Below are 121896 nucleotides of genomic sequence, written 5' to 3'. Positions count from 1 at the left end.
AACGGACAGGTGAGCGGCGCCTGGGTCCTCTGTGACCAGCTGGGCACTGTAAGCTGACCGCTGCTGTTGTGTGTGGTCTGAATGGAGCTGAGAGACGATGGGGTTGAGGTCGGGCATGGAGAACCCCAGAGGAACCCCTCTCTCTCCCAGGACTCAGGTGCATATCTTACACTCCATCTGTTTGTCTTTTATGAAGGGGCAAGTCAGGGACACTTCACCTGAGCTGCTGGGAAGAAGAACATGGCTGGGGTCGAATAGTCTTTTTTTTTTGCTCAGGAAGGTTCCTAACTGAGTGAAATTACCTGGAACTATCTAAGCGGCAGCCATGATAAAAATCTGGTAGAATTCTCTAAATCATCCTTCGCTAAAGGAAAGGAGATAATGCTGTCCCACAACTCCTTGCAGCAGCAACATTCAAAGCGATGTACCATTTAACATCTGTGCAAGTGCAGTCAGACCACTACAATTTTCTTTTCCTAAGTCCTCCTTAACATCTTTCCTTGAACTCGTGAAGTTTAACATCAAGGTCAAGGAAAAGGGTTCAAGAAAAGAGTGAATATTTTTGGAGTATTTGACCGCAGCCAAAGTAAATCAAATAAAGTCTAGAAATAAAGTGTATGTTAGAAGGTAAAAATGGTCGCTTTCTCCTCACCCCTCCATCCCACCATCACCCCTCTCTTTTTCCCAAATTTCATTTCCCTTCTTCCTGCTCACTCATAGCTTGTCACGGATCCCTCTGAGGACCTGAGGTCTTTGACAACTGAGGCATGTCCACTGCTCAAGCATTCATTGTCACAGGCAAGTCGAGAGTTTCGACTAGACAGCTACCAGAAAATCACTTTTCTACAAAAACCCGATGCTATCTTGTTACACCGTAAGAATGAATCATTGTCCAGCCACACAGTATGAATCATAGTTAACAAATATAGCTGCCAGCAGTCTTGGGGGCTCATGTGCAGAAAGTCGGTCACAGTGATCAGGCAAGCATTGCATCTGCGCTGATTTGTGGGAGATTAACTGGTTCCTTTGACAAACAGCTCAGGTTTAGCAACTGTTGAGTGAGGAGATTATCAGTGCTCTTTGGGCTAAAGCTTTTTCCTGGATGTTTACCAAGTACCAGTGCATTGTAAAAACTAAGCTCACTGTGCTGTGCGCCAGTTTGCAGATCATTTTAGATGAATTGCTGCAGATGGTGTCATCTAGTGGTGCTCTAAAACCATCAGTTTGCACCATTCTGAATCGTGCAACGCATGTAAAAGATGTAAAAATGCTTTGCACCTTCCTACTGTCCAAACCTATGCTTGAAAAAAGGTCGCTGTAGTGCTCCGGCCTCTGTCACAGTACCCTCTTTGCTTGGCTTCGTCCAACGTAAGAGCCTTGGTAGCAGGTTGGATGTTGGAGGAATGCCTTCCATATCGGATGACCCATTGCCCCACGGCCTTTGCTCCTTGCCTAGCTCGCAGCGAGGGAGTGCTCCTGGCGGGCGCTGTATCCCGTGTCACAAAAGCACCTTTCTACACAACAGGGGTACAGAGAATGGTCCACAGCACAGTGGTTCTCCTTGGGTCGGCTCCAGCCCGCCGTAGTTGGATTTCAGACCTGCCCCCGTGCTTCCAGCAAACACCCTCATTGGTGGGGATGTTCTTTCGCTTAAGCCTGGCAAAGATATGAGAGAGACCTGGAGCCCTTGGTGCTGCCTCCAAGTTACTTCTAGAAAGGATAAATGACCATACCACTTATGCATAACTGGGTGAGTCTTACCAATTTTGTTAAAATTATACATTTTGTTCAAAAAGTTGAATGTCAGAATGACAGGTAACCTATTCAAATTATTAGTTTAATTTAATTTTAATTTTGAAAGAGTGGCATGTCTAAGTTGAGGAGCATCATGGATATTAAAAATGTGGCAACATTTACCCAAGATGATGCAGGCTTTCATTGCAGTTAATCACTGTAGCAGCTGAATTTACTGATAAACAAGGATAAAATCAGCTTTGACTGGTCAAACTGCAGAGTTATTGAGTGGCCCATGGCTGAGAGACAATGTAGCCCCAACCTGAAATAAGCAATATGTAGCAGGAAACAGAATCAAAAAAATCATAATGTTAAAAGCAATATTGAAAATGTTAGTAGATGAGGGATGGGTAGCATCAATGGGTACTACTGAATGATTTGCTGCATTGAGCTGCTCATCAGGATGTGTAATTTTGTAATCTAGTATACTATGCAGGATTTTTCTAAAAACAATGCATAGACTGGTACAAAAGTAATCCCTCTCTGCGATGGTGTATCTATTAGCAGAGGCTCTGCCCTTTGCCTGTATTTCTTATTTTGCTGTGGTTCGGATGTTTCTGGGGCTGCAACCTTTGGGCAGTGGGTGTGAAGCCCCAAGCCAAAAATAGCATGCAGGTGAGTTTGGGACTTAACAGAGGTAGCAACCAGGTGCCAAACTGTGAGCAGCACACAAAAATGATGAAAAACGATTTGTTTACAAACAGTAACAGACAATTCCTGCATAGTATACCTTAAACCTAAAGTAGATGGAAAAGGAAACCAGTGCGGACAAGCAGAAGAAAAGTGTGATGTATGAACTCATCTGTTCTCAGATCCCAGTCAACCATGAGGATTATCTCCTGTCAGTCGACCCTTGTGGCTGTAGTTGTGGTAACACTCACTGTGGTGTCCTGCATTGAAGCTAAGACTACACAGAAGCCGAAGTACCAGTACACCAAGAAACCCATCCCTCAGATCACCGTTCACAGCCCTGTGACCACCAGCATGCCTAAGACTCAAAAGATATTGCCAAGTGCAAAACCTGTGGTGCACCAGCCGCCGCCCACCACAGACAGGACCACCTATCCCAGCCAAGTCTTTCCAAAGTACTACACAGAGAACACTGAGGCCCCTGGTGTTGGCCCTGAGAACTACACCCTTGACTACAATGAGTGTTACTTCAACTTCTGTGAGTGCTGTCCACCTGAGAGAGGCCCCAGGGGGCCAAAAGGAGACAGGGGCCTGGCAGGTATTAGACTCACTGATGACGTGCAATCAAGACAAATACTTTTGATATAATCAGTTAATTTGTTTGTTTGTTTGCTTTCAGCAGTTTGAACTTTACGTACTGTTGCTTATCTAGGGCCGCCAGGAGAAACAGGTCTTACAGGAGCAACTGGCTCTCCAGGACCACCTGGAGTGAGTGGTCCTATGGGGTTAAAAGGAGATAAAGGTGAATATAATGTGGTTCACTACCCATTTAAAAGTGTATTAACAAGGTATTTTATCATCATATATTGCAAGAATGCAGAATATAGCTATGGTGTTTGTATTACAAGTACGTATCATGAGAAAATGGGACCCTGTTCGCATAAGCATGTTTACCTGTTAAATATATTGTTCCTCACCTGGCACTACCCAAAAAAGAGATGTTCATATTGCTCATGCTGGATATTGTCTGCTGAATATTAGCTTTATTATGTTAATTTCTTAGCGGAAAAAGGTGACAGAGGAAGCAGTGGGACCGCTGGACCACCAGGAGTCCCAGGAAAACCAGGCCAAAAAGGTGCAGACTTATTCAGGTGATTGTTGAATTATTTTATATTGTTGCCAGATTTCAGTAGTTCTGACAGTCTCCCTTATCTTACAGGTGATGTGGGCTCAAAAGGTGAGAAAGGTGAAATAGGGTTGCAAGGTATCAGAGGTGGTACTGGGGAGAAAGGGGAACCTGGCCAGAATGGGACTGCTGGTGAGAAAGGAGAACCAGGAAAAGAGGGGCCAGCTGGACCTCCAGGAGTGGCTGTTGAATCAGGTCCAAAGGGAGACAAGGGGGATAAGGGGGAGTGTGGCACATTTGGGGAGAGAGGACCAAAAGGTGAGCGAGGGGATTCTGGGCCTCCTGGTATCCCAGGGGTGATGGGCATTCCAGGAATAAATGGCAAGCATGGTTCTCCAGGTCCTGTAGGTGTCCGAGGGGACCCGGGACCTCCTGGCGCACAAGGAGAACCAGGAGTTAGAGGAGCTCAGGGACCACAAGGCATAAGAGGCATGCCTGGGCCAAAAGGGGACAGAGGTTACCCTGGGATGAGAGGTGAGCGGGGCTTTCGTGGATTCAAGGGAGCGAAGGGATCAGGGATTCCTCAAAAACGCTCAGCCTTCAGTGTAGGTATCTCTCCAAGAAAGTCCTTCCCTCCCTCTGGCTTCCCGATCCGCTTCGACAAAGTCTTCTACAATGAGGAGAACCACTTCAACGTCACTTCAAACAGCTTCACATGCGTCCATGCCGGGGTTTACGTCTTCTCCTTCCACATCACCGTACGCAATCAACCACTGCGAGCCACACTGGTGGTGAACGGGTCACGGCGGGTAAGGACACGGGACTCTCTGTATGGTCAAGACATCGACCAGGCGTCCACTCTGGTGGTGCTGCGGTTGGCGGTGGGTGATCAGGTGTGGATGGAGACGTTTAGAGACTGGAACGGGGCGTACGCCAGCAGTGAAGATGACAGCATCTTCTCTGGATTCCTGCTTTACTCAGACAAGGCCTGATAAACGATCTTTAAACGTGACCATATCCATGAAAAGGCCAAAGACTGGCGGTGCTACATTATATTCATCACTTAAGAACTGCTCAAAAGCTGTACTGCACACTAGTCTGAAAATGTAAGGACTGGCAAGATCAAGCTCATGTTTATTGTGTTATCACCATACTAGTATCTTCTTATTTTACCTGTTGTCTTCTGAATAAAAGCGGAAGAAACTCACACACTCTGCCTTGTTTATTGCTGGTATATTTAATTACATTTAGATCTACAGGACCTTCATCAGGTGTATGAACATGCATCACAACAGTCCCACATAGATACAGGATAAATTATACAGTAGACAAAAATGAGGTCAATTGGTAGGTAATTAAGGGAAGAAGGCATTTAAACAAATAAAAAGATTAGAAAACTGACTACTGTATATAAGAGAAAATTGCCAATATTAATCATAGAAATCTTAGAATGTCATAATACATAGAGAACTACAACATCCATAAGCAAACCCAAACTATCCAATGGTCGAAGAATAAAGAAAGAAATAGAGAAAACAATAGTGATATGTGTATGATGATAAATAGAAGCTTTAAATAAGATGTTACCTGACATAAATGTTGCCATGCTTGTCCATACGCTTGAAGACTGAAACGTTGTTCATAAATACACCAGCAGTAAGCGAGACGGTGTGCAGGAGTTTTCATTGTTTTGATTCAAGTTTTCCACCAATCACACATTCAGGTGTGCAGAGATTCTTTCAGTGTCTTGAGGACACCCGTTACCCTCTCCAAGCCCTGCCTGAAGTATTTATTGATGGTCTACCTGCAGCTTTCCCCTTAGTTAAACGCCAAGAGCCCCATGTCACCCTCCTCCTGTCTTCCTCCTCGTTGTGTACTGTCTCTGCTTCCTGTCCATCTACACTATCACTGATAACCATTGCTATCTATATCTGATTGCAAAAAATGACACATAGAAATATATGATGTGTTTAGTATACAGCGAATATCATTGTGACCTATAACTGTATTGTAACTGTATGTACTTTTCTTATTGTAAATCCACTATCCATGTCATTATACCAATACTTGTAATATGTAAGCAGTATTGATGTACAATAGGGTTGTAAAAAGAGGTGTCCTTTGAAATAAAATCCAATAGTACATAATGATTTATGGAATGCTTTATTTGCTTAAACCACTATGGCATTAGTTAATATCACCAACACTACTGATCCAGTTAGTTTGTACTGATGAGATGATGAAGTTGACACTTGGTAATCTGTAACATGAATATTACACAGTTAATCATACAAAAAGTGTGCACAGGCAGCACAATGTACGCGTGATTGATATGAGCTACCTATAGATGTGACAGCCGCATGTGATTCCTCTGTTTTAGGATGGTTAGTCTGTACTGCATGCTAACTTGTCAAGATGGGACAGTGTGTGGAGAGTCTGGAGACATGTCACCAGATACCTCGGGCACGTCACCAGATTCCTCGGGCATGTCACCAGATTCTCCAGACATATCACCAGATTCCTCAGGTCGGTTGGCTGTTTCTGTGACAGCAGACCGGACTGTAGATAGGAGAGTGCCTGGTGCTGGCTGCGAAGGCTTCGGCAGAGGACCTGAGGACTTCGTGCTCACTTCAGTTGACTGAATGAAAGCAGGAGTTGCGGTGGATCGTTGAGTGGAGGGCCGGTGTGCTGTTGGCTCAGCTGCAGGAGGGAGGGAGAGCTCTGGGGGTGAGATTGGCTTTGAAGGCCATGGGGCTCTGTGAGGAGGAACTGGAGGCATCATCATCTGTGGCCCTATTAGTCAGAGACAAGTTGACCTCAGAAGAAAATGTTCCACAATTTTGACAATTCAGGAAGAGGATTAGGGTTTAAAACTTTAGTCTAGGACACACAGCCGGTTAAATTTACTTCTAAGTACCTGTCACTTGTCCAAAGCTTTTTGGCTCACTCCACCTGGAGAGGCCCAACTCAGGCACTCTGGCCTTGCAGCTGTACTGGCCTGGAGTCCGTTTAACTAGATCATGGTTCTCAGAGGTTGCTACTCCCAGTCGGTTGTTATTCTTGTAGAAATAGTAGTGCAGTGGAGGGGCTGGAGGTGGGGCGTTGTATTGGAGGTGGCAGATGAGCTTAATCATTTTGGCTGGAATCAAGTCATTGTCTGCAACAATCTCCAAAACTGGCTGCGACAGAAGCTCTGAAACAGAAAAGCATGAGAGCAAACATTACCAACATATGGGAATAATGTATGTACAGCATGTGGGTCTATTTCTTGGCTAGAAGCAGTGATTTCCCAAAGTCTGACAACAAGACCCCACCAAGTAACCAAATAATTGCACACCAAATAGCCCCACCCATAACACTCTGCAGCCACAAATTGTTTTTGTACTACAGTTTATACAGATTATTAAAAAAAAAGATATAACATGTTCATTAGTGAGCTTTAGAGGTGCTGGTATGCTTATTTTGTTACCCCCCCCCCCCCAGCACAGGCAGCACATCAGACTCAGCACAGGCAACCCAGTATAAGTCTATAAACTCACCTAAGACCTGCACTGGAGTGTTGACTGACATTACAGAGTGCGTACGTCTGTTTGCGTCCCAGGAAGCCCTACAAGAATACATTCCCGTGTCCTCCATGGTCAAGTTGGTCAGGTAGAAATGCGGACTGAGGCCCTCTTGTCTCATAACTTCAACGCCATCTTTGTACAGAATCAACTCGTGAAGTCTGGGTGATCCTCGGACATGACACGTGACCATCAAGGTGCCTCCAACAAGTCCGGGATGAGGTGGGGCTCGCAGGATAGCAAACCCTCCTAAACAAAAGATCATAGGAAAGAAAGTTACTAATGGCAATGTTTGACATTTGTCGTGAGACTAAACAATTTGTCAGGTTATGTAAAACAGGAAGGAAGAGCAGCAAGAGCTCAGTTATTCTCAATTATCAGTGTTGAGAGGAGTAGCAGAAGTAGGAAAAAGGGTTCCTGACATGTGAATCAAGGAGATTTCTAATGATACTAATAAACAAGATCTTACCATCGACGTTGATCTCTATAGGCAGACTTTGGAGGGTGTGTATATTTCCCACCACTGTGTCCCTCACACCCTGGCAGTAAAATTTCCCACTCTCTTTAACATGGGCTTTCCACAGGAGGAAGTACTCCCCCGACTGGGGGAGCTGCTCGGATCCCCTGAACCACTGGTAACCCCAGGTGGACTTGTGGCTATCGGGAATGCTGCATTTCAGCCGGACACTCTGCCCAGAGAAGATCCTTGATTCCCCTGACACCATCTCAATTACAGCTCTGAATGAGGTCACAGAGGGGGCTATGGAGGCAAATACATACGGTTAGCTCGGGAGGAGTATTCAATTGTTAAGTGGTTCCGTTTTTAAAATTTAATTATAAGGAAATGTGGTACATACCCTGAGGTGCTACAAGCTGTGTGAGTGCTGAAAGAACTGAAAAAGCAAAGTAATCAAGAATGAGGCAAATTAAATAACAATATTTTCAACACACTGTCAGATTTGGGAGATATTGTGAATGAACTGAAGAAAACTCACCAAGGAGGGAAATGACCTTGTCCATGTTGGTAGATCTGTTTGTGAGAGAGAGACTGATGGATATTCTTTTATTTCTATGGAGGAGGGAAGTGAAAACGAACTTGAACACGCCCCGCAGGATATCCCCTTTTTCAGAAATAAAACTTTCATTTCTGACATAAACTGTAAGCAATAAACTAGAAAACCGAGGGAGATTTATGTTTTTAGAAACAACAAAATTAACAAGGATGGGTGAGTTACAGTACAAGGGACCTTGTGTTACATACAAGTGAATGGAAATGATGATACATTTTCAACCATTTTATGTTACAGCAGTATTGGTCTGCCAACCCAAAAAAACCTGCTTTTTTTATTTTTTCACATATTATATCCTTCTCAGTTGTATTTCTTATTTTCTACTAAAGTTTCTTGACCCAACTGAGGTGTATCTCAATCCTGGAAAATTTACAACCAGTGAAAAAACAAAGGGAAGTGAAAGAATTAGATGATTTTTCAGAATTATCAGTTTCAGTTAAATGTGCTAAAGTCCATTGAGACTAATATAGTATAGTAATCATGGAAAAAACAATGAAACAAATGCAAATTTGTGTCATTATTTCATTATAATGCAGAATGATGCACAATAGATATATTTCTGTATAGATGGTTAGAATAAAAACATACTTTACATATCTACATTTACATAATTACAGAAATGTTATGTTTTGTTAAACTTACTATTCTTTTAATTTCTGACCTGACATTCTCATGACTGTATAAATAGCTAAATTCTCAGTGCGTCAACTTTTTTATTCAATCCCGTCTTGCAAAATCATGTCATGTGAAACAACATGAACAGGAAGTGCACAAAAGTGCGTGTGCATTTTCAATTTTTATTAATCATCATCACACACCCATAGATGCAAATAAACCAATACTGTCCAAATAAGTTACATTTAAATAAAAGTACAGTATTGAGTTAAATTGTCCCAAATTATACAATAACAAACCTATAAGGTTACAAAGATGATGTTTTAAACTTCTTTAAAATACCTGATAAATGGCTTCTGCATACAGTGCAACATGAAATAGTTCAAGCTATTGTTTAAGTTTGCTTTAAGAGTCCTTTCTCAAACTAAAGCTGGACAGCAACTGCACACTGACTATACTTCTGCAAATAAAAAAAATTTAAATCTGCAACACAAGGAAATATTAGCTCTTGAGCAAAAGAAAACAAACATACGACTCTCCCAAACATTTGTTCCACGACATCAAATACAGAGACAGTTGAAAAACGTCTCTGTGGCAACAGCCCATAACACTGTTTTCATCAATTATTCTTCCTTCATAAAAATGCACTTCTGTATTCAGAGCTTTAAAATCAAACAAAGAAAAAAGTGCTTCAAAAGAAATGAATAGGTTGTGTTATGTGGAGTCTTCTGCACTAGTAAAGCAGCTGGCCTAAGGAGTGATTCTTTTGTCTTGTGTTTACGTGATAACAGCATCTTTGTCTTTTTTTTTACCTACTTTAATCCAACAGAGAGAGAGAGAAAAAAAAAAAAACATCTACAAACACATTTTCTTTTTTGATGGGACATACTTATGACACCCTCTCGAGACGATAAATTAACAAATGCATGTAATTTTGACTATTCAATCATTAGAATTTGTGTAACATGTCTTCAAGCAATATTCTTTACTACTGTAAATATTACAGGATTAATATCTCCTATTGCATCCAAAAGAATTGATACCTGCCACTCTATAGAAAAATAAAATCACTTCTGTACATCCAGCTTATGACTGGAGAGAGACGTCTGGCATGAAAACGAGACTACAACATCCACACACACACAACTGGAGGACTTATGACTCATCGACATTAACGGAACATGTCCATGCAACACACCCTCACATTCAGATGCACTTGTCTGCATGCAGAACCGCAACACACGCACATCGCTTTCTTTCCAGATGTTTCTCAGCAGGACAGTGAAATACACAGTAAATACGGCACAAATCATGAGCATGAGCTGCAGGGTTATTTTAGTGTGAGGAAGTTAAGTTTCCATTATTCAGATTTCTCAATTTCCTTTCCCCAGATTTTTTTTTTTTTAACTAAGAATGCTAGTTCTTTATTTTATACTTGGGGCATTAAAGTCCTGCATGTCAAGCTGAGGTTCCACTAGTAAATTTACACCTGGAGTCATTACGATATAGTAACAAAATCCTTGTCTGAAAAGATGTGAGGAACATGTTTAAAAATCACCATTTATCCCATCTGCAGAAATCTAACAACGGTAACAAGGACGAAGAAGGATTGAGGTACTGAAGATGCCATCGTGGGTGACCAACAGATGTGTTTGGGAAGAACTTGGAGTGGAGTCAGTCTGCTCTTTAGCATTAAAGGAGCCAGTTGAGGTGGTCTGGGCATCATATCAGGACGCCTCCTGGACGCCACTCAGTGGAAGGTTTCCCGGCACATCTCGCTTGGAGGACGCAATAGTCAGAGCACGCTGGGGTTGGGCGCGATTCCCAAATAGCCTTGGAAAAAAGATATGGCTGGGTCAACGGCACCAATCTGCCTATCCCGAACCTACACTGAAACTGTTACAGCAGAATGTGAGAGCAGATGTTGCACTTTTGTTGGCCTCTGTTAACCTCTCTGGGAAACACACTTATTTGCTTTCTTGCTGAGTCACATGAGATGATAGATGGCACTCACAGGGATGTCCGTTAAATATGCAGCGGAAGGCAGGAGAAGTTTATCTTATCTTAGCTTAGCATAAAGACGGAAAGCAGGGGGAAAACAGCCAGCCTGCCTGTGTCCACAGGCACAAAATTTAACTACGAGCACCTCTAAAACTCAGAAAGTGACAAGTAGCTCATCGTTTTCATGCTTCAGTTGTTGCATGTAATAAACATACACGATATTATTTCTTCAGTTGTGAGCTTTGGACAGAGCAAGGCTGACTGCTTCATGCCTTAATGCTAAACTAAGCTAACTGGCTGCATCTTTGGATTTATTAAACAGAGATGAGAGTTGTTACTAATCTTCTCACCTAACTCTCTACAAGAAAGTGAATACATGTGCTTCCCAAACTACCAAACCTTTCCTTTAATTCTGTATTGGTGTTACTGTTCAGTGTAGTTTCAGGGTCTCTAGGACAATGGATGGAGTGGAAATGATCCATATCAGATGGCTGCTGTGTATGCATACAGACAGCAAAGTTTAACAGCAGGGGAGAGAAGGAGTGTGGAGTAAAGCCTCTGGAGGATTTTTGTTTAGAGCAGAACTCTTCCCATCAACCAGCAAACACTTGCGGCTGCAGTGGCGGGGGCAGGAGCTCATTCTCAACGTTATCAGCGTCGATTGCTGATGATGCTGCGGATGTTGTCCCACTAGCTGTGGTTGCAGTGGGGTTTTGGGTCTCTGGTGGAAAGCTCTCCAGAGCACTCTGCACCTTCTGCTCCACTTCGTCCGTCCAGTCGATGAGGTCGCTCTCCAGCTGCCGGGCCTTCTCCATGACCCGCTCCTGCCTTTCCCCAAGCCCTGTTAGCAGGTCCAGCCGTTTGTGGACCTGATTGAGAGCTGCGCTGCCTGGGGAGCAGGAGGAAGCTTCAGTGGCCTGTGGCCAGTGGGGGGATGCCTGGCCTGACATGTAGAGCTCAAACTCCTCAGAGCTTAGGTTCAGAGACTGGCCGTCCAGCTTCTCGATGAAGGCCACCGCACAGCACTGGGGAGAGGAGATTAAAATAAAGTTTCACCTATGGATGTCGTCAGTCGGTCACATCGGTTTCACTTTAGACAGACAGGAAGCCAAGGGAGAGAGAGGGAGTATGATATGTCCTTGCAGGATAGCCCACATAATGACTTTTTAATGTCAACTGGAGTGGTGAACATGAGGCACCTATACTTGTCCGGCAGGAGACCTTTCCTAACTCTCTCCCTTCACTCTCCTCTCTGTAACAAACGCATAAAATGAACTGCTTCAAGAAAAGACGGCCACTATATTCAAGGCCACTTAAAGCCTTGAGAGTTTCAGAGATTGTAAGACTTTAACATTCAGTGAATGCCAGGAGGTAATTTGTGACGAAGGGTTGACAAACTTCTTTTTCTCAATCTGTCTTTTCCCACTTTGCACAGGAGTGAACAACAGTAGTGAAGCACATGGTTTCCACATTCAAGCACATTCAGAAAATGTTGACATGTTCTGTGGCTTCATTACATCACGGTCTATTGGGAGTACTGTCTGACTTTTAACTCAGCTGCTTCTAACATGAACTTCTATACAAAACTGATTTCTAGGTGAGATGGACTGAAACCAAAATCTGACATCTACTGATTATGTCATTTACACTCAGCTAACATATTATTAGGTACACCTGGCTAAACACTGCACAGTCTAATACAACTGTCCTGCAATAAATCCCATCTTCATGAAGGTTTTAATGTTTAGTTTTTGTTGAACCTATTTTAGAGAGCCGTTGATTCCACTTTATGGGTATTTATCATAATATACATATATATGTTATTCAGACAACCCTCTGATTAAAAATAGGATGGATAAAATAATAAGAACACATGCAACACAATATAATTTAACAGTTTCACAACTTCTTCAAAAATTTGGAAATATGGTGTCTCAGAGACATTTATTGATCAACTACATACATGCAAGCAAGCATGTACTGATCTTCTCACCAGATTAGTGAAGTAGTAACCATCCTCTCCAGTCATGAGTCTGCTGGGGTTGCAGAAGCGGGTGATATATTGGATGTTGGACTGCAGTCTCGGAGGGTTTGCTTTCAGCACAATGTAGATGAGCGTGGGGAGGAAGTCATCCGCAGACGCAGCCTCTTTCTTGCTGATTTTGATGGCGTTGAAGATGTGCTTGCTGCAGCGAGTGATGCACGCCAGCTTGTCCTTAGGCACGCGCTTCGAATCCATTTCAATCACATCTGAAATGATGCAGAGATTTGCGAACATAAAGTGTTTGCCTGAGGTGATGTCCTGCCAGGGAGTTCTTAAAAATAATGAGACCTACCTGTGATAGCTTTGACTACACTATCAGACACCTCAGGGATCTCCTCATCTACAGGAACACACAGCATCTCAATGGTGACCCAATGCAAGGCTCTGTAACAGAAAGCAATAAGTAACTCTCAGATGTAGTCATTTTACCTACAATTGTGTTTCCTTGTGCTCAAAGGAAATGCAGAGACATGAATGACTACCATAGTAGCAAATTTGAGCATTACAACTTTGTTTTGCTAACCTGATTCTCTTCTGAATGGCCAGGTCTTTCTTCTCGTCATCTGTGGTCTCAGGACAGAAGACTTCCTTGTAGAGACGAGTCATCATGTACTTCTCTACTTCATCCATAACGCTCTCCACATGATCTGACGAACCTAGCAACAGAAGAACAAAGACATTCACAGTAGAGACATTATACACTGTATAACATTGGTGATATTCACAGTTTATAGCTGATTCTTCTTGTACGTAAGTGTTAAGAAGCACCTTTGAACTGGGTCTGGAGGCGGTCTGAGAGGTTCTGGTAAAAGTCCTGCACACACTCTGACAGCTCATCAGCACCCATGTCCTGAACAAGGAACTCAGATCAGATTCAACTGAATTTAAGATTAAAAACACACTAATGATACAAGGACAGATGACAAAATCAAACTCAAACATGACAGATTTAGATTTTGATATTTGATGCTGGCAGTTACGCAACAATTTAAAATTTCTAAATAATATCTAACAAACTGAATTCAGAAAAACATCTGCAGTGGCTTCAGGCAACAATGTGCGAAAGTCAGCATCTCACAAGGAAGCATTCAAGGTTTCACTAGCTGTACAACAAACATTTTGCAAGGCAATGCTTTGGAGTCTTTAGCATGTGAGACGTAGCAATTTCAGCTCATGTCATTCAAAAACAGGTGTTTAGTAATTAATCAGATCAAGTGGTAATGAAACATTGACAGACTTAACACTGGTGGAAAGTAGACACATGGTGAAACAAATTGAAAACAATCTGACTTTAAGTACAAACACAATCCTAAACCAAAAATGAACTTAGGCAAAGACAATTTGTTATCAGCTTGTCCAGACTTGCACAATTATTCATGCATAGGACTGAATGGCTCCTACAAGGTCAACTCATCCACAAACACACAAAAACATGATGAAAAATGAGCTCACCCGCTTGTAGACCATGCTCTCTGTGAAGGCCCGGCACTGTTTGAAGATCTCCCTGCCAGACTTCAGTGGCTTGAGAAAATCAATGAACTCTCGCGTTGCATGGTCACTGTCCACAGAGGAATGCCGGCTTGCAGAGGAGCTGGGGCTTGGGCTGGACTGTGCATCAAAAGGAGAAGCATCTGAGGAAAGACACCAAAAGTTACCTTAATCAACAAGGAAACATTTGTTGCATTTTCTCCTAATATCCTTTGGAGGGGGAGGGGCACGTGAAGGAGTTGTGGTTGAACTTAAAAGGAAAAAAAAATGATTATTGAGCAAAAGCGTCAGTGACCACAGTCTGGTTTTGTTTCTTAATATTTTTCCAATAAAACAAGTCACCAGAACCAGTTCCGCAAAAACGGAGGCAGAGAAAAAAATTTACTGAAACAAGCCTAGAGTGACTAAAACTAATAAAAACAACACAGTTACAGCTCAACAATGGTAACTCAACAGCAGCAATAACAACTGTAAAAAAATAAAATTAGATAAATGATGACTATCTCTTTCAGTTGAGTATGTGCAATTCCATGTACCTTTTTTTGGTGGTGTTTTAGTGGAAGGAGTAAAAAACTTTGTGACTGTGTGGACCTTGCTGGACTTTTCCTTAGTTTTTCTTTCCTCAAACTTGCTGAAGGGTGTGATGGTAGACTGTGATTGGGCCTTCTGATGTCTGCTTGCATATGCTTCCTCTTCCTCTCTCTGCAGCCTGGAAGGGAAAAAACAGCACAACTGTAACAGTTGTCAGATGGGTAGGTGGACGCGAGAGGAAGCCAACAAAATGAGGAGGTAATGTAACAACAGATGCAGTATTTGCCTTTTGAGAATAATCTTACACTGGACACAGAGAGACAGACAAACCTCTCAGCGAGTGCCCAGTCTTCTTGAATCTGTTTTTGCTTTTCTCGCTGATTTTCCTCTCGCCAGCACTTCGAGCACAGGCCCTGCCAAGCATTGTTGCCATAAAAACCACATCCTTTCTTGCAAAGCAGCTCTGATTGGTCCAGATGGATCCCACGCCGCTGGCTCATCATCCTTCACCAAAGTTAAGGAGACTGCTCAGGGAACCAGAAAACAGAAAACTTTAGCAGTGAGTACGACCTGCAACGCGGTGACCAAAACGATCCACAGTCGAGTTTTTAAAAAGTCCGTCTGCACATTCATCCATTAAATTGATCATTCAAGTTTGCTTACAGCTCTCTGCGTTGACTCGTACATTAATTCAAGTCAAAAATCTCACCGGACGTCGCCCAGCTAAAGTTTATTTGCCTTAACAGTAGAGCAGCATGGTCCAAAATGCTTAACGTTAACTGAATTTCTTTCTGTAGGGCAAAACATCTGGTAAAACGGAATGTCTCTTGCTTTGACCTATTTGTTAGCATTAGCTAATAGCCAGCAGCTGAGTCTCACAGCACTACACTGACAGCGCAGTAGCGTTAGCTCCAACACAGAATATACTCTCAACAGTTGCTTTCAATCACATTGAAACATGGTTTCAGATTCATAAGTCCAAAAACGAAATTAACAAACTCATCTGACATTACAGCTAGCTACCAGTGTTTACCTCGGTTAATTGCAGAGCTAACCTAGCTAGCCAAGGTAACTAGCTAAATTAACGTTATATAAATGAAGATGCTCCAGGTTGGCTACGCGAGTTTTGTGTAACATACACTCTCATTCACAGTGTGAAAAAAGATGTCGGGAAACCTTATCGTTGCTCCAGCTCCAGGTTCCTGTTGGTGGATGTTTACACTAGCCAGGCAGTTAGCTTCGTCTCACTGCCATTTTGTCTCAGCTGCTTCTTCTTCTCTGATTAATTTTTAGAAAGTTACAAAATAGCTTAAATGGTTTATCGCCGCCTGGCGTTAACACCTTGCAATGGCTCATATCATTCCTCACCCCTTGTGTAGTAATTGCATTGTTAATCTCTTTAATTTGCTCCAAACCATAACATTAACACTTACCTCTTTCAGTTGAACATATACGCAATCCTATAACACAAGACCATCAAAAATAGCCCTTTTATAAACATAGATGCCCAATTTCAGTAAACCGAGCCCTGTCTTTGAATTCTGCTTTGTTTGCCCAAATTACAACAAGGTCATGAGGATTTATCCTCTGAGGACCACCAATGTCTGAACAAAATTTCATGTCAATCGATGACATATTTGCAGGGATATTTCACTGTGGACAGAGCCATGTAATTCCACAAACCACATCTAGCAATGCATTTTAAAGTTGGAGCTGGTGCTGTTCAGCCAGTTAATGTACAGTTATGCATCATATTTATGATCTTGTCTTTTGTTTTGTATCTGAAATCCTAATCTGCAAAATAACAAGTAACAATAGCGATCAGAAAAATGTAGTGGAGTAAAAAGAACAGTGTTAGTGGAGTATAAGCATAACGTAGCAGAGAATAAAAATAACGCTGAATTACAGTGTTTGAGTGCAGGTATGAAGGGCTTTGTCTGTGGTGAGGAGGCGATGCAGGAGAAGCAGAGACCCTTGACTCCAACCTTACCTCTCGCCAACATCTGGATACGCGAGCCAGATGTTTCCGCGTTGTCTGGAGGAGCCTTTCACAATGATTCAAAATGCTGTATCATGCTCTGTTACCAACTAGTTACTTTAATTAGATTACCTGTAAACCTCTCCAGGTGAAGCTTCGCGCGCTCGACCGCGCCCACGCGCGGAGAAAAGTTTAGACGCGAACCCGCTCGACTCGTTCGAGTTCGGTGACGCGAGGAGCGTGAGAGATGGCAGGTAAGAAGATGTGTGGTCTAAAATTCATGCTGAAAGCCACGGTGCAGGCATAACTAAGGCCGTGATAAAACAGTGGCCATTAGCTTTACGCGGCGAGGAACGGATTAAACAACGCATGTGCGATGTGTTACATGATTGAACTGTTTTATCCACACTGATGCATTAATAATGGCGAACCTGCAAATTATAATATGACACTGTGACAAAGGTTGTCCTGCACAGTGCATTACTTGTGGCATATTTAACTTATATTTGACAGGATTTTGGTTTGTAATGGAGTATTTTTCCAGGATGGTATTGCAACCAGTATACATGAGTATCTTCCAGCACTGACCCATTTTTTTTTTTTTTTTTTTTTTTTGTCACAGTGTAACCAACCATCCAACCAAATGGAAACATATTTTTCCATCCCATATTCATTGCGTGAGATTTTATAATTTTGCACTGTAGACCTTCAGACACTGTTTGTAAATATTTTCAATGTCTTATTCATCTGTAGAACCTTAAAGCAACTCAAGGGGTCGAGTTGTGTGTTTGTTTTATTTTAAATCGTTTTGGCTTCCTGTGGGTAAAGAGTTCGCTGGTAATTTGTCTCGTTCATGTTTTCTCTCTCTTGAATAACCAACTTGAAAAGTATAATTTCCATCGTTCATATTCTGCCTTTCAGATAAGGAGCTCGCCAGGGCGAGGAGCTCATTTGTGGAAAAGGTGTCCAAAGAACTGATCAGTCAGCTCCTGGACGACCTTTTGGACGACGGCGTGGTGAACGATGGGGAGAAAGACTAGGAGCAGGGTGGACAAGGCCTGAGCTCTCATTGACACGGTGAAGAGAAAAAGGGACGAAGCCAGCAGGAAGATGATGGCTCGCCTTCAAAGCAGAGACCCTACGCCTTACTCCGCCTTGGGTCGGCCCTGTGGTCAACCTTTTGACCAGGTGAGCTGGCTTTCTTCAGTGGAGCTGGTCAAAGCTAATGAGCTAGAGAGATTGAAGTTGTACCTCGACACTGTCATGAAATCATGTATATCTGCAACAGCAGTCTGAAAGCAGTGTTGCTGTGTATTGCTGTTTCCAGCCACAGAGTCTCAAGAGGAGCAGAACCAGCCATTGACACTCAGCCCTGCTGCAGATGTATTGTGGATGGAGAAAATGAAGAACGTTCATCATTCATTATCACAAAGCTATATCAGATAGCTCATTCGGTATCCGTCTGTATAATGTCAAAAATCTAAAGTTTTGCTGCAAAAGAGTTCCGTTACAGTGGCTCTTGTCCACGCAAGGTGCTTTCTTAAACCTAAAATCACTTGATGTCTTAAATTCAATATCCTTGCAATAATAATAATACACTTGAATACACTTTCAACTAATGTTTTAAGTAAATGTGTGATTTTTTTCTAGCTTCAGAGTTCAGAGAGTAGAGCGAGAAGTCACGAGTGTTTATTAGTATCTTTTTTTTTTTTTGCTGTTTTTAGAACAGGGAAACTCTTGTTTTACATTACATTCCACAGTAATCGATGTTTCCGTTGCAGATTACTGTTGTAGTCGGTGTTCTGTGCTGCAGAAATTGTCTTTTATTGACCAAAGGGATCTTCGAAACACCCCCGTTTCATTAATCACGGAAGGATGTGGGGTTGGTGTCAGAGTTTGGACGACATCCGCATGCACAGAACGCAGCTTCTTTTGACGCTGTGGTTCAGTTTTAACGCGCCGCTTTGTTAGAAATGTGATATGCTCTGGGAGTGTAAACTAGTTTCAACTTTGCGCAAAGCAGGAAACAGCTCCGCGGCGCGCATTACGCAGCGTCCGCGCACACAGCTGCTGGTCGCTGGAGGGGTTTCAGTGTAACCTGCCGGTGCCTGAATCGGCTGTTCTGTGATACGAGATTTGAGAAGGGTCAGGTAAGATATCAGAGTCGAAATGCATTTGGAAAGTTAACGTTGGCGTTGGCGGCAGCACGCAGGCGATCAGCCAGCAAACGTAACTCTACGTTAACTGTACTTGCAGTCCCGTGAGTGGTCTCTGCACTTAATGTGATTTCTTTCTTTCTTTTATAGTCTGTGAAAGAAAGGTGTTCGATAGGTCTGCGTTTCGTTGTGCCACGCGTTACTTTCACTTTGCTGCCCGCGCATGCCCGCCATTTATTCATAAGAAAAGGGGGAAAAAAGGCAGAGAAAATAATAAGATGCAGCTTTGTTATGATTGCAAAATAGCGATAAGCTTTGTTGAGATGATAATTGTGATGTGTTTAATACTGTATTAACACAGGGCTCAGTGTGTGCTATTTAGTGCTTGGTGGTGTTGGTTGACGAAGCTGAAATGTGCAAAGTCTGCAGTCAGGCCCTGAAGGTTTTCCGTTGATCTGACTTCTGACTGTGCACCACACAAAACTTAAGTACACGCATGGTCTAATAATTCACACTGTGATATGAAATCATTCCAAACATATTTACGCTTTCAGCTTCTTCAAGTGGAAGCTGGTGTAGCTGGAGGTCGGCTTCTTCTCTCCACTGGGTGAAGAGGAAGAGCACAAACCAGAGTCAGCCCTCCTACCAAAGCTCACCAGAAGCAGTGGCGGACTCAGGCCTTATGAGAGGCAGACATGAAAAGGGCACCAGCATGCAGGAAGTCATGATGCTTTTATGGTGCAACGGTTCCTCGCCCTGGTTAAGATTAGAATCGTTTCATTATGTCACTTTAAATTACAGCTGCTACACCTCTGTCATAAAAATACACGGAACTATTTGGCCAAATAATTTTCTAGCATGTATAGCTCAGCCTGTATGGCTCTCCACGGGAGGGGTCGTACAGGTCGTTTTCTTTCACGCTGGGCCGCCATGTATCATTCATAATGATATCGGTCTGATTTTTGATATGATGAAAAAGGACTCACATTGTAATAACTGTCTAATAATCATTGTAACATTGTAACAAACACACAATGATGCCTGCACATTAGACTGCTAATTAGAAAGTTGTCTAACCGTATTTATCTGCAGGAAAAACAGGACCAGTTTTCTTCGCTTGGCATTTTTGGGATACGTGTTTTTCGCAGGACTGCAATGTTGTGTAAATTTCCCAAATGTCTTATTATGTTGGTAAATCTGTTTAAAGCAATTTCAAAATGTGTAATTTTTTTCCTCTCCCCATCTCCTTTCCAGATATGGACCTCAACAAGGTGAGGCGAGAGTTTGTGGAAAGGGTGTCAAGAGAAGTGATCTGTCAGCTTCTGGACGACCTTTTGGACGACGGCGTGGTGAACGATGGGGAGAAAGAGTCGATCCTCGAGGACAACAGGATCAGAGGTGACAGGGCCCGAGCTCTCATTGACACGGTGAAGAGAAAAGGGGACGAAGCCAGCAGGAAGTTTATGGCTCACCTTCAAGGCAGAGACCCTACGCTTTACTTTGCCCTGTGCCTGATCTGTGGTCAGCCTGCTGGTGAGTGAGAGACCTTCATCCAACCGGTGTTACACTTGCCATGAATGCGGGTGTTTATGCAAAAAGAAGCGCGTCATTTTGAACAGAAATGTTCTGCTGTTCCCCGCCGCAGAGACCCAGGCGGAGCCGGAATGGTCGACCAGCCTCATCCCCGCCACAGTCGAGTTCTGGAGGAAGACACAGAATGACAAACAGGTTAGTCACACATGCTGTATCAAACATCTCACGTGGTGTTAAGTGATAGATTTATACATAATGTAAATATATCCTGGGAATGATGATGTTGAGACACAGTGAATTTTTGTTTAACTTCCCTCCTTTGAATTTGTTTTTCAGGTTTACCCTGTGCCCCGAAATTCCATGAGGAATCGTGTGGCCCTGCTGATCACCAATATTGAGTTTACTAATGAGCAGTTCAACAGAAATGGGGCCGAGAAAGACGAGGAGAACATGGTGAAGCTGCTCACATCTCTGAGTTACGAGGTCGTGAAACACACAAACCTCACAGGAAAGGTACTTTCTGAGGAGGGTAAATTAAAAAAAAAAGTTGATGTAGTGATACAGTAACTGATATCTGTTCTCACAGGCAATCGACGCGGCTATGATCGAGTTCTCCAAACACCCAAAACTCAAAGAGACAGACAGCGTGCTGGTGGTCATCATGTCTCACGGCAAACTGGGAGCCGTCCTTGGCGTCGACTTCAAAAATGAGACATCAGGTGACGAGGAACCAGATGAGTTCCCCATCAACAACATTTACAAACACCTGGGCTCAGAGAAATGTCCGGCACTGCTGAACAAACCCAAGATCATCATCATCCAGGCCTGCAGAGGAGGTGAGTCTCGTCTGCGCTCACAGATCCACCGAACTTCACTCTTGAGTCACAGAGGAGTCTGCTAACGTCCCCGTTTGTTGTCTTCAAGTGAGCGGGGCTCATACTAACAGCGTGCCACATGTGTTCCAGTGGAGCGAGGATCAGTACTTGTTTGCGACGATGCAAACTCAGCTGTGCTCTGCGATGTCGTGGAGCAGTCATCCCCGTCCACTGGCGGAGAAGATATAGAGGACGATACCCTGAAATGTGTCCACAAAGAAAAAGACTTCCTTTCTCTTCTTTCCTGCACCCCCGGTGAGTTCACTGAAATATGATCACATCTTCTTCTATGGCGCACAACATGATAAATAAGAACATTAATAATAGCTACTTTATGTGACAAAAAAGTCACTATATTTTCTTTTTCTGCATGTTTCTCCTCCAGATACTGTCTCATACAGACAAAGAGATCGTGGGTCTTTTCTCATCCAGTATATTGTCGAGGTATTTAACACCTTCGCACATAAGGATGACATTGAAGAACTTTTCAGAAAAGTAAGTTTTGCAGTGTGCAAACTGTCACTCGCTGATGTTCCTTTAGTCTCGGCTTTGCGTAATTTCATCCGCTTTGTTTTCGATCACACAGGTCATGCAGCGCTTTGAGGACTTCGCCATCCAGAACAGACGACAGATGCCGACCAAAGAGAGATGCACTCTAACAAAGCGCTTCTTCTTCTTTCCAGGCATCTGAGACAGGATTCGCTGTTGTGTAGCTACATTCCAGATTATGCTTTAATGCTTTCTGAGGTGTTTGTTGGTGGACTGATAAAAGTAATGGCCCTGACAGTCAGGGGACCCCTGTGTTATGGTTCTGGTGGTCAGTTTTGTTTTTTCCTGTCTTATGTTGAAAGTGTCATCTTTTGCCTTACTTCCTGTGTTTTGTAGTTGTTGATTCGTTTCTCCTGTCCCTCATTAGTCCTCCCTCCCCAGTGTATTTAAGCCAGTGTTTTCTCAGTGCCTTCTTCACCATTCCCGTGTGCCTTTTGTTTTTTTGCCTTTCCTGTTAATAACTTGTTTTGAACTGCGCCTGCTTCAACCCCTCACTTCCTTGTTTTCCCCATCTGCAAAATGGTGACAACCTGGGCCAGAGCAAAGAGATGCAACACACGACCTCGTCAATTGTAGTCATTTTATGTCTTTGGTGTTTTGCTCCTTTGTAGAGGAGGGGTGGGGGTCCTTTTATATGTGTATGTCCAGTGACAAATTGTTTTATAAGCCGTCCATAATCAAAATGAACTTTGTTTTATATGTACTTAAATCATTGCATTTATACTTTTATACATAACTGACAGTGTGTAAGGCTTTGACTTAATGGAGCACTTTTATATTATATTTTATATTCAAATATTATTGATATTAAATGATTCTGTGCATCAGGCTCGTGGTTCTTCGACCAAATTTTAAAACACATCTGCCTGCAAATTTCTGAAACCATTCGATTCTCTACAGCCTCTGCAGCCAAGGTAACGTGTAACATTTATTATCTGTCGTAAAACTTTTTAAACCTGAGAAGACCCCAGATAACACCGTCAGGAACCGTCGTAGCTGCATGCACATGTAGCCAAAAGCACTGCAACTAGCTTAATAAACAAAGTACAGACTGAAAGTGAAATCTTCACTCAAACTAAATAAATGTAGCCAGTGTTTGTGAAGATGACGTACCATGAGCTCAGTTGATACTTCAGCCTCTTACAGCACGAGAAACTCTAAAGAAAACACTCTTACAGGAAATATCCCCATGTCATAAAAGACATTAATCAGAGCGACCATGTTAACAAGAGCATTCACAGCTGTGGAAAACGTGGAAATATCTTTCAGACTTTGCCAAGAAACGTAACAGTACCCATGAGATGAGCATAATGGAGGTTAGAAGAAAAGCAGAAGCACACAATGCAGTTCAGAAAAAGACATTTTGATTGTATCTGATGTTGCAATGGTCTGACAGCTTTTAGTTGCTATTCCTCTGACACGGTTCAGCATTGAAACGGTGCTACTTGTAGTATTCTGTCTCAAAAAGACTGAAAATTTGGAAGATAACGCAGATGATTTGTCTAATTCAGACTGCTGAGGCCTGCTTTAAGCTTTGGCTGAACACTGGAATGTATTTTGGCACAGAAGACTGAATTTCAGCGGTCATAACCACTTATCTGCAGTTTTGTGCTCTTTCAGAAACACAAGCAGCGCTCTTCAACACACGCATGGGACAAAAAGGATGTAAGCCATAGCACACAAAGCACAAACGACAGATTTCTTCAAGGTGCAAGACTAGATTTTTAAAAAAAGCATATTTTAAAAGTTAGATGTGAGAGCACAGATTACTGCTGGGATGTTTCTCCTCACACATCAAGATGAACAGCAGGTGAGAGGAATCCCTTTTCATGTGTTTCAATGATTTTTCATCTTTATATTGCACCCCGAAGCTTCTTCTGATGAGTCTGCAGTGACTGATGTCTGACTTTTTGTGTTCTCACAGGAGATTGACAGTGTTCCAGTTAATGTTCTACAGCACAGTTTGTACAGTTGTGTTTGTGGCTATCAGACGTCGCTGGAAATGGGAAGCTGTTCTCTGTGTCAACATTTACAAACCCTTGGCCGCCGAGACATGTCCGCCACTGTTGGACAAACCCAAGATCACCATCGTCCAGGCCTGCAGAGGAGGTGATCCTCATTCCTCAGTCTTTCTCAGACACAAGCAGCATCAACACAGTTGCATTTTGGACCTGAAGTGTATTAAAAGATTGTCGTACATGTTGCAGGCTCTGCTTGAGAAGAAACATTTGGGTGATGCTTTGTGACGTGCACACAAAGACTTCATCTTCTTTCCTGCACCCCTGGCCAGTTTGTCTGTGGCATTATCTCATCCTATCTCACACCTTATGACATAGTGAAGATAAGCATGAGTAATCTTCATCAATAACAGCTAAGTTATAAAAACGTAATAAAAACTAAACTGTTTTGTTTTCCTGCAGATACTGTCTCACATAGACAAACAGTGGCTCCATGTAATTGCCATTCGCTTCTACCTGAAAGTATGGAGCCTGTAGTTACAGCAGAGGGTTACAGACTTAAAGTATGCACATGCAAAGTATTAGTGGCCTTTGTGTTGTAAAATTGGAGATCAGAAAATAGCAGATAGTACGTTTGGTCTGGTCTGCTAGCATGCTCTTAATTTCTAGTGTAAATGCAACAACATAAAGCCCAGCAGAGTCAGCCCATCTGCAGGCTCGTGTGAAGAGGAGCAGGAGCCATGTTTGTTTTTGTAGGTGTGGTAGTACAAGGACGAGTATGATGATTGTACAGCTGAAACAATTAGTCAATAAATCACCAGTCAACAGAAAATGAATTGGATACTTTTTAAGGAAAGACTCATTCTGTGCTTCCTGCCTCTCCATTATGAACATTTTCAGCTATTATAGCGTAGCTGTTTGTTCATATAGACAAACAATGCCAGGTAGTCAGGTACACTGCTCTAAATAAATAAATAAATAATAGTGTTTATTTGAAACAAATGTAATATTAAATCTCAGTGGGTTTCAGAGGAAGAGGACGTAAATGTTCTGTGACAAAAGGGGAACTGTTGAAAAAAGAAAAGTGCCAAGAGGACATAGCTGCCCTGCAGAAAAAGGAAGTAAATCCTTACAATAAAAGAAAAAAAACATTTGATTAAAGATAGACTCAGAATTTAGAGAAATAGAATTCCAACTCACTCAAAACTCACGAACCAAAGCAAAGAAACCGGCATAACTTCTCTCTCTTGAGTGAGAGAAACAGCCTTCAAAATGAAATAAAGACAGTCAGCTACAGTTACTGAAGTGCTGTTGAAGCTGCTGCACCACGGTGTCATCGTTGATACGATGGTATCCTGTGTGCAAACAGGCAGCTGAGCCATATTGTTATTGCAAAGTATCACAGAAAATCTCATGGGTCACATTAGATTGATTCGAGTGGGCTAGAACATAAAAACGAGGCAGACTTACCTGAGGCCGGCTAGAGAGCTTTTTTACCCAGCCATTCAGTCTGCAGGTCTTCAAAGAGCATCAGGTCATCCCTGTCTTGTTTTCTCTGTAGATGGTGGCCAAGAACTTTGACCTGTGTTGTATATAGAAGAGGGAAGCCCAGCAGGTCTGGACAGAACCCCCGACGATGATCCATGACACAGACACAAAGTCATGTTCTGTACATACTTATGATCCTGAAGGGCTCCTTGTTGCCAGAGTGAGTCGCCAATGATGGTGTTGTATTATTATTTAGTACAAACTACTTTAGTACATTTCATTAAACAAATATGGTTACTAGTTACTTTGACTCGGGATGCCCCTTTCACACCCAATCATGATACTATTACCTGTTACCAATCAACCTGTTTACCTGTGGAATGATCCAAACAGATGTTTTTGGAACATTCCACACTTCTCCAGTCTTTTGTTGCTCCTGTCCCAACTTGTTTGAAACATGTTGCTGCATCAAATTCAGAATAAGCAGATATTTACAAAAATCAATGAAGTCAGTGAGGTCAAACATTAAATATATTGTCTTTGTGCTGTTTTGGAATATGTCAAAAAGGATTCCAAATGATCGCATTCTGTTTATTTATGTCTTATACAGCTTCCCAACTTTTTTGGAATCTGGTTTGTGTATAAAATTTCATGCTCTGCATAACCTATAAGAACCCTGACCCATTTCTGCTTTTAGGAAAATTATGGGGGACATAAGACAGACTAAATAGACCACATAGAACACATTTCTGACATTTTTTTTCAAAACACCACCCCCTACTGTCCAAGATCTCAAATGTTGCATATGTGTCACTTTGGGCAATGAGAACACATTGGACGTGTGACACCTGTGTCACCGTGGGTTCTTATGGGATAAAAACACTTTAACTTCTGGAATTTTAAGTATATTTATCTCACAATATGTTTTTACATTTACTTAAGTCAGATTTTAAATGCAGGGCTTGTTTTTCACTACTTCCCTCGATATAAATTGTTGCCGCTGAACCTTCACAGCAGCACTGGCAAGCATAACAGTTATAATGACAAAAAGAAATAATCGTGAGAATCAGACCTGGGTTGAAAAATACCAGGACTTTTAATTAAGACAGACAGAAACATCCTGTCTGTGTGAACGCACTTCTGCAAAGCAACGCACAAACTCTGAATGTGATTTTTCAGACAAACTTTACTTGAAAAACCAAAACCAACTCAAATGAAACAAACAAAAACCATGTCATCACAACACAACACAAAGGCAACAAGTTGAGTAGGCAACATGGTAACACGGTTGCAGTCTGTGCATGTCGGATGTGTCGCCAGAAAACCGATCTGAGAGTCTTTTACAAGTCATACTTTGAGTTCATGCCGACACTTTCACTAACTCATCAAATTCACTCGCAAAAATAAAGAGAGAAGTAGCCTGACGGAAGGATATACTCTTTTTAAAGCTCAGGGGTTTATAAAAAGACATAAAACAACAAGAGGTCAGACCAGAATTATCAATCCAACCCGACTAGACTCCATTTTAACATCTTATTTGAACATACTGGCAGTGTTAGAGAGCTTTATATCAGTTTATACTTTATACAAAACAAAGACACAGGTGGCTAGTTAACAAGCACTTGTGTTCTTATCCCATGACTGGCACTCGGCACGTTCAAACATAGCTACAAATGAACACGCACATACGCTCTTTCACATGCATGCATGCACGCACTCAAACCAACACTGGAGCAACGGTCAGAAATGCTGCACAACTGGTAAGGTCAGATGAAGTGAAGTACAGTAGCGTTGCTTTCGTAAAACCACAAGAGATGACATTAAAAAAAAAGTTTGGCAGTGCGACGACTCTACGAGCTAAATATCCAACGCGTCTCCTTTTCCCTTTGCAATAGAAACCAAACACCACTTTACAATGAGCTAAACCATGCAGGGCTTTTGAAGGGAGGTAGAGGACGTCAGAGAAAGTCAAAAGACTATAAAAGATAAATTTGATAAACATAACCAGAGGCCTATAGATAATGCGGCTTGGAAAACGCCGCATATTAGTGGCCCGTCACTTTGCCTGTACCACACAAAATAGACATTACAACTGAATAAGTGTCATATTTGGAAGTCGGAATGTATTAGTATAGTGTTACACGTCATTTTCATTCAAGAATTCACTTTTGGAAACATCATATCGTTGACGACACTCAACACTCAGATAGACAGTTTGCAGCACCACACGTTTACAAAATAGCAACTCATGCGAGAACACCTCTGGCCCTGTACACTGCGTGTAAAATGTGTCATACAGTATGCGGCGCACCTTGCGCCGGACGTAATCGATTGCATTCATGAAAACGGGAAACTGAAGATGTGAATCTGCTCTGTTTTTGCTCTGTTGTGTCTGCATGTGTGTGTGTGTGTTTGCGACTGTGTGCTTGTGTGTGACTGCAGTTGAGATTTAGGTCAGTGTTCCCCCAACAATGGAAGCAATGACAATTCCCAGAATCACACAGCATATTATAATCATAATTTTCTTCTGTGTAATGATAACAACAACAGATAAACAGTCATCCAAGGCAGCAAATGGGGAGCAACGGAAAACAGGTTAGAAATATCACTTGTACTTTAACACATGTTGTAATATTTCATCATCATCAGAGCAAAATGCAGTTTAGAGGAAAAGCAGGAGGACGCGATGCAGTTTGAAAAGAGGCTGTTTTTAATTTTTTAAGTATCAGATGATGTTTTTGGAGTGTTACTGTGGTTTAGAAGCATTTCCACATCCTCTGCTTTTAACACCATAAATCTCTGGTGCCTGCATTTTGTTCATGTCACATTAAACAACATACAGTACATTCACACATGCCTCAAACATGAATATTTAAAGCCACTATGTGTGGAATAGGGGAATGCTCAACTTTGGCGCCATCTGCTGGTAGCATCAAAGAGGTTAGCGTGGCTGTCGTCTTCCGACTTGCAATGGACTGCAGCATACGCTCAAAGTAATGTACACTAAGCTGGTTTCCCTTTTCTGTAAAAATCCACACAGTGACTTTAAAGCAAAGCTGAATTGTACACATCTTTTTAGCATGCATTCCTCCACATGAGTTCATGACCAGCCAATGTCAAACATTTAAACCCTGTGCAATCAAGTCTCCACTAATTAAAGGAACAGTTCAACACTTTTTGACTTTCAGCTGACAGTTACATGACCGTCTCGATACCGCTTTTGTCTATTTCGGTGTATAAGAGGCCGGAACAGCCACCAAAAGCTGGTGAGCTTAGCGTAAAGACAGTAGGAACAAGCAGTTAGCAGTAGCAGTTCATCTGAAATGACTACATTCTGTTTTTATTTATGTTTTACACAGCGCCTAAACGTTTTTGGAATCGGGTTTGTAATATATTTGTGGGGTTTACGTTCTGGACCATTTCTTGGCCGGGTGCAGTGACTTTCTGACTATCGTCGACGAGAGGTTGCCGTGCAACCAGCACTGACTCCAAAAAGTCACTGCACCAAACCAAGAAATAGTCCAGCACATGACCCCCTTCATACTTTTACTCGGTTTCTATTGTCCTTTCATCTAACTCTTAGCAACAAAGTATTCCTTTAATGCTACAAACAAGGCAAAGTTTCTTTTTTTTAAAAAACGGTGATCATGGACACATAAAACTTTTGTCAGTGTTGAACACAGCTGTAAATCTCTGAGCAGCTCACTGTTCATGAACTCGCTGTGTGCGGAGGTATGTGTGCTTTTGCAGTTCAGTCTTTGAAATTCAACACACACTTATTCGGATTATTACGAACATATCCACACATCTGCATCTGCAGAACATGCAAATATGCACACGACAACGGTACATGACTCAAGACACACAAAGCACAAGTTAGTCAAGTGTTTAGTTCAAAAAAAGTATATATTAAAAATAATTAAAAGTTAAAATATTCGAGTGCACAGAGGCATTCTGGACTGCCTTCAGAACAGTAACGTAAACCAACCTCCTACTTCACAAGCAGCTACTGACTGCACATATAGTACATTTTAACTGCTGAACATATGGCCCTGAGAAGGAGGCATCACCTCCCGTCCTGCCTGCTCTGTAGGGATTTCTTAACTGAGTCCAACTGCGAGGGAAATAATGAGGACGGTCAGACATGCTGCAACACAACCTCCTATCAGGATCACCTTCTGGATGAGGGGAAACAAGGAGGCAAAGTGTCAGATTTAGTGGATGTGGACGAGAACGACTGAGAAACAGAGCGAGAGAGAAAGGAAAAGAAAGAAAGACACTTGCGCAGTCTGTGATTACAAGTGGGGAAATAATTATGCAGATGACCCTTGTAATGAATTGGGGTCATGTGATGAAATTTCTCTATCTTTGAGTGTTGTCATAGATCTTAATCAAGAGGTGGCAGAGTTGCTCCACTGTGGTGAAAGCTGTTAAATGAAGGAAGGACAATCAAGTAACCCAGTGAATAACCCTCTTTATAAACTGCAGACTAGTTGTTCCCTGTTGTGTTTGTCTGCCCTACGTCTTACATTTTTTTCATGCAAGACGTAGGATTATTAAAGTTTGCCATTATACCTTCACCACTTGGAGGGGCATATGTTGTGGAATCATCTCAGGTCAGGAGCCAGCAACCAGTTAGCCTAGCTTAGCATAAAGACTTGAAATAGGGGGAAACAGCTAGCCTGGCTCTGTGCACAGGTAACAAAATCCACCCACCAGCACCTCTAAAGCGCACTAATTATCGACAGGATGAACGATATGCAAAAAATAATCATCTTTGATTATTTTGACAAACAGTGCAAATAATTTTTGCATTTTCACTGAAAAAAATACAAAAAGGATGATGATGATGTGTTTTTTTGCAGGGCTCTGTAAAAAACATGTATGTTTTCTTACATCTAGAGAATGGGAGTTGAAGGCTGGCGCATCTCTGTAGCACCACAAAGCTTCATTTATAATGTATGCTGTGACACATTTTACTGTTATCAAAAAACTGCAGCTCCTGCCATTCAGATATTGTACTTGGTGACATTGTGATTTTGATAATATTTTGTTTAGTTGCTCAGCCCTGGTATACAAACACAGTTTTGTGTGTTTACAAGGGTTTATCATGGATGTATTAAGAGAGTTGCAGTTTGCATTTGTACTACACACGGCAGACATTTCAATAATCTATCCTTTACTTTTAGCGACCTATGTTGGGTTCTCTGCTTGCTCGCTTACCAGATTTCACCAACTCTCAGCAGCAGGTAGTGTTTAGATGTTGCAGCAGTGTCCTGTGAAGTCTAGCTGGCAGTTGATTGGTTATTGCGACAATTTATAATTCTATTTGTGTTTATTTTCCTCCTAAATACAATTATATAGCAAATACACTCACGACATACATGCTCCACATGCAGAATACATGACAGGTGAGCATGCACACACACTGACAGTAACAGTTACATAGTACAATATATACATGCAATGCTTCTACAGTTATCCATCGCTTCTTCATGTAATAGCTTGCTTGTGCACATGCGCTGTTTGTTGCATACGTGACTCACCCTCCGGGCTTTACTCTGGTATTTAACTGCCTTCTTTGTGTCAGATACTGCCCTCTCGACATAGTCTACTGAGTGCTCCACATTGTACTCTATGCGGTCTATCATTTCCCCCTAGGAGAGGTTAGTTACAGAGGAGGTATGCAAGACATGCGAACAGGAGGAAAAAAGAGGGAGCCAGGTGTGGAGGCAGGAGGAGGAGTGGACACAGATGGGGAGGAGGCGAGGGAAAAGGGAGGAATAATGGGTGAATGTGAAGGAGAGAGAATGGGAAGCAGAAAGGCAGAGAGGAAAGAGGAACAAAAAAAAAAGAGAAATAATGAGTCATTTTGGAGAATGTGTTCATCTTGCATCTCACCCGCCTGCCGGTCTTTTTGAACTTTTTGCATTTTGGGATGCTCTCCTTGGCCTGCTCCACATATTCCTGAGCCTCCAGCACCCTACGCTCAATGTTGTCCACCAGTTCGCCCTGCACAAAAATAAGAGATGGGAGGGGGGGTTTACTGTCATCGTGGTAGGAGAGAAAACTGCCTGAACTCACATTCAGTACCATCTGTAACCATATCAAGAAATAGATTTCATCGATGTGTTTTAATTAATAATTAGAAGACCAATCTGATGAATGTTTAATGATTGTTTCATACTCATACTAAATGAGCACCTTAAACCAGATTTTCATGCATGCCCTGCAACAATGATTTCAGTATTAAAAATAGTAAAAAAGAGGAATCACAGGTAAATTACCTTGCTGTAATGGAAGGAGAGCGCTGTTCTCTGCTCTCGAGAGCTTAGAGTCATTGTGGTAGTGACAGTGACAAAGAAAGAAGAGGGGAAAAGGGTGCAAAGCTGAGAAAGGCAAAATTAACAAACAGACGTATCATCTTAAATGATGTGGCACAGTTAATAAAGGGAGGGTTAGTGAACTGAATTATTTACATTCATATGTGTGACAGGAGAATAAAAGACAAGCACACAAAAATCATTAGACACTTAAAACAAATATCACTCCCACACTAAAGTCATGAGGGGAAGCCTGCTACTCCACTGGGCTCTCATTGACATTCATATCACTTACATGCAAGAATTTACTTTCATATTAGTCATTCAGCATATTTTCCTTTTCATTCTCTCAGATCCCTGTTTGCATAATTCAGACTGAGTATTTCTGATGGGGGAAATATTTAATCTCTGTGGGTTCAGCCCACACACTCATGCAGTCACACATACAGGCCTAATGATTCACCTGAAGCCCAACAGAAGGGAAAAGGCAACTCTTACAGCTGAAGATGATCTATGTGTGCAGCTTTGTTCCCCTGTACAATGTGCACTTTACTACATCAGAATAAAATCTCTACCACACGGAAATGACAAAAACTAATGATGATGAAAACCAGTGAATAATAATTCAAGTCAAAACCTGTGTAAAAATTTGTTTTTAATTAAATGCTCTTACAAAACAACAAATTAATGCAACGCTGTTTAATTGCCAATTCAAAAGTCCCCAGTGTCAGATTTTCCTTGCAGCTTATGAATGTAGCATGATAATTATCCATAAAAAATGGCCTAATGGCAGAAATCCCAAATACAAATAATCACCAAATTCTAATCAACTGAACCCTGAGCCAGTAATTATCTGTGCCCCAAATTCTGTCTAAATTTACTGAGATATTTTGCAAACAGAAAACCAGATGGAGCTGAAAACATAACCTCCATCCAACTCTGCTGGCACAGACAGGCTGCACGCTACAACTTGTGTGTAAATTAAAAGACTGCCAGTTGCCGTCTGTCTGAAACGGAGTTTTTTTTCACGATTGGGAGAAGCAGCATGCTCAGCCGCTTAATGATTTTACCATTGTGAACACAGTGTGCTACTAAACTTCTGCATGAGCCAGGGCACCCTCTCAAACTGCTGAGAAATTCTGAATGTAGAAACGGGAATTGTAGCTCGTCATTATATCATCCGTGTTGGCAGGTGAATGAATGAATTATGAATGAATTAAGCATCTGCGGGTTTGTTTTCACGTGCATTTGGCTGAGCCCCAAACCACACAGCTGTAGTTACTGAGGGAATCAGTGTTTTCACCTGGCTCTCCACCAGCATGGCCATGTCCATGAACATGTCGTGAAGCTCTCTGATGCTGTTTTCCAGCTTGATGATCTCATTGTGCCGCGTCTCGATCTCATTCATAGCTTGCTCGGTGATGTTGTCCATGATGATCTGAGATTGTGTAACGGAAGGACGAGTTAGAGAGGAGCGCAGTCAGATTAAAAAAAAATGCTTTGTGTGCATTCGTTGTATCACTCACCCCCGAGGTAAAGATAGCTGGGTTGTCACTCTCCAACATGCTCTCCAGTTCCTCATTTGTTGTGTTTCTCCCAGCTAAAAAGGGCAAACACACACCCATAAACATCCGTAACAGCAATCCTGTTTGTAGGCGTTGAAGAGATTTAGTGTTTGACTATTGCAGTAAATTTAAACCCAGGAATTAAGAAGTGTAGGTGCAAGGCTACTGGATTAAAGGGTTCTCCAATCTACAATTGATGAAGGCCACATTTGGATGCACTAATAAAACTCCCCACCTCCTTCATGTCTGTCTGAGGATTAATTAAAACAAGAGCTCTGTGCCTCTCCTTTAGATATGCTCATTTTCGCTGTCTACTTCATTTCTTCTCTCAATAGGAGTGGATGTAATGTCAAAACCCTGCACGCCATAATTTAGGCTGAGCGTCCATTACAAGAGGCAAAAACAGATGCAGCCATACAAAAACAGCTGCTGCAGAGGGTGTCAGTCTTTATCATCATTAGGGCTGGGTATTGTTTAAAAAATGATGATACCAGTATCAATACCAGTACCCTTAAAGTGACATTCATCATGTCAATGGAAGCATTCACTTGCATAAAATACAACCGGCACTCATCAACACCTCAACACCATCCACAGAATCTTTACACTAAAACATTTTAAAGTTTACTTATTATTACAATAATTATGAAATAACTAAACAACACCACGGTCGAGCACACCACACCACAGACTGCTTGAGTCGAAGCTGCTGTGGCGGTGCTGCATTAAATTGAAGGTCACTTGCAGCGATTGGCTGCGAGCAAAACCACACAAAGAGTCATTTTTTTCTAGATTTGGGTGCAAAGAGTATGTTTACCTTGTATGTTCTGTATTCTGCTCCTATCTCTGTTGCTCCAGTTTTTAAAACCTACATGTTTGATTTTGTTTTGCCTTTAAACAAGATGTGACTGGTAAAATATGAAGGTATACTGCTGCATTTAAAGGTCCAGTATTGTAAGATTTAGGAGGATCTGTTGGCTAAAATGGAATAATAATAATCATGTCTTCATTAGTGGATAATCACCTGAAAATAAGAATTATTGCCTTTTCGTTGCCATAGAATGAGCCTTTTATATCTTTAGAGGGAGCGGGCCCTCTTTTGTCAGAGTTTGCCATGCGTACCGGAACAGTAGACCTGAATGGACGAACCAAACACTGGCTTAAGAGAGGGCCTTTTGAGTTTTTCACGTTTTTAGTAGAAGAGCGGTGAGGCGAGGTTATTCAGTTGGTTGCAATCTACAACCTCACCTGTAGATGGCACTAAATCCCACACACTGGTCCTTTAAAAAGGCCACATTGAGTCAGAAAAATGTCTGATAGTATCAGTACAGGCCGAGCCAGTCTGCACATCATTTGAAGAGGTTAAGGTTGAATCTAATAGTTGCAGGTAATCTTTTGACCTTCCCCCTCCAATTGTCAGGAGAGGTGAAACACAGGGGTCGTAATCCTGTTTGTAGCTACTTTATGTGTAGCGAGTAAAGGAAAGTTAGGGACATCACCCACTTACTCAGCACCTTATGAAGTTTGCCTCAACACTCCGTGGACAAACTTTCAATCTCTTTATCTACTGATGCTGCCGGTACGACAGCACATCCTACTGCTTCTTCCTGCTGACGTCCTTGCTCCTCATCCATCTTTATTTTCCCCGACAGGGTTGTCCCACTTCATAAACATTCCTCTACACCTCTTTGCTACACCTACATTAATATTCTTGTGAAGGAGCGCTGACTTCGCCTGCAGAGCCGCTTCTCGTGGGCTCCATTTCTGGTCCACTGACGCTGTAAGTCACAGTCAGCATCATCTCCAATCTTTCCTTTGCACATTTTAAATCCCCTGTGAGGATTGATGCAGTATAAACAGCACAGAACACACAAACAATTACCCGGTATACAGTACATGTCTCAGCTGTTATGGCTATGTTATATTGATTATGCTAATGTTATGCTGGCATACTGTATAAATAGTCAACAAGACCAACACAAAGACTTCTGGCTTAAAATGAAGCGATGCCTCGTATGACCCCACATCACAGGTTATGTGAACAGCAAGAGTTATGTTAAAGTGTTAAACTCCAGAGTTATTTCCCCCTCTGAGATTGTTGCATTTGAAGGGTTTTTGTGGGCCTAAAAAGGTTAAGAGAGAAAACATTTAAAAACACCTGTAGCCAGCGATAGCAGCTTTGCTAAATTAGCTTGCTTATGAGTTACAGCTTGTGAAATCTAGTAAAATGAGTCAAGACCGCTCAAGCTACAACTCCTCAAGGAGAGACAACTTGTTACGTCGCAGTGGCTATAGTTTGACAATTTGGGGAATCTGCTTATTTGCAGAGCGCAAGTGCAAACAGCTAGCTGGCTAAGCTAAGATAAGTGCTATTGGCAGCTGCTTCGTATTTACTGTACATAAAAGAAAGTGGCATCAATCTTCTCATCTCGCTCTTGGCAAAAAAATGACTAAGAAATAGAAGCAAAAAAAGTGTGTTTCCTAAAATGTCAAATGCCAAAACATGCTAGAAAATCTTTTTACCAATAATAAAACTGAAAGGACCTACGCAGCCAGTTTTGTCAGATATAGCTCTCCAGCCTCCCAGGAGTTTTTGGACGAAACTACCGTCCAAAACCTCTATTCATGACCTAATCAGAGTGTATGTGAGTATATGTGTGCGTGTGTTGTGTTTATATACGTGATGAAGACTGGTGGTTAGTGTGGGGGGCCGCAGCGGCAGAGCAGGTAGGCTGATGGTGAGTGATGATGGTCGGGAGTCAGAGCCAATGATTGCCTTCATGAACAGAATACTGATGAAGCTGCTCTCTAAACATTTCCCTCTGGATGAAGGTGCACCCATGTGTGTTTCAACGTGCACTTTTGTTCATTTCGCTTCTCATATACTGGGCGTATCATGTCTAATCCAAATGTCATATCCATATCAAACCAATGAATTTCATTTAGTCGTGGTGAAGTGGTCCTGCTGTTTGATTACCCATGCTTAAGAATCTACTCATGTTCAGCAATGACATTTTGCACTTTGACAAATGAGACGAAGAAGAGCAAGAGAGAGGCCGCGTTCACCACATCACTGCGATCAATTCCCTATTCTCCAGGCCTCTCTGTTAATAGAATAATTTCTCTATCATTAAGCCTAAAACTACAACATTAAAGAGGGTCAGAATTGAAGGACAGAGAGGAGCGACAATGAGTCATGGATAATTCTGAAAAAAAAAACCCAACAAAAAACGGAGGGACTCTGGTGCTACCCTACCCTATTTATCTCACTTCCTACACACACACACAAACACACACACACGCGCATACACGCGAACACACACACACGCACACACACACTCCACAATGGTTTTTTTTAAAGCCCTGACAGGCTCCGTGGGAGGCTCTTATTTGTTACCATGGAGACCCAAACCCTGAGAAGCCTAATATGAAGCCAAGAAGTCTCACATCACTCGTAGCATTTATGGTCTATTAAATCATTCATACTATGTTGCTACCAGTAACAGCATTATTTCATTTCCATTGTTATGTAACACAAATGAAGCGAGGCCCCTGAGGAACGGCATGAAGCTGCAAACCACAAGCACGCAATCCGAGGGGTTTTTATACTTCTGCTCGCTGCCATTTTACCTGCGGAGCAACGGGAAAAGCCACGTGTAGCTCACATGAACACATGCAAGTCAATCTGTTTGTAATGCAGGAAGAATGTGCTAGTGCAGGCTACATCTCTGTCTTCTTCCCCGGCATTGTGAGCGAGGGGGGTGTCCGCGGGGAAATAAAACATAACGATCAAATGTCAAAGAGGCCCTGCGATGCCTGCGACCAACATGCCCTCCGTCCTGCTGGGCCTGCCTGGCTGCTCATGGAAGCAAACGGATGCAAGATGTCCTGCATTCTCAATCAGTGATGATAGAATAAAATAAAATGCGACAGGACTGCCATTGCTTTGGCTTGAAATATGACAGGAGTGTCTCAGTCGCAGGTGGCAATACAGAAATATTCACACAGATGTGTTGCTGTAGTTCAGCTCCAATAAATTACTTTAAGAACATGGAAGATATGTCCCTGTATAGTAATGGTTTGACATCCGCTTGTTTGCTGTCTTGCAGAGAGAAGACTGATACATGTCTGTCAGTTAAAGATGAAGCTGGAGCCAGCAGCCGGTTAGCTTAGCTTAGCACACAGTCAGTCTGACTCAATCCAAAGGTTAAAAAAATGTCAGCTTAACAGGACCTCTAAAGCTCACTAATTAACATGTTGTCTCTTGTTTGTTTTTTGAAAGCCGAAGTGTGAAAACGTCATGTGGTTTTAACGGAGGACACGCATTGGACTGTTTCTCCCTTGCCCATAAAACCACAACATGACATTTGTACGCTCTGGTTTTTGTACGAACAAACAAGATGTTTGTGTGTTAGTTAGGGAGTTTTTGAGGAGCGGGTCGGCTGATTACCTTTGGAGAGAGCCAGGCTAGCTGTTTGCCCCACTTTCCAGCCTTTATGCTAAGCTAAAAGAACCAGCTTTACAAACATGAGTGTGGTATCAACCCTCTCATCTATTTCTTGGCAAAAAAGCAAAAACAGTGTATTTCTCAAAATGACAGAGGTACCAGCTGTCTGTATGTTTTGCAGCTGGGTGCAATGCGTACAACTTTATCTATACAGAAGAAACTAAAAAAAATGTACAAGTGAGGTTGATGCAAATATGTTCGGACTTGTGTTTACTGGCGCTGTTCGCTGTGCAAATAGGGGCAAAAAATGCTGCTGTTGATGACAATTCCATGTTTACAGTGTGTCAAGGCCTTGCTTTCCTGTGTCTTTTTATCTCTGTATCCAGAGGCGAGCAGGAAAGGAGAGAAGTAGCAGAGGAAACATCAATACTCTGTCTGACAGACCAGGCTGGGTTTCCCTCTGTGCGTGACACACTCTTATTGATTCACACACAAACAAGTCAAAGGGGTTGGCACAACAGAAACACAGCCCCCTTGCCAGAGTACCCAAAAGGAATTAAACTGCGTTACATCAAAATCAAGACCAAATGTAATCTGAAGCTTTAGTGGAGACTTGGGATCTTGCTTCCTTCAAACCAAAACCTGCATTTCTTTCTTTGCCTCACACTCAAAATTTCCCCTTTCCTCTCTGCTCTCATTCTATCTCCGCACTCTCCCTGCATGTCTAATCCCTTCCTTGACGACAGGTGATATCAGCTCGGGCCTCCTGTGACTCCACCAGCTGACAAAATCAAATCCGAATGGACCCGGAGGAGCTCAAGGAAAAAGTGAGTCAGGTGTGTGTTTGTATTCCATGAGGAGAGTTTGTCCTTCGATTAGCCCCAGAAAAGCGCGGCGTGTTGTCGCTGCTGTTCTTTTGACTGGACCACATTTAGCGTGAACTGGGCAGCGCTCACACATACAGACCTGCTGGATGTGTCCATTCTAAACTGACAGATGGCCACAGGAAATTACATCTATGCCAAGTGCCGTGCAACATAACTGCCCCTGCTCTCCTCTGCTATTACCACTAAATGAGTCATAGTGCTCTTCTCTGCATGCTTGTGTCTCTCTCTGTGTGTATGTGTGTATGTGTGTGTGTGTGTGTGTGTGTGTGGGCCTTGTATATAAAGGTGACTGTATCACGACGGCTGTTAGGGGCAGCTGGCACAGTGCAGCCTGCCAGGATGCCGTTGCAGAGGCCATGTCGGTGTCTGGTCCAGGAGCCCCGGGGCCCTGCAGCTAATACCTGTCAAATCAAATCACGCGAACAGAGTGCACGAATGAGAGGAGCTCAAATCTGAGCAGCGACGACCTGGCACGTGCGTGAATATGGGTGTGGGTGTTGGTGACGTATGTGTTTTGGAAAGTGTGAGGGCGGTTGTTTTGGTACACTGCAAGAGACAAATTCAAAATAAAAATATTGGATGGAATAAACAGAAAATTCCCTGTATACAAAATGAATAAAGGACAGTTATTATGTACTCATTCCTCCACAAGTGCCATGGGTGAGGTGATTGGGTGGGATGATGATGGTTGAATGTACTGCCTGTTCTGCCTTTGGGTACAATAAGTTTCATTTTAGCTGAGCTCAAAAACCACCCAAGTTAAAGCTTCTTTTTTCATTAACAATAAATGTTGAATGTTGCAATCTGCAACCTCACCACTAGATGCCACTAAATCCCACACACTGGCCCTTAAGCTTTCTCCTGCCAAAACTCACAAAGGCTTCAAAAAAATAAAGCTGAGTGAACAGCCTGCTTTGGCAATCATGACACACTTCTCACCACATGAATCTCACTGATTATCACCATAGATGTGTAGCAGTTTTGGCACATCTTCACATCACATCTTCACACTTTTGTACATACTTGAGTATGTAGACGTCGTAATGCGATTCTGATACTATGCAGGTGTAGAATGATTTGGACACTCACAAAGTGATGGAGAATCAGGCTGCAGGTTATATTTTTAGCCCAATTAACATGAAAGTAATAGGGACTGCCAATTGTTCAGAAAGCCCACTATTCCAAAACCCCAGTAGTCTAAAAAATGTCCCACTGCAGCAAAAGCCAATTTGTTCAACAGCTCGCTATCCTGAAAATAAGAGCCCACTGCTATGAAGGCCAGTTGTCTGAAAAAATACACTCTCCCTGGAGTTTTTTGACCTTAATATTAGTGTGAGGGTATGTTGTTTGTTGCAAGGCCATAGGTCATATGTCCACCTGAAAGGTGGGATCAGACTGAAGGATATTTAACTGATCTAACACACCTGATGGATCAAAAATGTAAAAATGAGCATCGAGAACGTCAGGCAGTCGTTTTATCCCCTGTAGTGTGAGTTAGTGAAAGAAACCAGAAACACACCAACACAAAGATTAGGATGGAAGAATTATTTTCTGCCATTGTTCTCCAAGTGTGATCGTAATCCCTCTTTCTCAACTCTGCTAATTCCTCTCCCAGCTCCTTCTGCACCTCCATATAAAACAGGGCTAAACGTGTGCCGTGTGTCCTCTCAAGTGACCAAGACATGTCCAGAGGTGATCGTCTAGTCTGACTTACACTAAGCACTTTTATCTTTACCTGCTTACTTTTCATTCATTTTGAGCTTCCTGTTTAGAAACATTTTTTAAATGTAAAGCACTTTGAGCTGCATTGGTATGAAAGGTGCTATATAAATTAAGTTTATGAATATTATTGTCATTATTATCATTAAGTGAGCTCACTAAATTGGCACAGGTGTTCACACGAGCCTCTAATGCAAGACCAGTTGAACACTTGAAAACTGCACAATAACCAAACAGTGAGAGTGGGAAGAGGTGCAGACGTCTCACTGCAGGTCGCGCAGTGTTAACATGTGTATGGAGGGCTTAGTCTCCCAGATCTACTCACTGATCTCCAGCTGTCTCTGAATGCGTCCCTTGCAGCGCTCCCTGTAGTCCGACTGGGTGGTGTTGTATTCTGACATCACCTCGACAAACTTGCGGGACAGTGTGGAGTGCTGGAGACGCGGTGAGACACAACAAAGCATCTGACTTAAACCTGCTCAATGCCAGCAGTAGGCACCAACTTAATATGAAATTTAAATGGTAAATGAGCAGGTGCAACCATTCATTCACACTTCTGCTGTGTATCGTTTCCATTCTGCATACAAACGCAGGGCAAGTTTTAAGCATGGACTGTGTTCACACTGAAAAAGTGACAAAAAGACATTTTGCTTGTTCTCTGTGAAGTCAGGCAGTCTGACTGGTGCACGTATTGTATTATTTCCTGTTAGTACACACTAATAAAGTATGTTTGAAACTACCTGCAAAAACTGTACACTACGACAATTACTATAACACATATTGTGTACAAGTAGCATGCAGTATGCAAGTGGGATTCTGATGCTCTCTGTCCTGAGCTCTACCTGTGTCTTGCGTATCCTCAGGTCAGCTGATGACCTGTTCTGGCCTTCCTCTTGCTCGATGGTCTGCTGGATACCTGAGAAGATACACAAAAAAACATACATTCAGCAGGGCGAGTGCTCTTTTTGCAAACCAGCACCAAGAAAAACAAAAGCAAAGACCACGGTGCAGCTGGCTGCCTCTAGAGGTTCGTTACACCACACAAACTCAAAGTGCTGGATCAAACAACTGGTGTTTTTGCGTTTTAGCAGTAAAAGCAAACTAAAGAGTGAATCTGAGTGTGGCACACTTGCACCAAAAATTCTTAAACAATGAAGAATTGGATTGATGAGAGCAGAAATGTTCTTGAAAACCTTGTGGCAATCCGCCAAATAAATACAGAGAGAGAGAGAAAGACATACAGAGCTTTGCTGACTTTTTGACCTGAGGGCGGTGTAAGAAGACAGATCAGGGGGTCATCAGAAAATCACAAAATCAAGAGTAGTTTCATAGAAATGCGGCCATTTGTTTTTGAGCCACCTCATCACGTATTGGTCAAGGGAAAGACTGAACGGATGGTTGCACGAGAGAAGCTGCTCAGGGTTAAAATCATCACCAAAAATCCTCCATTAATTTTCACACTAAAACTGAGCAGTAGTCTGGTCAGCATCTTTCTCTGAACCGAAGTGTTGGACGCACTGAGAGACAGATCGTCCACCTAAAACGTGAAACTGAAGCAAAAACAGCTTACAGCCAGATGGGGTTATTACATTGCAGTATGATAATATGATGTTATACTGAGAGTGCGTTATGTGTGAGAGCTGCAGTGTGACACAAATGTTAACTAATCACACATCAAATCAGTCACTCTGATGGACAGAGAATAACTGGAAGTGAGGCAGAAGCCTGACTATTAAGAAATTTATCAAGGTGTAAATTACTGGGATGACTTTGCTCTTTTCTTTATTCTTCAGAGGATTTTTTTTTTTGCCCGTAAGAAGCACTTTTCCTTACTGCTCCCTCACACTCTAACCTCAGGGAGTCATTGTAAAGGAGCCGCTGCATAACGAGCATGATAACGTGAATTAAAGAGACTGTCGGCGTGAGGACATGTGAGGTACTCAATCAATTACTGGCTCATACAGAGATGTAAGAGCCTGCTCATCTACATTTTTCCAATTTTTCTGTCATTCAAACGGAGATGAGACCAGCACATTCAGGGACATTTTCTGAGATGTCTACACCTGCGGCTGCTTTCGCTGGACTGCACACGTCCCTGTTTACGCAAACAGCTCGAGCCAACAGGGTGAACAGCTTATCTTACCGTACAGCAGAACATAACAGTGAATAAGGCATGTAAGGCAAGCAATTTCACATTTATGAATATGGCAGTTCTGATACATTTCTCTGAAAAATCTGATACTTATAGATTAAAATCAATTTATTGATCCATCCTGATTGATCCAGCCATTGTGTTGCTGTCTTGGCACATATCCGTTTAGACCCCTAGCACCATGTTGTCCACTGTTTGAATGTCATAGACAAATCCAGGAAGTCTTTCTTGCTCGATAATAACCCTTGTCTCGAAGCACACATTGTACTAAAATTGTTCCTGCACAATAACAACAGCTTTAATCTACTTCAATGTGATTTTAGTACCAAGAGATAATGTGGAGTGGGATTTGTGGTATCAATACAACAACAAAACCTTTGTGGGAATAAATAAATTGACTACTTTAACTCATTAAATCTGTGTCTTCACTGATTCAGGCAGTTTTCACCTGGAACTCTACAAAGTGTGTGAGCGCTTAGTAAGTTAAGAAGTTTATTGTGTAGAAAATTGTCTTTGGCTTCAGATCATATTTGCCTAAAAATGGGCTCTGGCACCCTATAATAGGCTTTTGGGTGCAGGTTCTTGGAGAAGCAAGTACATCAAGTACTCTGCACTGTAATATACTGTGATATACCTCATGCAAGAACCACCTGACCATGTGGAGTTGTTCTTAAGTGGTACATACAGGTTACTAAAGAGTGCTTGTTGCATTCACCAGTTCTTTAAATCTTCCCTTAAGTGTGAAGAAAATTCACAAGTGGTCCAAACCTTCCGTAGGTGTCACAGTCAGATCTGTCTCCTGCTTTTCTCCACTGGTTAAAAACACTTGTTTGGCTTAATTGACATTTTTGTGACTTTAAACTCCCACAAATGGAGCAGAACAGCTCACCTTACATGGTGATTTCAGGTGCTGATTACATCTGTAATCATGAACAGGAGGACTTCAGCAAGTTCAAAAAAGCGATTTACAAAATGTAATAAAAGAAGAAAAATATTCTGGCACGAGGCAGTGCACTAACCATCTGAACCACCTGTCTTCTGCTTCCGAAGAAACTTACTGACTGAATCCATTAGATTGACTGAGAATCGCAAAGCAACACATACAGTAAATGACGTCATTCCTTCCTGAGGATTGATTCCAGGGTTGACAAGGATGAGGTCACCTACTCACACATACACACACACACAAAATTATGCAAAGGTATCCTGTGGCAACAACTGATGTGAACAGGAGTGACACAGTTAGAGGCCTGTGATGCAGAGCCTGTTCTGCCTGATAGCGCTTGTGACAAGTATGTGTATCAGTGTCCATACATGTGCATGCAACACTGTGTGTGTACTATGTGTGTGCGTGTATCTGTAGGCTGTGGGATGAGGGATAGGGGCTATTATCTTCTAGCTCTCTGTACTGAAGTTGTGTTCTACTTTCCCAAAAGATACAGTCAATAGATATTTTTTCTTTGACCCCTATTTTTCAACACCTGAGTCCTGCAGGGAATAACAGCAGAGTGTTTTATATAGGAGAAAATTAGTTATATGGGGGGCACAGAAGTTTTCATGCCACAGGATTTCAGAGGGGGCCACTAATCTTCATATAGCAGGCCAGAAAAAGGAGAAAGAGGGGGATGAGAAGCGAGCAAAATGAAACGAAAGATTAAGAGTAGGTAATGTGTACAAGCACGGCAGGAGGGGGCCAGAAAAATTTGAGAATAACAAGATTACAGGCCTCACACACACGCACACACATGCACACACACACACACACACACACACACACACATATATATAAACACACAGGGATACATATTAAGCGTGTCCTTGCACATATCGGGGCTGTGATCCAGGACCAGCTACGTCTCCTGCACACAGTATGTTACTGTAACATGAGTCAGTCCGTGTGCATGAAGCGTGAAAAACACTCGTATGTGCTCGTGCATATGAATCGCAGCCACTGCTGAGCGACACCAATCACTCTGCCCACTGCAGTGCAGAAACTACCAGCGCAAACTGAGTTGTCTGTTTGCTGCCAGGTGCTATACAGTTCACTGTCTCTTCACGTCTCGCTTGTTCCTGAAGCACCGGGGCCATCACACCATGTAAAAGCTAAGCAGCTACAGGCACTGGTTCTGGATATTCATAATACTTTCTTGATTGTTGGTCTGTTAAACCTCAGAAAATAGTGAAAGATGCAAGATTACAATTCCTAGATCCCAATTGGACGTCTTCAATACTCTAAAATATTTATTTTACTATGACGTAAAACAAGGAAAAGCAGCAGACACTCACATTTTACATTTCTATCATTGTTGCATGAAGAGGGATGAACATAGTTAAGTTTCTGTCAGTTGACTAATCGATTAATTAAGAAATTGTTTCAGCTCTAACAGACTTACTAAGAAAATCACTCATACCGGAGCCAGAAGAGGACAAAATGATTAATTGTATAACAGTCAATTATTATATAAAACATTTTCTAGCTGCAGCTTCTAACACAAAGATAAACTTGTTTTTCTTGTTTCTTATCATAATGCACTTATTGGAGAATTTGTCAATACTGGAAATTTTGTGTACTAAATGTAATCATTTGAACACAAACAAGCAAAAGGTTTGATTGATGACTGATACAGAACAGAACGATTAGTTGTAGCAGGAGAAAATGGCAAAATCGTACTCACTCTTTAACTTGGAGCGTATTTTGTTGGCCAACTTCTTGATGTCTGCCATGAGATCCTCCAGCTCAGCCTTAGTTTCTGAGGAGGGGAGAGAAAAGGCGAGAAGAGATTAGTGGATACAGGCTTCATACGAACTCACCCACTTACACAAACCTGTGTGCCAACCAGATTCAGAGAGACAGAATCGATACTGACACACAAGAAGTGACTCTAAATGTATCCCAACAGGGACAAACAATTCACCAGCTTCAGCCCACAGCGTCACATCTTGTCCTGCTTCATGCTTTCTCTTTTGTGTAGAGCGACCACCCTCAAACATGCACACTGCGCTGTATATAGAGACATGACGGTAGACCAGAACAAGTGGAATCATGATCGATCGCAGCACAGTCAGGATGAATGCATTGTCACCAGCAGGAATATGCTTTCCGAGAGTGGAGCTTGGCACATTTGAATTATGACTAATCAAATCAGCAAACTCTCCTCCAGCATGACATGCTGACAGTTTTCTAAATGGAAACTGTTCTTTTCCAGGGGGCACCAACGCACAAGAGAGTCTCAAAGCACAACTATGCAGTCTGCTGAATAAAGCAGCCAAAATAAATGAAGGAAAAAAGGGTCTTTCATGGAGGTCAGGCCACATCCTGAGGAGCAGTCAAAAGGCAGAAAAACTAAATACGCAGAAAAATGCACTTTAATATTAAGGCCAGGGCATGCCTGCAACACACCTGTTCACACAGTATGTTGTTCAAACACATCTGAAAGCAAAAGTCACACTTTAATGCAGTGACTAATCAGTAAAGCAATCAACACGATAGTAATCAGCAACTATTTTGAAAATTAAGCATTTTAGCCTTCATGGTGTTTCACTCATTTGTATAGAAAAGCAGAAACTGTCAAACACAGACCCTCCAACTCTGACATCGAACAGATGGGACAAGCACCTAGTGTGAAGCATTCTGATCCCTTTATGTAAAAGGGATCCTCAAAGAAAAATGTAAATGCCTGGGCATGTGGCTGCCGCAGGGTTTTTTGGGATGGGTCACTGATCGACAAACTTGCATCTTCCATCTTTGTGCATGTGTAGGAACAGCTCTTGTCATCAGCGTAATCTTGAAAAGGTAGCAGCACTGCGGGCGGCTGGAGTGACTGTCACATCACGTTGCTTTAGATCAACTGAAGAACCGACCGTCTTTAACTTTTAATCTTTTCTCCCTTCTGTCGCTCATTACAGTGACTGTCAAACCAAAAAGTTTCACAATCAGATTTCAGACGCACTTCCAATTATGACACATGGGAGACTGCACTGAAAACACATTCACCTAGCATTGCACAGCAGGTCAGGCTAATTAGCTTAAAAACCCTCAGATCAGGCATGTCCAAAATATTCCATAAAGGGCCGTGTGGCTGCAGGTTTTCGTTCCAACCAAGGAGAAGCACACCAGGCTGGACACATTTAAGCAGCTGATCTCAGTCTTCAGCTGATAACTCAGTGATCCCTTGATGTTGATTGGTTGGCCTGGTGTGCTCCTCCTTGGTTGGAAAGAAAACCTGCAGCCACACGGCCCTTTATGGAATAGTTTGGACATGCCTGCCTCAGATCAATCGACACTTGTCTCAGACGTCAGTAACAGATGCTGTGATTATTCTGTCATTTCAAAGAAGTCGTCTTTGAAAGTCGTCCGATTACAACAGAGCAAATGAACTGAAACAAAATATTCCTATCTTCTCTGGTTCAGATGCACTTGAATGGTTCACTTGATTAATCTTGTCTAATGAACTTCTTTTGTAATTGCATAGAAAATTGGAATAGAGGAAAATTGATTATTCTTAATTTTCCAATGTGCAATCCTCACTACAAACTACTGCAAACCACCATCTACAAAACAGGTAGTGAGTCCTATTTGATGCTACAAGCTATTTCACTTAATTACAGCGACTGCAGATGTACAGTTTGCAGCAATTATCAGCCATGTATCAGTAGAGAGCTACAGGTCCGTGCAATCACATCCAAATTACATTAACAAATTATATTAAGATCTAATCTCAACAAAGTTAACAATGTATATTCGGTAACACTTTTCAGACAAGAGGAAACTGTATTAATTCACAAATGACACAATAAGTGTTCAGCTTTTACAGGATTAGTTTGTTGGTTTAGTAGGTTTCATTTTGGCAGCATCTAGAAACATTTTGCTATAACTTCCCCGATTTTGCATTCATAAGCACTGCATCAACATTAAAGAAATGGTTAATGACACACTGTAATGTAATCCTGAGCACATATCAACAATTTTAACTTCTCCTTTGAAGACATATTTATCTTTGCCAAGGAGGTTAGAAAGCAGTTGATATGGAGCAGTCGTAAACAGCGGTCTTATTGGACTAACTGTGGTGTGGCTATGGAAACGTAATAAGATTGATGTGAAGTAATTGTCTTAACAGTGAGCATACAGTTTTTCATAACAACTGTTTTTGATTATAAGCTGCCGTGCTCATGATGTTATTTCAGTCTAAGCATTTGATATGTGCATAATGCATTAACAAACACTTATATTTACTTACGGCGACATTAAAGTGTGCTGTAAACCATTTATTACTGCTTATTCATGCTAAACAGAGTGTTTATTGACTAGTTTTTGCTACAGCGTGATTAGATAAAAAGTCTGGATGAAAAGAACAAGAAGGATAGAAAAAAAAACTAGTGGCTTTCTCACTGTTTCTCTCTCTCTCTCTCTCTCTCTCTCTCACACACACACACACACACACACACACACATTTTACCCTGGAGCATTAATTGCCATTTTTAGCACATTGCAAAGAAGTGAGAAAGTCATTTTTCATCTGAATGCCATAAGAGAACCGAATCTCCATATGTTAACAAGCCCCAGGAATCCTGCAGACATAAAAAATGGTCTTTAAAAGTTGCTCGAGTCAAACTATTCAATCAAACCGAACTGCCTGCAGAGCTTCTTTGTAATGAGTTTGTTTCTGCATGTTACCTGTTTCTTTGCAAGCAGCATAAATGACAAAGATGAATATGAAGGGGGAGTAGCACTACTAAACTGAAAGCAACCACTCTGCAATTCCAGACAGAGCCTCAATGGATAATTTGATTTCACAGTAATAGGAAGACTTCAATCGCTATATTGCTATTAGATGTTCAAACATTAAAACATTTGCACATATTACGTTTTAGGGAAGAGGCTTAAACATTATGAGATAATCATATTGTAGTGCACAGCTGCACTACAAATCCACCTTATATGGATGCTCTTCACACCAGCACACAGAGCTGAAAACTCATAAACACAAACAAACAATACAAAGCCGAGGATCCACTATTATAATAAGGCACCAGTCATATGAATCCTAATCAGCAGCTAAGTCCTCCTATGACCAGCTCGCATGATAACATAAAACTATCACAGCTCAGTGGAGATAGTGAACGTATTACAGACTGATCAGCAAAGCACGACAAGCGTTTAATCTGCTTACCAGACATATCAGTGAACATCAGCCTGTGGTACACAGAGCTCAGCGGGACAAAGCGGTGGTTGTAGAGCGCTAACTGGTACACAGAAGATCAGCTTATATCCTGCTGCAAAACACGGGTTCATTTGAATGCAAAATGACTGGAACATAGGCAGGTGTTTTTGTTTCTCTCCTTTTTTTGATAGTAGAGAGATGACAGGAAATGAAGTGAGAGAAAGGAGGGATGATACACAACAAAAGTGGCTGACCCAACTCAGACCAGAGAAGTGTGACTTACATGGCCAGCATCTTAAATCCCGGGAGCAAAGGAGCCAGGCAACACCTGATGCTTCTTAAAGATATACTATGGAGTTTTTGACCACTAGTAGCTGCCATGTTTTGTTTTATCATGTGCACATGCATGCAGGTGATTCCTGCAGGTAGTGTGATTATACACTATTGCGCTGTTAGACAGTTGGCAGCAGCAGAGTGCAAAGAAGCCACGCGATGCAGCGACAAAAGCAGAGAAGCTTGCAAACATGGACGGAGACGACGCACAATTTAAAATACTCAGCAAAAACTGGCTTTGCAAATGTTTTACAGCATGAGGATGGAAATGCATTCAACACATTTGTTGCTGAATGTATTCTTTGTTTCCATGAGAACATCACAGGATGCCTTTAAGTATTTCAGCCATGTAATATGCCGTTTCACATGGAAAAGAAAGGTAACCGATAACAAGCAAGTGTGCAGCACTTAAAAATAGAATTAAAATACTTTAGTCCAATAATAATCCAATCTGATAACTGCATAGGAAACGGACAATAATCAAATCAGGTATTTGAAACATGGGATATCAAATTCTAAAGAAAATATGAAAAAAAAAATCTGCTAGTAATTCTAAAACAAACACTTGCAGCATTACCATATCCTTGGTATACATTTGAATAAAATTGTGTTTCCTGTCAATAATCTTGCAGCCAATGGCAAAATGTATGCAGCATACAGTGAGTTTGTCAGGGTCAGAGACTGCTCTGAAGTGGTGGGCTGAGGCCCTCAGGACGAAATGAACAAGCAGTGCTTTGGTCGTGTTTGTGTGTGTGTGTGTGTAGAGCACAAGTTGCTTCACAAGTGCAGTCATTTACACAGATGACCTGTTTACAGCTGTAATCTGTTTAATTTTAGTCTGAATGTATTGCATCATTTAAATGAGGGTTGCTTCATTGTGGCTTTGACTGTGGCTGTGACAGGTGGAGCGGCCGTCCACCTGTCAGAAGGTGGTTCGATCCGTGGCCTCGGCGGCCCACATGTCGACGTGTTCTTGGGCAAGATAATGAACCCCAAATTACTCTCGAGTGTGTTAATGCTCGTAATGAGCAGGTGGCCTAGCTACCATTGTGTGAATGGGCGCATGCAGGCTTGTGTTGTGAAAGCGCTTTGAGTGGTCGACTAAAGAAGCGCTATATAAATACAGTCAATTTTACCATTCATTGTAAATAAAGGAAGGTACTTTTTCATTTCTGAATTTTTCCTTCACACTGTTTCATACGTCCATCTTTGTGTCCACTTGTGCCTGGTTGCACAACTCCAGAAACACAAAGAGGTGTCAGATTATAAAAAACTATCTCATCAAAATGCCGACATCACAGACATAATGACGTAAAAACTGAGCTTAGTTTTGGGCCGTGTGTTGACTGTGTGTGTGTGTGTGTGTGGTATGTACGTGTGTTAAGGGGTTAGATTAGATTTCCCTTTCGTGGTTACCAAACAGAGGAGGCCAACCTGCTCGATCAAGTGTCTATTCAGCCTCATTATTGGCTGCCTGAAAAGAGGAAGAGTGCAGGCACTGATGAATAAGTCGAGGAGAAGGGAGAGGGAAGCAAATTAGAGGGCAAAACTGAGGAGTCAATTGAGCTGTGGCTTCACACCCCATCCCTCTCCCAGACGAAATGAAATCTTCAGGTCACGCTTGTTGCCATCATTAAGGCTGTGTTGCTATGGCGATGTGTGCAGTCGGTCCTCTCACCAGCTTCAGATTGTTTCAAAGTGGCGGAGGGAAAAAGGGAGCGAGAGAGATGCTACGAGGCAGGAAAGAATGGAGGAAGTGAGGAAGAAGTGCAGAGAGAAGATAAAATAAATGGTGTTCCAGGATATTTATTACAAGGTAACAAATGATTTTTTAAGGATAATTTCTATGGATCTATGACCTGTTGTTACCTTCACTTGAGAAGTAGAAGTAAAGACAACAAGATAAGGTGTCTGTCTGTTTTTTATTACCTGGCTTTCTTTTTTCTTTTTTTAAAGAAACAATATCTTTGGGGCCAATTTTTTAGGTTTATGTCTTCTGTATCAACCAAATGAGAGATGGGCTGATTCAGTGTTTGCTGTGGCCCGTTCATTAGATTTTTTTAGAATATGAAAACTATAGAAAAACACCAGAATTATCCTTTAAATGCAACTAGAAAGGCCCTCAAAAGGACTCCAAACGAGGGCATTGTAGTCACACGCATACACTGCATGCATAGAGCACCTGGACGATTTTGATTAGAACTGTTCCCACAGTTGGCAGTTTACTGGGAACAATTTGGCATGTTTGCCCAGACAAAATTAAACCAGAATGACTCAAACAATGCAGAGAAACAAAGCAGACCAGATCGGCACAGGCTCATTCAACACTTCCCAATTCCAGCAGACACTTCATTTAAGATGCTGACCACTGACAGAGGATGGTTACATGCTTCGATTTTGTGGAAAAGGCAAATCTGCCCTTTACAAACCCATACATGATATCTTTGTTAAATCAACAACATTAAAAACTTTGCACATGAGGAGAAAGGTGTGTGAGCTCTGGCAAACGGTGTCAGCATAAAGCATCAACAGAATAATAGTGAGAAGTGAGAGGTTATAATTATTGTGCGCCACACCTGTACGAACATGATTGGATGTAACAAGTCAGCAGGTAGCCAAGCAGCTGATAAATGATCCAATGACTGTAAAGCATGAATGAAGCAGTTATGCATATCAGACTAATGCAAGTCCAACTTCAGTGCTCTGCCTGAACCAATGTTACGCTCCATATACTGTGTGTCACCTGCAACAAATGTCACGTGACCATGCAGTTGCACTTGTTACACATGCCCAAACACAAACATTTCTGAATTTTGGTCCAAGCTGAACCATCTCCAACTTATTCGCTTTGCTGCCACTAGATCGCCAGTGTTCTGTGCAGGAATATTTAGTCTGTAAAATGGCTATTTGTCATTTTTACAGTTTGGTTCCTGTATGAATTAAACCATTGATCCCCAACCCGGGGGCCGCGGCCTAGTGGGCCGTGGGTCATTTGGTACTGGGCTGCACAGAAAGAAAAAATAATTTCCATTATTTTGTTTTTTCACATAATTTGAAAAACAGGTGGTGCCTGACAGTGCCAGTCTGCAGCCAGGTCCTCTTGACATGGTTTAAAAAATGGATTTACGTTCATTATTATTGTTATTATTATCATTAAAGAGAAAATACCACAGTTTTTAATGCCGATCTTATCATTTTATTTTGTTTTTATCTGGTACACCTTTAGACTGGGCCGTGAAAATATTGTCCGACATTAAACTGGGCCATGGTACAGAAAAGGTTGGGGACCACTGAATTAAACAAACGAGATACAACATCTTAATTAGTGAGTGTTAGAGGTGCTGGTAGGTGGAATTTGCTACCTTTGGACGGAGCCAGGCTACTTGTTTCCCACTGTTTCCAGTTTTTCTGCTAAGCTAAGTTAGCTAGCTGCTGGCCATAGCTTCATATTTAGCACACAAACATGAGAGCAGTAACTGAAACTGGTCTAACGCTGCACCTGTAGCTCAATATTATCAGACGTGGAGGACCATTAACCAAAAAGACCACAACTTAATTGTTTGCAACATCATATATAAAATCTTTTGATAGCATATGCTAACATACCAGATCTGATTTCATTTGCACTATTGTGCCAGCTTTCATGTCTACGAATCGAGATGTTACCAACATCATTGAGCATATTACTCTGATTTAATAAAAGACAAACGTCCTGGAAGTCCTGTTCTCTACATTAAGCTTCAACCCACGTCCATCTTTGGTTCTACAGCAGCAGCATTTATCCACTCACATAAGAACATGATCCAGATCTCTTCTTCACTGTCACATACAGGGGTCCATCTTTGACCCCGATAAAACAGGTACTATTATTATTATATCGACACAGCAGGAGAGTATCAATCTGATGTCAGGGTACCATGACACTGACAAGACACCGCCAAACTGTTTCCTCCACTTTAACTCAGGGTCAATTGCTTCCATTCAACTCTCGATCCTGCAGCCATTTAACTCTTCCTACATCTCACACTATCTCTGTCTCCCTCTGTTCACTCTGTAAATATATTACCAGTCCTTTGTGTGTTTGCTCTGCTTATTGATCGTCCTGAGTCCAGTTGTCTGATGACTCAGAGACAGAATATGAGCTCATCCCTCAAACATTGCTGATATTTGCCTGAATGGGGTAATGACAAACTGACAGCACAGATAACGTTTAACTACTAAACTGTACGAGAGTGAAGACAGACAACGCACTTGCTCATCCCTCCATTTCCATTCTGACAGTTGTTGCACAGATTTGCTACAGTCATCCATAAGCTTTGCTATCTGAAGTCCTTGTTGTAGACTTTTAGACTTATTCCATGATGACCCTTGAACGCAATATATGGAAAGAGTTAGACATGAAACAAGAAATAAAGTGGATAGCAACACTTGTTGCCCAGTAACAGACAACTACAATATAATTAAGACAAACAACTACTGGTAAATAAGCAAATATATAAATAAGCAAACAAGCAGACTCCGGAAAATATTTCCTAGTTACTTAAAAGAATCATTTATTATTACTATTGTTTAACAAATTTGCAGATTTGCTTTTTGATGTCCTAGATCATGAGTTAGATCACATTTTGGTTAGTCGTGCTTGCTGCACAAACAGAAAAAAAAAGACATTTTCCAAAAGGGGAAGTGCGCCGATTTCACACATCAAAGTCTGCTCTTGGTGGGTGCTGCTGCATATGTGAAAACAGTTGTATAATTCATTTTGTGGCTCCAGAGAGCTGCATCAAATCTGACAAATGCACTTAAGACCACTTGAGTCGCTGTCGGTTTGGTGTAAAGATTACAAGTTTGAAAATGAAAAACAAATCGCATGTGACCACTCCTCATCTTTGCTTGAGGCTTGCAGTTTGAGGTAACATTAGCATACATTAGCATTACTAGCATATGACACCCTGACCTCTGATCGACCTGTTGGAGGTTGAATTGCACTGTGGGTAATATAAGCGTCAAGTTTTGGCAAAGAAGAACTCATGGTTCTGCTGCATCGAGTCCGACAGTGTTATTTATCAAAGTGAAGGTTAATTCTAATCTGATCATGCCAATGCTGAAAATTTCTTTGAACCTGAGATTTATCTGAAATCAAATGTATCTTGAATGAATATCTCCACAAGCATGCCATGAAAATGATAAACCATGTTCATTAAGAATGTTTTTAACTTAGAAATCCATTTAGAACGATACTTAGCATTTCTGCAGCCAGTAAATCACAGTATGTGATATCTTCTTTTGGACACCACTCAAGAGCAGATGTGGGTGTTGTACCTGATTAAGTCTCAGCTAACAACCACCTTCTTCTCACTAACAACCACTTTTTCTACTGCAACATCTTCAAACACAGTAAAGCAGGGTTAGTGTGAGTGCTACTGTCACTTTGAGACCTCCCCTCGCCTCCCTACCCTTTCAATCTAGATCAGACCATTGACACCACACAGCTCTCGCCGACCGCTGGTTCAAGGGTGAAGAGGACAGAGGGCAGTTAAACTGATTTATCCCTATGTGAATGAGTTATCTTGCTAATTTTGACCTTCATCGTGTGCGTCCTTTGCCTTGGCTTTGACAGTCCACGCTGTGTTGACCTCACTTTAAGAGGGATATCATTATTCCAGCCATGTCTTCAATGGACATAACACTACATCAGCTTGGACACTGAGAGGGAGATGTGAGAGACGAGGGATTTGCGAGAGACAAAGGAGGAAAGGGAAGGACAAGGAAAAAGATGGTTGAAGAAAAACAAAGGGAATACAGAAAGCTAGGAGAACCTACACAACACTTTCAAATTTTGGTTGAGGGTGGAGGAGCTTTGGCAAACAGCACTTTGAGGGAGGGAACACACTCAGCCAAAAACCAACACTAGAAATAGTAACACTCACAGGCTGCAATTAAAACAAGCATCTCCAGAGCTGAGGACTTTCAGGAGTCAGAGGAAAGATGCTCTTTAGAAACTGGAGGCTGAGAAGTCAGAGGGAGCAAACACTAAGTGGTTGGAAAAACAGATGGAGAAATGTTGCTAAATAAACTCTCAAGTATCTGTGTTAAAGGGCAGATCCTCTGCATTTAATTAAACCAGATGTCTCGGCGCACACTGCAGCAGCATGGTGGACACTCAGCAAGCTTCAAGCTGTGGATTTTGTACTTGATTTTGTAGTAATTGTGAGGTGTAGAATTACATCTGCACCACCCATGTCATCAGGCATCTCAAACCAAGTCACAAAAGAGGTCTCTGAAAAATGAGTGATAGACAAACAAAAGGACGCCAACATTTAATCTCTGTTCTGCACGTGTGACAAGCCCTGATTGAGTACTTGGCTCACATGAATTTGTGAATTAATCTTCTAGCAGACAGGAGCCGGAGGTTGACGTTACAATTGATCCAAAACTCTGCAGCCAGAAGTGCTGAGAGAAAACACAAATGTTAAGTCCCTCCACTGGTTTTCTGGTTTCGAGATTTGCATTGATTTTCGCATTGTCTAAGTAGTACAGACAGCACTACAAGGTATTACTCCAGGCTGCTTGTCTCAAGTGGTTTTAATGTACAAACCAGGGGGGCACATTAAGTGCGCTGGGATTAATCTCTCATGATCCCAGCGCTGCTCAGGTTTCCTCCGACAGACACACAGGTCAGGCTAATTAGAGACTCTAAAATTGCCCGTAGGTGTGATTGTAACCTGTTGTTTCAGATGTCATGCATGGACGAATTATCTTGTTTAATGTTATTAATTTAATTCTATTTTTGATGCTGGACATGCAGCAATACAGTAATTGTTAAGAAGTAGCTTCAACCACTTCAATTTAAGCTTAAGCTTTGCTGAGCAAAAATGCACTTGGACAACTATAGAGGACTGTGACGAGGAGCAAAAACTGGTCTAATGTTTAGATAAACTGAATCAAGTAGTAGAGTATTTCTATTCAAGTGCCATACACCCAGCCTACATGGGCTTACAGGCCACTGCTTACATGTCAAAACACCAGATATAAACTTAACAAATTACACATACAATGCTCTCAAGTCAAGTCAGACGCCTTGTATGTAAATATGTCCTGTAGTCTACATTCATCCAACATGCCAAATACATTCGGATGTCCAGTAGGTCTTTTTAACAAAGGCTCGACTTGAAGCTCTTCATAAAATGGACAGTGGAATATGACCTCCTCCACATCACAAAGGTGTCACATTCTGTCGTCCTTTGGGGCTGACTGCAAGTGCCCTGTTTCCATAGCTGGAGGTGATACAGTGCTACAAAACCGACTCAACTACACTTTCCTCCAGCGAGGACCATGATGATAGGTATCTAACCTGCAACTAAAGAGAGGGGGTATGACAGTTTGAAAGAGATTAGCCACGCCTCGTTATCAAACTACAGAAAGAGTCACTGTGAGAAAATTCACCATCTACTGTGGACCGTCCTTATCTCCGGAAACTGCTATCTGGCACAACATATCAGCCGCTGTGGGAAAGAGGGGAGAATGTGATAAAAAAAAAAAAAAAATGTGCTAAGTTTAACCCAGTCCTTGCTGGTGTCCTGCTCACTGTTTAAGTGAGGCTTCTGACCGATTGGTCTATCTCACTGTCAATCAACATATCAATAGCCCTGGTCCTTATAAGCAAAATGAGCTATTGAGCTTGCTTGTGACCGCTCTTTGAGTGCTATTATGGCAATCACATTGATACATGAGCGTCAGAGTTTGAGTGTGTCCTATTCTATTTAATGGGGAAAAGGCTGGAGAGACTTCAATGAATACTTGCCTCCGTTAGTAATTGAATATGATGCTTCTGTAGATACTTCACATTCTTGTAGATGACCCTTAATGAAGTCAGAATGGTTAGCAACATGGTTTGATTTGAGTAGAACCTGAGTAAAAGATTAAATCTCACTGGAGATTTTTGGCATACTGCAGATTTTGCTTATGTTTGCATACTGCATATTCATGCTACAGTTTGGCCAAATCAGCACGTCTCCAACGCAATATGTCATATGCTATATATTTTTGCTTTATTTTTGTATATTGTATATATACAGTCAATGGTTTCACTTTATACCAACCTCATACACTCCTGGGAAAAGCTCAAAATAACGAGAAGCGGCACAAGGCCGATGAACAACACTAGAAAACAAAACAAATAATGCAATTATTTAATGGACAATGTGAATTCAATCATGCTTCTAAATATAAAATGCATTTGTGTCTTCCCTTCCTGCATTAGAGGAATCTGCTCATGAGGAAACACAGGTTCAATACCCATTATGACCCGATGGCTATTATCTAATCTATCATCATTATTGAACCTACTACTGCATACCGCTACTGAGCACAGCCCACACAAACACACAAATCCTTGACACCAACCAAGCAAAAACAAGCGCGCGCACACACAGACACACACACACACACACACACAAATTGTGTATTGCAATTCCCTGGGGGGAAATTTGCTACACTTGATTTAGGGGGGTGGGTAAACTGTTACACAGAATCATGTGTAATGCAGGGGCGAAACAATATTACAGAGGCTGCATGTGTGTCAGTATGTGCGTGTGTGTATTTACACTGACTCTGCAAGTGGAACAGTCAGCGAACATAAAAGCTCCCCCAGCAGAAGGGGAGGAAGAGGAGGAGGAAGAGAAAGGCGGGGAGGTTGGGGTCGTGAAGCCGGCCAGGTGGGTGGTGGCTGGGGAGATGTGATGTGATTATGAAACTAATAAACCGTGACAGAAACAGAAGGTTTACCATCTCACAATGTTACGCTGAGTTGTGAAAGACCTTTACTAAAAAGAAAAAAAAATCACTGAGAGAGTGTGTGTGTGTGTGTGTGTGTGTGTGTCCATGTACTTACCTTGCTACGTAGTGAGGACCATAGTGGGGACATCTTTGGAAAGTGAGGACATTTTAGTGGGTCCTCACAACTTCAAAGAGCTGTTTGGAGGTTAAGACTTGGTTTTAAAGGTGCTGCTCCCTATAGTCTTTGCTGTAGCTATTGTTGGCTGTAACTACTAGCTGCTGTTAGCTAATTAGTTCAGTTAGCTGTGCAGCTAGTGGCCCTATAAGCTGACTGAGCCTGCCAAGACTGAAAGCTGGGAACCAGGCTCAGCAGCCTTTCAGTGAACATGGCTGGGTCGAGACTGAACACAGCCTCTGGGAGGCCAGTTTGACGCCAAGTACCGAGGTGATTTACAGGGACTGAACAGGACGCTACCTCCAGGGACAATGAACACACGGTAGGCAGAGAGAGGTGAGCCATGAAGCAGGAAGGTCGATCATCACCAGAGTGGAAAAGCAGCATCTAGAGCTGGAATATTTTCACATGTAACTCGAAGAACCAAACCAGAGTGGGTCATTGTTGTAAAAGTAGAAAGTCAGGATGGTTTTCGTGAGTTTTATTTTGTTTCTTTGAGTGAAGTATGTTTTATGATGAGTTATCAAGGTTTCCTTAGTTTGGCAAAAGAGCAAAACTTGAATTCAGAGCATGTACAGTTTTATTTTTTTGTTTAATAAGGAAAATATTTATAAGAATATCAAGTTCTTTTGTTTATTTTTAAAGTAAAAAAGCCAAGAAAGCTTGTGAGACAAAGCAAAATTGCATACATCTTCCAGCTGAGAGTACGGGTGCTGCACTATTGGACTATTGCCTCTTGAGGTACAAAGTGGTATTACAGGACAGAGTGGGCTGCAGCTAGCTGGTTAGCATGCTAACCTCAGTAGATGTCTCTGCAACACAAAACATAATCGTCTTTGACATACCATCAGAACAGAAGGGTTAGGTTTGAATTGGTTTTAGGTTGGGTTTAGGGTTAGTGTTAAGGTGGGGCATTTAGTTGTGATGGTAACGGTGACGGTAAGGGGCTAGGGAAAGCATTATGTCCATGTAGGCCCTCCCTCCCACACACACACACACACACACACACACACAGTGTAAGAAGTACAAGACCGTGTGTGTGTGCGTATCTGTGCAAGACTCTCTGCTACTCCTTCATTGTCCTTTTTTATCAGCAGACTGGAGAGAAAACAAATGACACTGTGATCACCCTCACTCTCAATATCGCACACTCAAAATTCATGATATCTGTTTTTATGCCAGAGCGTGAACGAGGAAACTACTGTGAGAACAATACTTGTGCTAGATGAGGAAAAGTGGAGGGAAGACATGAAGTTTGATTTGTTAGGAGAAACAAGCTCTGAAGTAATTGCATAAACAGAACATGGCTCCTCTTACCACAGCGATGCAAATAAAAAAAAATACTAGAAAATAACTATACCAATGACTGAAAGGCAAAGACAAACAGAATATGGGGAAGGAGAAATGGTAAGACATGGTAAGCATTGCCCCTGCTTGACTTCAGCATGTTAGCATTGTCAGATGTTTAGCAGGTATAATATTTAGCATTGCTTAGTTTAGCATGTTAGCATGCTAATATTCGCTAACCAGTACAGCCGAGGCTGACAGGAATGTCAATAGTTTTGCAGCGTTTTGTCATGAAGCATTTTACAAATTGAAATTGTGAACTGAGGATGATGCTAGGTAAAAAGTCAGTGGATCACGAAAAGGATTACAGTTCATCCTGAGGGGAGCTTGAACCTCTGAGCTTGAACTAAATGCATTAGTTGATGCAAATGAGTTGCATATGAATTTAAATTCAGGAGACAGAGGAGCTTCCTCGATCAGGCCATTCAGATAATTCTAGTCTCTGTCAGCGGCCACAACACAACAGGTGGCAGACAGCGAAGAACATAATGACCTTCGTGTAATGAACGACCCTGGCATTTTCATCAGCTGCTGACTGATGTGCATTTATCAGACACGCACACACACGCACACGCACACACACACACACACACACACAGAGAGACACACATCGAGCATTGATTTCAGTCACAAAGGAGACGACTTGTGGAAGAATTCATATCTTAAATGCAGCACCTGGCCTCATTGCTGCTCAGCTGCGTCATTTGGCCCCGCTCATCTGATGCCTGCCGCTGCAAGCAGATCGATGCTTTTTCAGGTAGGTGGAAGGCAGGGAATCCGGAGTGATTTGGGTGGCTACTAGTGTGAGTAAAACCCCCCTCGTGAGAGCAGAGAGCAGGGGTCTAGATCAATGCCCTGACATATTAGAGAGGAAGAGGGGTGAGAGAACAGAGATGGGGGATAGAACGAGAGGAGAAAAAATGGATTGCAGAAACCAGCACAGACTGAACAGAAATGAAGAGGCGAGTGGTTGAAATGGACAAAGGGAGGAGAGAGAAGCTACTAAATATGGCAGGTGTTAACAGCAGGTGAAGAGGTAAAGATGAGTCTAACAGAGAGGTGGCAGAAAAGTGAAGAAAAATGGACAAACAAGTGTGCGAGAGAATAAACGCTGAAAAGGAGAGGGAGGACTGACTGGCTCTCAAGGTCCTCTGACTTCTATGACAGTCTCCATGAACAGGCCGGCTTTTTGCTTTTCTGAAGAAAAAGTACTTTATTGCCGCAATTTCTCATTAGGAATGGAGTCACTTTTCTTTCTTTTGTTGGATGAAATCTGCCACTATTATCAGGCTTTTTGCTGCCATTGCACAATAGACGGCATATAAGATGGTGACTTTTGGCTTGATTCTCTTTCTTCTTTCCATTAAGAGCTTTTCTGACTCATTACTGAGTCACTGCAGCGTTAAATATTAATGGGATCATTAAAGAGCGTGTGTGCAAAAGGGTCAGTCATGGCTTGGTTGAATCAGTAAATTAAGTCACGATGAGTCACACCTGAGTTTGAAGAAAAACAGTCATAAAAGTCATAATCCTTAAGATTTCAGTTCTGGTTGATTTGGTGATACCTGCAGTGACTGGCTGAAAAGAGAGGTGACTAATGAGTGTAAAGACATAAAGCTTAAGACATGTTTCCTGAAGGGTTTTGGGCCACAATGAGGTGCTAGAACATCTTCTGCTCTTTGACATTGAGCCCAAAAGTCTCTGAATTCAATTAGAGGAAAGACAACTTCTCTGCCTGATGTTCCCTCACTGTTGTTTGGATGGTGGTGGTGGAGAGCGCTGTCTAACATGCTGCTCTAACTCTACAGAACAGCCTAAAATATTTTTCTGGCCCGTGGTGAATGTGAAGGCCGTTTAGAGTTACATCATTCTCATGCTCATCAAAACACTCAGTGGCCCCTTGTTCCATGTAGAGAGGCATCTGCATTCATTATGTTTCTCCATTTAAGCCATTTCCAATCAAACACTTACAGGAACCATGAAACTAGACAGAACTTAGCAAGTAAGCTGAAGCCAATTTAATGCATTCCTGTTCACATTTGCACCACATCTGAAACCTGTGAATATTAGGCAAATTAGACAGATTTGTTGATTGTTCTTTGTATTTACTGTTGCATGACTACGTTTCACTGGATGTAATGAATTATTAAAAAGAGAAATGGCACAAAAGCGGGACTCCATACTGCCTGTTTGCAAAGTAGACGATCTGTTCAGTGTTTTATTGCTATATATTTCTGCTTTAGTACGTGATTACAGCTTTTTATAGTGATTAAACTGTCAGCTAATAATGTTTTCTTTCTCTTGTTCACTCGCTTTTATTCTCTCATGGCAGCTCTCTCCTTGATACTAGAGTCAGCAGCCCCCAGTAGTTCGAGTCCAGGGTAGGTTAAGTTTCTAAGCTCCTCAAAAGGAAAGTTTATGCCTTGGAAATTCTCTAATTTATTCAGATTTCTCCTTTAATGTCACCCATCAAAGTAAACCCGAACAAAAACTCCTCTTGGACTCCTGAGGTACTAAAGCACAATCATAATCAAAACACAGTATTTTTGGAGAGCCAAGAGTTGTGAAGGCCCCTGTGTGATGGGCTTGTTACCCTGAGAAAATTACACGAATTAAATAAGAGGACACAGAAAAGACAAACAGCCTTACTCTCATCGGGGTTAGGCGAGGCGAGGATGGCGCTGTGCTTCCTCTTCACCTCCTCAACTTTCTCTGCCAGAGACTCGATAAAACCCCGGATCTCCTCCACCTGCCAAGAGAGAGAGACCAAAAGGCACTTAAGATCTCCTCGTTGCTGAGGCAGGAAGCACCAGTGATTAGCCTGAGTGATGTTGATAGAAACTGAATTGAAGATGTCATTATCATATTAGAGGAAGAATGAAAGCAGAGAGGTTTAAGTGACAGAAAACACACACACACACACACACACACGCACACGTATGTATAAAGGTTTTTCACATTTATCCGGGCTCAATCATCTTTTCTCTGTGCCTTTAGTTTCTTATGGTAGAAAACACCTAACAGCAGAAAACACACATCTGGATCTCCATAAAAATCTGTGTTTCTTGGCTTGTTGCCCCCTTTTAAACAAATGTCAGGCATTATTACTGCAAGATGACAAATGAACCAACAAACTAATGAGGTTAAATAAAATAACCTCATGGAAGATAGTAAACAAAATAAAAATAGCACATTTACAGTTTGTGTCTCTTGCTCTCTCTCGCTGACAGATGCCCAAACGGTTTTTGTACAGATTAAACAAATGAGTGAGCTGGTAGTCTGAACAGAGCTAGGCTAGCTTTTACCCCCTGTTCCCAGTCTTTGTGCTATGCTAAGCTGAAGCTTTATATTTAGCGTACAAAAAATGTTGAACTATTCCTTTAAGTACATAATCAAATGCATTAAAGAAAACTGACCCTTGAACTGCATCACATTCATATCCTCCTTTGAACTCTGCATCATCTGCCACCAGGATCCAGGTTTGACATTCTAACCAATCACCTCCCTCCCCCTCCCTGCCGGCTCGCCACCAGCGCCGCTGCCTCTGGCTCAGGCAACAGCTGGACGAGCAGCAGGTCACATCTGTCCGTGACTTCATCAATTTCTACTTTCATCTCAGTCTGTCATCCACCCCCGATCCCTATCTCCTCCTCTACACCTGCAGCGTAGCAGGTTGGCCTGTTCTCCTGTCATTCTTCTCTGAGACACATCCGATTATTACTCCGTGCACGCCTCAGGTTTGACGTTTCCATTTGTGGTCCACCTCTCACAGCTCTGCACTCCCTCCTTCTTTGTATCCATACATTCTTGAGTCTGCCAGCCTCGGTCATTACTCTTCCATTATCTCTTTAATTAGCTGTTGATTGGATCTGTTTTTAATAACAACATAATTGGCTGTGGAAGACCACTGGGGAGAGACATGGCACTTCAGAAGACACACTGGGGTGCGAGTTAAATAAGGCAAGAAAGACAGCTGCAGAGAGATCACAAAGTTAAAAAGCAAGCATGAGACAGGATTACGAGGGGGAGGAAGTAAAGAGACGGCAAGTGAGCAGAAGATGAAACCACTTTAACCTGTCTGGGTTTGGAGACCACGCGATTCACGGTGCGTCTCTCAGGACTCATAAGACATCAGGCAAATTTTATTGGTGAGGTAGAAAAAACAATTTCAAAAGCTCACTTACATGCAGAAAGAAATAAAGAGACACACAGAGACTCACAGGACGATTTCATAACTTTTCTTTAAGAAGTGGACATGCTCGCATATACGACGACATTCTTCCGTAGCTTGTAAAAACGCCCTGTTAACCAGCCAAATCCCAGACATTTGAAGAATGGCATTTTCTCATCATCTAATTTTAGTTGTACCGAAGTAAAGGTCTAATTTTTGTCTGGTAAAGAGGGAGTAAAAAGGCTTTCGGCCACAGTGAGGCTGTCTTGCTGTTGCTCACTTCATCCTTGCATCATCCGGAGAAGGATTTTGGGGGTGCGATACAAGCCTTGAAGGAAGAGCACTGACAAATGTAACGGTGCTTGTATGCATCTCATTGTAGAACAAATACATAAAGCTAAGGCTGAAAATCCATTCATAATGACTTTTATTAGGGCTTTTTATACTGTGCAGATCTATTTTCTGTCTTTGACATCTTGAGGGTTGCTGTCGGTCTTTAAAGTCCTTATTACAATCATCAAATCTTTAAAGGACAAATTCATAATTTCCTTTTACCACAAACTTCTTCCAAGTTACAGCTTAGTTCATGACCGCATATGGTTAAAGCCTCATCTTAGCATCACATATTGTAGACACATTCGTGCACAGACTTCGATCAAAGGTGTGAAGTCAACGCACAACATATGGTACAGAATCGCTCTTACACCCAGACTGGAGGCCTCCTTAAGCATGGAGGCAAACAGCCTCAGATGTTGTACCTGCTGTCGAACACACAGCAGAGGCTAAAGACTTCATTACAGCTCCTGTCTGCAGCGATTTTTTAAAAGACTCCAGAAAACAAACTTCAACTCCAACATTTCTTTGTCAAACTCAGTCACAGTCCAGGGTGTGTTTGTACACGGCTTTGCTGGTTTTATGAGCTGAGAGGAATAAACTTCACTGGCCACGCTCATTATGAAGGAATGGTGTATCACCCGTGTGTGGCAGCGAAGCTCTTCTATGTGTTTTAATCAGCACGTCCACAGGAGAAGCCAAATCCATGCAGGTGAGCAGGTGAGCGCACACACACACACACACACACACACACACACACACACACACACACACACACACACACACTCATACATAGATAGACATGCTGCACAGTGTAGTACACAGAACACACTATGAAATCAATATCCTAGGGGTATGTTTATAGTGTGGGTGATGGACAGAGGTCTGCACCGGCCTCTCCACCGTCTGCTGGCCCTCCAGATCACCACTGAAAGCTTAATTAATGCACCCAGTCAGAGTGAGAGCCTGATTACTCCTTCTCCCCCTCTGCTCCTTTAATCTGCTCCCCTTACTGTCTCCGTCTCCCTCTGCCACACGCTTCTACCCGTTCCTCCTCTCTGGTCTTGCTGTCTAACTCATCAACATCACTCACATCAACTCACCATCGTCTCCAGCTTCTAGCTCGCTTTCAGACTGTCCTCTGTTGTTCCCCCCTGTCTCCACGTTTCACTCAACCTCCTCTTTCTTCACTTTCTCACTTCAGACAAATGTGAGAGACAGAAATTCCAGACAGAACTGAAACTCAGTGGATTTAGTCCTGGGTGCAGACGTTAATAAAAAAAATCACTTAAAAGACTAAAAAGACACTAAAAAAATAAAAATACAAATCTGAGTTTTATAGACCTGGACTTGTGTTTCCAGAATACGCAGTAGGTGGGATGCTGGGAGACATTCATTGCTAATACACTCAAAGTAAGATCTTTGTTTGGATTTTCAGCATGAAGTCAGGGATATACGATGTGGGCACTGAACCAGACAAAGATGTACTTCATCATCTCCCTCTCGGTATTAATAGACAGGATATGAAGGCGCAGCTGAGGTCTGGAGAATTTCCGGTTCGGTGATATTAAGGTTGCATCTCCTCTATTTGCAGATGATGTTGTCCTGTTGGTTTATTGGACTTTGATGTCTGATGTACTATGAAACAGTTTGCAGCTCAGTGTGATGCTGTCAAGGTGAAGATGAGAAGCTTTAAGTCTGACAACATGCTTCTCTTTAGATAAATGGTGGATTCTTTAACCCCTTCAATGCATACCTCGGGTCTTTAGTGACCTGGGACTATACTACACCCCGATTCATTCACTTCATTCAATAAGCAATGCTCTGGCATCAAAAAATACTGCTTTTCTTATGTTTTTCTCCAAAGGGTTGTTAGAAACCTGAGGTATGTAAGGGAGCTAACTTTCCTTTTCATGCTATGCTTGGTGGAAATGATAGCAGGTAATGTGGTGTTTTCCTGTTTGGCCTCATGTTGGCATTGTTGCCTCACTGTTACTATGAATAAATACAAACACAATAATACAAAAGTTGGTTTATATTAGCTTACGGTCAAAGCAACTTGATGGTAGCCTGGCTTGCACATGGCTGTCAGGTTGGAGTCGCTCCTATGCTCCCAAGGTCCAATGTTCCCATGGTTAGTTAGTTAAAGCTATCTCGATGAAGCCCCCTGCCTCATTCATCGACTCGGCAGTCGAAAAATGTTTCTACCACCACCATGATCTGGATAAGTAACTTGCAAATGGATGGATCAGTAGGTAAGACACCATCTAAAACTCTTCTGTAAGGTTAGGCTGCAGGAGAGTTCAGTCAAGCCACTTGTTCTATGTGACATATATTTGTTATAATAATGGCGCACGCAGCAACCATTCTGCAAAATGCCATACATGCTCGCCTCTAAGCTCACAAACACGGGATACAGTGGGAGAAACTGTACATACCACTTAAATTTCCATGAACTCAGCCTGAATGGAGAAATCTAAATGCTAATGCAGGATGAAGCGGGGGCGGTGGAGGGAGTTTAACTGCTGAGAAGCAGGCGGCGGTTATGGCTGCATGGAGCAGAGTGAATGAGCACAAAATCTATTCACGTGCCGCCCAGCTGCTTGAATGAATGATTGTGGTCATATACGGAATGATTGGAGATATATGGAACACGTGAATCTGAGATGACGGCTATGCCTGCCTGAACTAACACGTGGCTCCATTTGGCAGTAACTGTCCAAGCCCTACATTTTATACAGTGTATCCATCATGCACCTGTTGGTTAATTACAATATGTGACAGCTGTTGCTCATTGTAGACGCCGTTTGTCCGTATCTTCACTCGTGATTTTTGAGACCGTTCTCCTTCATATATTAAATATCTATACGGGGTTTTTGATTGATGTACCTGCGGCTCAAGCACAGACGATCTGGCCTCTTGTGCTCGTCGTCTCATGTTGCTTTGCAAACTCACATATCAAAGTGCTGATTGTCAGAGCTCTTTCATTACTCACAAATGCTGCTGAATGGCATTCAACCTCACATGACCTATCTGGGCAGCAGCATTTGCAATGGTGATTTAAATACTTCAAAGTCAACACATCCATGTGCATAAATTGCCACGCAGACTTTTAAAACCTGCCTGATGAAATACAAGAAAAACAGCAGTGACGAAGGATGAAATACACGATGATAAATATGGATCATATAAAAGATGAAAAATCTTCCTCAGCCTTCTTTTTTATTTAAGCTGAGTTATTCTGTTTTTTACTTCCAAACCAATCGCTGTGGGAGATGCACACAGCAGCCCCGCCACTCCGAGAGCCATTACAATGTTCAGTTTGTGCTCCCAGCTTGTGTGCACAGCATGTACAGGGAAATGCACTCCCAAATGCATGCATAGATGCAGTTTTACACAGGCTTGCTGCATACAGTATCTGTCATGCACAAGAGGAAAGGCTGCGAGGAAATGATCGAACGTGCCGCTGTTGTTGTTCAGAGCTGGACAAGAAGAGCATTGTTGTGTTGTTGAATCAATGAGGGCCATTCAAAATGAAATAAAACACATAATGATCCATGCCACACCAGCAACAGCATCAATAGCTATAAATCATATGAATGCTCCCCAGAGAGGAGGCTGGGATTGATTACAGAGCTCTGAAAAACCAACACAATTAGATTCAATATCAGGAGACCAATGATACCCAGGAAGATTTGTAGTGTAGCAAATGCCCTGGACTTTCATTTGAGATGGCAAGCTATTAGCCTACTATCAAGCCGTTAGATGTGTGAATTGGAATAATAGTGACAGACAAAGTGAGAGAGAGGAAGGGAAGATCAGGAGAGAGAAACAAACCTGCTCAAAGAATTCGTCCATAAAACCTTTCTCCATCCCCACAGCGACTTCATCCTCCTCCTCTGTCGTCTCCTTCCCCTGGACACACAGACAATAAGGAATTATGTGAGACAGAAAAAAATCTAAAATAATGATGTTCAAGGAAATAATACTTGTGTAAGACAATATATCATATAATGCATAATTCAAGGTTGACTACAACAGTGTCAACACTCTCCCCACCTCTCGACTGATTAGAAACAAGGAGCACTTAATGACACTTGTAATTACAAACACAGGTTGAGTGATTAGCAAGTTATTATTAAATCAGGACCCGAGGGGAGAGAAAACCTTGACTTGTACACACTCCGGCCTGCACACTCATTCACCAGCATAAACATAGAAACATTTCAGCTAGAGGGAATAGTTCAGTATTTTGGGAAACATGCTTACTTGTTATTTGGTAGATGAAAAGATGAACACCACTCTCATGTCTGTTCGTTAAATCTGAAGCTACAGCTAAAAGACAGTTAGCTTAGCTCAGCATAAAGACTTGAAACAGGTGGAAACATCTAGCCTGGCAGGAATTGAACTGTTAAAAAGACATGCATTGGTTGGAAACAAAAATCTTTTCCATTTCTAACTCAAACTGGAACAAAACTGAACTCAAGTTACATGTCACAAAAATACCTAATTGGCCCTTTAAAGCCTGTTTGATGCACAACATTCAAAAATTAAATAGTTGATTTGTTTTTAAATATTAATTCCTCATCACATATCAGCCATTACACTACATTAGCAGGGATTTCATGCAGCTTCATCTCATTCATCTGAAATCAGTCAAATTAATTCAGTTCTCCATTAGCGTTCTATGAGATCCATTTGCTTATCAATGCTGCATGAAGGAAGTGTAGTTTTCATCTTCCTCTGTCTGAAACAACTAATTATTCTCATCCTAAAACATACCAAACAGCCAGGAAAGAATACTTGAGTTTAAGCTGACATATAGCTATATAGCTATGATTTTTTTTGGACCACACTGGACAATTGATTGATAAGGGGTCATTTTCAAGCAAAAATGCCTTTCACTGGTTCCACTCTCTCAAATGCCAAATTCCTACAGTACATGATAGTAAACTGAACATCACTGAATTGGGCTTCTGAATATAATTTGAATATGTCAAATGGGAATTTTTAATGGCAATTTTTCTTTACACTTTCTACACTGCATTCATTTCAAAGACATTTCATAGATTTTAAACAATTTCTTGATTAATTGAGAATGTGGATGCTGTGGATCCAAGGATCAGTGTTGGGTTTTGGTGTGATATTGGAGCGGCAGTCACTGTCGAAAGCTGCAGTTTCCATACATTGCCTTTGCTGTTGGAACAGCTGAAAAACTAAGTAAACGATTTCCTGAGCGTTCCCCAACACACACACGCCCATGCACACACACATGTAAAACCAAATCATTAAACCATTTCGTCAGCCGTTTCATGCCATCCACGAATGGAGGCAGGCGGCCAGGTGCGCTGAGACAAAGACGTTAATGTGAATGCATTACAGGCAGGAAGCAGGAGAAACTTAAATCATTTAAACTGGTGGAGCAATTTTCAATAGAAGGAATGGGATGCCGTGGAGGTATAAACGCGTGATTCCTCTTTAACTGTTCAACACATCCATCAGTACTGATGTATAATACTGTATACTCCTAATTACAGCTAATTGATATCTGTGCCGGTCTCATGACTGTACATTAACACTGTAAGTGAGTCTGTGTGGTTCTGCTGAGGCTCTGTGGAGCGTTTGAATATTGTTTTACGTTTTATACGGTATAATCAAATCAACTAACAGAGCAAAGTCTGCTGAGACCTAAATAATCACAAGCAAAGCAGCACTAAAAACTAAAAAAGAAATAAGGGAGAAGCAAAATCACATTACAAGTTATTAAAACAAACGTTTATTCACAAGTATGTTTCCATTCATGCACCCATTTTTGGAAACAGGGTTGACTGCTGCTGTTTTCTACTGTTTGAGAAATCAGTTTCTCATCATCAAATCTATCAGAGCATCCAAAAATAACCATGTCTGTGTGAGGAAGTGTGATTTTTCATATACAGCAGAGCAAAGCAAAATATTTCCCCTAAATTAATCTAACGTTTAAAAAAATCCCTAAATAAATGTGAAAGAGTTCCTGCTTCAATTTCGCATGAATCACTGAATTAAGACACTGAAGGATTAAGAGTTTTGAGTCATCGATCCTGTGACTAACTTTAAACAGTTTCTGCATTGGTCTAGTTTTACTGTTACATTTAATCATACTAGATAGAAGCTCAAATGCAAGTCCATTCTGTGCAGAGTTTAAAACATGATGTGCTGACATAGGCGGGGAAAACAGGGAAGAAATGGAGGGAAATGGGGAGAAGAACCAGTTCTTGAGAAAATTTGTCTGAGAGGACAGACTTCAGCAAGAGATGGTGAGGCGTAAAACTAAGTGAGACGAATGCAGATCCACTGTGATCACGCTAACTTTATCTAAACCCACTCAAGCTATATTTAATCTGACAAATTTGATCCAAAAACACAACACTTGGAAACTAAAAGGATTGAGAGTTTGCCTTTAATGTGCTCAACTGTCATGACAACAGTCAATATGATGGGTGTCATTTTCTTGACTCGTTTTGAAGCAAAACTGTTCACACAGTACTAATGAATAAAGGTTTGGTGTTGGTATGGCAATGAGGTGCATTTGAGGAACTGCAGACTATTCAAGGCAGAGAGAAAAGAGGCAGCAGCAGCAGCAGGAGGCAGGGGAGGAGGAGGAGGACAAGCAGGGAATCAGAATAAGCTCTGAGAGCATCAGTAGTTAGTGCTGCCTCCACAGAGAGATGCTGCATCTCCTGCAGAGAGAGGAGGCTTTACTTTGAGTGGTCAGGAGGGGAGGAAGGCTGAGCGGTCCACCCCAAACCTGCAACTCCCACCCACATGTGAAGCTTCCTGCTGAGCCACAAAGAGGCTGAGAAGAGGACTTCAATGCTGCACTCCTGACTCAGCCTACAGACTTGGACTTGTCCACACACAGCAGATGCTCTGAGCCAGACACGCAAACATACATGCACACTACAGCTGACACGCTGATAAATATACAACAGACGGTTAACACACAGAGAGAAGGAGGCTGATACAAGCCGGTCCCCATTAGGTCATAACCCTTGAATGCACTCGGCCTCTAGGGCTCACAGTCAGGTGAAACACCCCGGTAGGAGCAGTGGCCTCATTCTGCTGTTTATTAGATTAGAGAGTTGTTCTAGGCACCGTGCCAGCAGGGAGTCACTCCAGGAAGACAAAAGACAGTGGCTGCACATCCAGTGTAAACAGGAGGAGGAGGAAATATAGTCCACGAGTGAGGGAGCGAGAGATAAAACAGACATCTTGTGAGCAGCAGCTGCAAGAATCACGGCTGATGTCAGCACAGAAAATAAAAGAGGACGAGGAGCAGAGCAACAACAACAATTATTCAAAGCTGTGAAAGTGTAACTGTATGTGCAGTCAGAGGACACAGAAAGGCAGATTGTGTGTTGATGTGGAAGTCGTCAGGTTAAATGAAGAGGGAGGGAATGAAGTGACTGTAAGAGCGAATGCATTCAGACCCTTTTCCTGGTTTTAATTAAGAATAAGAGAGCAGTGAGAGACAGTTGAAAAGAAGACGGATGCCCATGTGGGCAGTACTTTATTGTCTTTTTGTGTTTCAATATTAAAGCAGACCTGTTTCCTGCATCTTTGTATTACAGCCAATTCAAGCAGCTTCCTGCATTCCCATTAGAAATGACTCATAAAAATCTGTGTCAACTGCACAGAGGAATACTGAGAGCATAACCAGATTTATTACCATAATACAGCGAGGTAACATTCATTATGGATGTGAGCTGCCGCACACACACACGCACACACACACACATGCACACTCACGCACGTTTCCATCAGTTTTGGGGACATTACATAGACTTACATTCATTTCCTGTTGACTTACTCTAATGATTACCTTAACCATAACCCAACTCTTCAACCTAAACTTCAATGAGTTACCTTATGGACTTGGGACTATGGCACTTGCGTTTGGTCCACACACACACACACACACACTTGAACATTTGGTTCATTCATGCTTCCTACTATAGACAAATCCAGAGATATAACCAATAAAAACTGGATCGTTGGCTCTGTTTGCAAAGCCTTGCTGCTCGCACAGTATTAAACTCTGCATATAGTTCAGGCAGAAGAGACATGAAGAGGACAAGCGATGTTTCATGTCATACAGGCTCACTTCTCTCTCTCTCACACACACACACATTTATTATTCTGCTGTATAGTTGTGTGAACCCTCACTAACACAAGACAGCATTCCTTAGCTCCTAAACTTCGCCTTATGTCATGTTCATCTTTCCGTAATTTCCAGTTTCCCACTGGAAACAGCATTCACGTCAATGTCAAAGTCGTATGACTCGGAAAACTCTGATTTTTCTGAAATCTCTGATATATCCAGGTTAATATCACAGGTGTGCTCGAAGTCAATGAAAAAAATGTTTCGTGTCAACCAAAGTGTCATTTACAGACAAAGTGTAACTGATGTAGAGCTGGTATGTCAGTGCACACTACCTTCATGCAACCATTTGGAATTTTCAGATGTGAACTCTCTCAGGTTAAGGGAACTGCCCCATCTCTACTATCCAACTCATATAACGTAAATGTGGCATTTGCCTAAACCTAATTCGAACTGTTAAGGGTCAGTTCACCAAAATTACAAAACATGTATTTTCTCACTTACCTGTGGCAGTATTCAATGCAATTATTATTGATGCTTTGAGCAGGACAAACTAATTTCCATTCACCTCCACTGTAGTGATGTGGTGACAGAGCTCTCACCGCAAAATTTGGGCAATTAAGACCAAAACTAGAGGTTTGTGAGAAACAATGTTTTGTAATTTGAGTGGGTGAAAAACTGGCCAGTGTCCTCACTTTCCGAAACTGTCGATGGTTAAAACTCAAACCGGTCCTCACTTAGACATTCAACAGCACGTATATACACACATAGCCACTTTTAAAAATAGCCAAGGCCATGTCTTCACCTGCTCCCATGTTGAAACCCTCAGGACACCTATACAGGCTGAGAGATTTACAGTCTAAATGCATGCAGGAACAGCAGGCAGTAAGAATTAAGTTACTCTTACATTTTAAGTACGAAGCTGATGCCCGTATCCTGAGTGATTTTAATGAGTGCTGGAGGGGAGTCAAATTTATAAGTCGATAAATTGAATTAAAGCAAAATTAAATGCTTGAATTTAAGCAAGTCGAAGGATTCAGTTTATCTGATGCTGACACAGCAAAACCACAAATCAACACACCCATCTCATGACTGACTGACTGTCAAGGCAAATGACCGGCTGATGGAAGAGGAGGACACAGTGCACGGCTATCGAGACAGAATAATCACACAGCCAGGGAGCAGCGTGGGTGACGGGTGGACACGGGAAGTGATAGATTGAGCCAGCAAAATGTAAAATTCAGTCAGTTCCTTTCACATTACCGTGCTGCCGCCTCACTGACAACAGGAGCAGGAGCAATCAACAAGTCTACATCTGTGATCCAGAGCATATCTGATAACTGATGTGAAGTTTTGCAGATGTACTCGTCTGGGGGAAAAAAGTGGAATGTTTTTCCATCCATATAATGAGTGATCAATGCACTCCTGCTGATATATTACAAAAAAATATAGATCAATACTGTTTAAGATATGCATGTGTTGCAGTACTCACAGAAAAGCTCCACTGTACACACTGTTGCCCTGGGGTGCAAATTGTGGGAGAAACCACAGAGAAGAAAATCTATTCTTTTGTTCTGCTGAAATATTTGAGTTTGAATCTAGTACAGCTACAGCTCTAAGTAAATCGTTTAGTCAACGATCGGCAGACTTGGCACCATTTACAATCAGGAACAGACATAATTTCCAACCTGCCTTAACTGATCTGTGGGTGACCTGCAGACACAACAACCTAATTAAGTTGCCAAGTGCATGTGCAAGTGCATTTGCGCATCCAGCAGATACACAGTAAAAGAATCATCCATCTGGAGTTTCTGTATACGTGCCGATTATAAGTCCAACATTCACTCTCCTTTTATCTCTGTTTTTGGTCTCCACCAACTTCTGAGTGAAATACCAGTCTGTGTCAGCTGTTTGTACAGAGGGTTTTTCCAGATATTCTGCTGAAAACGGCATGAACGAATTCTAAGACGAGAGGCACAATGCTAATTTAGTCTGATTATCAGGCTGACAATTTATCGGTGGTCCTAGAATAGAATCTTGAATTCAGTCCCTCAAGTTTTGTAAACTTTTCCTCAACGATCTTTAAAAAGCATTTGCAGAAATTCCTCATTGCTAACTGCCGACACATCTGTTGTAACTGCATGTTGTGTTCTAATTTTCCTGGGACTTGTTATGCGGGGGTTTCGATTTGTTCAAGCGAATTTACATCTAGTTTTTCAAGCACAGACGCTTTGAACTCCAGTGAAACTCAGATCTGGCCTAGGTTAACGAGAGGAACTCATCATCCGCGCCCGCAGGGAGCAGAGTTCAGGAGATGCAAAAAGAAGAATAATGTGGGTGGGAGACGAGGTGAAGCGCTGCTACCGCAGCAGCAGCACAGAGTCAAAGTGTGTGCATGTGCAGCAATTTCCTTTTCCTAACAATCCTCCTTGGTGTCCTCCCCCTTTAATCATCACATTCTCGCCTCCTTCTCTCTCGCTCTCCTCCAGACTTCAGCTTCACTCCAGCAGCTGGCCCACCCCACGTGGACTCAGTTACCTTTGTCTCGCTCTCCTCCTCACGCCTTCACTTTGTCTTTTCTTCTTTACATCCCACCATGCTTCCTCAAGACCACTTCAGCATTCATTTATCCAACCAAACTAGATCATTTTTATGTTGCATCTTATTTCCTGGTCCTGAGAGAAACATCTTCTTCTGCTCAACTTAAACTTCTTTATCGTCCTCATGCCATCTCTTCCTCCTCAGTGAATCTCATCCTAGATATTATTTCTCTTTCCTCTCATTTTCCTCTCTGTCTTTCATCCCTCTCTCCGCCCTCTGCCTCCCTCACATCTTTCTGACCTTTAACAGTGTAATCATCAAAGTGATGCCAAGTGACGCCTAAACACAAATTTACAAACTGCCACACTATAAAAGGTTAAATCAAGACTTAGAGCGCGTTAATGGCGCGTCTTTTCACAAATCAATGATAATCAATTACAGGCCAGAATTCAAATGTCTGCACCTGCCAATTCTGACAGAGATAACTCTTTCTGCCACAGGGACTCAGGAACGACCTTTCAGACCAAATAGTGGATGCTTACTTCCATTTGGGCTTATTAGCACAGAACTGACCGATGGTTATGGATATGAATACATAAATTACATGCTGTTGAGGGTGTTTGTACACAAACTTGTCTGCCCCGGGCATGAGTGTAGGCAGCTGTGGGTAGTCGGTCAGTGTTCAGCTTTGCAGAAGTGGGTGAGAGAAAATGTCATAAAGCTTCAACTGAACTTTAATGACAGATATCAGGCAGGGAAAAGAGATGTGCTGTCACCACTTATACCATGGCCTCTGCAGCCCCAGTCCCTTTTCCTTATTGCCCTGTGGAATCTATTCAGAGCGCCCCAGTCTGCAACTCCCTGACCATGAAGGATTGTGACAGCACCAATGCGCCTCTAACAAAATTATGTATATTGTGGAAACAGGGGAAATGTAACAGAGACTGATAGGGATGCCATGGATTGGCAGGAGGTGTAGAAAGAAGTCATGGCAGCAAAATGGAGAGGTGAAATAGCTTTAGGACAAGTAGCCGAGAGTACATATCAAAAAACAGAGAAGGAAAGTGATAAATCTACACGTATAGGGGTTCAAATTTAAGATTACTTTCATTAATAAATGAACTGCTATATAATAACAGAATAACATATTGTTTTTTTGACTAACTGACTAACTGTCTTTCCTCAAAATGTCAGAAATAAAAAAACATCCATCACAATTTCCTAAGGCCAGAGGTGATATTGTCAAATTTCTTATGTTGTCTGATCATTTATTTGAAGATGCTGAGCAGTTATGTTTAAAAAATGCCTTAAATAATTTATCAATTATCAAAAATTGCTGCTAATGAATGAACCAACTAATCAATTGATTCAACACATCCTTCTAACTAAATGACTGAATCAGTCAATTGCCAATAACAAAACACCAAAACGAGGACCAAGCCGGAAAGTCAGTACTTTCTTGCTCTTTATACTCCGACCACAAGAGGTCGCTGAATGCTGAACTTACATTCTCCAAGTGGCTACAAACATGCCTTCAAATACCTGCTAACATTGCTCCATATCTGCTGGATGCATATATGATATTTGCTAAAAAGTTTATAGAATCAACTTAATATCACAGCTTCCACTGCCCCCTGGGGGGCAAAAAGTTATTGCAAGGAGTAAATTCAACCCAAACCATTGTCTCTCACAAACCCTAACAGTCAGTCATTGTTGTGCCTAAACTTAACCAAACCTTAATCATAGAATGTGTTAAAACGTTTGCAGCAGTGGTTGGTAACGGTTTTGGTGGACATGATCAGAAAATGCTGATATACAGTAAATGTCATTCTGGAGGGCAATTGATTGCAATAATGAATTTTGCTGTTTGCTTTGGAGGACTTTTAGTTGAAAGTGCCTCTTGTGAGTCACACAATGGTGAGGTTCACATTATTATTATGATGATGACTATTATGAAAGATTATCACCCAACAAAGACAGACAGAGCTACTGACGACCTAATGAGGCCAATACTGTATCTGTGATATAAGGCGTTATCTGCACTGGTAAAAACACTGGGCTGTCATTGATTATACAAGATGATGCGAGAGGGGAGGTAGACACATTATAAATTAAATTTCAGCAGCGGCAACAAAGATGACCCGAAGCTAATTCTCCCACAACAGATGGGGAAGGTTTGATTACAGAATCATCTATATTTATTCTTAGGATCCCATTAGCCGACGCCTCTGGAGCTGCTACTCTTTATGAGAAGCACAAGAACAAGCAACAGGATTTCAGCACAGTCGACACCACAAAAGCCATCAGCAGACACATCACACTGAGGTAGAAGACAGCTCAAACAAATCATAGCGCAAGCTCTTATTTCATGCTTTGCTGGTGTGGATAAGGATGGCGTAGTGCACGACGATTCAGCGGACCATCCATTCACACGTTTCAAAAATGCCTATTAGAGCCAACAGATATCGGATATCATTGCAACTGTCACCTCATTTGCAAAGACAGACAAGTCCCTGGTGAAATGCCAGATCGGTCACACTCATTTCATGGCTCATGAATGCAATTATACAGCCTCTATGTGGTGATGAATAATGTGCTTGTGAGTGTGTGTACGCTTTTCTCGTGGTTAATAGTGACATTATAGGAAGGTGACAGTGCATTTGGCTGCTACTTTATTCCCTCCACTACTGAGTTTAAGGATAAGCACAACCAGAGAGCTCCTGGTTTCACCACCACAGAGCTGAGCGTTTACAGAGGCTCAAGGCTTTGAACGAGGACAAATAAAACCTCTGACCCTCAACGATCAGTGTTCAGTTCAGCAGTGAGCAATGTGGCTTTTTTTTCCTTCGCTGTTGTTTGTGTCGCTGAAGTGTCAACAGCCACGATCAGGTCAAGGACAGAAGAAAGAGAGGTAAGGACATGGGACAAAGAGGGATAAAAGGGAGATGGATGTGAGTAGAGAAAAAAGAGAAGGGATAATGAAAAGAAACAAGAGTCAAAGACGCACAAAGCCTCTGAATCGGTCCTCCACATCCATCCTATTAGTTAATGTGTCACTCTAACGCCACACAGGCAGTGACAGCGAGTAGACCAGCCATACACACTCACGAAGAGCTGCCTGAACCAATACTAACACTGACTAACAAAGCTGCACAGAGAAGACAGGAGGGAGAAAGCAAAGGAAAAATGTAGGGGAGGAGAGGAAGCCATCTGATAAATCACTGATAGGGAAAGAGCAGAGAGCCATGATGGAGGAACTCACCATTACCAAGAGGATGAAAGAAGAAAGAGGGTTTATTATTAAAAAGAGATGGAGATGGGAAAAGAGGCGGCACGGTCAATCAAACACAGAGACAGGAAAAAAGACAAAAAGATGGAGCTGATAAAACATCAGGAAAAAACGAGGAGTTAAACATTCACGTTAGATTGATAACAGTCGCTGTGGTGTATGAAATCTGTAATAACCTCATCAGCGTGGTTCCCCCTGTAGGTTTCAGAGCTGGAGGAAGGCTGACAAACGCATCTTATCTGCGCCATCTGTCACTAAATCGCCGCGTGGCCAACTGGGAGCGACGGGACGAGGTGAGGCCGTAAGACCATTTCAGTCATTGAGACTGGCAGTTTTTAGGCAGCGAGCTAATGAGCTGCAGGAAGAGCGGAGTCGTAGGCAGGTGTTGAGCTCATAAAGTAGCTTTATGTGCATATGGGCAGTGTTGGAGCAGAACCTGCACCCTCACACACATATGAGCAAAACTCAATTTCCTGCCAAAATGACACACAAGCACATGGGTGAGTAAACCTGCAGTGTGACTCTACAAAAACACGCAGAAGCAACGAAAACAAGCAAAGCTCCGTTCTCTTCTTTCTGCTGCTCGCATGCTCATGTGTGAAAATCAACGATTATGTGATATCTTTGTAATAAGTTACTTGAAGTTAATTATTTCACCCATTTAAGAAGTTGGCAAAACGTAGCGCATAACAAATATTTTCACACTACAAGATAAAAAGTCCCAAAAAATAAAGACATAACATTTAACTGAGAGGAAAAAGTCCTTCTAAATCAAAAATATCAACAAATCCAAATTCAACAATTGCAAATTTGAAAAAAAAAACAAAAAACTGAGGGGCAGCAGTCCAATACGCTGATCAGTATCAGCACCAATTTCCACTATCAATTACATTCAAGAAGTGACAGCAGGCTGCAGGGAACAGGGCTCAATACCAGCAGACGCCCTGAGTTGAGGTATTCAGATCAGTATCAGGAGAGGAAAAGCTGGATCGCTGCATTTTTATTCAAAATCTAACTTGGTGCTGGATTTATATTTAGGTAAATAATGCCATGTAAATTTCAGCCTGCCTTTATGTACAATAAATGCAAAAAAGTCTAACCCCAGTCCACATTATCCACCTGTTTAGTGCTGCAGACTGGAGTCTAGATGCAGCTTACTGAGAGCTGGAAAGTTAATTTCATACGTGAGCACTCTGATTTTGTTAAAGCCCCCCGGCACAATCCCCCAAATCCTCCAATTTTCTTTCCAGTTCATTGGGAGATATTTAAGGACCGTTGTGCAGCCTTCCTCAACCAGAATACAACTTTCAGGGATCAGTTTTTCAACTAGCTTTGATTGTGTGCAGCACAGTCAAACTGACTAGACGGGCGACATTTAGTTGTTTAGCTGTGATGTGACTCAACTTTCTCTATCTCCATCTATCAGTTGTTGTCCACTTATGTAGGTCTGGGTTGTGGTGGCAGCATCATGAGGGACCTCAAAGCATCCCTCAGGCATTCTGCATGCTGAGCCCACCTGGCCCCTGGATACAGACTGAGCCACCATGCGCTCACCTGCATGGTCTCCCTCCAAGCCTAGCTCCATGAGGGGCCCCTGGTTTCCCTTTTCCAGGTGACGTTGCTCTTTGAACTGCTTTAACGTTCACCTTGGGAGACATTCCCCGGGTGATGGGACACCTAAATCCTGTACCACAATAAGGTGACGATTCTTGGAGGGACTCCAAACTCCCAAATCTGCTTAAAAACAATTAAAGCTATACAATGGAGAATTAACAAGTCTGTAACCGCACGCCTATTTTCTTTCCAGTAATTTAGTCAAAAACTAAATGTTTGTGCAATTGTTTTGATATGACAATAATTCCAGAAATCCACCATGTTTTTATGTTTTCTAGGGTTCGAGATCAGTGAAGGAGAAAACTGTCAATCATCTCGACATCTCGTTTGAAAAGTATTTATCCAAACTGAAACTGGAGCTCAAAAGCTTTTGGTTCTTTGTATAGCTGAAACAATTAATGAATTAATCAATCATTTGTCAAGCAAATCTGACAAAATCTGGTGGTTCCGGCCTCTCAGATGTGAACATTTGCTACTTTTCTTTGTGTTGCACCATAAATTAAAAACCTTTGGATTTGTATTGGATGTGATCTTGGGTCGGGGTGCTGGGAAATTACTCTCTGATACAGTTAATCTAAAAAATGATAGATGAATCAAGTTTGAAAAAAGTTATTTTCAATGACTTTATTTGCTGCAGCTCTGTAGCCCACAGACCACTATTCACAGCTTTTATACAACCACACATGTAGCATATCCTCCACTGTGCTGTGTAGACCCACTGGGGCATCTACATGAGATTGGAGAAGCTGTGTTAACTTGAGGCTGTAAATGGAAAACAACATTAATCTAGAAATGATGGGAAATAGTCTGTGACTTGCAATTTACTTCAATTTTTTTTGGTCTGTACTGCCTGAAATTGGTCTGGCTGGAGCTGCCCCAGCAGCCATTTCTCAGTCATGAAAGATGTGATCAAAAATAATAAAAGAAAATATAATCAGCAGCTGACAGACAATTTCTGACGAGAGTGAACGGTTTGACTGAGTCTCTCAGAAGCTGGTGAGGAAGATTTAGGCGATTTCTCTGCCTCTCTCCATTGTACAAGTGCATGCCTCCAGCAACAAACACAAACACACACACACACACACACACACACACACGCTCAAAGGCAGCATTCCCATGGATGATAATCAGCCGTGCATACCCTCTGGATCTCAATTTATTTCCAAATTCAACAACAAATGGCTTTTAGCAACAATAAGCAATAGTACAATAAAATTGTGCTAAAAACTATATATGGAGATATATATGTGTCAGGAGATAAAACGCGGAATTCATACATTTGAAAGCTTTATTTTAAGTATTACAGATGTAAGATTGAGAAAACATTGTGCTCGTTGTGGGTGGGTTTTTGTTTTTTTGTTGTTTTTTTTTTTTAGATAGACCGCCTGTAAGGCGTAGAGGGCGGACATTTAACAGGTGAAATGGGCGAGCTGGGACCAATTTCCTATTTCAGTCACACACCCGTAGTTGGCCAGATCGATCAAACTCCCCCGTGAGTCCCAGAGACATCCTGTAATTGCCTGGAAATGGCTTATAGAATACGTTGCAGGAAGATGAAAGAGATTTTTCAGTGCGTAAAAAATGACTTCTACTTTACGCACACAGTAAAGCTTGGTAGCGATACGCGCCTGTTGCCTCTAATAAAACACAATTCAGCCTCCATTCAAGTCACAACTGTTGCTCAATCAGCGCACTCAGCTCTGAGGATCCGTCCTCTCTGAATGCGCTTCTACATCATGTAAGAGCGCGTCCAGACGGCCCCTATTCACACAAGACGGATGGTGACCGCGTAAAAGCGTCAAACATTAACTTACATGTCTAAGTTCTTGTATGCGGTCCTTCATGGCTCCGGTAAATCACTCTTATTCAGTTCCCGCTGTCTTCTGGATGCTTGAGATGATCGAGCGGCGAGGCGGAGACCGACAGGCTGATGTGAGACCGACCGGGCGAGGATGCGCGTCTGGCGGCGGCGAGAGGCGGTGATTTTCCCCCTTTGGATACTGGGATGGTGGGACCACTTTACAGAGCCGGGTGACGCGCACTAAAGGTGAGGCGAGGCCTTCCTCCGTTAACCCATTACACACCCGCAACTTCCTCTTCAATCCGTACTAATTGATTTTTTTCCACGTGCGCCTCCTCTCCAAGTTTCGTTTTTGTTCCGCTAAAGTCAGTCTAACAGACCCCAGGCTGGATTGACCGCCTCAGTGTCAGTGGCTGAGTGTTGGAAATGTGTTGGATTTGGTTATCGATTGAGCAGGTTCAGAGATAACGCCCAGGTGGTTTCCATTGTGCCAAAGCGCACAGCGACCTCTGTCGGCCACACGTAGTGCGAACAGCAAGAGACCTCGAAATTAGGATTTTTATAAACTACACGAGCCTCATAGACATTTATCTTCCGTTTGCTTTTACAACTCAGTAGACAATAAACTAGAGTCAAGTTCCTTTAGCTTTTTCATGACATTCCTTCATATGCTTATTTGTCTTTTTTAATCTCACCAGCATAGTGTTTTGTTTTGACCAGTTTCACTTACCATACAAATAGTCTACATGTCTCTTTTACATTAGACAGCAGGTCTGTTGAGTGCTACTCTGATAATAATGCTCTTCATAAACCACATTTTTCAACAATTATCTTGTTACAGTTGCTGCAGCGATCTGTTTTATGTAATTTGAAAGTTCATTTTGTTCAATTTTCCCTTTGCAAGATTGGTTGTTTTTCGTCATACTGACTCCTCTCTTTGTGTAATCTCATTAACATAATGAACTGCCAGTTTGTTCAGGACCATCAAATAAATCTGAATATATACTCTCTGCATCATTATCCTTTACACATTCACATCTCTTTCACAGGGTGTTTTTTGTTACATGGGATTGTGAAACAGGTTTTCACCAACAGCTGAACATTGTTTGTTCAATTTCTTCCGTATTCTGGAAAAACACCAATACAAATGACTATTTTTGCAGATTTTTCATTGTGAAAATGCTGCAGATAGTACAATAAACAGCTGATTTGAGAGGTGATGATCGATCATTTACAAAAATTGTTTTATTTGTGACATTGTTGGTGCTCCTGTGCTCTGCGTCATCATGAAGCAGTGCAAATGTCTGTCTTCCAGCGGACATGAACATGGAGAGTGCAATCTTGCCACCATTTATGAGGAACAAACTCCCAAAAACTCCACTGATCGTAATCCGCTTAAATAGGAGTCGAAAATGAATTGAGTCCAAACGCTCTGCAGGTACAGAGGTGACTGTGTGCTGGGTGGTACAAAAGAGAGCTAATGAAGCCACAGCTGCGTGTGTCAGAGCTAAAAATGAGGTCTTCTCTGACGTCCGGTGTATTTTGTGTCAGCTCGAACCTCCCTGCAGGCCAACAAACACAGCAGAGAGGGAGGAGGTGTCAGTGAGTGCTTCAGAATACAGCTAATCCCAAAAACAAGTATGTTACATTGTTTTATTATTTCAACACAGGATCCTCATGAGTTTAAAACACAGTCATGTACATACCGTCCCTGTCTCCTCCTCCTCTCCTTCTTCTCAAATATCCAGTCTCGTCCCTTCTTCGCTGATTTCCCCTTCATGTTCTTGAACCGGCATCTTCACAAAGACAAAATGCGGCCGATTAGTGGGTTTAAACTGCACCTTGTTCTTTGTGGCAAACTGCATCCAAAATTCTGCAGCTGTCGCAAAATGTGTCACACCTCCAGCCTCTTCGTGTAACCAGGAGAAGCTACATGAACATCACTATGTTAAAATGTGTTAAAAGGGAGGAAAACCTGCCCGACAACCTTAAGTCGGGCAGGACAACGACCCTTTTTAGATTTCTCTTGGTCTTTTGGCTCCATCAAAGCAGGTATGACTGAACCTGCACTAATCATGGCCAAGACCTGCTTGCTATCCTAATAGCAACTAATAATGGAATTTGAAAAAGGCTGTTTTATTGAAATAGGGATTATTCATTCATTCTTTCACTGAACCTTTATTCATACTTGAGAGGTAACTGAGGGGCAACCATCATTTATTACAATAATTTCTTCTACAATCTTTCTTAATTAAAGACTCTGAAGGAATTGAATAAAGAGTATTAGGTGTAGTTTTTTGGTGAAATGGATGTAATCACGATTTTGACATGTATGATTCCAGCGAATAATTTCAAGACAGAAACGTCTTCACTTAGAGACTGTTTCTACAGAGGACTGATGGAGAGACTAAACAATCACCTAAAGCTCAATATCAGCAGAACCAATTAGCTTGTGGTGGACTCCAATGCTTTAAAATGGATGTTGCTGCAAAGAAGCTACAAATTATAAAACATGGATACTTCAGACACACATCTTCAACCCGGCAGATCTATACAGTCAGCACAGATTGAAGGTGGCCACCCAAGATTAGTGTCACCAATTCAGAAACTGACTAAATGTCAAATATAGCCACATTCTCACCTTCTGTTCCTGAGTTATTGTGTTGAATAATGGCCAGAAAAGTGTTTTTGCAGAACGTTATGATGTCACAGCGAAGCTGACCTTTGACATTTGGATATAAAATGTCATCACACATACATAACACCTACGGCCACAGCTGTTGCCAGCATGGAGGCATAAAAAGCAGCAAATCCTCACATTTAGGAAGCTTAAACCAGCAAATCTTTTAAAAAAGGGAATCAAACAATTAATTAAAAAGCAACTAAAATGTGAGGTTCTTAAAGTCCCACAAGCAGAATGGTTTACATGCAAATGTTCTTGTTAGCAGTCAAACTGAACAGTCAGCACATTCAGAAAAACAAAGAAGCAACAAAAGTATTCTAATATTGAACACCAAGATAGCCTCAGGCTGCATGTCAACACGTTGCAGCTTTCATAGATACAAACGTAGATCATAAAATAAATCAAGATAAACTCTGCTACTTCCAACCAAGTAAACTGAGCAAATAAAACTAGGGCAATAATCTGATTACTCAAAGTGAGCAGCATCTGTCTGCTGTGAATATCTTTACCTTTGTCCTGAAAACTGGACCTGGTTTGGAACAGCTCTGTCTGAAGTTTCTGATCCCAATCCCTGAAACGAACAAAAACAGATCGGTGAAATAATGTAGCCAAAGTAAAATGCATATCCACCAGCACAAAGGTCTTTCTTTCTTACTTTGGGAAGGACCCCTGTTGTTCCAGCAAACAGACACAGGAAGAACCTGCAAAAAAAACAAAATGTGCATTTTAATGTGTAGTATTTAATCACAGGGCTAATGTGACAAACAGTCAAGCCAATGTGAAAGTCATCCTGTTCTAATTAGCCTTGTGTTGCAACACTGCTACCAATTTCACAGTCCATTAAGAAGGAATCAATTGAAGACGGCTGCAGCTGAACGTGTCATAATAAAAGCTTGTGATAGGTACTGACTTTTTAGCCTTGCTGCTGTTGGGGTAATCCACCACCATGCCTCCACTGAAGCCTGCCCTCATGGCCTGCGTCGTGATCAGCTCAAGCTTTCAAGACGGAAGAGGAAAGACTGAAGGTAAGAAAGGGAATCTGGATAGATATTCGGTTTGTACATCCATCATTAATAATGTTATATCACCTGATCTGAGTTCTCTGGATAAAGCTGAAAAACTGCACGTGAACCTCTTGACTGAAAGACAAAGGAGAAGTTAGTAAAAGTCCAAATATATGGATATAGGTTTATGGATGTTTAAATTTTTGTTGAACAAATAATAATAAAAAAGTGAGAAAAGCCCACCAGAGAAGAGTATAGAGTACTAAAGAAGGTGTAGAGTCTCTTTGGAGGGCTGTGTGTCCTCTTGTCGGCATTGCAGAGCCACTGAAGGGCAGAGATACTGACAGAAGGGTGAAAGAAAAACTGAGTCAGAAATGATTCAATGTTACTCCAGAGAAAATCCTCGTGTTTTTAACATTAGCTGCTTTGTTCTTCACCTGATGCAGCCATCAAAGGTGCCGGGTCGGAAAGGCATCCCCTGGCCCATGTCCCCCACTAAAAGATCTCCCTCTACTTCTCTGTCCAGTGCAACATCTATCACAGGGGAAACAAAAATTAAACTACATGAGAAATTATGTCATTATTTTGTGCAACAGTTACAATAAAATGTCACTTGATGGTGATCTGATTTAATCTGTGTTTAATAAGCCAATTCATTCTGCCCATTTATCATCCAATAACAGTTTTCAACATGTTCATTCATCACTCACTGTCACTGTCAGCATAAACCCCTGCACACTCTCAATTTCATTGTATGTATTGTTTATTGCCACATCATTATTTGTTTTAGATTTTCTCACACTAAACATATTGTTTTGTTGAATTTTTTTGTTTTCTTGTCTTTTTTGTTCTTGTTGAGCTGTATGTCTTTTTTTTTTTCTATGCACGAACACTGAGGACAGTGTTTATTCTTTGCATGTGCACACATACTTGGCAAATAAAGCCGATTCTGATTCATCTTTTAAAAAGAAAATGTGCATAAAAGATGAAGGGAATGTTCTTAATACTCTGGAGTCAACCTCCACAAAACAAATACCACCTTGATCTAGCACGAAAGCTTAGATTCTATGAACAGCTGGGACATTTTGGGAATACACTCTAGTTCCAGCACAATATTTTAGGAAAATGAATGTTAGTGTGTTAATGTTTTCTCACGTTACTGACATGAATGATTAAATATGGATGCCAACATGACAACACAGCAGGTAGAGCTCACTAACACTGAACTCTGAAGAACCAGAAAACTGTATCACATTAATAAGATGACCAAAAGCCCAGAATAAAAAAAATAATTTTTCAATGGCAGATGCAGTTCGATATATAATTCCAATATCATGTTGTTTGTTTGCATCTCTTAAAACAGCAATTTAATTACAATAACAAATGTAGCATTGCCAAACAAACCCAGCATTGCGGTGCTGATGTCGATCCCAACCCAGTAGTGTCCCTCCTCTGACAGGTAGTCTCCACTGAGACCAGAGCCGCACCTGAGAGACAGAAAGTCACCTGAGTCCTTCACATCACAAGCACACAACTCTAAAAACCGATGTTAAAATGCAGAGAAAGATTAAAAGATTAGCACATTCAGAATTGCAGATCATCAAATGCTGCAAAATGTAGCACGAGTCAAAGTTTGATTTCAACATTTATAAACATGTCTTCAGTGATGCAACAATACACAGTGTGCAACCTATTCACACAATGCTCAGTCTAACTATGACCTTACAGAAAACAATGACTGTATTGTTTCTTACTCAAAGTATTGTTTTGATCAAGTAAATAGTGCAATGCTGCATGTTAACACCCACTCACCCCACATCCAGCAGGAAGCACGGCTCTCCCTCCGGCAGGTTTAAAAGCTCCACAGCTCTCTCTGACATCTGGGTCTGGATCTCAATCATTCGAGAGCTGTGAGGCAACAAAACAGAGATTTAAGATACAGTTTAATATGTGGCCCCTGGCACAACCCTTTACATGGCAAGCTGACACCAGATTTAATGTAGGATTTAGTTGATTTGAAGCCACATTTAACCACACAATTGAAGCAATCACTCTATATCTATCAGTCTAAAGCCAGTCTGTAGAGTCAGACAGAGAATTGTGCATCTTATTACTGATTGTCCAGTACAATTATTATTTCTTATTAATCTAAAGGATAAATCAAACCTAAAAACAGAATTCAAAATATTAAAAAGGGAAGTCATTGTATTCACTATAACCACACAGTTGACTTGTGCATTGGAAATTGAGTTATATGAGTGATATATTTGAAGTAGTGACTTAATGGCTAATTCTGTGGCCTTTTACTTCCTCAATAAAATTAATTTTATGTCAGCGTTTCAACAGTCAATGCTATATAATGGATGGCGTCTCATATGAAAGTAAAATCGTAATTTTCCCTTCAAACACAGGGGCAAGTCAGGAAGGTATGCGCAGATAACACCCAGACTCACTTCTGAGAGTATTTCTTTGCCTCCTCTTCATTGTAGAACTGCGGGAATGAGAGCAGATCAGATTAACACTCCAGTAAAACAGTTCATCGGCTGTCAGCTGACTCCACTCTGCCTGTCGTGTATTATCATTAAAACAAACTTCACTGTGTTATGTCACATGAAACACAAACTAGCGAGCGAGGGCTACATTCTCCATTAACGAAGAAAACATTGAGTAGTTAGCTCATCGATCAGTCGACATTGGTGGTAAACTGTATCTACAGAGTGACGAAGAGACATTTAAAGAGCGTAAACGTTGCTGCTGAAACAGGGCTAGCGCTAGCCTAGCCGCTAAAAAGTACAATAAACCGCGTCACTGACCACATCTGGAGGAGCTGTGTGCTCAGGCCGCCGACAGCTGGAGGCCATGGTCGTTCCCGTGTGTGTGTCGATATCTAAAGACGAATGGATAAGCCGAAATATCAGTTCATACACAGGTTAAATGTTGTGATAGCACACGGTCCACATGTAGCGAGCAAAGACGTCACACGTAAGCGACGTAAAAAGTACTTCTTCTTCGAGTTATATAAGAACAACCCAGCGCAAACACACATATCGCCACCTACTGTGCAACTAGGCAGATACCGACTATATTTTCGTCATATATTCGTAATATTCCGAGACCTAAAAATATAATTTACGCTCTATTATATGAATCTGAAAAGGCACATTGTTCTTCCGTAAATTCCATTTTAGATTTTACTTTTCAGTTTTAGTTTTTAAAACAACACTTAAGGATCGCATCTGTTTTATAATCCAAGCTGTAGGAATCCATTAAATATGTATGAGAAGAATAAATACAGGGACAAAATATCAATCAGTCAATAAAATTAACAAAATACATAAAACAATCAGGATCAAGTATTTCAAGAGATAATATGCTAATAAAATACAAACAGTGATTTTACAAAATATATAGGCTACTGCCATTTTCTCACATAATCTTAATGTGTTTTTAAACTTAAACTTTTAAGTAACTTAATCTTTAAGTACATTTTAAATCATTTTCAAAAGTTGAAAACGTTTCATCCTTTAAATATCTGGATTTGTGTATAAGAACATAATACATACAAATAATACAAATCTTTGTTCGGCGTGGAGAAAAAAGGAAAGAAAAGATGTTAACCTACTGAAAATCAGGAATTACACTTTAGCTGCGAAAAAAACCTGATTCTCAAAAAAAAATAAAAATTACAATTTTAAAATTAGCCTCCTTCATATCTGGAAGTAAACAGAAAGACATTTTTTTTATGTCTGTAAGGATATTTATATATTTACTGTGACAGCCAACCTTTAAAAGTTTATTATTATATGGTAGTTATCCAACTCTTTACGTTCATTGTTTCTTGCAAAATGATTGGTTGGGTATGCTAAGTACTTCCTGTAAACAATGATTCTCATTGGCTCCTCGTTGCGTGACCTAGCCGGATGCTCCAGTTGTTTTCCGGCATGCTCACCGCTCCGTTCTCGGTGAAATGGCAGAGGTCGGTCAGCGGCTGAGGAGCGGTGCTTACCGGCTGTGCTCCCTCAGGAACAGACAGGGTCGGCTGGTTTGCGCCGCAGGAAGTCCCGGATCTCTGCTGGTCAACTTCTCCTTCAGAGACAGCGGCATAAAAGAGGAACCAGCACAGGATCAAGGTGAAGAGCAGCCAGTGACAAAAAGCAAAGCAACACAGCGCAGATCTGCGAAAGTCTCCAGAGTGCGAGCAAGCGGAAGTCAACAGGAAAATGGAAATTTGCGTTGGACCACATCTTTGGAGCTGGATTCATCCCGTTTCCTCGGGTATGTTCAAACAAGAGAGAGTCTGCAAGCTTATAAAACAGCCATGTACCTCTCAGCTAGGCTGCAGCCTGTCCTCCAGGAGAGGCTGCTGCCCGGCAGGATGACATCCTGGACCAAGGGAGCTGTCTCCATCCACCCTGACACCTTCAGGTCCCCTCAGCAGCTTCGAGCTTTCTGTACTGTCATCTTCATTCTGGCAGAGCAGGGATCAGAGAGGCCAGGTCCTGGGCTGAGACCGAGGCACCTAAAACTGCAAGCATCAACAACGAGTAGAAGCTACAGCTGGAGGAGTGACAGCAGCTCAAAAGATGCTCCTCCGCTCTACAGAAGCAGGACAGCCTATTACGATATCCTCAGAGTGTCCCCCGGTGCCACACAGTCCCAGATCAAGACTGCCTACTACAAGCAGTCCTTCATCTACCACCCTGACAAGAACCCAGCTAACAAGGAGGCCACGCAGCGTTTCTCTGAGATCAGCGAGGCCTACACGGTGCTGGGCAACATCAGCCTGAGGAGGAAGTACGACCGGGGTATTCTGAGCCAGTCAGATGTTCAACATGCAGGGAGACCGTCCTCCAAAGAGACCACGAGCAGATCCACGGGCTCCCCCCAGCAGCAGCACCAGCAGCAGCATCAACACAGAGCCAGGCGGTCCTCCAAAGCTTGGGGCAAGACCATGTTTGACTTTGACGCCTTTTATCAGGCTCACTATGGGGAGCAGCTGCAGAGGGAGAAGGACATGAGAGCTAGGAAGCAGCGCATGCAGGAGGAGCGGGAGGACTATCTTACCAAGTGGAGGCAGAGTAAAGTGGCGGAGATGACTTTGGCGATGCTGCTGATCATGGCAGGCCTCATTTTTATGAATCTCAGCAAGCCCTGAAATGGAAGCAGTCCCAATGGCGTCTCATGATAAGAGTCTCAGTGGGCGGACGAAGGGGGGGGGGGCTACCTCAAACTGTACTGCAACAGGTTCTGACAGTTGATGATGATGATGATGATGATTGTTATTATTGTATTGCAGGAGTAAAAAAAAGTGAGCTCACTGTGTCTCATTTGTCAGAAGCCACAGACGGACACACAAGCTAAGACATCATATTTCACATTTATTGTCATTCTAACATTTCATTCATCACACCGTCACAAACTCATTAAAGCTCGTTAAAGCTGTTAAAGCTCTTACTTCTTTGCTCAGACGTTTTATCCTTTGCAGGAGCAAACCTGATGGAGATGTGTCATTGGTTTTGTCTCTGTACCATCAACAAAACACAAATTTATTTACTTTCTGTCGGTGTGAAGCCAAATAACCTAGCTCAAGTGAAATTCTGTTCATCCAAATGCTGCACAAGGATGAGAAAACTTCCTCCTCCTTTCCCTACACGCTGGATCTGTACTGAAGACTACTGAGGTGTGCAATTTTTTTCTTATAACAAAGATTTGTTATTAGAAATTAATGCACTTTGACGCCTTCCTCCAGGTGTTTAGGTGTGTTTATGTTTATGTACTGTACAAACAAGATGCCACATTATACATAGATTATTTTGTCTGAAGGGAAACGTAGTCACAAATAGAATAGTTTTCCCTGCAGTATAAGATCTGACCACTAGAGGGCATCTGAACACAGCAAAATGATCTCCAGTTAGCGAGTTTAAACTGTGTGTGGGAGGAAATTAGTGCATGTTATGGAGGTCTCTGCTGTTGATAGTGTGACTATTTATTTTATCCAGTGTCCCTGAAGAGGCTGCATATCAGAAACATGAAACCTAGTAAATGTCTGATTATGCTATCGGTCTTCAAACACACTGAATGTATAATGAGCATTGCATTCAGACTTAAATATAGAATGTTGGCTGACTCTGTTTAATATGAATTGAATAAAAAAAAAACATGACAGTTCACATTCTGTTGTTAATACAGCTGAATGAATAAAGGTGAGACAGTTTTATCTTGACAGAGCGACGCCTCATCACTTCAAACACTTCATCAGATCATGTTTGGTAACACTAACGACTTTTCTAAGCCTCCAATCTCCAACATTTCAGCCTGACCCCACCCCCCCACTGCAACAGTGATGAGCAAATAACTGCACAACACGCCCAACAGCTTGTTCACATTTTATTCACAGAAATATAAAGTAGTATGTCAAGTACATCACTTTGTACAAAATTGCACAGACTCTTCAAAACTCAGTCAGACAACAGAAAATTTAGCTTTAAGAAGTGTTAAGAAAATAAAAGGGAGACATGAGCAATCTGTGATATGTGAGATGGGCTCTTGCGACGGACACATTCCACTGAGGATGTTTTCATCAAGAAGAATCAATCAATTGTACATAAATAAGACTTGATAGGAAAAATGTAATTTACAACGGCTGAGGAATAAATATGTTTCAAAAATAGGATTCGAGTTGGCACATGAACTGCTCCGTCTGGTGAAACGTCACCTCCGAAGCTAAACGGCCACGCTTGAAGAGACAGACGTCGACTCTTGATATGTTTAGTCCCGCTGAACGAAAGTGTTGCATATGTTTGAAATACAGTCGCTGAGAGCCATTTGTGTTCTCAGGTGTGTCTACCATGCTGTTAAAGACAAGTTTGTGTATTTGGGGAGGTATGCTAGTATTCACTGCTTTGCCAAGAGATGGAACAGAACATTGACACCACTCTCACATGGCCTCACTGTTCTCATTTATTCTAACTCTTGTCGAGGAAGCAAATAAATGCATTTCCCGAATTTTAAACTTCTTTAAGAGGACATTTAAACTGATATTTACTATTTCACTGAATGTCTAGGACTATGGTGTTGTTCTTATGCTAACATGAACATTTTGTTGTGCGAAATCTAGCCTTTTTATTACTAGGCTATGTTACAAAGCTGAGGATCAGTACTCTGCGTTAAAAATAAAGCAGCAATGTCACATCTTTCTATTCAAGCATGGCCATCTAGTACCCTTTACCTTACTGCCTGTACTGTTCCAGTCTACACCAGGCTGCACAAACAGTACGCAATACTGCCACCTTTCTAAAAAACAAGTCCCCAGTCCCTCCGATAAATGCTGGATTTGGTATAATAATATCTTAAAGGCATTACTTCAAAGTGAACTCCTATATTAACAGCATATCTAATCTACAGGTTATTGATATGATAAGCTTGAATACAGAACCAGCACCAGATGGAGGGACCCCGAAAACCATGTTTTAGAAACACTACTGTAGCACACCGATTGAAAAATATTTGGACTCTAATACACCACCACACACTCATAGAAATAACCCAGTATGACAGCAAAATGGGAGCCACCCTGCCACATTTCTGCAGGCTGAACTCGTTCATCTTCCATTTCAACATGTGACATGTGACCACCTGTGTGTATGCTGCAGCCATCCATGAAGCCATGGGGAGAAAAAGCATTTCAGTGTGCAGAGATATGCACGTTCTGTATGTTTTGAGCAGAAACTGATGGTAAAGTAATCACCTGCATTTAATTTTTGGGCCGTTGTGATTATGCAAGATGTGCATCCTCTTCGTCGCTATGGGCAACAGTCTGTTCAAGTCCAAGGAAACTGTCAGGCACTGAGACCCTTTAGGCTGTACACGTTTAAAAAAAACATCTCCGAGCTAACACTAACACGCCCGTGATGGCTGCACTGATGTTAGTGTGCAGCAGAGCCCCAGAGCAGGACTTTGTAGGGAAACCCTGCAGGGACGGCGAGGATATCCGGGACAGACTCAAAGCAGCTTTACAAACATTAATGGGATGCTCTCGGGAGCTCTGAGGGGAGGGGCTGTTTCTTCAGGGTCGTTTCAGTCTTTCAACCCTTCAGCAGGGTGGTGACACAGGCTCTGCTCCCAGGGAACTGTGGGTAAAGATGAACAGGAAGTGGTCAGGGGATGTGAATCAAAGCCATACGACTCCACTGGATGACTTCCTCTTGCTTTCTCCCCCTGTGCTCTTCTTCACTGCTGCTTTTTCCACATCCAGATCTCCTCTCCTCCATTTCCACCGGTGGCCTTCTGTCTCTCTCTTCACTGTTTAAAAAAAGACGCCACCGGGCTGCAGAGGGATATAACAGTGTGACTGGACACACTGATCTCACCTCCCTTCTCAAATCAGAGAAACAGGAAATTGCCTTAAAACAAAAACAAACAAAAACAATGGGTGATCCAGTGCGTTGGACCGTTTTCCCATTGTCCCATGTCACCTCCAACTTTCTGAATCTCATCCGACCCAGAGAGTACGTGACTGAACACTGCCCTGGCTTGTTTAGTAGAAAGAGTACTGGTTCTCCACTGCTCGGGCCCTGCGAGTCCCATCAGGGTCGTGGTAGTCCTCTGATGCACCACTAGAGGCCTCCAGCAGGCGTTCAGAGCTGTTGCTCCGGCTCTGTAACCCTCCACCCACTCCTCCTCCTCCTGTACCTGGGTCACTGCGGGAGAGGGACGGAAGGGCGGTGGGTGAGGAGGAGGTGCTCGAGGAGAGCGGGGCGTCAGGAGGGGGCCCTGCAGTCGCTGTGATCCCAGGAGGGTGGAGAGCTGGCTGGGCTGAGTCTGTCCGGCAGCCTGCATCCCTGGGTGGGGTGAGGACTGGAGGCACGGTCACATCTGCAGCAGATTGTGGGAAGAAGAGAGAAATCCTTTGAATAGAAGGTTAATAATATCAATTCATCTGTGCTGCTGATAATTGTTTGTTGCTTTACACTGGAGAGCTGCTGACAAAAGGCTCCTTCATCGACCAGCATGTAAACACAGGCAGTGTGGGCCTCCTTTATTGTCCTTTCTCTTGGTGGGCAATAACACCGACAACACTGGTGCCAAAGACACGCCTGACCAGTGTATCAGTAAAGCCTTTTACTCCCTGAATCAAGCCCTCACTCTATGTAAGTTTGTGTTTGGGAGTGAGTGCATGAGTGTGTGTACGTCCAGCGTTTGGGGAAACAGAGGGCCCCTTTGTGACCACTGGGCTGGGCTGGGGCCGGAGTCTCGGCCTGAATGCAAAACTCCTGCGGTATAATCGCCCCCTCACTCTCCTGTACAGGAGGACATTCATCCCATGCCAGGAGAGCGGAGGGCAGGAGTAGTGTTAGTATGGAAGAGGAGGAGGGCGGGGTGGGTTCAGTGAGTTTTAGCTCTGCTGTAACTCACTGAACAAACCTCTGACATCCATCAGCGCATCTAACTTTCTGGAAGTCTAATCGCCCTCTGTTAACCTGAAGAGCGACTGTCAAGTCGAAACGCTTCTTTCTTTGAAACCACCTGTGAATTGTTTCAAGGTTTTGCAAGTCAAAAGCTTTAACATGCTTACATTTTGACAACCGAGGCAGTTCGATGATGACGGCAATGCTTAAATCCAGTGTAACAGCTGCACATGCTTTGCTCTGCAGAGCCACAATGTCAGTGATCTGACTCGGTCACGCAGCCATATCTTGCTTAAGTTTGCACACATTAGCTAACATTAGCCACCACAAGGGCCTGGTCGTACCAGGTCAAATAAAGCTGAAGCAGCAAAACCTGAATCAAGGTTTTTAATAGGTTTACGGTTAATTTCATTTGTAAGTGGAAAGATGTGTTAATTTTTCACTTTGGTGACCTGAGTTAATTTCCTGCATAGCTCTACCCAACAGCCTGAGGTCTAATGTAGGTCTCACCTAGATTGGGTGGGCAGACCACCTGCTATTAATAAAGAGCTAATTAAGTAACTATAAAGCACGTGAGAAACTGCCACATAGTGGGCCCTTAAGTACAAATATTAGGCTTTTTCATGTGAAAAGGACACCTTGACAGTGTCCTGACATCAACATGTGGGTTCCTAATAAGAGAGATAAACGTCTACGGCCTCTCCAGTTAATTAATCATGTTTGTGCGTTGCGTACCTGCGGTGGAGCTTCGCTGCACTTGTACATAGGAGCGTAATGTGATGTCAGCAGAGCCTCCAGACTCGAGGGGGATGGGGTGGGTGTGGAAGTGTCTCAGCATGTCCGACACGGTGTGGAACCACAAGTGGTGCACGTGGCACTGCCCGTTCTCATTCACTGACAGACGCAAATGCTGGGAGGGAGAAGGAAGGGAAAGAGGAGGAGACAGGACATTAACAATGGAGAGACAGGTTAAAGGGTCAAAGGGATGAAGAGGGAGAGGTGTAAAAAAAAAAGAGAGGGTAGGAAAAGAAAACGACACAACACAGAAAGACAGAGAACTGCAGTGTGAGACACAGTGAGCATCTGAAACAGACAGACCAAGACAGAGGTCAGGACATTCCTGCGAGGCGTCTCGCTGTGGGAGCAAAGTGACAGAATGCCAAGGCTGACACCAGAGGAAGAGGCGGCAGCTGACACTTCCTCAACACCGCCGGCTGGCAGGATGTGATGTGCAGAGATCGTGTTACATAAGAGCGCACAAAACGATGACATTACTGCATCTTTTCCACGGCCTGAACAACTCGGAACAGCGAACAGCAATGGCTGCATCCCAAAATGTCTTGAGAAGGAGCTTGAGTGAATTTAACGCTGCCGTGAAGCAGAAGTGCAGCTGGGAGGAGGGATTAATGTGTTCTAGTGCAGAGACAGCAAGTTCATTCATTATTTAAACAACATAAGATGCATCAGTGGCAATTTTGATAACTGATTAATTGTTTTAAATCTTTCATCTAGAGAAGTGAAAAGAATATTTTCTGGTTCCAGGTCAGAATTTCCTCCATTTTCATTTCAACACAACTTTTTTTCACATTTGATAAAAATAATTGTTGCACCTCTACTGTACAACACCCTCCCACCACCCCTCTCTCTTCGTAGTTCGTTTACAAAGTGTGAGATTCGATCAAATAACACAATGTTATTTCTCCTCTCTCTAGTCGCCTCACCTTTGCTTTGCCCTGGAAGTTGAAGGTGAGGACATATTCGCCCGGCCGTGTCTCGCTCTGACGAATCACAAAGAGCCCGTGGCTCCTGGCCCCGCCTGCGAGCACCAACTGAGCCGCACGCACGCGGGACAGGGTACCATGGAACCATGGGTAACCCGCCAGGCTGGCGTCGCCGTCTGACTCTTTCGCTCCTTCACTGCCGCCTGAGGAGAGTCACAACAGATCAGTAGTTTAGGTTTCTTTGACTTTCTTCGTTTTTGTGTATTCGTACGCCTTCATGTTGAGCGTTTGAAGAGGAAATGGAGTGTATGTGTTACTACCTCCAGAGGAGTTGGAGCCCTGGGCCTCTGGGGACTGGAGGAAGCGCTCTAAAGGCATGTGGGATGGGTGCTGGGTGAAAGGGGGTTCCCTGCAACGGACTGAGGGGGCGCTGTAATGCTCTGCAGCTGTCGGACACGACCTTTCCGGAGCACGATACACACCTAAACACATTGTTAATATGTAACACATTCACGTGAATCAAAATATTATAATGTTATGTGGATGGGTGGGTCTTTGCTCACCCTCAGACAGCAGTTCGCAGCTGCAAGAGGCCACCATGGAGCAGTCTTTGGAGGCCTGGCCGTGAGGACACGACGCCAGCTCGATGTCATCGCCGCTGTCGCTGTACACAAGCAGGCAGGTCAGGAGAACCGCAAGAACGTATACACATGCACACACATGTGCAAACAAACATCAGCGAGCGCCAACGCACAACTCCACACACATCCACATCCCACAAACACGCACACAAAAAATCTTTCTGTTTACGTCCTGAGCTGCACACACAAACGTCCACTAGCCCAGGAAACCGAGGAGGAATGCTGGTGGCGCGAGCTCGCCTATGTTTGTGCTAAAGCAACCTGTCAAAAACTCCACTAATTTGATGATTAATGACTGTGTGTGTTAGCCCTCCATCCCCCTACCCATCCACCCCCCACCCCCTCCTCTCCATCCCTCCACTCCTCTCCATCCTCAGCCAACAGCAAATATTTATCTGGTGGTTTACCCGGGGTCTATGCAGTCCTGGATGTCAGCAACCCAGGAGTTTTTCTGCAGCGAGTCGATGGTTTCCAGGATGTACTCTCCCCCGTTTTCCACCTGTGGAAGCAGCCAAACGATCACACACTGAACTCTGTTCAAAGGACCACATGAGGGTACAGGACAGGGCGGGCTAGCTCACTTTCCAACAACCTGTTATTGTATAGCAGTTCTATCTGAAACTGAGGCAGGTGTACTAACGTGGCTGAAAAATGGCTGCAGCTCCTACCTTAAGAACAAAAGTGTTGTCCTTGTCGGGCATCTCCAGCGGCATGGTGGTCCTCACCTCCACGATGGCTGACAGAGGGATGCTCACTTTGGACTTTGAGGACTGAAGAGTGACCATACAAACAAACACAGAATAAAACATCTCATCTAACTACCTTTTTCTTTCGTCGCATATTCAGTCATGAATGTGTAATCATCTCTGCTCCAGAAAACAAATAATAATGTATAATTATACATCATTCTGCACCATATCATCAAAAACCACAGTGAGAAATGATGAATGGTCCACAGTTAAATCAGATCCTTCACATCCTGTAGGAGGCAACTGAAATACTTGTAAAAGCAGAAAATGTGTATTTTACAAGAAAAAAGCCCTGCATAGAGCTTTAAATTGCTGGTACACGTTTACAGTAATTAGCACCACTTCCCTCTATGTCTTTTGCGTGAAATACGCCCAACTTCTCCCAACCTTCAGACTTCTCCTTCACACATGATAATGAAGGGGCGACAGTCTGAATTACTGGTGCAGCCTTAGCAGCGATGAACTACAACCCAGATTCCAAAAAAGCAATCATCCACAAACCGTGTTTACCGACAGCGGTTTACGTAGTGCTCCTGAGCCCATGCAGTAACATCCTTTACACAATCACGTGTTCACAAAGCGGTGAACCTCGCTCCATCCTTGTCCGTGAACAACTGAGCCTTTCCAGAATGCTCCTTTCATACCCAATCATGATACTATCACCTTGCTCTCTTAATAAGGTCATCATTAAAAGAGTAAGGCAGAGTTTACCAAAGACTGCGCAGTCTGCAAAAATGACTCCACAGCTCAGTTTTTATACAGTCTCGTTTCTCAGCAGTTATTCCAGCTGATTGACTTTAGCAAACAAAAAACAGGAAGGGTTTATAAGAGGGTGAACACAGAAAACATCCTGGCCTCCGTTTGCCCTCTGCAGAGAGCTGGATCCAGATGATAATCTTAACAGATCCAATAAGTGTGTTTGAGGCGGTGAGCTGTGTGTGTGTGTGTGTGTGTGTGTGTGTGTGTGTGTGTGCGCGTATTTATTTCTGTGTGTGTCAGGAGAGGCAGGGCGAGAAGGAGGCTGACTGATGGTCTGGCAGAGGCTTATCAGCTGATCTGTCTGGAGCAACACTGTTCTCATCTTGATCTTCCTGTGCAGCTGGCTGCCGTCCACGCCCACAATTCCTTTCTCCGGATCAAATGTCAAAAACCACTTCCTGTATTAAACTATTTGACCATTTCCTGTACCTCTCCACTGTGGACAGTATGTGTGTGCTCCACCACATAGCTCTTACAGGAAGTAAGTGTGCAGTTAGAGTGGTCAGTCCTTTTATTTAGTGGTGTGGTCTTCCTGATAAAAACTTAAAGGGTCAGTCTGCCCAAATAACAAGAAATTCATGTTTTCTCTCTAACTTCTAATAGTAGAGGCCAAAATTGTTTCCTTTTTATTTGTCGGGTGGTACATTTTTTTTTCAACTCAACCAAGGTGAACATCTCACAGATGGACACCTGGACAAATAAAATGAAAACTATCTACATGGTTAAATACCACTAGAGGTAAGTGACAAAAAATATAAGAGAGTGTCAATATGTGTCATGATGGGACTTCAAACCATCTTTAAAGAAACTGTAAAAAAAAAAAAAAAAAAAAAACTGCAGAAACAGCAAATGCACAAAACTTCTCCAACAAGTAACCACTGTTTGCTTACTGCAGACTGATGCTGTGTTTCTGCATTTGTGCAGGAGAATGACAAAAATGTTAGCCTGCTAGCTTAGCACCTAGCGCTCATAATGAGTTGAGAAATGATAAGGGGACATGTGGCATTTTTTCAGGCACTATATTAAACTTTCACTGACTTCTAGAAACGCAGGCTGCATTTAGGATTATCAACATCCAAGAACATAAAAATCAGAAATCAAACCAGCATCACTCGTAACTTTTAGTATTTTTAGGCAAGTTCGGTTGCTGTTTCCTTTTTTTATTAAGATGTCAAACAGTTTCTGTGATGTGCAACAGCTACTCTTACTCTTGAGGTCTTGCATGTTACTTTGGCTGCTGTGCTGTGAAGCAGCGAGTGGGTCTTCTCAGGACCTGCTGCTGTGTCATAATGCAGGCAGTTAGCGTGCTGCAGTGTGCCGTCTCTGCCACAGAGAGCAGCCGGCAGATTGATGGCCCTGACAGGGACGGAGCCAGAGCCAGTCAGCCAGGAGCAGACAGGAGTGAGATTTTATTGGTCAGTTTATCTTTCCGACACTGTCGACTCTGCACCGTTATGATTTGTAAGACCTGAATGGGACGGCAGTGATAAAACAACTCGGAGTGTCTGCAGGGCAGGCCTGTCGAGATGCGTGTGTTTAATTAATGTGTCACTTCACAGCAGCTCTGAAGTTTCTCTTAATCTCAGCCTCGTCCACGGCTGATAACATTTTTCCCACGTGTGGACGTTAATAGAACATAACAGATGAAACTGCTGAAGCACAATTATTAAGTTTCCTTTTGCATGTTCCCCTTGTGGCTCTCTCTGAGTTTTTGAGTGACTCACAAAACCGTTTCAGTTCCTATTTTCAGTTTGTCACTGCAGACAGTTTGCCGAAGATAAAGAACCAATCAATATTTATTTTTTGCACATGAAAGGGAATCTTTGCAATGTGCTGCCGCTTACAGAAATCGATGTAACAGCTTCCTTTCTCTGTCACACACACACACACACACACACACACAGTCTCCGGTTCTCTCGACCAGCCCCTTCACCCCTCTCCCATGCCTGCCTCCCACCTGTCCTTACCCCTCTCCCCCTCTCCGCCTTATCCTCACATTCCCACCAGCCATGATCAAAGGCCAGTGGCAGATTTACACACACTCAGCTGCACAGCCTCATGGTCCTCCTAAGGTCAGGGGCAATGATCTGGAAATCCCATATGGACAAATGTGAAGTGTGCATGCATGCACGTGAGTGTGTGTGTGGTTCGACTTCAGGCTGCGTCACTCAGGGTCACAGGGGCTGGATTATTAGGCTGGGTTTATATCTCTGATTCAGGAAGGGCTGCAATGTGTGACTACTCTCATGAATTATTAATGTGTTTTTTCAATCAATCTAAGGCTAAACTTCAATTAGACTCGTCTTATAGAACTGGATGCGCTTTTAAACAGTGGCTGGATCAAATGATTTCCTCACTGTACCTGGAAAACCTTTGCTGTGACAGAGGTGGCTCTGGTAACTTTTGGGACGTTCGACTCTAAACCATAAAAACGCACAATGCACGATGTTTGTTTTCTGTAAGGACTGTGGATGTCATAGACACACATGTTAATAATTCTTAATAAATCTGTTCATCTGTTTTTTTAGTTTTGTCTGGCAGGGGTGGGCAGAGGGATCTAGCGTTTGGTGCAGTGGGCCTAAATACTCTGAGAGACTTTAAATAAAACTGTTTCGAAAAGAGAGAAATGACTGAGGGTAGAGAAAGTGAAGTTTTCAAATCATCACCAGCCAATCATTTGAGCTGCCACATGTTGTAGTGTTTGGGTACCTTGGGTGGTACATAGAACTCCAGCAGGAACCTCTCGCCTCCTTCCTCCCTCTTCGTCTTCCTCAGCAGCAGGCGGCACTTCTGCCACTGTGCAGCGCCCATACAGTTTGTGTCATCAGCCACCATGTACCTCAGCGCTCCCTCCCTCTGGATTTCCAGCATCTCAGCCTTGTGGCCCTGGGAACCCCTGGGAAGCCGCAGCTTTTGGGACCACTTCTCTGTCCCTGCAGCCTCCCCTCCTCCTCCTCCCCCACCCCCGTTAGCCTTCCTGGCTCCTGAGGGGCCGTCAGGTTCAGGGGAGGCCCGTCTGTGCCACATCTCCTTCACCCCGTCCACCACACACAGACTCATGTTTCTGAGGGAGAAGCCCTTCTTGAAGCGAGCCTTTGGGTGACTGACCGAAACATCCTCCGAGCTGCGGGACTGTCCCAGAGCAGACACCTTGTGGGTCGGCTGGGGGCCTCGGGAGGTGGTGGTGCCGCTGCCTCCTCCATCTATCCCTCCCCCTCCGCTGTCCATACTGTCCAGGGATTCACTTGAAGCCCCGGCGTCCTTGCGTCTCTGGTAAAGGTCGTGACCGTAGGACAGTGGGCAGCCCTGGATTCCCAGGAAAGGAACAATGCTGTACTTTGGCGCTGTGTTGGAGCCGTCTTCCCCCGGCGAGGACGCCTGGTTCTCCCGGGCCTGGGTCAAGGCTGCAGAGAAGCACTCCAGGAAGTGATGGGCAAAGTGCTGCGAGAAGCTCACATCAGCGCCCGGCGAGTCGTAGCACGGGTTCTCCGACAGGAAGCGCTGGAACTTGTCAGCGAAGTCTGCAGCGGAGGCTCGAGCATGGAGCTCACAGAACTCTCGCCAGTCAGGCAGTGGGCACGAGGAGAGCTCCGGGCTACCGGGCACCACCGCTCCGTTCATCACTGGGCCATGCCAACCCACCGAGGAGAGGCTGGAGAGGAGGAAGAAGAGCAGACTGTCAGTGTGGAGAAGAAATAAACTGCAGGATGTATTTTTGAATCAGATGTACAACAGTTGTGGAACAGCCTGCATGTGTGATGGTGCAAAGAATAAAGGATGTGTGAATGAAGCAGACTGCTGAACCAGATTGTGTCCGTCATTAGAATATTCATATCTTGATGATACAAGAAATGAAATCCTTGCAGGCAAACTTTCTATGACAAGTTCAATCACAGTTTAACTTGTACCTTTTGTGTCCAAATCCCCTCCAATCGTCACTATTCCCACATCTGTCATCATATAAAATGCGCATCTTAACATTTTTATTTAACAAGTGATAACCAGGGCTGTAGCCAGGATGTTAGAAACACTAAGATCATCAGTCCAAGAAAAACACTGAAAACCATATACCTCCATCCTTTATGAGCTAAGAAAATCAGGTCTGTTTTCAGCTTTGTGACAATCCATTTTTCAGACAATCCAACATATTCTGAGGTGGTTAACTTCGTCTAAGATGTTGGAGTACTTTCTCAACCCATAAAGAAAGATCTTAAGGTTAAAATCACCATATTTGGAGATACATGGTGTTCAGTGGACATCGAATAATGAACCCTTTACTTATTTACAGGCCTAAAAGTAGTCAAAAACAAATACAGAGTGTAAAGAACAGTGGAATCAGCCTGCAAAATACCTGTGCAGACAATAAACTCAAATTCTCTTAAAATGTCATTGTCTTCAGCCCTGGTGACAACAAGCAACATCCTAGTTTGCTGTGGTGGAATTTATTGACTTTGGAGCTCAAGATTTATGCACAGGACTGGCATGTCATTGAAGGCTTGAAGACGACAAATCATGCAGAACGCTGGGGTCTCAGTTACCAAGCGATGGTTTCTGACAAGCACTCAGATTCTCTGAATTATCTAGAAGTGTGTCCTGTCAGAGCAGGTTAACAGCGACTTGGGTTCAGCACAGACTGAACATACAGCTCTTCCTTATGTCCTATTTATATCTCTCTCACTGTTTTATACATAACGAGTGTCCTTTTAAGACCACTGTTCTGCTCATCCTTACGTTCCTCTGCTCCCCAGCATGTATGTGTGTGTTCGTATGACTCAGTCCTCTGCGCTGCCTCCCTCTCTGGCCTGAACAGTGCCAAACCGCATCACATCACTGCTAAAACTCTTCTCTCTTTGGTCTGCAGTGGGGATCTAGCAGCACACAGTCATACCACCGTTGTGTCAGCAGCAACATCCAAAGCCTGCTTTAACCCCACCCCCCCCTCCCTCCCTTTGCTTCAGCACATGACTAACACAGCATCAATGAATAACGTCGCACAGCCGAACACATGTTGGTTTGATTATTATTGTCTGTAAATCATGCAGATAAAAGGATATCATCTGAGTGGGCAGGCTGGTTGACATACGCACAGGGATGGCCAACGCACCCCAATCTGTGAAAGCTTATTCTCCGAGCTGCTGGGCTTCTCTTGGCAGTTCGCTCACAGCACACGCTCGAATGTTCGCTCTCTGAAATTACTCTCTTAAACCAAATCAAGAGCATTTGCACTGCAGAGTTTCCTGGAATTTCTCCTGCAAGCAGCTTTATTGTCATTTCCAAAAGCATCAGTGTGGGTTGTCTTTTCATAACGGATTAGCACCGAAAAAAAACCTCCACTGGAATTAAGTCTGACACACACGTTCGACTATAAGCCAATCTCTCTCTCTCTCATTCCCTCTCCTTTCGCTCGCTCGCAGATCTGAAACGAATGATCAGAGCGAGGATGGGATGTACACAGGAGTCCCAGCTCTTTGAGAGACCATCTTTTAGCAGAGGCAGAAACTCTCGGATGCTGAGGCAGAATATCAGAGGAATGCTGTGATGGATAGAGACACTAGAAAGTGAAGGAAAGAGTGGGATTAGCAAGTGATAATAAATTAAAGAGCAAAGGAAACGTCTCTCTTATGTGATTGAATGTCCCAAAGGATTCTAACGTGCTAATACTGTGGCCATTTAGCTTCATTTCAAGTCATTTCAGAAGTGGGTGGTCGGGGGTCTTAAATTAAGCTGGTTTGATTAGATGCATGACATTTCGAAGATTCTCTGTTGTTGTTGTTTTCTCCCATGTTCTGCTCCCCGAGCTGAATCACATCCAAGGGTCCAGAGATGGGAGCGCATTCACAACCTCACGGGCGACAAAAATATATCTTGACAGGTTTAAGAGACTTGTAGAGTAAAAAGAGGGCGATCTTATCTGCAAAACGATGACGAACTCAAAGAGAGAAGAAAAAGAAAGAAAGAAAGAAAGACAGAAGGGATGTCTTTCAAATAAGGCTTTGACGTTGGGCTGTTAAACACAACTTTGTGTTATTTTTGAGATCTCTTAAACATATTTAACAGGATGCTTTGCTGTAAAACCTTTGATGACACTACAGATGTCATCCAGTTCATAAAAACTCAGCATCAGAGGTTTGGAGTGCGTCAGAAATGTCTTCTTCATCATCTTCTTTAAAATTACAGCTGACTACATCCGCCAAACCAAAGGCGCTGTCCTCTGCAAGAAGGAAGGAGGCCAAATATATAATATGACATTAACTTGTGCACAATGAGTTTTTTTCAAGCCTGGACGGGGTCGATCAGACCTCAGTCCAGACAGGTTCCGTTGTGTTTATCTGAATTTGTGAAGCTGAAAAATAAAAGACTTGACATTTCCAAAAATTCGAAAGTCAGACTGACAGTAAAATATTTAAGTGTTGTAAATTCAGTGCTATTTAAATTTTAGTATTCAGCAGCGGTTAGATTGAACAGTTGGGTATTTGGCTGCTTATAACATTCAAACTCTTATGGCCCTTTTGGCTTTTGACCACTTACCTTTAGGGGAACTGGATGGAAAACTAAATTATCTAATAAATTAGTCCTAACGACATATTAACATTTAAAACTTTAGATATTATGGCTTATTAGAAAATGCATTCATAAATTGATTACCAACATTTATTTATGTATTACCAAACAGACAGGAACAACAGCAGCTTGAGGGATTTCTCACAACCTGGCAACCCAAAATGTGTTCTTATTACATCTTATAATTGATCTACGATGCATTAGTGAGTTAATTAGTTGAGAAGTGAGTTAATAGCATCAATAAAGCTGTTAGTCACAATTCATAATGAGTGCCTTATTGGACAGTGGCACAGAGACGATAAATGTATGGAAGGGGAAGTTAAACAACTTTCATTCATGAATCCATCATTTCATTCATTCAAACATCCATCCATTCATTCCCTCAAGCCACACGAGATTTGTAAGCTAAACTGCTAATCACAGAGTGTTGTAATAATCATCTTGCTCCCCTTGTGTTGTGTGTTGTGTGTTTGTGTGTGTGTGTGTGTGTGTTGTTGCTGGCTGCGAGGAAGTCAATACCCATTCAGCTATTTAAAAACCTGCACTGGGCCAACTTTCCACCCATTCAGCAGAAAAACAACAATACACAGTGAGGTGCATTTCTCAAAATGATGCCCTTCCGCAAAGATGAGGATGTGCCTCCCTCAAGGATACTGAGCTGACTGTATGCCGCGCCCACACACACCCTCACACACACACACACACACACATTCACTCACTGAGTCAGCATGAAACTCAAGCCATGAGACGCTGGAGGAAGTGGACAGCATTAAGGTTTGTGAGGGTCAGCAGACTGAAGCAGACTACATGCTGCAAAGCACACAGGGGTATATAGCACAAATGATCAGCTGAGGCTGGGGGAGCGAGCATTGGTGAAAAGCAATGAAAAGTAAGTATATTTACTCAAGTACTGTTACATACAATATTAAAGTACTTATTGTTTACTTGAGTATTTCCATTTTAACTCTACTTGTCTACATTTTACAGAGAAATATACTTTTTACTCCACTCAGAAGCTTTTAAATTGTGAAACACACTCGTTTCAGGCTCACAAAAAAGAGTTTGTGTTGTTTGCAGTTTCCATCAAAGAGTCTCATCCCCTCTAAACTTCTCCCAAACTTGTAAAAAAAGTAAATTCCTTCAATATTTCACAAAAAAAAGTCAATCAGAGAAAAGTCCCAAAAAACTCAGACAGATTTGTGTTGTGAACTTCCCCATAAATCTTCTCATGACCCCTCAGATTTATCTTGTGACCCTTTGCAGGGAGCCTGAACCCCAGATTGGGAATGGCTGGACTGGATCACTAATCAGTGAGGCTGGTTGTGGTCAGAGGTAAAACTCATAGACAGTATAACAAGTGGATGGACCTTCCAGATCTGAACGGTGAAGCCAATTCCAAAGTGCCTTAAATCTGCATTTTTTCTAATACCAGCAGGGGGCGACTCCATTGGTTGCAAAAAGAAGCTTGATTGTTTGTAACCTTATGAGAAAATGACTCTACTTCTCACTTGATTTATTACCTCAGTAAACATTTCCCTAATGAGTTTATACCTTCAGTCGGTAGTTTCAAGTCTTTTTCAATATGGCTTGATGTTCATTTTTTAAATTATGGTCTCAAATAGATGATAAAGGAAGGTATACTTTAGGGCTACCTTGTGATTGACAGGCTGCTACCACGGCATGTCCTCAGGTTCAGGATGGCAGCTCCAACCTCCTAGAATGGTCACTTCTGGCTCCAAAACATCAAGATGGTGATGCCATAATGCCAAACTAGAGGCCACAAACCAATGTGTGACGTCAAGGTAGCACCGTCCACTAGTTATTGTAAAGTCTAGGGTAAAACAGGCTTGAAATGTTCAACCACAGAACGCAGCAGAGGCACTTAGCTGCTGAAACTTCAGCAGCTAAATGCTTCACTATGTTCACCAGCTGATCACTAACTTTGTCTGTCTGCAGTTTGGTGCTCAGGAGGTACACAATACAATGGGATTTTCAGAGCTTTTTTCACTTTAAACAGCTGGCTGCTTTGGCCAAAAACAACATTATGAGAGCGGCGAGAGTGAAAGAAAACAGCCAAACAATGAACTGAAACTCACTAGAAGGCTCTCTAACACTGAGGGGATTATAAGTACTTTAACTAGAGTCCTGTCTTAATACGCCTGCACTTTGACTTCTGTAGGATTCTGAATGAAAGTAATAAAGTACTTATGTTATTTGTATTTTTAGTTAAATAAAGGATCAGTGCTTTTTCCAGCACTGGAGGGGGGCAAGTTTTTGCTCCACGGGCCAGCTGCTAAAACAATCAGTGAGCGTGTGGAGGTGGAGGCAAGGGGAGCATAAAGAAAGGGGGACACACTGCAGGACGAGGGGGAGCACACACATCCCCATGACTCCCTTTTAGACTTTTTTTCTTTGCTGACAAAAAAAGACTGAGGGGAGTCGAGAGGAATCTAAAAACGTTCACCTCCATCCTTCGGGCCTCAGAGGCCTTCCCCCCTCCTGTATCTCCTCCCTATCTGTTGTAAAAATCTACCACTACTGTGCCCCCTCCTCCTCCTCCTGCTGCTGCTCCTTTACCCAGGGGAGCAGGGCTGATATCTCTGTCAGATGGTTGGGAGTTCTGTCTGTAACAGTAAACTGACCGGGGAGTGGACGAAAGAGACATTACTGTGCAGGGAGAAGCTATCAACTGGAGCCTGCAAAACACATCGTACAAGATATGTTCGCTTCGTGTACCTTGCGGAGCCCTCACAGGACTGAGCTGTGCAGAACCAAGAACTACAGACGCCTGATTATTACTGTGACATTGTGGGCAGTAACATAGAGCTACTGAGAAAATGATACTGCGGCCAAGCATAACGGAAGTACAAGGATTAGTGTTTTTAAAGCTGTGTGTACACATACCTCTGTGTACTTCCGGAGATAAACACTGTATATGTAGTTTAACAGACTCCTATATCCAAACACACGTGTTCCTGCGAGCAGTTTCACGCCAGCGGCGCGCCACTCAGTGATTGGCTGACGAAGATGATTGGTGATGTTGTGCTCCCACCCCGGGGAGTTTGGGCCATGTTTTCTAAGATTAGCCTGCTCCACAGCACAGCACACAGCTAGCAGCACACTCTGTCCAGTACAGCGCTGTGCATACACAACATCTTCGACGCTGCATGAATCCATTAATTACGCGTTCTTATATAAGATGTAAATATTGCAGCAGATAGATGTGGATTGAGGACATTTCAGGACATGAAACATGGTGCTACTTTTCTTTGTCATATATGACAATGAACCGAATATCTTTGGATTTGGAGACTGTGCGTCGGACAAAACGAGGCATTCTGCAATGGATGTCAGTCACAATTTTCGTGCATTTCATAGCGCAAATGAATAATTAGTTAATCAGGAAAAGAATCAGCAGATGAATCGTTAATGAAAATAATCGGTTCAATGTAGCACCAATGCAATAATGGGCTAACTTTACACAGCATCTAGCTCGCTGCCATCAGTGTGTGAGTGTGTGTGTGTGTGTGTGTGTGAAGTACTTTGGATAAAAGCCATATAAAATGCTGCCATTTACCATTTAGAAAACCAACAAGACAATGTGTTGTTTTGACCCAGTGTTATAGTGTTATATAGTTTTTATATGAATGGGTCATTTACTCAAACTATAACATGTTAGTCTGTAATCAGTAATTCAGTATTGCATCTGTGTTATATTGACATCTAATATGTGACACAAACAACCAGGGCTACAAGAAATATCCAATTAAAGACGAATGCTAAAACCAAAATTAAGACTCCATTCGCCGAAGAAAAGTAGGCGACAGTGAAGCAGACATCAGCATAAACATGTTGTGATGATGTTCTGTTTTGATTTGTTGCTCTGTAGGGATGCTGAAGGAGAACAGAAAGAAAAACGCAAAAACTCTGACACAAGGAGGGAAGTCACACTGACAAAAAGACTGACTCGCCTACAGAAGTCAAAAGACGGATTATTACAGTAGACATCCAGGTCTGTGTGTGTGAAGACTATGTAAACCAGCTTTAACACTGAACAAAAGGAGAGGCTGGTGGAAGTGGAAGGAAAAGCAGAGGAGACGCAGACACAAGATAGAAAACCCAGGAGGGAGGAATCGCAGATAGAGAGATAGCACGAGAGCGAGGGATCAGACGTTGTGGTATGAGGAAGAGCAGAAGTCGGGGTCAGCAGCTATAGACCTCTTTCTTTGCCTACTTTTAGATCTGTCCACTTCAGAGCAGCCGGGTCACTGACCTTTGACCTGACCCCTGATAACCTCGTCCCTCCCTGATGTGATTGAACATTGTCTGGACATTCTACCTCAGTGCAACACAGGACCACCAGAAAGAAGAGTGTCTGCCTTCACTGTGACAGACAGACATTATGAAAGGTATGTAGTCCTGATCCAGACACTGATACACCCACCTGCATGAAGCTATCTGTGTGTATGTGTGTGTGTGTGTGTGTGCAGATGCAGACAGATGCAACTGGTGATAAGACACCTGATGATGGAGCACCACATCACCAGACAGTAACTGACTGAACGCAGACACACTGACCAGTTCTCGCCTGTTTTTAACAACGCAGCCAGCAGAGCCTCATCACACAAATATGAAACACATTAATTAGCGTGTCCTCTACCAGCAGGCTGTCCTCGCCCTCTCTCTCCCCCTCTCTCTCGCTGTTTCTCTGGCAAGCAGTGGCAATGTAAATATTGAGTGAGCTCAGGCATCCATATGGCAGCCAGTGATAAAGGACGCAGTGCGTGGGAGACGCACATTCTGCCGCTGACTTCCATTTCCTGTCTCTCACCCACCAGGTCTAACTAATTTCGCAGATGACCATAGGCCTCTCGCAGAAGGAGAAATACTGTACGACTTGCGCGAGCATCAAGTGTGTCAGAGACTGGAATAGATGGTTTTTGTTAATTCGGTGTTGCAGAGTGAAGCTGACAATCGCGCTGACAGCACCTGCAGTACAGCTCTATGTAACATGACTTTCTGGCATACTACGCCTCTGTGGTGGTGGATTTTGTGAGCCAGCTATGGACCGGTCATCGCCTGCTGTATTCCAGCTGTTTTCTCACATTATCATATTTTGTACTTTGAAGATGTTTTCATGCATAAATTGTTAGTGTCCTTTCAGGGTTCAGAAATGAGCGAAAAAGGTTCCAGAGCCCCAAACTCAAACTTAGTATTTGAATTGTTAAACAGCTAAACAAGATGAAGCAGCAAAGCCTTGCGTTTGTCATTTTTCAGGATAAATGACATGAAAATCAATCAATAATTAATTGTGTTGTCATCTAACTTTGACCAATAGATTGACTAACTCAGCTCTACCTCTCAGGTGCATTGCAATCCAATACCCCTGTAACAAATACTAATTCTGTGAAGATTACGCTGTTCATTATTTGTTGAGACACTGTCAGACAGGTGTTGATCCAACTGTAAGAGAAGCCTTTTCGTGATGATGTTGCATTGGACTCCATGATGTTTTAAAGTGTTCTTGTTATTTTGTCCACCCCCCCTGCAGAATAGTATATAATCGAGCCTGAGTAGCACTGCATGGCCTGACTTGGGTTTTACTGAAAGAATTTTTGTAAATTATGTCTTTAGAGGGATTCTGCTTGAATATCATAACAAAACAAGATTGTCATAGCCTTCAGTTATAAAATAAGGACATAAATAGTTTATAATAAGCACCTGCGCTCAATTGGGTCACTATGAAATCATAACATAGTGTCAAAGACTATCTGGCCTTATAGGAGCATTTTCAGACTATTACAGTGACGTAAAGGCCAATGTAACACATTTTGTGGTGAAGGATTGCATCACATCATACTGTGGGGTGTTCTTACTATTCTGTCCACCCCCCTGCAAAGTGTAAATGTAGTCTGGGTGGACTTGGCATACTGTGTGAACTCTGGGGAATTTGTTGCTTCCTTGTAGCATTTGATTTTTAGAGGGATGCTGCTTGAAAGGAGAACAAAACAGCATCTCTAATGGAAAATTGCAGAATGCAGTCACAGAATAATTAGGCTTTTTCTTTGATTAGGTCACCATAAAATCACAACAGCATCACACGAGTATTAGCAGATATTAGCCAATCTGTCTCCTGTTAAAAAGCAGGCTTCTCAGGCTTCATATTAACTGACTGTAGCCTATAAAAAGATACATGAGAGAAAGTCAATAGCAGGCCTAAAACAGGCCTACTGCAGGCCCGGAGAGCCTATTTAAAGGCAACAGTGGGTCGTTGTGCAGGCTGCGTAATGGACTTCATGAATGGGAATCGGCTGCAGCCTCCTGCTGAATGGCTGACAGCTCCGGGTCCAGAAAGCAGGAGATGAATGGGAGCCTGCGTGCAGAGTCACGAGCCGGTACGCTGATTCTGGATCATCTCGAGCGGGCCCATACATCACATCACATCACATCACATCACATCAGGCCCCTCAGCCGTCCTGTGACTGACCACACTTCACTCCCTCAAGGCTATTAAATGGATTATCGGGAAAGCCCCTTATACACCGCGACCCTCGTCAAGTCCAGGAAGCCTCAGCCACGATCTCTGCGCTCAGCACCTGAACACGAGCCGCTATCACTGGTCCAGCACTGGTTCCCTACCATCAAAAAACCGATCCTGAACGCAGGATTCGCCACGGAGGCTGACTGTAGGGATGAATCGGAGGTTTAATCACCAAAACACAGCAGCCTCCTCTTCTCCTCCTCCTCCTCCTCAGTACCTCGAGGTTTGTTGTTGTTCTCCGGATGCTCGCCTCTGTCTCCTGACACCAGCAGCGTATGAAAAGGATGTGCGAGATGTCTGATCGTACGCGTCAGGATGGTCCGGACGCGCTAAATAAGGGATAAAACGCAGCGGCGGCGGCTCTCACCTCAATGCAGGACTGGTTTCATGGCGCTAGCCGGTGTCTCTGAGGCGATCCCGGCTCTTCGGTGGAGATGAGGTCTATTCGAGATCAAACATGGTTATTCCCTCGTCATCTGATGTCCTCCTCCCCGCTCTATGCGCGCTCAGAGCCGGTCAGCTCTGCCTCCATCTCTCCGCTCGACGCACTGTGCTGCCGCTGTACCTTTGGCTCAGCTCTCCACAGACCAGTCAAAGCCAGAAAGACTTAGAATATACTGCTACTTCCGGCAAAGACTTTCACAATAAATCCCCAAGGTGCGAGACAAATGAGAAGCCTGTAAATTTCTATTAGAGTCCAGAGTGAGCTGGTGGGGATCAGAACTTCTAGTGGGCCCCAGACACCCAGGGGGCCCACAAATCCAATGCTTACTGCATGTTAATGGGTTTTGATAATTTGATTGCAGTTCAATTAGTCAACTATTAAAGGTATATCATGCAGTTAAGAAAAGAGAGTGTTGGCTCAGTTTAGTTTGTTGATTTTGATTGAAAGACTGTAACATCAGCAGTTTTCTCATCATTATTACCAAACTACCTTCTTTCCAGGAACCTCCCAGAGGATTTATGGTTTTATCAAAGATTTCCATAATTGTTCAATAACAGGGAGATCACTCACTGAAAAGGTGTTTTCAGCCTATATATATATATATATATATATATATATATATATATATATATATATATATATATATATATTGCTTACAGATTTTTTCCAAAGGTTGACACAGTTCCTACATTATTAGTAAATCCTGTGGGCTGTCTTTTAGAGGAAAACTGAATCAAGGTCAAGTTTTAAGACCTCTATTATTTTAGTTTGTACTTCACATGCTGTACATCCTTAATTAGAGTCATGTTTCATTAAACTACCGCAAACTGACACCCAACATAGATGCCACTGGGCTGACTTGTCATTTCATTCAGTGTCTGTTTCATTTCGTCTGAATTGCTGAACAAATCAGAGATGTGGCCAGTGACTCAGAGAAGTGGAACCAGGCTGAGTTTTAGTGTTATTCCAGTTATTCCTGGGGCTCTGCAGCTGCCATGTAGTTGACTGTGCACTGTACCTGGAGACTGTCTGATTAAGCTGGACGTGTCCCGTAACCAGGTGCTACATGTGAAATCTCTAAAAACTGAAGATTTTCACATTTCAATGTCTTTTCAGGGATGTAGTTCCTGGTGTTACCCAAGCTCATGTGTGTATAGTGAACTGAAAATGCATTGTGGTCGGGATAAAAATGCTTTAATTCTTGGTTCCTGAAACGTTGACATTTTAAAGAGGATCCAACCAGAAAAAAAATCGTTTTGTAGCACAATATTTAACACTTGGTATTTCCTAAAACATGACTCACTTTTTAAGACACTCTGTAGGCTCTTATTTTGAAGGCACGCTCAAGCACTGGCCTATCCTGTGTGTCTGTGGCTGAATTGACCGCAGCTTCCTTCACTGGGGGGCGTGTGTGTGTGTGTGTGTGTGTGTGTGTGTCTGTGTTTTTCACTGATCTATTTAACAGCCACCGATGACTGTCCTTAAAGGAGCCACGCCCTTTTATTGTTGCCATAATTCGCCACTGATACAATACATTACTGTGGACGTGTATTTCTCACGTTGTGGGGATTCACTTTTCTTAAGGGGACAAAAAGTCCCCATAACATAAATTATAAAATTTAATGGTTAATGTTTGGATAAAGTTAGGGTTAGGGTAGTGGTCGTGGTTGTTATTAGTGTCTAAGTCTCCTGGAAATGAATGTAAGTCCATGTAAAAAGTGATGGAAACACGAGTGTTTGTGTGTGTGCGTGCGCATGTGAGACTTTGTATTACTAAATGAATGAATTAAATGAATGTATGAAAGAAAACATTTGGCCTCCTCAGAGCGCACACACTTGACACAGCTAAATACACAGTTCCCTTGAAAACACAAACACACAAACTGATCTGTTTTCAATGGGCTTTTGGGGCAACACACACACACACAAACATCAACCTCCCCGTGTGTTTTCACTCTGACGTTGCTCTTTCAGGCCTCTCACACACACCAACACTTAAATCTTAACTACACTCCTCTCTGCTCTTTGTGAAGTTGTTGACTGATGTCGATAAAAAAACTTCTAACCTTCAATTTATAAGCCAGACCGAAGGAATTACAGTATGAAAACAACGTTGATTTCCATCTTGACTGATGAAGAGCTGACTCAATCATGCGAACAATCAAAAAACCACTGCGCTCCAACATTCGGCTACAGAAAAAGCACATATCGTCCTATAGTTTTTAGAGCATGAAGCGCTTTTTTTAAAGTGCGTGGACGACGTCTCATTTTGCACGATCGCCCAGAGAAGATCCTGCATGAGCACCAGGGATTCAGCTCATACCTGAGTGAACTGACGTGACATTTATTTCCCATTGTCCATGTAAGTCAGACTGTGCTGTGCAGAGGCAGGTTTCAGATGACTCATTTTCGTCTCCCATCACTCAGCTGAACACGGTGACACAATACTCACTTCTTTTAACACGAATCCAGTTCTGAAGCTGTGTGTTGAATGCCAGCTGGTTTATTCTGTGCAATGATTCCCATCTTAATGTCCTTTTTTTAGTATTAGGTAAATTGCTTAATTTTAACATTGTTGATGACAGAATCCTACAGTAATTGAGATTATGGTGGCAGTGGTTATGGTGCTGATAATAGCATATTATTGTGGTTATTTCTGTTGTTCCTGTCTTGTATTCTAATATTTTAACTGTCCTTCTTTTCTTTTGTAATTATGACTTTTGTGAGACTGACACCATGTTGTTTTGCTTTTCATGTGGCTCGGTGGTGTTTACAACTCAGTGAGTGGCTCCAGCATTGCACACCTTCACTAATCCTCTTTGAGAGGAGCGCTCTGTGGCTTCACCTCACGGCTGAAGGCTAAACTAATAACCTGGTCGGGCAGAGGACAGGTGGTAGTGGGAGAGGACGAGCCGCTCTGGAAGATCAGCACCTAATCTGTGGCTTTTGTCTTAAACCAGCCACTCAACTGTTTTTAGTTGGCGCTGGCAGACTTTGCCATCTTGTTTTGCAAACTCTCCTCTCAGCTGTTAAGCAGCTCTGACTGATCCCTGTAATGATTAGCAGGAGACAAATGATTAAACAAAGGAATGTGATTGAAATGTTGCCAGCTTTTTTATGTCCTCCACGCTGGAGTGTTGTCAGGAAGCAGCTCAGGGATTCACAAATCCTTTAATGTAAAACAGATTAGCTTCAGAAGAAGATGGTTGGTGTAACTGTCAATACTCTTATAGACAGCTATGCAGAAGCCTATAGAAGGAGATTATACCACAGTGAAGTGGTGAAAATATTGATCAATAATTTGCAGTAACTAAATATTTCCTCTTACTAATTGGTACATTCTCCTGGTGATCCCCTTATGACCTTTTAAACAACTCATGATGTTATTTCTGGACCTCACATTAGGAACAACTGTGCATATGTCTCACTGTCAAATATAAACACAGATCTAGCAGGCTGTATATACTGTACACAGATGTGTATACAGGCATGTACAGTATATTACCATCCACTGTATGTACAGTATATCAAGTAACTTACTGTGTTATTACAAACCCATGCACTAATTATATACTTGTTTCCTATTTACAGAACCAGTCTCGGCCTGGATGCAGACTGTGTGTTCTTGCTGTTTTCATGTGTTTACATGCGCACGTATTCTCCTGACAGCTGCTGCTCCATTTATGCTTTTATTATGAAAGGCAAGTTCCTGTCTGGAACATCTGACTGTCTTCTCTTAACTTCTTCTCTCCCACAATAATAAAATGATCATGGAGTCAAGTTGCAGTGTAAAAATAATGACCAGAATATAGTTATTCTGTTAGTGTTACCTTTCATGCACCTAAAATGTGTTAAAATATATGTTCGAAGATCTTCTGTTTGCAGACACATAATCTGATTTTCTGATCATTGGTGTCTGATATGTTTTTCCATGAAAAACCTTAAGAAAAAAAAATTAAACGTAAAAATTCAATTTAAAATCATTAATATATATGAGAATTACACGTACTCCCTCTTCCTCAATGAAAAATCCATAATCTATGAATATGTAAATAATTTTACTGAAATTTTTATTTTTAATAATAAAGTTTAACTATTTCACACAAGTACACAAATATTACAGATTACAGGTTGAGAGAGTAAAATGCATTTGGAGAGACTGATCACGTGAGGAGGAGCCTCCATCACTGTTTTTATTATCAGCGACGACTGAGACGGTTACAGCAGAAACATTTAAGCTCATTATTCTCAATTCAAACTCAGAATAGAACGAGGAGCTGCTTAATGAAACCGAAAGGAGGCCTGGGCTGGGCAAGGGCTCTCTCTGCGCCTCTCTCCAGAGACCCTCGCTTCTTATTGATCCTCACACACTTCCTGCCGGAAGGATGAATCGACAGGAGTCTCGAGGGGGCTGGGGGCGCTTCAACCTCCTGGTCGCCCACAGACCCGTCACTGTCTCTCTCACATCACCTCTGTTTTAGTCCCTTCCCTTCTACATCTAAATCTCTTTGTTCAACCATCAATTTATGCCACTGCTCCTTCTTAATTCCTCCCATCCCACCCCCTGCAGATCACTGTGCTCAGTCCTTCACAGTGCTGACATACAGCACAGCCTGATGGCAGAGCAGGAACCCATAACATAACACTGCACTCAAGCAACACGGCCTCCTCGGCTGGTATCATCGATCGGAAGTTCAAATAAATACCTCATTCAGACCTCAGAGAGGTGAGACGGGGAAGGGCCGGGGGAGCTGAAAGACAAAAGAGAGATGCTTTTGAGCTGATTTCCTGTGAAAGTATCTTAAGTGGTCGAGGTGGAGATTGGCCTCCCGAGGCTGTTTGAGGATCAATGTGTCAGCAGGCTTTAATAAGAAACCGCCCCTCACTGTTTCCTGACCAGGAAAACACCACAGAAGTACACAGAGCCCTCTGCTCACCTTTGAAGACGGCATTGTTTTCAACATGGGATACCACGGCTGCACCCTGCAGTTGAATAAATTAATTACATTGAAATGTTGTTACCTGAAGCTCTGTGGAAAACACAGTGAATTATCTGCCAGAGAAGGAACAGAGACATAAAAAAAACACACATGGTAAAAGTGAAGGTAAGTGAAACGCATGGCGAACAAAACAAACTGTACCTGACAGGAGGTCCAGTTCCCATGATGCCCATGCCCTCAGAGGGGAAGCCTCCACTCCCTCGCCACCACCAACAACTAGATCTGCCCTGCATCCATCAAAACAGGAAGTCATGTTGAGGTAACAGGTAAATATGTTTAAAGGCTTATCAGAAGCCAAAAAACGTCACCATTGTTTGCAATTCATGTGAAAATGTAACCTGCCAGGAATGTGTGCTTGAAGATGTGTGATTGGCCAATGCAGTGCCCTACGGAAGTGTAATACAGCTAACTAGAGTGACCTTTAATGTAATAGTTATAGCCTTGTTTCAAACACTTACCTGAAAACAATTTCCAGATTAACCTGACAGGGAGCTCCTGCATATCCCTCCAACCCGTTATGCATTGTGTGTGTGTGTGTGTGTACCATGTCAACGACAAGCTCCTAGTAAGTGCACGCAACAACCAGTAACTTATTTATATCTCCATAGACCCAGAAACCAACCAATGGCAGGTTTTCTGTGTGGCATTCAGTCTATGCTAATTTGAAAAAATAAAACATAAACTAATTAAGCCCTTTAAACTATATTTGGACACAGGACCCCTCTAAAAGACAGACTTAGACATAAAATATGCAATTAATCATATTATGTGCATCTTACTGCATGCAGTGATGTGGGGCTCTTGGGACCCTGGAGTGTCAGGACCCAGGGACAGCTGCCCCACTTTGTCTGGTTGGTATCCAGCCTTGCTTTGGAAGTCCATCCAACTACGCATGCTATGCATGTCTCTCCTGTGTGGATGTGTTGAGGCAACTGATTTCAGCCCCGGTTGCGTCTCATCACAAAGTGTCAGAAGTGTCAGTCTGCCAGCTCAGTCACACCAACTTTCATTGGCAAAACCGCTTCGCGGAGGTGATGAAACATTAACAGCTCTGATCCTCAGATGACCTGCTGGTGAAACGTTGACGTGTGTGTGTGTGTGTGTGTCAGCCTGTACCTGAGGTTGCGTCTCTCCCACAGAGCTGGCAGGAGATGATGCACGATGTGTGTGATGATGTCATCTGAATCACTCTGGAGCTCAGCCTGAGATAGCACAGCAAAGCACACTATCAGTGACACTGTAAACAACACGAGGAAACAACAACAGGAAGCAAAGGCACACCACTGAGTCATGTGCTGGTGCTTGAGTACGCACAGTTATTCAAGTACCACATTTAAATACAGTTTCCAGGTATTGCTGTTTTGTGTGGCTTCATACTCGTACTGCTCTACACAGGGTTTTTTTTTTTTTAACTTTAAAACATAGATTTCATTATTATTTATTTTTGGTTATTTTAATTAAAATTTTACAGGCAATAAATAAGATAATCTTATAAAACACGATGCACTGCTATAGATGTACCACACAGCTGATAATGGGATGTTTGGACAGAAATTTAGATGAATAATAGTTAAAAAATACTGAATGTCTTACAAGTCATATGAGCCCTGCATGAATATATATCTACATATATATGTTACTTATGTTTGGGGAAGTCAGTGAAGTTACTTATGTTTGGGGTCTCTTATGAACAAAACTGTTGTAGAATTCCAATCAGAATTAGAAAAATTGACTTATTTTGGATTTAGGAGACTCATATGAAACTGCTTTACTCCCTGCCTGTCTCTAAAGAAAAAGTCATTAAGTATCAAGTTGATAAAGCAGCTTGATGACGAACTGTTAAAGAGAGTCTGTACAGATAACATCAGGGTTAATTCCCCTTCGACTGAGGCTGTGATTTATATCATTTAAATATGTTAATAGTGTTTATTTTTACTGAACGTTGACATCTCTTCTCTGTGAATTAACATGATCTAAATCCATCCCTCTCGTCCTACCATCTTCCCCAGATGAGGTGAGAGAAAGGTAGGGTGGGGAGAGGCGGGGGTGCCGGGGGGGCATGAGAGAGAGAGGGACTGGATGCATATTCAGGATCCGGACTCACTGATCCGGGATCACGTGGCTGAGTGATTCAGCCAGACGATGTCAGAGCAAATCAGAGCGCTGGGGAGCACTCAGCGTGGAGCCACCTGACAGAGGAGGCCTGTTTCCATAGCAACACCCATGGGGGGAGGGTGATGCAAATTGGGGGGGGTTAAACCAACTGCATGCTGACAGAGGAAAGGAAGGGGGGAGAAAGGGGATTATTACTGGCCATAATATGTTACTGAATGATTTGTCCGTAATAAAAATGAATGACACCCCCCAAGACACACAAACAAACAGGCACCAAACTCCTTTAACAATTCTCCCTCTTTTCTCACACACTCCCACACGCTCTGTATCCATGCAACAGTCCTCGGCACTTCATGGTCTGAGCTACTTAGAGACACAAAGGAGAAAAATCCTGAATGGTGTGTCAGTTCAGTGAATGAGATTTTCACAGCCTCAGAGAAATGAATGAAGAGGACGCCACTGAATGGGAGATCTTACCTGCCAGGCCAAGCTGGATTCATATGGAGTGTTCACATAATTCCCCGTACCAAAACTCTGTTCAATTTTTCAAGTAGTATAAGAAAATCACAAAACGTAACATTGTTATTTATCTATTTCTTACATTATTATATTAATTTTCTGTAAACTGTATTTCCTACATTATAGTTTAATTTAATAAACTGACAACACATTACCTACTTTGTTTGGGAGGCAGCCCTAGTTTAAAGGCAGGCCTGCAGGAGAAAACTTATCCTGTATATTCACTTGAATTCCTTAGTTTATGCCTAAAAACAAAGTTCAAGATATTGTTAAAAAAACATAACATAAAACTCCTCCTCAAGAGATCAAAATGCCCAAATCCCGAAAATATTATCAAAGACATGGTTGGTGTCCTCAATGGGAGCTACTTGATGGATGTCACCTTGGGCTATGGGAAACCGGGACATTTTATAGATGAAACAATATATCAGTTAAACAAATAAGAAAATAATCATTAGTTGCAACCCTAAAAAGCTCCTTGCTTCCATCGTAAGCCATCACTGGGGTCAATGCTTTCATGGTGGATGCTACAGGAAGACAACAGGAATTACATTCACATAAATGTGCAATTAAGAATGCTAAAAGCACATAGGATATATGTAACAAAACAAAGCCAAAAAAAAAAAAAAAAATCAGATGGGAAAACTAATAAGACGATGCAGGAAGAAGCTGCAAGCAGACACAGACAAGACTGCTGTCAGAAGAGTCAACTAAATAATTCATATTCACAATAAAACATTACTTTACTGCCCTCTGCTGAACTCATAATGGAAATGAAAAATGAAGACGGTGAAAGAGAGCTGAAATAATCGAATATTCTCCTCTTCTTACGCTCCTACAGACCAGATAGTTTCTCCCTCTACAGGATGACATTTTGCCCCTTGGAACGGTCTCAAAATAAACATGACAGTGCACAAATTAAACTGCTGACCCATCATGGTGCTGTCATCAGAGGAAAGATCAGTCCATGTGAAATGATCCAGCCACTGCAGTAAAAAATAACCTCAGGCCATTAGGCTTACTTAAGACTTTTGTTATTCCACAGATGGAGGTTGTTAATATTTATGGAGCTGCCAGTGGAGAAGCAGAGACGAAGGATACGGAGGAAAGAGAGGTGGAGACCAGGGCAGGTAAAACGAGTGTGCATGTGAGTTTGGGGGTTAAAGGTGAACGGTGCTCTGGAGGGCAGAATGAGGTCTGTAATTGTGCTGAGAGAGCTCATTGTCTGCCCTGATTGATAAGCAAAAAGGGGCTTAAGATAGAGGGGAGCCAGCAGAGGAGGAGGTGGAAGTGTGCTCTGTGGTCTGCCAGTCTCGTTAGTCTTTAATGGCTGTGAGCTGAGGTGCTCTTTCGGCCTCTCATGAATAATGCAGTCTAATTCAGTCATACTCAAACACAGGCGGCCATCAGTGGGACTGCTGAGGCCCGATCAGCAAATTCATTCCCTCTGTGTGTGTGTGTGTGTGTGTGTGTGTGTGTGTGTGTTTCAGTGCCGACATAAGTCAGTCGCTTCCTCCTTTCTTCCTCCTGGGTCGACTGTTAAACAGACCTTTCCTTACTGAGTGCTCACTATCAGCCCACGTGTGCCCCTCTACCATCATGACTTAAGTTAAAGGGATTATTGCAATGTTACTGTAATGTTTAAACTGCAAGGCAGGTGTAACTCTGTATTTTGGTTATTGAAAAAACAAAAAACAAAACAAGACATGCATCTGTGGCTCACAGCCTCAAGCCCATTCACACCTACTGAAGTACTAATTTTTACAAAAAGGCCATGTCATCTCCTAAAAAACCTGGGCACTGTAGCGTTTTGCAACCATAACTCGAGTAGGAGTTAGGAGTGCATTTGTTGGGGACTATTATCAGCTGCAGATTGATACACATTTAGTGGTCTAGTGAGTATTTCCAGCTGCAATGTGGTCACAGGTGTATTTCTGGACAACAATGGGGCCGTGTCCCAGTACCAGTCCATGCAGGGTTGGCTACAGGGCTGCTAAGAGGTGACAAGAACAGATACAGCTAACTATTCCTCCCTCCATACTGCACCACCACGATCATCCTGAGAGTGGCATCTTTAACACAAGGGCAGATGATGAGGAATGAAGCTCAGCGTCCTCTCTCTCTCTCTCGCTCTCATAATTCTTGCTGAGCATCAAAGCTGAGTATCCCACCTCCAGTCTATCAGCAGTGAAAACCGAATCAAAATCTAATCCAATCATCCTTGAGTCCAAGGGGACGTTTAAAATGAGAAGAAATACACATTTATACACAGCTTGGAGTGACTAATATAAAATTAAAATGATACAAGAAAAATCACTGCATAGTCTTTATTTGGAATATGTTAGTCAGAAAAGAAGTAAGCAGGTAAACATGCACAGTATTTTGTCTTCGAGAAGAATATTTGGATCATAGACTCAGTAACCACGAGTGTATTACTGTCGCAAGCCCTCGCCTATCAGGTCAGGAGCAAATGGTCTCTGAACAGAAAGTAAGAGTAACAAAGTGATTTCTGCGCTGAAGACACGAATCATTAAAAACTGTACTCATCAATAAATCAATCAGTCAAATGCAAGTAGGACAAA

General features: G+C 42.4%; 9 protein-coding genes across 13 annotated transcripts in view; 3 read left to right on the top strand and 6 right to left on the bottom strand.

Annotated features, from left to right (window-relative positions):
• Nucleotides 1-2619: 2619 nt before the first annotated feature.
• otol1b (otolin 1b) lies at nucleotides 2620-4542 on the top strand. Its single transcript, XM_041940788.1, has 4 exons — nucleotides 2620-3022; nucleotides 3137-3226; nucleotides 3488-3559; nucleotides 3644-4542. Exons 1-4 carry the CDS (start codon nucleotides 2620-2622, stop codon nucleotides 4540-4542), a joined length of 1464 nt encoding a protein of 487 aa, XP_041796722.1.
• A 248-nt stretch (nucleotides 4543-4790) lies between these two features.
• On the bottom strand, nucleotides 4791-8169 carry LOC121609387. Its single transcript, XM_041941005.1, has 6 exons — nucleotides 8109-8169; nucleotides 7971-8006; nucleotides 7583-7873; nucleotides 7090-7362; nucleotides 6468-6743; nucleotides 4791-6343 (listed from the first exon to the last, which is right to left on the bottom strand). Exons 1-6 carry the CDS (start codon nucleotides 8131-8133, stop codon nucleotides 5961-5963), a joined length of 1284 nt encoding a protein of 427 aa, XP_041796939.1. The 5' UTR covers nucleotides 8134-8169; the 3' UTR covers nucleotides 4791-5960.
• Nucleotides 8170-8967: 798 nt separating this feature from the next.
• LOC121608691 (rab5 GDP/GTP exchange factor-like) lies at nucleotides 8968-16131 on the bottom strand. 2 transcript variants are annotated; one of them, XM_041939966.1, is made up of 9 exons: nucleotides 16039-16131; nucleotides 15193-15386; nucleotides 14868-15040; nucleotides 14296-14474; nucleotides 13612-13693; nucleotides 13367-13499; nucleotides 13136-13227; nucleotides 12793-13049; nucleotides 8968-11824 (listed from the first exon to the last, which is right to left on the bottom strand). In XM_041939966.1, the coding sequence occupies exons 2-9, from the start codon at nucleotides 15363-15365 to the stop codon at nucleotides 11393-11395; spliced, it is 1521 nt and encodes a 506-aa protein (XP_041795900.1). In that variant the 5' UTR covers nucleotides 15366-15386; nucleotides 16039-16131; the 3' UTR covers nucleotides 8968-11392. The 2 variants fall into 2 exon arrangements, with proteins under 2 accessions (XP_041795900.1, XP_041795901.1); XM_041939967.1 differs by having other exon boundaries at nucleotides 16002-16124.
• A 2542-nt stretch (nucleotides 16132-18673) lies between these two features.
• On the top strand, nucleotides 18674-22782 carry LOC121608692 (caspase a-like). Of its 3 annotated transcripts, none has more exons than XM_041939969.1 (8): nucleotides 18674-18990; nucleotides 20251-20529; nucleotides 20642-20724; nucleotides 20866-21042; nucleotides 21116-21365; nucleotides 21495-21659; nucleotides 21790-21899; nucleotides 21991-22782. In XM_041939969.1, exons 2-8 carry the CDS (start codon nucleotides 20253-20255, stop codon nucleotides 22093-22095), a joined length of 1167 nt encoding a protein of 388 aa, XP_041795903.1. In that variant the 5' UTR covers nucleotides 18674-18990; nucleotides 20251-20252; the 3' UTR covers nucleotides 22096-22782. The 3 variants fall into 3 exon arrangements, 2 of the variants coding, with proteins under 2 accessions (XP_041795903.1, XP_041795902.1); XM_041939968.1 differs by lacking the exon at nucleotides 18674-18990 and adding an exon at nucleotides 19762-20158; XR_006006970.1 differs by lacking the exons at nucleotides 18674-18990; nucleotides 21991-22782 and adding an exon at nucleotides 19762-20158 and having other exon boundaries at nucleotides 21454-21659.
• Nucleotides 22783-29499: 6717 nt separating this feature from the next.
• On the bottom strand, nucleotides 29500-79339 carry stx1a (syntaxin 1A (brain)). Its single transcript, XM_041940785.1, has 10 exons — nucleotides 79271-79339; nucleotides 67625-67702; nucleotides 61933-62032; nucleotides 45168-45242; nucleotides 41183-41256; nucleotides 40666-40774; nucleotides 33249-33322; nucleotides 33026-33160; nucleotides 31301-31411; nucleotides 29500-29577 (listed from the first exon to the last, which is right to left on the bottom strand). The coding sequence occupies exons 1-10, from the start codon at nucleotides 79337-79339 to the stop codon at nucleotides 29500-29502; spliced, it is 903 nt and encodes a 300-aa protein (XP_041796719.1).
• A 3050-nt stretch (nucleotides 79340-82389) lies between these two features.
• bud23 (BUD23 rRNA methyltransferase and ribosome maturation factor) lies at nucleotides 82390-87831 on the bottom strand. 2 transcript variants are annotated; one of them, XM_041940869.1, is made up of 13 exons: nucleotides 87785-87831; nucleotides 87670-87746; nucleotides 87310-87347; nucleotides 86669-86764; nucleotides 86261-86343; nucleotides 85294-85390; nucleotides 85100-85196; nucleotides 84941-84991; nucleotides 84763-84848; nucleotides 84508-84553; nucleotides 84362-84423; nucleotides 82876-82965; nucleotides 82390-82731 (listed from the first exon to the last, which is right to left on the bottom strand). In XM_041940869.1, exons 2-13 carry the CDS (start codon nucleotides 87715-87717, stop codon nucleotides 82677-82679), a joined length of 849 nt encoding a protein of 282 aa, XP_041796803.1. In that variant the 5' UTR covers nucleotides 87718-87746; nucleotides 87785-87831; the 3' UTR covers nucleotides 82390-82676. The 2 variants fall into 2 exon arrangements, with proteins under 2 accessions (XP_041796803.1, XP_041796802.1); XM_041940868.1 differs by having other exon boundaries at nucleotides 87670-87828.
• Nucleotides 87832-88823: 992 nt separating this feature from the next.
• On the top strand, nucleotides 88824-91058 carry dnajc30b (DnaJ (Hsp40) homolog, subfamily C, member 30b). Its single transcript, XM_041941152.1, has one exon. The coding sequence runs from the start codon at nucleotides 88824-88826 to the stop codon at nucleotides 90009-90011; it is 1188 nt and encodes a 395-aa protein (XP_041797086.1). The 3' UTR covers nucleotides 90012-91058.
• A 172-nt stretch (nucleotides 91059-91230) lies between these two features.
• On the bottom strand, nucleotides 91231-111811 carry LOC121609734 (SH2B adapter protein 2). The gene is made up of 9 exons (XM_041941439.1): nucleotides 111603-111811; nucleotides 100843-101785; nucleotides 97294-97395; nucleotides 97033-97124; nucleotides 96548-96648; nucleotides 96305-96466; nucleotides 95985-96187; nucleotides 94999-95173; nucleotides 91231-93730 (listed from the first exon to the last, which is right to left on the bottom strand). The coding sequence occupies exons 2-9, from the start codon at nucleotides 101752-101754 to the stop codon at nucleotides 93393-93395; spliced, it is 2085 nt and encodes a 694-aa protein (XP_041797373.1). The 5' UTR covers nucleotides 101755-101785; nucleotides 111603-111811; the 3' UTR covers nucleotides 91231-93392.
• Nucleotides 111812-121627: 9816 nt separating this feature from the next.
• cux1b (cut-like homeobox 1b) overlaps nucleotides 121628-121896 on the bottom strand; it is a 61266-nt gene continuing 60997 nt past the window's right edge. The window contains exon 22 of the mRNA XM_041939927.1: nucleotides 121628-121896. This exon is cut by the window's right edge and continues 646 nt beyond it. The gene's annotated coding sequence lies outside the window, so the exon portion shown is untranslated.

This window comes from Chelmon rostratus, chromosome 7 (genome assembly GCF_017976325.1).
Source record: "Chelmon rostratus isolate fCheRos1 chromosome 7, fCheRos1.pri, whole genome shotgun sequence".
NCBI classification, from domain to species: domain Eukaryota; kingdom Metazoa; phylum Chordata; class Actinopteri; order Chaetodontiformes; family Chaetodontidae; genus Chelmon; species Chelmon rostratus.
This window is presented reverse-complemented; position numbering and strand designations above follow the sequence as displayed.

Bases quoted from the DNA above. Each gene is read 5' to 3' on its own strand.
- otol1b (XM_041940788.1), top strand. From the start codon at position 2,620: ATGAGGATTATCTCCTGTCAGTCGACCCTTGTGGCTGTAGTTGTGGTA. The intron at 3,023-3,136 runs GTATTAGACTCA...TTGCTTATCTAG, and splicing joins AGGAGACAGGGGCCTGGCAG to GGCCGCCAGGAGAAACAGGT. The intron at 3,560-3,643 runs GTGCAGACTTAT...CTTATCTTACAG, and splicing joins AGGAAAACCAGGCCAAAAAG to GTGATGTGGGCTCAAAAGGT.
- LOC121609387 (XM_041941005.1), bottom strand. From the start codon at position 8,133: ATGGACAAGGTCATTTCCCTCCTTG. The intron at 8,007-8,108 runs GTGAGTTTTCTT...TTGCTTTTTCAG, and splicing joins CAAGGTCATTTCCCTCCTTG to TTCTTTCAGCACTCACACAG. The intron at 7,874-7,970 runs GTATGTACCACA...TTGCCTCCATAG, and splicing joins ACAGCTTGTAGCACCTCAGG to CCCCCTCTGTGACCTCATTC.
- LOC121608691 (XM_041939966.1), bottom strand. From the start codon at position 15,365: ATGATGAGCCAGCGGCGTGGGATCCATCTGGACCAATCAGAGCTGCTT. The intron at 15,041-15,192 runs GTTTGTCTGTCT...TTTCCCTTCCAG, and splicing joins GACTGGGCACTCGCTGAGAG to GCTGCAGAGAGAGGAAGAGG. The intron at 13,500-13,611 runs GTGCTTCTTAAC...TTCTGTTGCTAG, and splicing joins CCTCCAGACCCAGTTCAAAG to GTTCGTCAGATCATGTGGAG.
- LOC121608692 (XM_041939968.1), top strand. The intron at 21,043-21,115 runs GTACTTTCTGAG...CTGTTCTCACAG, and splicing joins ACACAAACCTCACAGGAAAG to GCAATCGACGCGGCTATGAT. The intron at 21,900-21,990 runs GTAAGTTTTGCA...TCGATCACACAG, and splicing joins TTGAAGAACTTTTCAGAAAA to GTCATGCAGCGCTTTGAGGA.
- stx1a (XM_041940785.1), bottom strand. From the start codon at position 79,339: ATGGAGCTAGGCTTGGAGGGAGACCATGCAGGTGAGCGCATGGTGGCT. The intron at 33,161-33,248 runs GTGAGTGATACA...ACACAATCTCAG, and splicing joins CAGCTATCTTTACCTCGGGG to ATCATCATGGACAACATCAC. The intron at 31,412-33,025 runs GTGAAAACACTG...ATTTTTGTGCAG, and splicing joins CCATGCTGGTGGAGAGCCAG to GGCGAACTGGTGGACAACAT.
- bud23 (XM_041940869.1), bottom strand. From the start codon at position 87,717: ATGGCCTCCAGCTGTCGGCGGCCTGAGCACACAGCTCCTCCAGATGTG. The intron at 85,197-85,293 runs GTGAAGAACAAA...CCCTTCTGTCAG, and splicing joins ACCTTTGATGGCTGCATCAG to TATCTCTGCCCTTCAGTGGC. The intron at 84,424-84,507 runs GTAAGAAAGAAA...TGTTCGTTTCAG, and splicing joins CAACAGGGGTCCTTCCCAAA to GGATTGGGATCAGAAACTTC.
- dnajc30b (XM_041941152.1), top strand. From the start codon at position 88,824: ATGGCAGAGGTCGGTCAGCGGCTGAGGAGCGGTGCTTACCGGCTGTGC.
- LOC121609734 (XM_041941439.1), bottom strand. From the start codon at position 101,754: ATGAACGGAGCGGTGGTGCCCGGTAGCCCGGAGCTCTCCTCGTGCCCA. The intron at 97,396-100,842 runs GTACCCAAACAC...GTCACTCTTCAG, and splicing joins AGTTCTATGTACCACCCAAG to TCCTCAAAGTCCAAAGTGAG. The intron at 95,174-95,984 runs GTGAGGCGACTA...TCTCCCTCCCAG, and splicing joins ACTTCCAGGGCAAAGCAAAG to CATTTGCGTCTGTCAGTGAA.